The sequence below is a fragment of the Balaenoptera musculus genome, chromosome 3 (assembly GCF_009873245.2).
Source record: "Balaenoptera musculus isolate JJ_BM4_2016_0621 chromosome 3, mBalMus1.pri.v3, whole genome shotgun sequence".
Taxonomy (NCBI): Eukaryota; Metazoa; Chordata; class Mammalia; order Artiodactyla; family Balaenopteridae; genus Balaenoptera; species Balaenoptera musculus.
In genome coordinates, this window is record NC_045787.1 from 22,327,474 (window position 1) to 22,471,652 (window position 144,179).

Below are 144,179 nucleotides of genomic sequence, written 5' to 3' on the forward strand. Positions count from 1 at the left end.
GATTCTATATTCAGTGAATTTGCGATACAGCCTGCTTGATTTCAGGATATTTAACTGTTTCACACACTATACTTATATAACAAATATGAACTTTATTGAATTTCTCAATTAACTAAATTTTGAATTTTTGAATATTTACTTGTAATCTGTGATTCCTCCCACCATTATTTTGAATAAGTTTATTATTTTGACTAGTTCTTCTTATGGGGAACTGGTCATCCCTTCTAATTCAATCATGTCTTTAGTAGCTGCCAAACTCAATACTGTATCACGTTTCAAGCTGTCAAAATAAAAGCATGGTGATTGCCCAGAAATGGGTATATACACAAGCATAGAGAAGATATGTAAGCAGACAGGAGAGTGTCTCTTTTCTTTTCTGATGGCAAGCTTTAAGTATGTGATCCTTGATATGTGCATGATTGTGTGTGCATTGGGAAATTTATAGGCGAGAAATGAACCAACATGTAGATAGAAGCCAAGTTAAGAGGCAGCAAATGACTTCTAATGGTGTTTGGGTCCCTAAAGTCAGTTATATTTTAGTTCCATGTCATACTTACTTTAGTCCCACATCTCCAAACCACTGTAAAATTATTTACAGTTTTATTATTTTCAGTTGCAATTTTACTCTTGTTTCATAATTACATAGTTCCCTTTTCCAGTAAAAAAATATGTTTTAAAATGTAGAGAATTAATAGCATGGTTTCCCTGGTGTGTTCTTTGTGGCAGTAGCCATATTTTCCTGTGGGTGTTCTCACTGTATAATTAATTTGCTTTATTCAAAGTCAATGTTACAGAACTTTCTGGAAGCCTATGAAAGAAATCATGATTCCATGACAGAAATTCTGCAGTGGACAGAGGATATGATCCTCTTACCAAGCCATCCACTTGAGCCGGGGGCTGGACCATGGAGCCCCGGGACAATCACACTGATGAAAGTTCTGAATATCTTCAGGGTATCTGATTCAACCCATGATCAGTGGACCTCGCAGAGAAAGGGTCAGGGAAAGCACTAAAAGAAAGAAACGAAGGCCACGCCCGATGGCCCTGGAAGATCCCAAGCACTGTGGAAACTTAAAAATTTCAAAGGCACTCCAAAGAGTAGTACCCACCACCCAACCCCAGGCACAGAACTCAGGTCAGGGGCATGCCTGTGTCTAAGTGAGGTACTGAACAATAGAAGATATGAAAATATATTTAATGAAATCAATGCTAGAACATGAATCAAATATGAGTGCATAACTACTGATGAAAGAAGTTCTGTGTTGCTCTGTATGTATAATAGTAAAACAATTTTGAGATATGAAAATATTAATTCAACAGATTATCTTTCCCACACTGCCTAAGCCACTTGAACATGAGTTCTTCTGTTGAATCCATTCAGTATTTTTTTCTCAGCTTTTTATAGACACAATCTGGTTCAATGTTACTGACAAATTCTCCAAGAGGGGAAAATGAGATGTGGCTGCTTTTATTCAATTTCCCATGCTAGAAGGAAAGAGGGGACTGTCACTCAGAAAGACCAAGGGAGGAATGTGGATGAGAGCGCTGAGAATTGCCTGCATTTGGCTCTCAGCCAGACTCATACTATGTGGTGTTGTTTCAGCCACAAATTGAAAGGAGTTTGTGAATTTGCAAAAGTGCTTATAATATTATTTGACACATCTTTTGATTACTTAAATTATCTATGCCAAAACTGGAAAAAATTCATATGATATATTTATGAATTGGAAGGAATCCTGGAGAGAAGTAGCAACATCAATGATTAATTAGGATTCAAAGTACAGACAAATTTCCACGTGTCAAATACACTCAAGTCAATCTTTAAAACTAGTATTTACCCATGGGTGGTTACTCCTTTCCCTAAAATGATATTTTTCCTAGTTGCTATGTAGCCACACTTGAGTGCAAAGAACCCCAGTGTAAGTAGTAAATGGTCAGAAACAGCTTCTTCCTTGAAATACAAATCCCTAGGACTAAATATCTATCAATAATTATTTAATCAAAATATTTTATCAAAAATGATCACTCAAATTTTTATATCCTCGTTTCTTATTTAAACTGTTTGCCAGCATCTACGTTTTCACTGTTTCAAAAACACCAGAACATTATTTTAAATCTGTGTCACAAGATAGTTTTCATCATTTTGTAAAAAATTCAATACTATAGGTTGCTTATTAATAAGAAGGATAATGTGCTATAATAAAAAGATATTTTTACAAAGAATTATTCGCAAGCCCTTAACAGTGATGAAATAATCACGTTTATTGCAATTAAAATATAATTAATGATGGAGTTTCTTATTCTTAATATTGGTAAGAATTCAGAAGACACACTGCCTTGTATAAAATTAATCTGACAACCATATTTTATATATCTATTATATATGTTTCATAAAATAGAATCGTTACATATATTTTTATTTTATTCCACAAAAGAGTCATGGATGGGTTGGTCATTTTTTAATTGAATTAATGTGTTAGTTAATTAGCAGTCACTTGTATAAAAATATTCCTTTAGGCTCTGTTTTTAAAAGATTTCCCATATATAAAAATATAACTGAGACTATATTGTTATTAATATATTCATAAATTTTTATCATTCCATCTTATAACTGTAGACCCTAGAAAATATAAAGAGATGATTTGATTGGTATAACTTCTGAAGATAATTTGGAATGAATTAATGTCCCTAAATCTATCAGTTAGCCATTATTGCTTATAAAATCCACCCAACACCTAGTTCCCTAGAAAACCACTTACTTAACTTGCAATTCTATGGCTTGACTGGGATTCTTTTATGCATCCGCGGTCAGCTGTGATAATCTTTTCTTGGATCTTTCACAAGCTTCGGGCCTCACCTGGGACACCTGGATTGACCTGGCTCCGATCCCGGTGATCTCTCATCCTCCCGCAGGACAGCTTAGATCATTCACCAGAGGAGACAGGGGTCCTGAGAGATGACAAGTGTGCAGAGCCTATTGAGCGATAGACTCAGAATTGGCACCATGTTAACTCCTGTCACATTCTACTGGACTGAAATTGTCACAAGACCTATTTGGATACACGGCGTAGGAAAACAGACTCAACCGCTTGAAAGCAGAAGCTGCAGGATCACAATGTAAAACATGCGGATGAAGGAAGGGTTGTAGAAACAGCACAATTTTGTACACAGTCTCTGCTACATCTGAAGTCTGACTCTGAGTGAAACTTTAAAGAAGTCTCTCATAAGCTTCCAAGTTACAATTACTCTCAAAATGTTAAAACCCTTTGCTTACCCTCCACTTTCTCAAAATAGCCACTACACCAAGAATACCTATCTTGGTTAACAGAGGGATTTAGAGAAACCAAAATCCCCAAAGACCGATGATTTCTATGACTGTAGATCTGTATCCTGAGAGACCTCTGTTAGTATTTTGTCTTGTGAGTTTCTGACATTATGGCCTTTAGCATCTGCCTGTAAATACTGAGACATATGGCATTAACAGTCATAGTTGTGCTCTAGGTCCAAGTCCAAAGTTTTATATCAACAAAAGGGGAGAAAGCTTTTTTTTCCCCCCATGCTATACAATTATCACCTTATTTACAGGGAAATACAGCACTATATATGTATATATACATGAAAGCACAAAACATGCACACACATATAATATCACAATGATTCCCTATCCTTTATCCATCCTTCTTTGCAATTCCAATTTACCTTTGCAATTCCTCCCATCAAAGAAAATTAACTTCCCTAGCCCTTGAATATGCACTGGTCTTGTGATTTACTTTGACCAGTATGCTGCAGCCAAAATGGCAATGTGCCAATTCTGAACCCAGGCATCAAGAGACCTTACACACATCTGATAGGTTTCTTAGGACCCTACTCTGCCATGAATACAAGTCCAGACTAGCCTCCTAGATTCTTTAGTAAGAAATGCAGCACTCAGCCACTTGATCATACTAGCTAACAGCTAAGCAATCACCAGATACGTGAATGAATTTATTGGTGACAAGCCAGTCTTAACTCAACCATAAGCTTACCACAGACACATGAATGCACCCAACTGAGATCACTCAAACCCAAGTCTGATTGTCAACAGTGCCCAATGACCTATAGATTTGTGAAGAAAAAAAGTTTGTTCTAATGTTAAAATACTAAGTGTAAGCATCATTTTTTACAGCAAAAACTAACAAATATAACTGTACATATCTTGTGTAAATATGTCAAAAATTAAGAAAAAATAAAAGCAATTATTCAGATATATAAAATTCATAACTCCCATCATTGACATGGTTTTAAGAATTTTGCACTCTTTCAGTATATTTTAAATTCTGGTGTGTTTTTCGTCCTCTCTAGAATTTTAATTTTTTTTCTCAAAAATTGATTCTATAAATTGGATCAAATGGATTGACCAGTATGCAAAACAAGTACATACTGAGTATCTAATTCCTTCAGGGCATTTACATATTCAATGTTAACCTAGCATATGCATTGCCAAGATATTTAGATATTAGTTTGAATTCTTCTTTGCTAGACCTATATTTTGCTTTCGTCAGACACACTATGAATTTGAATTAGACCTCCCTTGGATTTTTCACCTGTCAAACTCTATCCTATTATAACAACATCAAAAGCCTAACTGTCTTCCCTGACCTAATTTTTCTCAAGTGGCCAGATAAAAGGGAGTGAAAAATAAATTAGGAAACCATCAGTTGCAACACAAGTAAGTAAATATGAAAAGAGGTTAATGAGAGGACAAAGATCAAATAAGCTCAACCAAAATAACAGGCAAACTCTTCTTAATGACTGCAAATGTTCACAAGACTTTTACTTTTATCCTGTAAAATAGAACATCCTAAAACACAATGAATTATATTGAAATATGAATGAATACCATTTCATGGCCAGGGTTCATTGCCCTTATGTATTTATCAGAAGTGTGTTTCTCACAGGTCCTTCTACATCAAAGCTTTATATCAGATCACAGTGGTTATCTTTCATTTGGGCGTTTATTCAAAAGACTTATTCAGTAATACTAAGGAGCAAATTATCACTTTCTTATATACTTCTTTTACCAAGAGTCTGGGAGCTCACAATTAATTACTTACCCAAAGCCAATATAGAAACACTAGTCTCTTATGACTTAGGAGAACACCATACCTACATTGACCCAATTCCCTACTTGCCATTATACATGTTTCATAAAGGATTTTTTATTTCAAAATCAGAACTTATTATAAATTTGATATACATAAACAATTTTTATAATAATAATAAGGGAGACAGTAATCGTGCATTTTTATAAATCTAACTATTAACTCCCAACTAGATGAGAAAATATTAAAAAACATATTTTTCTTTTTTCTGCAACTTGAATATTCCTGTAACAAGTTACAGCTCAGTATGGTATATAAAAATACCAAGAACACCCTTGGAAACTTGCCTCTTGGAAAGACATTTTTAATATACAGTGAGAATTACACAATCCTTAAATTCAAATAACTTGCTATCTTGACTAATGTGTATCAAGCCTTAAGTGAGACCTCATTTTTTTATATAGTGGTGTTCCACAAAAAGTCTGATAATTTTTAAACTAGCAAATAACTTTTCTATGATTGTTTCTGTTCCATTTTTTTTCTTGCAAAACCACTGCAGTTTCTAAGTTATACATTTCTGCTTTATCTTCTCATATTTATTATTGTCACCTTTTTCCATCTCATATGTAAAGCTTTATGTGAGTTTATTGAACAGTTAAAGCCAGGAAATCTTCTATCTGTATCAATAAGTTTTCTAAATGTAAAAATGAGAGCTCTATTCCAGTGAAGTTGTGATCTGCTGGATTTATAAGAAGCACTTGATGGATTTATTAAAATTAAATTCCTTTGGTTTGCAACAGAAAAGTTATATCTCTAGGTTGAGAGTTGGCCAAGAAATCCATATGTTTGGTTTTCAAGATGTTTGTAATTTGCATGATTTTTGAGTGAATTTAAAGTCTTTGTAGTTTTTTTTTTAATAAGGACCAGTATTTTAGAATTATAATTTTCACTATGAAGTGCTTCCAAGACTGTAAGTATAGGTACCCTAATTCTCTAGGTTCTGTATAGTGCTGCTGATATCCACAAGCTGCTTTGATGCATTCAACTAAATGAATGTGAAAGTTAGATAAACATCCCCAATCCCAGAACATTTAACTCTTGTAATTACTTCCTTTTCTATTATTGGCTTACATTCTATATTCTCAAGCTAGGGAAAGATGGAGAGGTTAGAAACTCTTTATCTCTTCTTCCCAGGCAATAATGTAGTTCTGGGAGAGTCTCTAAAGCACATTTTTCAGTTCATTTACATTCAGGTAAATGCAGATGTACCCCAGATTCTGCTGTGTTCTGTTATTCTTACTTCTTAACAGTGTGTGTTTGTGTGTTTGTGATTTCCATGGAACCATATGAAGAATGGTGTTCTTACCTGTTTATAATCATGGTGCTCTTTATCAGCAAGTAAATTCTGTAATAATTTATAAAAACATAGATATAAAGATCTTGATTATGGTTGTCTACAGAAATTGTCTTCTAAATGTGATTTTAATTGTAGTTACCACTTAATTCAATCTTTTTCTTTTTTAAAATATTTCATCAAAGGCGAAATACTGGGGAGTGACATCAGCATCCTGGCTGTGTGACATCCTCCCTTTGTCTCTCTCCTTCAATCTACAGCCATACAACATCCATAACTCCGCAGTTTCCTCTGCCCAACACACCAGTACACCAGAGTTCCACAAACCTGTATGTCTAAAGTGAGCAGACTGGAACACATAGAGGAGGTGGAACCAGAGGAACAGAGGAGGGGGTGCCTGCAGTCCTGACCCCTGGCTGTGGCAGCTGAGCCTGCAGCCCCAGAGAACCCAGTAGCAGCAGAGGAAGCGGTGGGACGCACCCCAGCCGCAGGGGTGCCAGTGCCCCAGGGAACTGCACAGCAGAAGCAGCAGGACCTACGATCCCATCCCTTCAGTTATGGAGGTGCCCATGACTCAGCCCTGCCTGCCTGCGGCAGCAGCCTCCATGAACCCTACAGCCTTTGGGTGCAGCTGAGGAACCCTCGACCCCGGGTCCTCCCCAACCTCCCTTGCCCCCGGCGGTGGCAAAACCTGCAACCCCGGTGACCCTGAACGTGGCAGAGAATCCCACAATCCCTGTGCTCCTAGCGACAATGCCATTGACAACAGTGACACCACCAGCAGCAGCAAGGCACCAGTGAGCCTCCAGACACAAGCAGACACAACGAGGGCACCAGGCAGCACCACGGGCAGAAGCTGTGGAGGTTACAAACTGCATTTCATTTACCTTTTCCATTTTTTTTTTTTTGTCTCCATTTTATTTATTTTGGCTCTGATCTTTATTCTTTTCTTCCTTCTACTGACTTTGTGCTTCATTTGTTCTTTTTCTAATTACAAGCATGAAACTCAGCATTTTCTAAAACTAATGACTAATGATTAGGTTCTTGTTCATTTTGTTCTATATTTCATACAAACTGTCTTTTAATTTAAACAGTTGTTATAAATTACAAGACTACTATGATAGAATAATATTATACCCCTTATATGACCTGTTTTTCCAAAGAAGAATTGGAACAAACAGTTCAACAAACTGTAAGAAACAGTTTACATTTTTCGAGATAAATAACAAAAGAAAAAGAGAAGTTTACTACAGTTTTTATATGCAATTTATGTGTCTTATTTGATAAAATAAAAATGATTTAAAGTTAGTGTCTTACAGTCGGATACTTAAAAAGTAACGAAGTGGAAATTTTGAAAAATATTTAGAATAAAAATAGCTATAAATAAATTGCTTCACAAATACTAATTGCATCAATTAGTAGCCTTGGGAATATGCTTTGGTAAGACACAGCGATCATAACATCTCAGGAGCTTAAACAACATGTTCATGTTGGCCGGGCGGTGAGCTCTGCTTCCCATCTTTTGCGTTCTGGAACCCAGGTTGCCAGGGTGCAAGGGTAGTCACTGTCTAGATCATTGTTGGTTGTTGTGGCAGAGGGAAAGAGGATGGCACATTATGTATTGGCTATCAGAATTTACATCCAGATTCACAGCACTTCTTCAGTTTCATTGACCTCAGCAAATCACATGAACCAACAAAGCCAATCCCCAGAGGTCAGAGTCACCTAATCCTACCAGGTTCCCGAAATGATACTGAAAGATTTAGTGCAGATCTGATTACCCCACTGGTTCTACGTTATCTTGACAAAATGTAGATCAGCTTTTAAACATATTGATAACATTACAAGCAGGTATTTTTATTGGAATTCATCTTAGGGCTTTATATTTATTGAATATCCTGACTTTTTTAGGTTTCATATAATATTTGAATTGTTTTCTTTTACGTCTTATGTTATTCATGTATTGCTAAATTTGCTTTAAGTTGTACTACTCTGCATGATACTAGAAAATGTCATGCTTTTACATTATTTAGAAGTTCATTGAAATTTTTGTGACAGGTCTAGTCTACCTGTGTGGTGGGAAGTTTATCTAACTGCTGCCTAATGAAGTGTGAGGGTCCATTGGGCTGCTGCTGCTGCTTTAGCCATCCAGTGGAAATAACTAGAGGAGTCTGATATGGATTTTAGTTCAGTCATCATGGTGAACCTTTTAGTGCTGCAAATGTTACTCTTTGAAAAAAATGTGCTGGACTAGGAGTTCAAAGGCCAATGCTTTATTTTATGTACCATTGGCTTAACCTTCATTCAGTTTCTCTTTTGATTTCATCCCCTGGAAGGTTAGTACTAAAAAGTAGGCTTTATTTCTTCTTTGCTATTACCTTATCAATGAAGATATATTGAAGAGAAGAGGCAATTAGACAGTTTGATGATTTAACTGGGGTGTGCTTGATGGTGTAAGACTTTACAGCCCAGTACCCTTTATTTGAGGTCTGCAGGAAGAACATCCAACTCCACAGCTAAAAGAACAGACCCAGTGATTTTTAAATAAAGATTCACAAACTTCTGGAGTTTCTAAAGGACTCTGCAAGTGACATGTTCTCTGGCATTTTTTAGTTTATTGGGACTTCAATAATGTCTTGTTTGGTTTTCAATCCTAATCTAACAAAACCAGTTAATGCATTCTGAATCACCCAAAATGTCAGATTAACAAGGTAAAATAAATGAATTCAGTGCCGACATGTAGGTTTGCTTTTAAATTTATGATGACTTTTGAGCACAGTAGAGATCAAATGAAATAAGAAGTGGCTGCACAAAGGACATTTTTATAGCAATTTAAGGACAAGTATTCTGAAAATCAAGTCATGTTAAGACATTACATAACAGTATATTTAGGTCAAAGCCAAAAGTCCTTAAATGGTGTAAAGAGGGACAAAGTCACACGAGTATAGGCACTGCTCAGATTCCAGGTTTGTACATTTGAACTTGAACCACTTTTTTATTATGGAAGCTGGTCATAAATAATCATTGGGACAAAGTTTAAATAGTGCCTTAAACATTCGTTATCATATTCTATGAGACTTTATTAAATATATTTACTCATACAAATGATACACATATGTTTAAAAAGTTAATGACAGTAGCAATGATGGTACAATACTTTTCATCATATTCAGAAACAAAAAGCTAATATAAATAAAAACAATTGATTGTTTCACTAGAAAAATTATTTCACCACACTACTCAATTTTAACTTTAGCAAAAAGTATTGTTCACATTGGATTAGTATTGCCAATTTTAATTATGTAACTTTTAATATTGCTCATATCTTGTTTATAAACTTGTTTTGAGTTTCTGATTTTAATAGTTATAAAATGAGTGAATGTAAACCTAATTTTACTATTTCATAATTTTTTAGTTTATCAGAATAAAAATTATGAAAAATGAAGTCCATTAAAATATTTGCTTGTCACAACAAAAATATGGGTTTAATTAAAACACAAATTATCTTCTTCCCACTAACATTCTTACCTGCAAACTTTACTAAAAACTCCTTGGAGAAACACAAATTTTAAAAAAGAGGGTAATATTTGTATAAAGCACCCACTGTTTGCATGACTAAGTTTTTTTTTCTTTTTAAAGCTGAACTTTTAAACAAGTTGTTTATGAACCTTCCTTTGCACTGAAATAGGAAAATAATGCTTGGGAGTGCCCACTGATGCACAAGCTGGCTTCCAGGACCAGCATGTGCTATGTAGTTACAGGCGGTAGTATATTTTGCATTTCATAAATACTAAATACATGCAAAATACAGCTTGATAATATGGTACTTTCTATAATTTACCAAAAAATGAGCTGAATCTTTGCGATCCCATCTAGGCAAACCTATTTTTCTACCAATGATTCATTCTACCCCAGGAACAGTAGTCTTTTTTTTTCATATAAAAATATAAGAATTATAAGGCCACAGAGTCTTTGCATGTGCTCATCCCTCCATCTGCAATAATTTTCCACTAGAAATTTCATGGCTTTGTTCAAGGATCACACTCTTGGGGAGGACTTCCTACGCAGCTTGATGTAAAACTACGTTAACTTCAAATTTCTAATTCCTACGTGCCATTCTCATTTCTTTTCTCTATAGAAGGCATCTCCTTCTGGTTTACCATATAGTTTACACATTTATGTTGTTTACTCCCTCCTCTCACTAAAATATAAATCTGATGAAATTAGGATTTTTTTCCTATTTTTGTTTCCTGTGAATCCCTCCTGGCACACAGGTTATATACAAAATTTTTTATTAGCTTTTTGTTCCACCATACTCACAGAAAAATTAATCTTTTTATATAACAGAAATAATAACTTTGGAGTGATATTATGGAAATTATCTTTTTCAAAGTTGTTAAGAGGAGGTATGTCCTAGTTAACCAGTGACGTGTAATTTTAGTTCATTATTTATTCCTTTAAAAGCAGATGGAATAGATAAATGTATACTATGTTGATGATTAAATTAGCATTTAAACACTTTTTTAGAGACTTTTCTAATGTCAAATAAATATTATGAATAATATTGACCCCACTCAGATGGAATTCAGAGCTAGTAGTAATTCTGAATTTCCAAACCTCTATGTTTATTACTTTCTCATTATTACTATTAGTGCATTTTGTCTATTTTTAAAATATTTAATGATATTTTAATCCTTCCTATTAAACTCTAAATAGCTAAAAGGAAGGACACATATCTACATGTGCTTGGAAATAATATTGACTCAATAAATATTTAGGTAAAGAAATCCAAATAAAAGAATTACAGTAGTAAAATCCACTGTTCCTTTCAGACTGATTTGTGAACAGAATCATGAGGCACAGAAAAAAAAAAAAAATCCCTCTGCAAAGGGACATAGTTGACAAATGAAAGATTCTTCTTGCATGACCTTAAAATAATCTAATATTTCTCCATTATTACACAAAGAAATTACTGCAGTTTTATTACTGGTCCCGATTGAATAAGGGCTCACCTTTTGATGGTTGCCATTTTCTGCTTTTTGTGCGTAATAACTGACTTGACATTTGTGGTGCTCCAATGTGTCTTTCTTAATGTGAAGGAATCATCTGTGCATTAATGAACTGGCTTGATATATCTGCCAAACCTTTCAAAGAAGCAATTAAGTCTGTGTAAGAACTTGCATGAGTGACACGATTTATTATAATCTAAGAAGAAGAAGTATAAACAAAAAGTAATTAATTTCTAAAGGTGGCAGTCAAGTAATACAACACCAGAACTCCATCTTTTGAACTCCATCTATATAGAGCATGAAAACAACATGCTATTTTGTAAATGTCACACGAAATTTCAAATATTACTTTTGGGAAAATACTCAACTTTATTAGTGTTCAAAGATTTTTTGAATTAAAATGATAGAGTATCATTTTTATCTATCAAACTACAAAACTTAAATTAGACACAGAAAGAATATGAATATTCAGGGTTATGAAAGGAATGGTGAAATGAATACTACTTGACATTTTTAATGGCAGGGTGAGCTGCAATCATGTTGTTTGTTGATAAATTTTCGATCTGTATGAGATGTTTAAAAATGCCATATACTCTAGCTCATAAGCTACTCTTCGTAAATACCCATAAATATAGCTAAAAAAGCACTAATGCCTGAGGATCACTATGGCATTTATTAAATAATTTTTAAAAAAATTCTACCATGAAAGCAAACATCTGAAATATCTAACAACAAAGGAATGATAAATTATACTATGTTAATGCCACCAGCTAAATTGTACATAGTACTTTAGGTGATATTTACTTACACAGAATGCATTTTCCCATTTAGCATGTATTGAACACTTTGTGCTAGACATCATGCTAATTGATTTACATTTAGTTCTTACAGGGCTTATTTCAGTTGTAAGACCTAATATTTTTCTTAATTTACTGACAAAGATCATTTTGATTAAAGTAACTTGCTCAGGGTCACACTGCTCTGGAGCAAAGACAAGAAATATGTCTGATTAGAAAAATCCATGCTCTTAACCCATGAACCATACTGACTATTCAATGATGTAATCTTACTGGGTAGAACTCAAATATACTCTCTGTGTATAGAGTAAATGCTTAAACTGAATTGGTAAACTCTAATAACCTTTTCATTTTTGTCATTATTATTGCTTGTTATGTTAGGATGTATAAATAGTTGACTAGATGAAGGAGTTATTCGCACAACTTATTTTTTCTCCCAAGGCTTATAACATGCTTTTGCTCCCTCAGTTGGCCTCCTTGATTTTATCTTAGATAACCCATACTATACTAAGTTGGACTATTTGGAAGTTTCTGAATCAGGAATCTGCAACTTTTGAGGGGCTGCCTCCATGGACTGAAGATCAATTTTCCATACCATATTTTTCAGGAAGTCTGGATAATAAGGAGTACCTCTGAATGACACTTACAGGAAACAATATAACTCTCTTTTTTTTAATGTGGTCTGATTGGAACATGAGCTGAAAAAGTCTACTATCCAGAAAACATTTTTTACCTTATTATAAAAACAACATGTGTTTTTATGTAAACTCATAGTTATCTTTATCATGGTTCATTCTCTTTTCTGTTCCTTATAGCATATTTTATTTGATCTTTGTAGTTCACTCTCAGTGTCAGTTTGTCAAGAATGCCTTTCTTGATTCCTCAGACATGACACTTTATCTGATACTCTGTTTAGTGACATTTAATACAATTGAATTGATTTCTTTGGTTAAATATTTTCTTAGTATTTCTCTTTCCCACTAGACTATGAATTCTATGCAGGCAGGGCAGGAAAGATTCTTTCATAATCTCTACTGTAACACCAGGATAGAGCACAGTGACTAACACATAACCAGTTTTTAATATATATTTGTTGAATGAATAAATGAGTGAGTGAAAACATGGCTGTCTTATATATGTTTATAAGAAAAGGGAGAAATTTAATTTTTTCCTGATTAAATACAATATACACACACGTGTGTGTGTGTATGTATGTATATTACAGAAAATTGGGGAGAGCGTATAAAATGCTCATGAAATTGCATTGATTTTAGGAAACCTAACTTAAACCCACTGAGGTAGGGTGGTGATACGGAATTTTTGGTCACTCCTGTGAGAGGCACAAGAAGATATATCTTCAGGATGAATTGTTTATAGTACACTGTTTTTCATAGAGAAGATTTCTTTGACCTTCTTATCTACTGACTTTTAGTACATCTTTCTAATCATTCCAGTTGAGCACAGTGTGAGCTAAAGTAAGATTATTTGACTTTAAAAATGTTAAGTTTATATGTTGGCAAATGGCAGCTCTCAATGACATCCAGAATTTGAAGGAGGTAAGTATAGATTTTTCTATGGTTGCTGATAATATAATTAACAATATAAAGACATTTTCATCATTTCTTAGATTCTCATTCTTGAATATTAATAGTTTAGCTACAGTCAGAAGGAGACACTCACATATACTATGGCTAAATACAATTCTTTTTGCTTCATTTCCTTTCCCTTTTTATATTGTTCTAGTTTCAATAATCTTGAGGAAAGTTAGGAAGCATGCTGCATTTTTTTTCACTAGATATTGGTGGAAGTGAAGAAAGAAAATTGACACTATAATTTGCCATATGTTACATAAATATTTTAAATTATGGGCCTAATGCTCATTTTAATACAAAAATTTAGCAGTGCTAGGTAAAATAATACTTCCAATTCCTCTTTTCAGCAATTTCCAGATTCATGAAATTGTGGGATGAGGATGTGACAGGGTTAGAGAAGTAAAGATGTGTAATGGCTTTTTATTTAAAAAATAGAGAAACAAAGGAAAATTATATGAAAGTAATGGAATGTTATGGTTGAGTCTGGACCTTGCATTCTGACATTTGCATTTATCATACTTAAATAAACTGAAAATTTGACCAGGGTGATTTGGACTTACAGTGCTGCTATCTTCCACTCAGAATAAGTAAAATAATATATTTTTCTTCTTTTTATTTATAAAAACAACATGTTTTGAGAATATAAAATGATGAAAGATCTACCAGCAAATAATGTGATAAAACATGCTTATGTACAAATTAAACACATTAAAATCAGTTACTTTGAGGAATGTAAAAATTCCTTTAATCTTTTTCAAAGATTAAATATGCTTTGAGGTACTTTATAATTTTACTTAGCATAGTTACATAATTTATTTTGCTTATTAGTTTTTATGGTAAAACTCTGCTCTCTAATATAGTATCAATAGAAAAGGCATGATGTACAAATAAAATAACTTCATTTTCAAAAATCACTTAACTGTGATTACATGTTTTGCTGACTATCCTGAAAACAGCCTGATTTGTTTCATAAAAATTAAATTTACAAAGCTGAATGCCATTTCAAAAGAACACTTTAATATATTTTACCTCATACAAAATGAATAGAAGTTGCAACAAACAACAAAAGCAGACAAGATATGGTCAAAGAAAGCCTTTGACAAACTATGGAATAATATTAAATTAAATGAAAACCAATTTCTAAAATATAAATTTCTTTCTAAAGGTTAGTATGGCTTTGCTTTTAATTCCAAAGAATAGTTTGTTAAGAAAAAGAAAATATTTGTAATTCATATTAAATCAGAATTATGACTACAAATTAGTAAAGTAGCCAGAGCAACATGAAAATATATTGACAATAAATAAGACACAATTATGTAGTATATTTTAATAAAAACTGGAAAAAATCAGAAAAACTATGCTCCAATAGTTGATATATTTTGGACATATAAAATAGAGTTAATCAAGTAAAATCCTAAGAGTCATAACAAAATTATTTTAATTACAATAATAAATTCTTATATAAATCTAACAGTAGTTAGTTGATGGTAATAAGCAAGATTTATTAGATAAAAGAAGAGTTATATATATTTTTCAGTTATATTTAATACCATAATTTAGAGGAAAACATAGTATCAAGATATGATAAAATTATCATGTTATTGTATAGTAGAAAACTATTTGTATTCATATATAGAGTATAAATTATATGATTACAAAAAGTATAATAAATACATGTGCATATTTAGAAAGTCAACATTGGTTATAGTGTGGCCATAAAGTTATGGTTATTTTAATTTTCTTTTCTATGCATATATGCAAAACAGTTCCAAGGAAAATTCATTGTTTTTCAAAATAGAAAAAAATAGCACTGTTACATAAACATAAAGAAGAAATCTTAGCAAATCTACTTTAAAAAGTAGATGTGACTTAATATAAGGATTCAACAAAATCTCAGCAATTTATTTTGTGGATATTGACTGATTTGTAATTTTATATGAAGAGGTAAAATACCCAGAATAGCCAACTCAATATTGCAGAACATGAATAAAGATGGAGGACTGATACTATCTGACTTCAAGACTTACCACAAAGCTACAGTGATTAAAACAGTATGGTATTGGTGAAGAATACACAAATAAACTTATGGAACAGAATAGAGAGCTCAAAAATAGACCTAATATAGTCAACTGATCTTTGACAAAGAGGAAAACATGCAATAGAGCAAAAATAGTCTTTCCAACAAATGGTAATGAAACAACCAGACATTCACATGTTAAAAAAAAAAAAAAAAATCAATATAGACACAGACCTTAAACTCTTCACACAAATTAGCTCAAAATGGATCATAATCCTAATTGTAAAATGCAAAACTATAAAACTCCTAGAAGATAGTATTCAAGAAATTCTACATGACCTGAGATTGGCAATGATTTTTAGATAAAATACCAAAGGGGTGATGATTGAAAGAAAGAATTGATAAGCTTCACTTTATTAAAATTAAAAGTTCTGCTCTGTGAATGATGCTGTCAAGAGAATGAAATGACAATCCACAGAAAAGGAGAAAATATTTGCAAAAATATATCTGATAAAGGACTTTTATCTAAAATATATGAAGACCTTAACACCTTCATAACATCACATAATTACCATTTATTTTTTGTAGCAAGAACATTTGAGATTTACCTTCTTAGCAACTTTCAAGTACATAATACAGTATTATTGACTATAGTCACCATGCTGTACATTAGATCCCCAGAACTTACTTATCTTATAACTGGACGTTTGTTCCCTTTCACCTAATTTTATTGGCATTTAGAACTAAAATCAAACTATGACATTCACTTTCATTTTATTGGTTTGGGGTGTGGGATTGTTTCATAAGGATGTTAACAAAGGTTCTTTGCTTTCAGATGGGCTGCACAGCCACTACAGACTTTTTAAATGCATAGTCCAAGAATTATCTGTATCAAAATTATAGGAGGTGCTAGGTAAACAGGCAGATTCCAACCACAATGACTCTAAATTTTTAATAATTCTTTGTTAGCATTTGACATAGATATGTAGATATATATGTGATATTTATATATATTTATATATATACACACATATATACATATATATGAAGTTCAAAATTTCTTTTAACATTGTCTTATTTCATTTCTATTTAAAAATAGTATTATTAAACTTAATATTTAAAGAGTAGTATCCATGGGATTATCACACTTTTAATCTACATATCTATGCATCCATCTATAAATATTTAGACCTATTTTACATATGTATTTACATAAACATTTGTGTGTATGCATGTGTGTGTGTAGATCTGAATAATGTTTTCCCATATTTTTGTGGTTACTTCTGTGTTTTGGAATTCAGATATATTTTGTTATCTTGCTGTTATACTATTTATTTCTACCTTGTTAGGTAAATTTACATATAACAAGCATCTGCCAAACATCGTTATTCATTCTAAATGATGCAGATTTCTGGGCTTACTGCATTACCACCTCTGGGGATGAAGCATGAACATTTGCCTTTACAAAATCTCTCCTGGAATTTTTGCACATACTCTCATTTAGAACCTTTGCAGTAGTCCATAGGGTCATATCACAATTAATGTGATAAGTTTAGAATCTGAATTTGAAATAGTTGTGCAGGTGATGTTTTCTTCCGATTCCTTTCCCCACCTCTTGAATTAATCTTCTTTCCATAATCTGATAAGACAAGTTTTATCTTGGATGCAAAGAACATGGCTTTCTAGATTAAAATTATATAACATTATTATAACAAATTTAAATGGAATAGGTATCTTATCCTCTGCCTCTGTGTCTTTCCCTGTCTTTTCCTTCCTTTCAATAAAAATGCTTTGATTTGTTTGGTATACATTTGGAAATACATACAGAGTAAAAAAAAAGAAAAAAGGCATAGTCAACAAAACCTTCTGGCTATTAAGTTCCAAATGTTCAAGTCCTAAAGAAAATTTAGAAGGAGAAAGAACATTCTTGGGTATACTTATTATGACTTAAGAAGTAAAATGAAGAGAAATTTTCCTCTTAAAACTAGTAAAAGAAGACTCAGCCTAAGGAAGATGACAAAGCCACAGCAATCCAGTGCCATGAGCCAGAGGCTAGTATCCTGAAAATTCCACTGAGGCTCTGGCTGTGTTATCCACTGAGTCACATAAATGACCATTCACTTTTTTCAGTGATATTTAGTAAGTCTATTTGCCAAGCACTACTTTAAATGCTGGTAACAGACAATGAACAAAAAACATACAAATCTCTCCCTTATGGATCGTACATAATATGTGGTGACAGGGAGAGTGTGCATAAACAAACAATTGTCAAGTGGTAACAAATGCTATGGGAAATGATTTAGAAAGAAAAGAGGGATAGAGAGGTTGCCCAGAAGGTGCTGGGAAATATGCTATTTTACATGGTGAAATGGATAGTTTTCTGTGAGAAAATGATTTTTGAGCAAATTTCAGAAATATCTAGGAGAAGAGGTCAAGTAGATTTCTGGGAAACAGCTGTCCGCCAGTAGTATATATCAGCAATTCTCATCTGCCTGCATGTTAGTAACAAGAGGCTCAATGGATAATGCTAATGTATATTCAAGGTTAGGAAAAATTGGCCTAGATTAAGGAGGTAAGAAGAAAGGATGCAGAAACATCAACCTGGTTATTGACACTGAGGGAAGAATTGTTTACTTCCATAGTCTCTACAAATCAAATTAGTGTGCTCAGGATATCCACTCCAAAATTTGGGGCCTGGAAAGAGGAATAGGTAGAGAGGTCAATGACTCTGATTAGGAAATGGGTATAAGTGGAACCAGTTCTTAATATCCGGCAAAACTAAAATTTCACAGAGCTGCTTTAAGTCAAGATAGTTGCCTCCAGCATGTTAAAGTCTGGTAGAAAATAGAAACATCCTTTTGTTTAGAGGTTAGAAGGAAAATGTAGAAAGAACATATTTGGGAAAGAGAGAAAGTAAGCTGCACCAAACTATCAGGATCCTCAGAACTCCTAGAATTTCTCAGACCAATTCAGAAAACAAATCAAAACCAAACCAAAACCAAACCAAACCAAAACAAAACTATTTAGACTGGTAGCCAGTGTGTCTCTGAGGAACCAAAGTAGATCTATCTTTTACATGGTGTCTTACAGTCAATGATCATTATCTTACAGTAAAGTAGTGAGGGTGCACTATGAGAATTCTGTTCAGTATAAAACTATAACTTTAGTAGGTTGTACAATAATGACACAAGTTTAGAGATTGCTTATGTGTTGGCAAACAAAAGAACCAGACTTGTGCAGAGTGGTAGAGCTGTGCTGAGTTTAAAATCACCCTGAGATGTCCAAGGGCAGGTATCCATTCAGTAAGTGAAGCTTTGGGGTCTGGAGCTCAAGAGGACAATTAGAACAGGTGGTAAACATTTGGGAATCATCAAAGCATTAAAAAACTGAAAATATGAAAATGGATTATATTGTTCACATATGATATACACATGTTAAAAAGAGAAACAGGCAGAATGAACTCCCAGAACTACACTAAATTTTAAGAGCTAAGGCAAAAGAAGAATGAAAGGGAACATAGGTGGCTAGAGAGTTCCGAGAAATATCACATGGCCTTTAATGTGACCTGCAAGGTAATTTAGCTGCACTCCAAGCACCTATCGGGAATTATAAGTGGCAATACCTTGGTGCTCTGCTGAAAATACAACCTTTCTGATATAACCTTTGGGGTATGCAGTTTATCCATTCTACATAATCTATCCCTGGCTCACATCAGAACAGCTGAGGTTGCAAATATAAAGTACTTCATTTCAGTCTGCTTAGAATGGTTTTATTGAAATACCTTTGGCAAATACCTTGGCAGCAGTCATTAGGGGATGCTATAAGATGTAACTTTATTGAACTTTTCCTGTATTTTCTGTAAGGTTGCAGTGTTCAATAAATTGCAGTTTTTTGTGTGAGGACCAGCACTAGGCATGTCTCCTTGGTCACTGTACTGGGAATAGTAGTGCTATACCTCAGTAAATTTTCTGTTCTTTTATGGTTCTATCTTTCATTTAACTGACCAAAATTTGATCTTTGCATTGGCTGGAAGAGGGAAATAAATGGCCTAACTTTAGGCTTACAGATATTTAAGCCATATTTTTCACACTTAGTCCTTGCTTGGCTCTTCCTACCTGTTCTACTCTCCTTTTACTTGTTTTTCATTATCTCATCTTAGTAAAATTACTTTTTGCTGTATTATGTGTATGGAAGTCAACTTAAATGATGCTGAATATTCTCCGTTTACCCACTCAGATCTATCATCTATTCTGCTCCACCTTGACCTGTGTCTCGAAGAGCTGAACTTTATGGATAATATCAACTTGGATCAATTTCACTCTGGCTTTAGCTTAGTTTTGGCTAATGGTAGGTGCAGCTTGGAGATCAGAAGACTGGAAGACAGTGAGTTTGAGATACCTTTGTGTCGTTATTTACCTGTTATACTGTGGTTTGGCAGTGGCTGTGTCATTTTCCAAAAGACATAGGTCCTATCATGTTACTCCTACTCTTGGCTGTAGAATCCTCTAGTTTCTGGTTACAAAATTTCTTCCTTTTTCATCTCAAACCTGGTTGTGGCATTGGTCTTCTGCTACTACTGTTAACTTGGTGCTTAGTCATTTGTTTGCCTAACTCTTTCCAAACTTTGATAAAAGTTACTTCAATATCTGTCTTGTATTAACTCTTTTAATGTGTCTTGTTTCTCGCTGAGATGCGGACCAATGAGGTCATTTTCTTACTTTTTTTTAATTAAATAATTTTTCTATATTTTATTACATGTATGCATGTATGCATGTTTCCACTTGTGCACATACCTGAACTAAGTGAATTATTTCTAATTTTATGAACCAAGAGTTTGAACGCCAGAATGGAAAAAAAATCTCCAAAACGTCTCCTAATAGCCTTAACTAGTCTTATTTCTCTCTCTCTCAAAACCACTTAAATAAATGAATGAAAGTTAACTTGTGACAGACAGCTTCAATATTGGTCCACAATCTCCCTGCCTCCTGGTATTTACACCATTTTTCAGTCTCTCTTAATATTGTACCAAGGTTGGTTGTGCAACCAGAAGCATATGCCAAATCAATAGTATGAGTGACTCTAGCAAAATAGTGCAATAGGCAGCTCCAAGCTCTCAACTCCCTACAGAAACAATGAAAAACAAGCAGAAACTGTCAGTATCAACTTTGTCAGAAGTCTGGAAAAAAAGCCAAAGATTTACAGCAACCAAGGAGATTGAATAAAAAGCAACTTCAAGTTGTGGAAAAGCTTTGTGGAGTTTTGAATTTCCCTTTCTCTACCTCTCCTGGATGTGACAACACTTTTTAACAGGGAAAGCCACATTCCTGGAGTGGGACTCTGGTTCTTGGTTCTGGAGAAAGCAGAGCAGACCTTATTTGCAAATTATTTTGTATGTCTGTTTTAACCTACCTAAGGGCTACTGTGGGAGTGACCCTAAAGCAGGAGATAGATGGACTCCAGGCTAGACATTACAACTGGACTCCTGTTCACATTTCCTGGGGTGAGAAAAAGATGGGCTTCAGGCTGGACATTCACTACCAGGCCCCTGTTTACATTTCCTGAGGCAAGAGACAAATGGGCTCCGGGCTACATATTTATGACCGGACTCCTGTCTACATTTTGAGATCTGCACTTTGATATAAAAAACAACAACAAAGATAGGGTGGATAACTGGACATTGGACACTTTTATGGCAGAGACAGAGAGGGACTAAACACTGTTAGAAGGTCAAGAGGTCATACGTTTCCCATCCTTGGGGCAAGGGAGACACTACACATGTGCAAAAGTCTTTAAAGAGTCAAGAAGGCAGGAGACGCCAGACCATAGTGAGTCTTGCTATTTTCCTCCCAGAAGCCTTTGCGATTAAATCCATCTTGATTGAGGGGTGCGTGTGCACCCAGGGGAGGGTTCTGAGACAAATTAGACATGGGGTCAAACCAAGAGGATTGGCCAAGAAGAAGACAAAGACCCGAAAGACTGCCCCCTTATAAAGGATTTAAACTTCTCAAAGGCGCAACTCTGTGACTCTCTCGCTGAGTTCGCCCATGCGTCCGTCCGCGTGTACTCTGTTTTTCTAATAAATACTTTACTTTCTTCTGTACCTTCCATCTCCTTGTCATATTCCTCCTTTCAAGGTAGACAAGGACTGGGGATTTAGATTTTAGCCACTGGCCCCTGTGGTCTAGCCGTTAAGATTCTTGGTTTCCATCCAGGTGATCAGAGTTTGATCCCCAGTCAGGGAACTAAGGTCTAGCTTCCAGCTGCAGCTCACTGCAAGCTACTGCTTACTGCTGCATGCATCCAAAATCAACCCAAGGTGCTAATATCTATTTCCTCTAACTCAGAAATCAGGCCATAAAAGAAGTGGCTCCTACTCAAAAACACTGCAAGACAACCTAACAACCTTCAGACTCTTGTGGCAAGAGATTACAGTTAAAACATATCATAGGCTACCTATACCTGGGAGCAAAAGCTGGGAAGAATTTCTTTGGGACATTAAGACATTCAAAAATGTGAGTATAAGAGGGGATTTAGGAGGCTATGTTCACACCCAGGGCAAGACAAATGCTCACAAAGATCTGAGAAGACATAGAACTATCACCCCGTAGGGTACTTCCTGGGCTCAAGGAAAGCCTGGCTAAGTATTGAAGGGGTGCTTTGTTTGCAAATGAGATGATTGTCTAGGTAAAACATCTGAAAGAACTGACAAATAAAAACTAATAAGTGATTATAGCAAGGTTGCAAAGTAAACAGTTAATATATAAAGATAATTTGCTTTTCTAAATACCAGCAATAAACAAGTGGAATTTGAAATTAAAAACACAGTACTAGGTGCCCTCCAAAATGAAATACTTAGGAATTAATCTAAGAAAAATATGTAAGATGTATATGAAGAAAACTACAAAACTGTGATGAACAAAATCAAAGAAGAACTAAATAAATGGAGAGATATTCCATGTTTATGGATAGAAAAATTCAATATTGTCAAGATGTCAGTTCTTCTCAAATTGATTTATAGATTCAATGCAATCCCAATAAAATTCCAGCATTATTTTGTGGATATTGACAAACTGATTCTAAAGTTTATATGAAGAGGTAAAAGACTCAGAATAGCCAACACATTATTGAAGAAGAAGAGCAAAGTTGGAGGACTGACACTATCCAACTTCAAGACTTACTATAAAGCTACAGTAGTCAAGATAATGTGGTATTAGCAAAAGAATAGACAAGTAGATCAATGGAACAAAATAGAGAGCACAGAAATAGATCTGCATAAATATAGTCAACTGATCTTTGACAATGACCAAGGCAATACAATCGAGCAAAGACAGTCTTTTCAACAAATAGTGCTGGAACAACTGGATGGCCACATGCAAAAGAAAAAAAAAAAGAAAAAAAAAATCAAGGCACAGACCTTACACCTTCACATAAATTAACTCAAAAGGGATCATTGACCTAAATGTAAAATGCAAAACTATAAAAGTGCTGGAAAGTAACATAGGGTAAAACCTAGATGACTACTGACTATTTATATGACAATGGCTTTTTTAGATGCAAGGCTAAAAGCACAATATATGGAAGAAATAATTGATTAGCTGGACTAAAATTAAAACCTTCTATTTGTGAAATACAATCTAAAGAGAATGAGAAGACAAGACGTGCTGGTAGAAAATATTAGAAAAGACAAATCTGATAAGAGACTGTTATCCAAAATATGCCACAAATTCTTAAAACTCAATAATAAAAAAAAAAAAAGCCTAATTAAAAAATAGGCCCAAGACCTGAACCAAAAACCTCACTAAGGAAGAAATATGGATGGCAAATAAACATATGAAAATATACTTCACATAATATGTCATCAGGGAAATGCAAATTGAAACAATAATAAAATACTTCTACACATCTATCAGGATGGCCAAAATCCCAAACACTGAAAACACCAAATGCTAACAAGGATGTGGAGCAACAGGAACTCTTATTCATTGCTGGTAGAAATGCAAAATGGCATAGCCTCTTTGGAAAGACACTTTAGCAGTTTCTCAGAAAGCTAAACATCCTCTTACTGTATGATCCTGCAATCACATTCCTTGGTATTTACCCAAATGAGTTGAAAACTGATGTCCACACAAAACTTGCACATGGTTATTTATAGGAATTTTATTCATAAATGCCAAAACTTGTAAGCAGCCAAATATGCTCTTCAGTAGATAAATGGGTAAATAAACTGTAGTACAACCAGAAAATGGAATCTTATCCAACACTAAAAATAGATGATTTTTCAAGCCATGAAAAGACAGGGAGAAACCTCAAATGTATATTACTAAGTGAAAGCAGCCAATCTGAAAAGGCTACTTAGAGTATGATTCTAACTATACATTTTAGAAAAGGCAAAATTAAGGTGACGGTAAAAATATCAGTGGGCTCTAGGGGTTGAGGAGTTGGGAGGGGTGAATAGGCAGAGTACAGAGGATTTTTAGAGCAGTGAAATATTCTGTATGATACCATAATGATGGATACATGTTATACATTTGTCCAAACCCACAGAATGTAGAACACCAAGAGTGAATTATAATATAAGCTGTGGACTTTGGGTGAATAAGAAGTGTCAAAGCAGGTTTATCTATTGTAACAAAGATAAACTCTTAGAGGGTATGTTGATAATATAGGAGTGTCAACATGTGTAGGGAAAGGGATATATGGGAAATCTTTGTACCTTCCTCTTAATTTTGCTGGGAACCTAAAACTGCCCTAAAATATAAAGTCAATAAAATGTATTAATTTATATTTTATGTCAATTAAATATATATATATACAGTTAACCCTTGAACAACACAGGTTTGAACTGCATAAGTCCACCTATATGCAGATTTTTTTCAATAAATACGTACTACAGTATTTACTACATGATCTGAGTTTGGTTGAATCCAAGGATGGAGAACTCAGGATATGGACGGCTGACTATAAAGTTATACAGGGATTTTCAACTGCATGAAATCCTGGTGCCCCAACCCCTACATTGTTCAAGAGCCAACTGTATATTAATCATACATGTATTTATATATTTATATATATTAACTTATAATTTAATAAATAAATTTATATATGTATATATATGAAATTGAATCAATATGGTTCTTTAAAAGAAACAACTAAATACAAAATATGGAAGGAATGGAGAAAATGAGAAACCAAAAAAATGTATATAAGATATACAGAAAACAAATAAACCCATACTTCTAGAGCAAATTGATTTTTGACAAGGATACCAAGTCCATTCAATGTTGAAAAAACAGTCTCTTCTACAAATTGTGCTGGGACAACTGGATAACCACATGCAACAGAATGAAGTTGGACCTCTACCTCACAACATACACAAAAACTAACTCAAAATGGACCAATGACTGAAATATGAGAGCTAAACACAAAACTCTTAGGAAAAAACATAGGTGTAAATACTCATAACTTTGGATTTGGAAATAGATTTTAGATATGACACCAAAAGCATGAGCAACAAAAGAGCAAATTAGGTAAATTGGAATTCATTTTAAAAATTATAAGACATTCCAAAGAAAGTGAAAAGACAACTTACAGAATGGAGAAAATATTTGCAAATCATACATCTAATAAGGAATTAATATCCAGACTATATAAAGAAAACCTACAACACAACAATATCACCACCACCACCAACATAACCCAACCGAAAAATGAGCCAATGGTTTGAATAGACATTCCTCCTAAAAAGATATTCAAATGGCCAATAAGCACACAGAAAGATGCTCAACATCAGTAGTTACTAGGGAAATGCATATTAAAACCTCATAACTCACTTTAGGGAAAGCGACTGGATGTCCTCAAAACACTTGTGGAAGGAAAGCCTGAGCGGCAGGAAACTGAGGCATCAACCACCAGCCAGTATCAAACACCAGACAAGTGAGTCAAGGAGCCTTCAGATGATGCAGTCTCAGCAGAAGTCTTGCCTGCAACTTCATGACAACTCTGAGCCAGAAAGATACAGATAAGCTACACCTGGATTTCTAAGCCTCAAAATCTATGTGAGGTAATAAATATTTGTTGTTTTCAACAATGTAGTTGTAATTTAGGGGGCACTTTGTTTTGCACTAATCGATAACTAATATATAACTTACACCTTACCTGCAATGTAAGATTTAACCTCCACGTACCAGAAAACAATCCTTTGTTTTAGAAAATTAAGATCACTTATTCTAAAACCAAAATGAAATAATGCTTAAAAGCTTTAATTGTAATTATCTTTATTAATTTCATAAAAAGGAGAGAAGTAACTTTTTTTCATATATTTTCTGCCCATTGTTAACCTGAATAGAACACATGCAAAAAATACTATTATATGTGACTCAAAATCTAATAAAAATACAAACTTTTCCTTCTTCACTCACATTTTAGAGGCTTGTGAAGTTAACTGAAATGTAAAACACTGTAATAAGTTTCCAGTGATTATTTGGTGAAAAAGATCTGTAAATAAATGGTAAAAATTGTTTCAAAGTGATTATGCAAAACATGAGCAGACAGTAAAAGATACACACCCTAATTGCACTGCAGTTTATGGTGGTGTTTCATAACGTATGGGGAAAATGTCATTTTATTTTAGAATCAAATTAATGACAAATTTAAATGAGGTGAAAACTATTATAATAACACTTAGGGGAAATACGATTACCTCATAAATAGAGCCAACTGTGGGAAAATATATTTCTAGGTGATAAAATTTACTAAAAGTAGTGTTTAATTAAATAATTGAAGCAATGATGAGGTCAAAGTGCAAAAGGAATTATAGAACACCCCAAATATAATTAATCTTCCCTTGGGTATTGAAAATAAATATCGTTAATATACTATGTATGTAAAAATATCATAAACATTATATCAAACTTTCATTTATGTGGAAACAATTAGAATATACAAATATTTATGAAACTTTTCAATTAATCATTCAGGAAGTATGCTTAAGGTAGGTGGGTAGCAAGCCGAAGAAAGAAAGGAAGCTTATATATGCTAGGTTAATATATGCTAGGTTAAAGCAGAAAAACACTGTGGGCCATGGGAGATCCACTCACAGCAGACCTCTGAGAGACCATATACAATGTGCCTCAGTGATGTCGCATCTATGGGGTGAGGAAGCTCGTCTATTTATCCGTCAACTCCACTTGTCATTGGTTGAGGGCTGCTCAAAGGGGCATTAAATCCCTATCACTTCCAGAGAAAGCCCTCAGGCAGACAGGCTGGTGTTTGCAGTAGGAAGCACTTGCCTTGAACAGAAACCGTGAGTGTTGAAGGTATGAGCCCAGCGCTGCTGGATCCAGCCACGACCCAAAGTCTCGCTCCATCTCAACCTTGATCCCTGATTCTACCGCTAACATCATACCTACTCCATCAGGCTGTTATTTTAGGTCTAGTCTCACTTTAAATTCGCTGTCAACTGCTATTTTAAGAAATCTAATTCCCACATTGAGAAAGAACTTGGTGAGTGTCTTCCAACCACTGTACTGTTTAGAGGTGAAAAGAGGAAAGTATGTGATGACAGGTAAAAACATACTGTGGGTTGGTAGTGCAAACATCTGGAATTTATTTCATGACCCAAGGAAGAGGGAGTTATTATACAGACAACATGACACCTTTCCTCTCTTTCTCCAACCTATCTGCTCCTAATGCAGCATGAGGATTATGATTTGGACAGTTAATGCAATTCTGAATTCTGACTATGTATGCTAACTTTCTCTGTATGACTGCATCTCACATTTTGGTATGCATAAATATCATCTAAAATTTTTGTTAAAATGTATATTAACACACATATCTCCTAGGGAATTTGATTCAATTGTCCCTGTGTGAAGCCCTGGCCCCTCCAGTTCGATACAAGTGCCTCTAGATAATTTTGATACAAATAGTCCCTGAATCACATTTCAGGAACACTGTGTAGCATATTTCATAGATATTTACATTTTAATTGAGAATACTGAAAAAATAAGTAAACAGGCTTTTTCTGTACTGTCACCAGTGGAATTTTATGACTAGAAAACCCAGAGAGATTTGTATTCTGAAAATTCAAATATGGGAGGAAATGAAAATGTTAATATTTCAACTCAGTCTTTCACTCTGATTTTGACCTCTACCTCATATGCAGTATCACCCAGTGAGGGACTGGAATATGCTACTTTCAGCAAGACATTTAAAATTTGGCAGGAGAAGTGTGGGTGGCGGATCAATATCCTTAGAGGGCTCTATAAATGTCATTTGTGTGCCAGAAATGAAAGCAGCAAGTACCGGATAGAATTGAGTTCCCTGATCTCAATGAGAAAAATGGAATCTCAGAGGCCAGATATCAGTGCTCCATCAGAGATAAGGGGAGGCAGACTGACATCTATAATGATGGACAAACAATCATGGGACCCTGTAGTTGTCACAGACTGACAGTCTGTTAGGGTGATATGTGACATGTACAGGAAGAAAAAGTCTAGGACTGATAGAACCCTCACTCAAGTGCAAACTATGAGGTTGCTTAGCTTCTTACTAGTTCCCTTATGTTGGTTATGTAAGTGGAGGCCTTTGACTGATGGAGAGGGAAATATCTGAAGAGAATCCTACGACCTGGCCATTGGCTTGAAGAATAGACTCTACCCCAAGCATTCCCAACTGGGCTTTGCAGATATTTACCAGGGTGGGGTTTGGGATATGTGTGTGTGTGTGTGTGTGTGTGTGTGTGTGTGTGTGTGTATGTGACAGAGAACTAAGAAATACGTATTACCCAGAACTTTAAGAGAAGGTCAGATGCTGGTTCTAAACTTGCACTGCTTCGCAGAGACCCAATGCCACTCTGGTTCACAAACAAAGGGATTATGGAGGTCAGGTAATAGATAATAGAAAGATTTGGTCCAGGCAAATTTAATAATGCGTCCAGTGGAAATGTTGAAAAATCATGTGTTATTTATAAATCCCAAAATATAAATTAGAATTCTACCTTGGTTTCATTATTCATGGAGTAAAGTGTATTATGGCAGAAAGGGCTACTCAGAAGCCCCTAGAACTACATACTCTATTAAAGAGAGTAAGTCAAAAGAACTGCTCCATCTCTGAGGATTAGAGATTATTTCTATCATCAAGAAGAGATGCATGTGTACTGATACCTACATCTTCGATTTAACTTGCTTGCCTGTCCAGCACACAAACCAACTGAGCAATGCATAGTAACACTGGATGGTTGGACTAAATCAGGGGTTGATGGCAATCAGAGTTATTGTAACTGAAAGTGGGGTCCGGCTGCTTGCCACTCAAAAGCCAGTAAAGAGGCAAGTTTGGTGGAAAGGAAAGTTTGCTTTATTTTGGATGCTGGCAACGGCGGTGGGGGGGAGGGGGGAAGGGGGAGAGTGGATACCTGTCCAAAGGCCGACTCTCCCCACCACAACCAGTGGGCAAGAGCTTTTATAGGTTGAGGGAGGGGGCTACATGTAGAAACCACACAGTCAGCTCTGACAGTCATCTTGAAATTGGTCGTGCGGCATCATCTTGATTGTTTTAAGTACAGTTAATCTTCAGTTTCAGGGTCAGTTTCTTCCCATTCCTTGAGGCCAGTTCTCGGAATTGTGGCAGCTTATGTCATAGCTACAGTCTGGTCATCATGTAGTTAACTTCTTCCACCTGGTGGGGGTCTCAGTATCTACAAGATAGCTCACAGGATATGGCTCAGAATATTACCTGTAGCCCATAAGATGGAACTGAAGGTCCTTGACAATGTTTAATGACTACATTATTATTATTTGGTCTCCTTTGACTGTTTTCCTTTGTTTCTGTATTTTCTCACTTCTCTGATTAAACTTATTCTTTGGCTAAAGTTTTTCTACAGACAAAAGGCAGGCAGAGGACATGGGGGCAAGGACCTTAGGGTCCTGCTCTGTTTCACTATGGTTCCAGATATGGTATCTTTATTCAAGGAAATCAGCATAACTCTTGGCACCTGAATGGCAACATATGCTTCCTTTGCATTCCCATTAGTAAGAAAAATATGAAGCAGTTTACACTTACAAAACGATACTAAACAACGGGGAAAAAGTCTTTATCTTGTTCCAGGACTAAATCAATCTAAATCAATATACTGCTGTTTGTATAATGCAATCTGAATAAAAAGCCATCATACTCAAATCTCAGGAAACATCACATCACATCTGCTATTACCTTGATGGCATTATGCTAATTAGATATAGGGAGTAAACATGCTATATATCTTACGAATATAGCTGTGTGATAAAGGGTAAGAGATGAACCTGGATAAATTTTCAAGAATTGGTCTGAATCAAGGCATGTCAGGATATCTCTTTCAAAGTGAGCAAGGTATGATGGTTCATTTTGTTTCACCAATGAAAAGGAGGCACAATGTTTGGTGGGTACATTTAGACTAGGACACAACATATATAACATATATCGTACCTAGGCAAGCTTCTTCAATCCATGAGGCTGACAGATTTGAGTAGAACCTTGAACAAAAGGAGGAGCCAATCATCATGATGGGTGTTATTGTTGTTATGGTGGTTTTGATTCACTGAATCATAAAATTGCTCACGTAGGGCAGTATTGCATTGTACATTTGAGGTGGTATATTGGTAATTGGGATCAAGAAGGTCCAAAAGCCACAAGTAAACTTCCTAAGCTTATAACTAAACAAGCTGTTAATTTACTGATTTTCTCTTAATATCCTAAGATATAGGCTCCAGTAAACACAGGAGGAAGAAATGCAGCCAAGGTTAACATACAGAATCTCCATGGTATGCCAGAACCACCTGGAAGATGGTCAGGTACTTAGAAATAATAACATTGAAAAATTGGTAACAAGGATGAACTTCTCAGAATAGACACTGAGTGGGCAGATATTTGGATTACAAGTGAATGCAAACAGTGAGCATCTGAGGCAATGCAGGTTCTCAGTAATTAGGAGGGCAAAGTGGCCCATTTTGTGGATGACAGCCTCATTTCCTGATTATTCTAATAATGGCTTAAAGGGCCTAAAACAACCATGATGACAAGCAATGCATATATGAAAGTGTAAGTGATTTGAATCTATGCTGGTATCCTCTACAACATCTTACCCTTGATCAATATATTTGAAATATTTATCCATATTGAAATATATAGATGTAATTAATTCTTCATATATTTAATTTTTGATGTATAGTATTACATTATGTAATTATATAACAATTGATTTATCAAGTATCCTGTGATATCCTTATATGTCATTTCTAAATATTTTCTCTTATAAACAATAATGTTGATTTCAACATTTTTAAATCTATCTTCTTATAAATATGTGCAAGAATGTCTTTAGAGTTCTATAACAATGACTGGAATTGATGTGCTATAGAATATTCATATCTTCAACTTTACTAGACATTGCTATATGGATTTATTAAATAGTGGTAGGTTAAATTCTTATTCCTTTGGATTATAAAATAAAAGTTGCTACATTAAGTATCTTTGTCAAATATCTGTTACAAAATTCTTTAACTTTTTCAAATATTGCATTTTAAAATTTTCATCTAATTTGAAATCCCACTGGAAATAACCTCTTTTTTCATATGCAGATATTTTCAATTTTAATATTATAATTACTTCCTTAGTTTTGGCATGTGTGTGTGCATTTTTAATCTTTTCAAATAAATCCTTTAGAACAATTTTATAAAATATTTTTATAAGATTCTGAAATTTGTTTTTAATCAGACCAAATATAAAAATATCCTGACGTATAATTATTGTATATTTGTCTTCCAAAAATAAAGTTTTTAAAATTTTATATTTATAATTTTAATGAATGTGGTAATGATATGTGGTAGAGCACCAATTATATTTTTTCATATGGATAGCAAATGTCTCATTATGGAATTGTCTAAATTTTACCCACACCTTTGAAACGCTAGAGCTATTATATATCAAATTTAAAATGTCTGTTTCTGAGTACCATGTTTTATTGTTCTATTTACTAACCTCTGGCAAAGCCGTAATACAGTCCTATTGCCATGCTTTTGTCTACACTCTGGAAAATATCCTCAACTATCACTTTTTATTCTTTTTTAAATTTCTGCTTTTAATTTCAAAGTAATTTTATTGTTATTATTTTTCTCTAAAGGTTCTATTCTAATTTTTTAAAATTAATATTTCATTTTCTTCTTTCTTATAGACAACTTACCTTAAAGGATACCAATACTCCATTTTTTGTTTTATTTTAGATTGTTTTCTCCAGGCATTTACTGGGTTTTCTTCAGTCCTCTCTGTTGTTCATGTTGCTGTTTTCCCTGTCTTTCACAATAGAGGCGTTCCTCAGCTACCTGATGATTACTGTCCTTTGTAATCTCCAACTGCATGGGCCATGTTTATTGATTGGTGGACATTCCAAAGGTAAATAGATGTGCCGTTTTATTGAGGGATTTTTTTAAAATTAATTAATTAATTTATTTATTTATTTTTGGCTGCGTTGGGTCTTCGTTGCTGCGCGTGGTCTTTCTTTTTAGTTGCCGTGAGCGGGGGCTACTCTTCATTGCCATGTGCAGGCCTCTCATTGTGGTGGCCTCTCTCGTCTTGGAGCACCGGTTGTAGGCGCACGGGCTCTAGAGCGTAGGCTCAGTAGTTGTGGCGTACGGGCCTAGCTACTCTGCAGCATGTGGGATCTTCCTGAACCAGGGCCCGAACCCGTGTGCCCTGCATTGGCAGGCGGATTCCTAACCACTGCGCCACCAGGGGAGCCCCTATTGGGGGATTCTTAACTCTCAGGATTTAAAATATTTTTTTTAAAAGGTTTTCTTTTCCTAATAGATTCCTCAGAAAAGTCCTCCTATCTTCTGAGTTGAGGTTTTAAGGCTGAATCCAGTGATTTTATAGCTGAGTTCATGGAGGATGCTGAGGGAAATAATATTCCCTATGTAGATTTTCAGGTCTGGTGTCTAGTGGTTTTGCCATCTCTTGAGAATCAACTTTTAGTATAATGGAAAAGATTGAAGATCACATGTTCTAACTGCACCCTAAATAGACTTTCCATCAATTTGTTCAAATAGATCTTTCCTTTTCTTTCATTGAGTTTATAATTACCAGATCCAAGTTTTTATCAACCTTAATTTTCTTGTTTTCTTCTGCTTTCATAATTCTTTTTCTCATTTCCTTTCTTAATATATCTGGAATATATCTTTGTATAATAAAATTATTATTGGTAATTCAAGGTAAACAACTCTCTATGCCTTTATTTAGTGAAAAGCCTCTGTATTTCTTCACTTCATTTTAGATTAATTTTTGATGTAGTAGGTATTTTGTAGGAATATATTGTCTATTCAACCATAGAAAGTAAATTACTGTCAGGGCCATGATTAAGACAAAAACTTAGATTTACAGGGTATAAAAACTGCACTATCTCTTTGTGTATAATTTTTTCTAGCTTTATATTAAAAATATTAAGTTTTGCTGGAAGTTTCCCAGTATAGTTTCATGAAAATTATAGCATTAAAAAATTCCAAAATACAAGAATTGCTAATATACATGAAGTGGCACAACTATTTAGGAAGTATGTTCCAGATGCCTCCTTCCTCATCCTCCAAATATATAGAAAGTATGATACATAATATGATTTATTATATTTTCTAAAATTCTTAATATTTGAAGAAAAAAGGAGAAAATACAGTTCATTGAAATGAAGAAAATCAGTAATTGTTATCACTTAATAAACATTTCCTTTTCAAAAATGTGCCCTACATCACCAGTCATTTTTTTTTTAATTATGTTTTCCAAGATTTCAGAACTACTGTTGTTTTGTTGTGCAATTTCATTTCAGTTTGTTTCAAAAGTAATTCTATTATAAATTTATTCCAATTTTTGTTTGTTTGTTTGCTTTGGTAGATGACCTTAGTAAAATTGCAAACAACAGTCAAAAGTGCAATCTTTTGTGTTGGTTAATAAGACAGAAAAAAAAAAATTCAGTACTTATTCCCAAAGATTCTTCTACTGTATAAAGTTACTCATGGCATCAAACCTCAGAATTTCTTTATAAAGCTTTGGTTGACATTATGATTAAGGGTTTAAGATTTGTTATAACTGTATTAGCATTTGAGCACTCATGGTCTGACATGCTATGGAAAGGAAACAGAACATTTTCATACAAACTAGGAGAAATTTACTTCTACTCTTAGTCATTGAATAATTATAGCTAATCAATTAATCAATCAATCATGCCAGAGACACCTTTAGGAAATATACCTAAAATAGCATTTAAAATTTTTCCTTTGGCAAAGAGAGCTTCATTTTTAAATATTAAAGTGAATCATTAACTATATGGACTATGAATTAAACGTAACCACATCCCGAAAATAATCAGAAAAAATAAAATAAAGTAACTCTCAGTTATTTGTTTTCTAAAATTTTAATTTAAAATATACATTAATTTTAATTTTAACAGCTAAGTTTCATACTTTTAAAATTTTCTTTCTATATACTAATTTTTTGAGGACTTTGATGTCTAATACCATCTTTTTCTCATTGCAATTGTGCATTTGCTTAGAATATTTACTAGAACAACTTGTAAATTTGCTTATAAAGTTAATATAAACTGAAACAATAGTCAGAAAACATGATAAACCTTACATACTAAATCTGAGATTTAGTTGTAATCTAAAAGTAATAGTTTTCGAAGAAACTTCAAAGCATTTTTTGCTTAACTTCCATGATTAAAATGTCAAACCATTTATATAGTCAAAATAATAGTCTTGTTTTAATGTCTGACCTGCCCTCTGGAGCATTTTAGTTATTCAAAGAAGTAAGATAAATGAATTGAATTGTTAAAAATTGGTTCTTTTTCTTGTTTATGGAACTTCAGGAACAGATAAACTAATGGGAAGAGATGTATGGTTTCTGTCATTTAAATGTCTTTATTAGGTTAAAAAAGGCATGCTTCTTCTAACAGATGAATAGAGAAGTGCCTACCTCTAGGGATATTATATCATTATAGTTTACTCCTGACAACATATCATGAATATCCACACAGATTAATATGAGTAAAAATAAACATATTTTTCATATTGCATAAAATACTCTAGTATGGATGAGTTAAAATTTTACCCAACAATTTCTCTCCCAATGGCAATTCGTAATATTTCAACACTTTTGCTACTGAAAATAACAGCATAATAAGCCTTCATGTTGCTATGGGCTGAACTGCGTCTCCCCAAAACTGCATATGTTGAAGTTCTAAACCACAGTAACTCAGAATTGGACTGTATTTGGAGGTGGTTCCTTAAAGGAGTAGTAAGTTAAAATGGGTAGGTCTTAATCCAATATGACTGGTACCCCTATATGAGAAGATTAGGACACAGATATGTGCACAGGGAAGACCATGCAAAGAAACAGGGAAAAGGCCATCCACAAGCCAAGAAGCGAGGCCTCGGAAGAAACCAACCCTGCTTACACTTTGATCTCTGACATCTAGCTCCAAAATTTTGAGAAAATAAATTGAAGTTGTTCAAGCCACCCAGTCTGTGGTACTTTGTTATGGCAGCCCTAGAAAACTAATACAAATGTATAAAATTTTTAGGAGCTAATTCATTATTTTAATATGTTGATATTTATGTAATGAAGAGTTTCAATAGTGAAGTTATTGGGTCAGAATGTGTATATATATATATATAATATTTAATTTCAACAGACATTTCTAAACATTTCTAAAATGTTTATAATAATATATGATGTGTCTATTTGCCAAGGTTTTGTTTCTTTTTAAAACTCTACTAGTTTAATTATTAACTGTTGATACATATTTATTTATGTATATACTTATAACATATACAGATATGTTAATAAATATTATTACATAAATTAAGATTTTATTTATATATGAAATCCCGATTACTACTGATTAAACATTTTTCATATTTGCTAGTCATTTGGACTTTTCTTCTTTCAGTCAACTGCTGGGTTCAAACAACTGGATATGATACCATTTGCACAATTTTTCTTGGTTAGCGTTGGCTTTGCTTGCTTTCCATTGTTTTCTGTTCTTGAAAAAGAAATTGAGAGGAAATCAGGGCCAAGAGCTATAAAACACAAGCCTGGGAAAAGTGTCAGTGGAGCTCATCCGGGCAGTGAGTGTACTTTTCTCTTTGTTCCATATAGAGACAAAAGTAGAAATTAGGTTCTGCCGGTAAATAAATAAGTGATGGCATATGTTAAAATCATGTATGTTTTGTGCATCTTATATTCCTTATTTGTAAAATGTGCTCAAGAATGACTTTAAAAGTAACTTTTGGCTTTCAAATTCTACTAATCAGAGAATTAAGTATATTGGACGGTAGAAGATTAGTTTTGTGCAGTAATAATAAGTAGGTAATTTACTATTAAGTCTATCCAGAAGTAGCATATGATTTTTCAGAGCAATAACTACCACATTATTTATGTAGGTTTAATATGCAAATTGGTAATTTGTGTTTTGAATTATCACCTAGGAAAATTAAGCTACAATCTAATGGTTTTCACTGACATTTAATTCCACAATAACTGATTACAGTATTACATTCCATTACATTTTTGAACCCGTTATAGTTTTATAGTATTGTTATAAATAATTTACTTTTTTTCTCACTTGTTCTTACTGTATATAAATATTCTATACTATGAATGCATTGAATCTATCCTTTTCATGTTAACATATTTTATCTCATTTTACATATTAAGTACCTCATTATATCCTTAAAAATTCAACTAGTGTACTAATTTAACACAATCAGTAACATTTTTCTACATTACTGTCCTTTTAATTTATAGTGGAGAAACATTTAATATATTCATATTACACACAAATTGATATCTGGCAATTCCTTGCTCTCACTGAAACTTAACAAATACAAAAGAGATACCTGAAAATTATTATGGTATTAATTTAATTACATTGTGATTTCAACTAGAATTTTAAAAATAATACTATTTTGGCATTTTGATAATTTGATGCTGCTTTTTATTAAAACCTGATCTAATTTTAATTACATATCTGCATATCTACAGAACAACCCTCATTTTGTTTTGAAACAATCTGTGTTGTAGATTTTCTGGGAAATTTTAATGAAAGCTATTTATCTAAGTTTTATGTTAAGAATACAATTTCTAAGATTTATTTCTAATTTGGCTACATTTAAATTAAAGTCCCACATTTTAGATGATCTAACAGCATGATAATAACATATACAGCATATTTTATTTTGTCTTCAACTATTACTGATTAAAATGAATACTGCTTCTAAATATTTTGGTGATATAATGATTCATTTATATTTGTATCTGAGCACTACTTTTCTTATTATCCCCTTTGTTTTAGTGGTAAATGTTGCACTATTTTTTATTTCTATTCAGGGTTATAATTTCTTTAAGATTTAGATATATATTTTAGAATTAAAACATTTTATAATTTAATTTTTATCAAAAGATAGATTTAATAATAGAAAATGAAGTGATGGTTAACATATATTCAATATATATTTTGCTTTGGGAAAACTGAAAATTAACCTATGTAAACACTTAGTGGCTTAATACATTGTGGCTAATAAATATAAACAAATACAAGAAGGAGTATGAATTAATATAAGGCATTTCTAAAGCAGATTAAAGATATGTATAATTTCAGAATATTAGACATGATAATTAATACAAAAATGTGTATTAATTTTTACTTTTAGCTTGATAAAAGGCATGCATATAGAAGACACCCTAAATTGTATACTTACATTTCGTGTGTGAACAGAAAAAATCAAAGTTCAAAGAAATCCCTCCTCAAATTATCTAAAGAGAAAAATCAAGTCTAGAATGTTGGAACATAAGTGTTAAATGGACAAAAACAAAACAAAACACATGAAAAAACAAATAAATGAGAAATAATAACAGCAACAACACAAACAGGGTCTTAAAATCATGGCATACCTGAACCTTAGAATATAGACTTTCAAAAAATAAAATACTGTTTTTACCTTTTGTACTCAGATACTATGGGCCTGTAGTAATGGAATATCTATATATATTCTTCACCGAGACTCTGATATTTACAAAAATTTATGGTGGTTTTAAAAACATCTCAGGAAAATATTGCAAATTCTGGAAAAACTGGGAGACTGACATTGGTAGTGGGAATTCCATTTTTATAATTCCAGGCATCAGCATAAGCAAAACTTATAATCACGGTTGAAAATAGAAAAAAGCCTAGTGACAATGCATTCTGAGATTTAGGGTATATTGTTGGCCTTATCTTTTAAAATTTCCAGGGAATTAGGCAGTTAGCAGAGTATTAAGTAAAACCCAGCTTAAACTAGCTATTGGACTAGAAAATTTGTTCTGTAACCATGAGAATATTGCATATAAAAATGTTTTGGATATGGCCAATCCTGTTTTATGAGAAAAATTGTTTTCTAATGTTAATTATATTACTGCTTATTATGCCCTAAATGTGAATAATAAGTTGCTGCAAGTTAAAAACAAACAAATAAGAATAGCATTGCAAAAAGCATTTGTTACACAACTTAAAATTATTATAAGGAAAACAAAGTATCAAAGAAAATTCAAATATTCTGATAAAAGAAAAGTTAAGAGAAATAAGAATACTATTTAACTGAAAATAAGAGTTTAATTGACCATACATATAAAAAATATTTAAATCTACTAACAATGATTTTTTCAGTAAAAGAGACCTTTCAATGTAGTAAAGTCTAGTGAAGTTTTATTCCTGGATGACAAAAATAACAATACAAAATTTTTAAAAATAGGAAAAGAGAAAATATTTCATTTTAAAAAATGAAATACTTAGAACTATTGTGAAGTCTTTCTGGCAAAAATAAATATAAGTAAATTTAGATTCAAACAGAACAGGAATATTAAAATACCAAGAAGGTCTGGATTCTTATGAAAAATAAATGAAATAAATGAAGGTGTCCTGGAGGATTCATCCACTGATACTATACTTAGAATGAATGCACAGCCAAAACCAGGTTCCATCAGGGCTCAAAGAGAGTAAGTTAATCACTTTAAAAAAACATTCTTACACATAAAAATTTGCTACACATAGAAAATTAAAATGTGGCCTGGGAAAAAGGGAAGGTTGTGGAGAAAAATGAAAAATATTTAGCTTGCAGATGCTAGCACAACAAAACACAGATAACACCAAATAATCAAACAAAAAGACTTGTGAGCCACAAGCCTAGGTTTTGAGCCACTTGCACACATAGCTGTGTTGAATTGACTTATTATGTCAAATTTGTATGCCAGAAATTTACTGGACATATAAGTAAAGGAAAGAAGAACAAAAAGATTCATTGATGAAGATATTTAAAGCAGCATGACTATATATTTCAAAGGATATTAAAAGTGTATGGGTTACATTAAATATATCCAATCTAGAAATTGATCAAAAGAAGGCTCAACAAAGTTTTATTCTGGAAATGGCAGACTGGCTGGATTAAACTTGGTTTTCTCCAGAAAAATATAAAGTCTAAATTAAGTATACATTTAAAAAAAATCTGAAAGTGTTGAGCAAAAATCAGTGCAAAGCAGTATGCTTGAAAATAATAGAGGCAAATTGGATCAGGCAATTATTCACCCAGGCTTCTCTGAGGGGTACTTCTTGGTCTGAAGTGCAGAGAGATGAAGCCCAAATAGAAATAGTCAGTCTTTCCATGCAAAGGAGGCAAAGATCAGATTCCAGGACAACTATAGTGGTTTGAAATTGGAAATCAGGTACCAGACAGGGGAAGTCATTAAAAGGAAACCCCAGAAAACTGCGTGAACAATTTCCTTGGACTTTGGATTTTTTTCCTGGTTTTTTGGATTGTATGTGCACATGGACTTGAAGAGATTGGTAGGTAACTGTTGCTGGGAGGCACACAGCTGAGTGGAGATTTCAACAGTTACACATGGTGTGGGATAGAGGTTGGACCCAGCCAGAATAAAGAGTCCTCAAACACCCTACACACTTACTTGAGAGTGCAACCAGATCACACCCTAAAGCAAAACATATTTCCCATGAGTGATTTAAAAAATCAAAACAAACCAAACAAACCAAGAAAGCCTTCTGTAGCTCCTTGATAACAAGAACTATAACCAGTCATTGGGAAGATTAATTAGAATTGCCAGTAATTAAACTATCTACCAGAAAAAAGAAACCAAAACACTTTTTAGGAAAACCTTTACAATATATTTTCAACAATTTTGAATTGTTGAAATCATTTTTACAATATTCTGAAAAATCAGATAAAAGTGATATAAAAAGATAAAGTAATTAACATACATAGAGCCAGTGATAATCTAGACATTGGAATTAGCAAAAAAAGACTTTAAAAGAAGGAAAGATGAGCAAAAAGCATAAGATGGGGTATATCAAAAAAGAAGTGAAATATATATAAACACAACAAAAAGAAATTAATAAAGAATTAGCTGATATAACAACAAAATGGACATAGTAGGAGAAAAGTCCAGAGAAATTGATGACTAGTCAAAAGAGAAAATTTTAAAAATAAAGAAAAAATAGTAACCTTTATTGGGTTTTTATTCCATACAGGACAAGTATACTATCTTGATCAATAAAAAATGTTTATTTTTGTATCTTCAGGGAAGACAGGAATCTTATTGTGTTTAGATTCAGACTCTATTTACTCTATTTTCCTCTACCATATGCTTATCTACTTTCTCCTTTAGTTTTCTCATCCATAAAATGGTAAAAATAGTAACTAATTAATGTATTTGTTGGGGGACCATTACTTAACATACATAAACATATTAAAAACTCTGGTTAGCATGTAATAATACATTTTATTGTTATTATTTTTATTATGCTCTGGCTTCTGCTTTCTTCATACTACTATATATACAATATTGAACATAGATAATATGTCTTACATGAAATTTTATTTCCAAAGTAAAATTATTTTCTGGGTACTTTTCTACACTGTTGTTACTTAAAGGTCTCAATATTCATGGAGTTAAAACATTCTATTTATAGCAAAGTCAACCTGTATGTCTGTGGATTACAAGGCAAAGTTAAATGAAAATTTAAGATAAAATTCACACAGTATTCTAAGTTGCCTTTGGCTTTTTGGGAGTATTAACTACTGTAATAAATGTGTGATTTAACTCTGCTGTGTCACTCAGAAACATAGCTACACCTGATTCAGTTTTCTATCTTAGCATTTATAGCATGATTTTCTCCCCTTTTTAGAATGCCGTATGCTGAATGAAGTCATTAATTTTACATGTTTTTCTATCCTGATCACTTTATTCCAACATATCCTAATAAATGTGTATTGAAAGAGTGTATGAATTAATGAATGAATTAAGCTTTAAAAGAGATAAAGTCAAAATGAAAAACCAAGACATTTTCGCAGTTGCTGGCCAGAATTATGTCTTATATGTTTGAAGAAACTTCAAAAAGTTTTTCATCCAGCCATCTTACCTTAATCTTTTGTAGTGAAAAAATGGAAATCTCAACTCATCACACTAATTTCCTTAAGAATTACTAACGGAGGTCCTGTCACTATATACATAAGGTATTATGTTAAGTGCTTTTCTAATTAAATGTTGAGAAATCTCTTCTGCCCTTAAGGCAGAATTGAGAGGCTGCAAATGAAAAACTGTTTTCTAACCTAAGAAGACCTGGGCTCTTTACATTTCTTTCATATTATAAATATAAAACAACCACTTTCTCTAGCCCTTCTCTTTGTTGCAGTTGTCATATTCTACCTGCAGATTCCCTAGTCAAACTGAAATATTCATTATGTACAATATCCATTTTTCAAGTTTCCTGGTAATAGTTTTACCAACTGCTTGGCTACTGCATAACACAGGTTACCATCTTACCATCACCCAATTACATCTTCCTCACTTCGTTGCAGCCTTCACTAGTGATAGACTTTCCATTTGTTCAGCCTCTGCCCACTGAAGGTCATGGTCAGTGCCATATCTTATAGCATTCCGATATGGTAGCATCCCAAACTTGAACAATTTCTGAATCATGTAGCTGTTGCTGTATAACAAACTTGCCCAAACCTCAGTTTAAAAAAATGATGACTTTTATTTTGTACTAAACTGTAGGTAAATTGGAAAGTTTTCCGTCTGAGATTATGTGGATGGGATTCTTGCAGTCTGAATAGGGACCATTCTAGGCCAGTCAGCCTGCCAACAGAGAACCCCTACCAGATGAGCGGAACCACTTACCTGACCCAGAGTTAACTGCCAACTTGGAGGAGAACTCCTGTAGACTTGTTAGCAATTGTTAGAGGTTATTATTTTAAACTACTGACATTTAAGATAGTTTCTTAATGCAGCAATACCTAAATAATTTATCCCTTCACATTGAAATATTTTGAAAGGATTTTTCTTCTTAAAAAAGTCCCTGAAATTATAGGCTATAGTATAATGCAAAAAAGCAGAGGAGGCCTGTAATGAATATTCAGTTGGTGAATGTGTTGGCCAATCAGTAGTACTGAGAGGAGTTTAGGGCAAGAAAATAAAAGCATAGTTTAATGTTCAATACCTTATATAAAGTATAGAAAAAGCATTTTACCAGATGCTTAAATGTTAAACAGAATTTTGATGAAAGGTCAAATCCAATTATTAATAAAATAGCAATAGATATATAATTTAATAACATAATATTATTGCAGTTAACATACTGACATATTTCTTTCCAGGCCTTTTCTATGCATTTTTAATATATAATTGAAACAAAAATCTTCACAAGGATAGGCAAGCTAGAAACTATTATTTACTATTAAACATAAATAAAGAGTTCATTATGTTTAATAAACCTATATATAAAATGAAGAAACAGAAAACAACACGTTTCCAAACAAATAATTAATGTAAAAGGTGTGTATACTCTGGATACTGCTTTCTCTTTAATACTTAAAATTCTGCCTGACACACAATAGCTCAATACCTTTTCAGTTGAATGAATGACTAAATTACAAGAAATTCAAAACAAAACAAAACTGAAGTACTGCCTTTTTTTTTCTGGGGAGATGGTTAAAGATGGACATTGAATTCTACCTAGTATTTTCAAGAATGTAAGAAAAAGACACCATTTTCAAATACCATTGTTAAGCAATTTGTCAATTTTTTTTCAAAGTTCAAAATGTGCTTTCATGAGGAATCTAGGAAAATATCACTGGGGCTTTGATGACTAGCACGATAGGGAGAATTCAAACAAAATATCCCATGAAAGTGAGGCTGTGGACAAAGACCCTTGATGCATAAGGAACCTCGGTATGTTTCTAGGAAGGCATAAAAAAGAACATAGACTCAACAAATTAAACATAAAAAAATAAAGATATTCTAATGACTCAGGCAAGATTCTTTACATATGTCAGACATTTAGCAAAACTCTCTGAGTCTTTCAAGGCAGAGGGTACTTTTGGGATGCACTGTCATTGTTTACTTTCCAGGCCAAAGAATAATTAGGCTGAGTTTAGTTTACAGTTTAATTATCATTTTGGAAATTTTCATAATTGTAATTTGAAAGCTATATATCTTATTTCACTATAATCATCTGTATACTTTGTTACAATATATAAAATAGTTAGAACTCAATTAAAATGAAGACAGATTTATTACTACTAAATATAGTGATGCAATTTTCAGTAAAATTTCTACTGGTACGTTTCCCAGAAAGGATTAAAAGGATCTTTAGATTATTAATAACACACATGCTGAATAGAATTATCTGACTGAAATTTGATGAATATCATGCATCTAATTTTGAACAAGTCAAATTAAATTTGACTACAATGAATCCTTTTAAGTTACCTTCAAGTGTGTTTTATTCATGAAGTTGCACATCTTGAAAATTACAAAAAATATAATGTACTTGCAAATTCTATGCTTCTGCATGCAGAATAGCAAGACAACCAAGAAATTAAATCATGGAAGAAAAAACACTGCATTTGTTACTTGATAAAATCTTAAATTATTATCATAATGCAAAAATAACTTTAAGAGAACAATGTCTTAATTGGTTTATGACAATCAAATCCAAACAGGATATCTCTATAACAGTTCCATCTACCAGGCAAATGTGGCTTATACAATGTAGTTCTTCATAAAAATCATCATTTAGTGTACAGCTGGCCACAGTTATCTATTGCAGGAAAATTGTCCCTTTCACTAGCATTTATTAAGAACCTATTTACATGTGACATTTTGTTCTTGGTGTTACAAAACTGCTTGATGAAAATAATAGAAGGTTTCAAATGTTGCTGTTTTCCCCTGTGCAGCCATTGAAGGTAATTAATATTTTAGCTAGACTGAACTAAGCCATAAAGTAATGGATAAAAGCATTTTTATTTTTGCTTTGCTCCTTATAAAATATGTTTATTGGAGGAGAAAACACAGGAAGTGCACAAACGTATAAAGAATAAAATCCACCGTACCCCTGTCATCCAGCAGCAGCCATAGTTAATAAGTTTCCAAAGTTTTGCTTTTTCCTGTTCATTTTAATATATGGGATTTTTGTGAATATCAGTCATAGCTATGTCCCATATGTAGCTGATATTCCTAATGTACTTTGATGTAAGATAGATTTCTAGAGGTGAATGTATAGTGTTAAATTCACGAGGCTGTGTAGCATGGAGCTGAGGAGACAGTCAGCAGGCGTGTGATTCTGGGTTCTGTCCCCCCCCAGCTGAGTAAACAAATCACTCAATCTCTCTCTGTCTTCATTTCTTTATCTGTAAAATGGGAATAAAAATAGTTCCTACCTCACAGACTTGTTACGAGGATGAAACTAATTCATGAAAAAGTCTTGGAATATAAATTAAATCAAGAGATGTTAGTTACTTTTTTCAGGCTCTTATTATATATTCTCAAACAGCTTTCCAGAAACAGTGGACATCCTTTTTAGAAGTCAGCTCTCCAGTAACAAGTGGGTTCACATACACACACACACACAAACACATATAGTATTTAGTGTATATAGTTGTGTGTATATAATAAATTAAAATAATGAAACTTAAAAATACCAAAATCATAACTTTTTTAACATCATAAAATAGTCCTGAAACAGAGAAACTGGAAAAGATAACCAAATATGAAGCTTAAAGAACGCTACGTATAACTAAACATAATGAGTCAGAATGTCTGTCCTTTACTCTCCCTATATTTCTAAATAAACCATAATTATATCTACATGATTTTAAATCAAGTCATCCTAACTCCTCTCCAGAGATGTCTACCCATTCGTCTGCATCAGTGCAAATTCACACCACCCAAGTATTAGAAGCTCCAGTGATTTAGAAAGTGGGCATAGAGGGAACTTACCTCAACATAATAAAGGCCATATATGACAAACCCACAGCTAACATCATTCTCAACGGTGAAAAGCTGAAAGCATTCCCTCTAAGATCAGGAACAAGACAAGGATGTCCACTGTAACCACTTTTATTCAACATAGTTTTGGGAGTCCTACCCGCAGCGATCAGAGAAGAAAAAGAAATAAAAGGAATCCAAATTGGGAAAGAAGGAGTAAAATTGTCACTGTTTGCAGATGACGTGTTACTGTACATAGAAAATCCTAAAGATGCTACCATAAAACTACTAGAGCTCATCAGTGAATTCAGTAAAGCTGCAGGATACAAAATTAATACACAGAAATCTCTTGTATTCCTATACACTAACAACAAAAGATCAGAAAGAGAAATTAAATTTATACTATACTGAAATAGTCTTAACACTTTATGCCATTACGCATGGACCTCACTCTCCATTAAGCATGGACCTTATTATCCATTATGCTACTCTCTTATATATAGAGTAACGTGGCCTTCCCCTTGTTGCTGTCAGAGGCACGCTGGGCCCTAGTGCCCTACAGGCAGAACAGTGTGTTGACATGCACATCTTCATGAAGAGCTTTGCAGAGAAAATGTACCCAAACCACACTCTCTCTCTTTCCTCCCACTCATTGTCATTGTCACTTTTTTATCAGCCATCATAGAAACTTTTCCTCTCTTGGTTGAAGATTCAGTCTCTCACACCGCCATTTAGAACTGCAACAAGATTGCCCACAACACCACATTTATCTCCAGAACACCAAAGTTTGGAAATGCCTCAACTGGGGAAACATTGAAGCCCATTAAGCTGCAATGGGGCTACATGAGGGTGTATATTATCACTGAAAAAGAGTCCTCTAAAACGTATTCACCCACACATACTGTCTGGCTTCTGGCTTCATAATTTTTCAATACACTATATTATATGTGCCACTTAAACGGCATTGTTTAAACAAGTGTGCAAATTTGCAATATGTGTTGCAGTCCATCTATCCTTTGTCCACAATATTCACTGCTATATCGTTAGGGTTTCTTGAGGTTTCTGTACAGCAGATCTGGCTATAACCTATCACACCACTAATTTGTTTTTCTATAAAAGAACTATTGTTAGATTAATAAGACTTCTAGATTTACTAGCCTATAAATAACATTTTTTTTTGTCTAGAATTTTGGATTTTTATGGAGTCATATTTTGCCTAGTTTTAGTGAAATATCTTAAAATTATGAAGAATATGATCATTTTGTTATTCTGCCTGATAAATATAGGCATCCCTATAGAAATCCAGTTCAGTCTAGTTTAACTTTCCTTAGATTATTTTAGGTCACTGAGTTTTTAAAACATCATGACACCTTTTGTACGCAAAATAGAGATTTCCTACTGTGAACTCGTTCATTTAATTTTATTGATGTAAATCTAGTGAAGTTTCCAGATTTATGAGGCAGAGAGAAATAATTTTTTATGTCCTATTTTTGAATGATTTTCCCTTGGTTGAGGAGCTTACCAAAAAAGTAAAACTAAACAATAAAAGAATGGCAAGTGCAAGTAGCAATTTCTGGTACATCTGATGGATAGATTCTAGTTTGGGTATTAAAAATACTAAATCAACAAGGCTCACAGTCATGAGGAAGATGCCAAAATTCATGCGTGGGTCATTAAGTTTAATTATTTTAGTGATGAAAGGAATGGAATATATTGATTTAGAGTATATAAAGTATTCTTTACGACAGTACCCCAACTTCAAAAGGTGCTTTCCCCCACAAGTGGCACTATCGTTGATTCTTCAAGAGGCCATTTTTCATTCTATAGATCCAGGTGCCTCTGATGTATAAGTTAAAATAATAACCATTTAACCCATGGGAATTAACATGTTGCTTTACATTTGCCTTATGAATTCCACTTTTTGTTCATATGTGAAATACCACAGAAGGTGATACTACAAGTAGCAATTCATGAAAGTAAGAAAAACTTAAATCTAGAATACATATGCTATCCAGCAGAACAGATCATTGTTCATCCTCTCATCTCCTACTTGTATGCTGGAATCTACCCAATGCCATCAACTTGCTATAAAGAAAGTGACTAGCCCTTTCAGGTGATGGGATGATAGAGTGGGTTCCACATTGGACGCTCAGAATAGGCAATTCCCAGGCCAGACTTTATAGAGGGAAGTACATGATATTTAGTACATATAGAATCAATCTTTCAGCAATTCTCTCCACACTGTTCATGGGCCCATTGATCAAATCCTTGAATCATGAAAGGTAGAAGCTGATTGACATCCACAGGACAGATTGTTAAGAATCTCTTCTGCAGTAGGGCCTTTGGAAAGCATTTACATGGGTGATGGAAAAGGTCGTCTCATGTTCACAGGTTTTCTACCCCTACTCAGGCACAGAAGAACGGGCCTTGAACTCGTAACTCTTCCTTACATAGACCTAAAGCCTTCACAGCCCATCCTGGGTTTATCCCCTGGTGTGGGAATATCTTTTCCTTCTTCAGACTCAATGTGTACGCCTTTGTTCTGCTTAAGCATGTGCATCATATGGCACCTGGTCAACCCCAGGTTATATCTGTTCCTGGTAGGGAGGGAATAGCGTCCTTTGTTTACAGCATGATGGGGTGCATGCAGACTATGGCCTTGCCTTTGCCACAGGATGACACACTGGCCATAGGGGACCAGCACCCACAACTGAAGCTTTCAAGAAGACCATCCACATATAACTTCTTAAAACCCACGTTCATATTTTTATTTAGCCCCAGACTATTTCTGTAAATAACTGCCAAAATATTACCATTTTATAGTCTATATTCAGATCATTTATCCTTGATTTAAAAGAGGAGGGGAATGAAATAAACTGTTTAATGTCCTACCTGCTAGGAATATTTCCTTTCTTTACTTTCCTTCTGGGCCAGCCCTTAGTGAACTAAGACACCTTGCAAGTCCACTTCCAGCTTGCATGAACCTATTGGGCAAGCTGCCTGTAATACACTCAGCTCTCTATTAACTTTCTTCAAAAGAAAATTTATGATTTTACATAACAGGAAAAACTCTATCTCTTCTAAACCACTTATGTATATTTTATATCCCTGAATACATTTTCCTTCTAGCACCTATCATTGATGCAAATTTACATTTAATTGCATGCTCATTTTATGGATAACAAGGTTTCTCACTAGTCTAAGGTTCCTTAGGGCAGGGATGGGTTTGGTTTATTTTACTATTGACTCTCTTGCACAAAATACTTAGCAGGGATCAACTCACATTGTCTATGAAAAAAATCATGAGTATACTAAGTTTTATTAGAAAGCAAATGATCAGCATGCACGGGAAAAAAATCGCTATTTTTTTCTCTTAACATTTCTTTCATTTATAGAATACTCTAACTTGAAAGTTGAAAAGGGGCATCATACAAGTTGCTTAGAGATAATTTTTATAATGTGTTCTGATAAAACTGCTAACCTTTCCCCTTCTTAAACCCTTGCAAATTTTCAGCCATAGAAACTTAATTTTGTAGAATTTTTTTTACAAAAGCTTGTCTTTAATGACAGGGTTTCATTTTTCGTATTTAAAAAAATTTAGTATACTTTTAAAATTATGTAAAAATTGCAAATATGCCCATAAATCCTGCATTCTGCTTCTTTGATTGTCAATGTTTTACTTTACTATGGTACACTTGCTTAATTTTAATATTTGAAAACTAATTACATAGGTCTGGGATATGAATAAAGTTAGTCCCTCCTTTCACTTCTTTCATTTGCTATGCCTCATAATTACTCATCATAAACTGATACTTAAAATAAATAGAATGATATTTTTTTGATCAACATCAGAGGCTATTTAGTATTTTCCATTTTACTCATTTGTTTTAAACTAATATATAGCAAAGGGTTTAATAATAGTTACTGTTGGGAAATGACAGTGACTTTTACAAGAAACTTACAAACTTGAAATGTTAAAATGTGGAAGATTTAATTAAGTGCTATTCTGTATCTCTGATTATTTATCACTCTTCAAAAATGATTCACTCTGAGAATATAAATGTAGAGATATAAAATAACACCAGCAAGACAGTGGTCATAAATAGGCAGGCAATAACTAACAGCATGCCTTATTTACTCAGTATGATTTTTTACATTTTAACAAGAAAGATTATTCAATGACAGTTGCTCTTAATCTCTATGGGATGAATCACACACTCTCAAGATTGCATGCTATTTATGGACACTTTTTGAAGAATAAATATAGTCTCTCACTAAACATTAATTAATATTAATAAAACTTAAAGTTAGCAAATCTGAAATACTGTACCAAAAGGAAGAAATATTTTCTCAGAGTTTTTTTTTTTTCTTTTTGGCAGTGCCACGCGGCATGCAGAATACTTAGTTCCTCAACCAGGGGTCGAACCTCTGCCCCCTGCAGTGGGAGCACACAGTCTTAACCACTGGATGGTCAGGGAAGTCCCTCAGACTTTTTAAAGATAAAGTGTGTGTCACAGTGCCTAGTTCCAAAATGGGAATTAGTAAGTGGGAAAGGATTCATTTCGAATGAATGAATTTTTTTAGTGAATTTTGATATCACTGACAAATTGCTTTCTACTATTAAAATCATATGAAGCATAATAATATTTATAGTTACATGGGAACATGAATATTGCCTTTAATAAATTAAAGTGAAGTAGGCAAATATTTTTAATAGGACACAAATGTTTCAGTTATGTAAGATGAAAAAGTTCACATTATATAATGTATATAATGGTGACTCTAGGTAACAATACCATGCTATATACTTGGAATTTGCTAAGAGGGTAGATCCTAAGTGTTCTTAGCACAAAATTAAAAAATAAGCAAAAGCTAACTATGTAAGGTAATTAGATGTTAATTAGCTTGATTGTGCTGATAATTTCACAATGTGTATGTATATCAAATCACCAAGTTATACAGCTTAAATATATACAATAAAAAACCAGAATTGCTTTTCATTAAATGACACCATAAAAAGGTGATTGCACATACATTTGATAAAGCATCCTATATATAAGATATACAAAGAACTTTACAAATCAAGTAGCAAAATGCAGAAAACCTTAAAAAACTTGGCAAAAGACTCAGAATGACATTTTGGAGAAGAGTATTTCAGAATGATCAATAGACACATGAAAAGGTACTCAACTTCATTAGTTACCAGAGAAAAGTAAGCTAAACATTCAATGTGGTACCTGCTCTATTAATAAAAAATAAGACAATAATACTAAGTGCTGGTGAGAATGAGTAACAGCTATAAATCTAATACTCTGTTGTTCAGAGTATACATTTTTATAACCAGTGCAGAAATCTTTCTGTCAGTACTTAACACTAGCTGAACATACACAACACTGCAAGTCAGAAATTTAACTAGTATATATACTTCAGGAGAAATATTTAAAACAATGCGTTTGTATACTCAGCAAAAGAAATGACTGAAATAGTCACAGAACCATTCTTATTACTCCCAATTTAGAAACAACTCAAATGTCCACAAACACCAAAATTGTTAAAAACGTTGGAGAGTTTATAAAATAGAATACTGTAGCAATGAAAAAATTATTGCTGTCAAACAAACAACATAGATGAATCATAAAATAATATTTAGCTAATGAAATCATACACAAACTAGCAATATATATCACTATATGTATACACACAGAGACACAAACACACACATATATAGAGTTTACAAATAGACAAAAAGCAAAACTAATCTATGGTGTTAGAATTGAAATAGTGGTTATTTTGGTGATAGGCTAATAACTACAATGGTACTTGCGGTTTCTTGTGTGCTAGAAATATCTATTTCTTAATATGGAAATTTTCAATATATCATATAATTAAACATTACATATAAGATGTAATCAAATTTGATAGCCACATAGATGCATGATTATACATCAGAAGATTAGTATCTTTTGATAAAAGATACTGTGAACATAAATGAATATCCTAGAAATATTTTATAATACTTATAAAGTAGAATGAGGCATCTATACAAATTCAGATTGGAAATGAAGACTTAAGGTACTTCTTCAAATTTTAGAAAACTTTGCATAAAAAAATAGAGGATAGAATTATGACCACTGAGTTATTGTAGGAGCCAGATCTATTCCAAATAAGCAATGGCATTCTATCAGAGCTGTCTAGAAACTGACTGGAATGTTACTTGGATTCATGAGTCCCACAATCATCAAATTTATTGAAATAGGATCGATTTTCATTTTTAAGAGTTATTTATCCAGTCTTTTGTTTTGTTTTTTTTTGTTTGTTTTACCTTAACAATTACTCACTGAGAATTTGTTGGTACAATATATTTTTCTAGGAGTATCCTGTAGACTGGATTTTTTCTTGAGCAAAGATGTAGATTAAATAATACTTTCATTTTTCATTTTAACTCAAGAATCAATGGTAGTCAAACTAAAGTGTGGTATATCACACTGGTTAAATTCCTGTGCTGTGAATTCAGACTTCCAGGGTTTGAAGACTCTTTCCACAGTTTCCTGGCTCAGTGATGTGTGTAAATTTATTTCAAACTTTTATTCCTCAGTTTCCTGAGCAGTAAAGTGTGGATAAAATGGTTTCTACTGCATAAAACTTTTCTGAAGATTAAGCAAATTTTATAAGGTATGTATGCCTGGCTACTTTGAAAGCATCAGATGTCTTTACACTGTAAGTGTTATTTTTAATGTTATTTTAATTCAGATAAGTATAAATGTACAAATTTAGATATTTAAAACACTGAAGGATGATTTTTTCATATTCATAATGCTAACACAGACATATACATTTGTTCAGGTATATATATAGAGAGAGAGAAAGATAGTAGGTACATGCATGTGTGTAAGAAAAATTAAAATATATCAGTGAAAGATGTTATTTATTTCAGAAGCTTAGTGATATTTTAATTATATTCACTTTATATAAAATTATACCACACTTTCCTGACCAATTCAGGCATTTTGGATGTCCTACCACCCTCACTGAACCTTATTATTATGTGCTTCATAGTTGTGGAATACTCAGTCAACAAATTTTCTCCTTTCACAACCAGAAGTTATTCAGTTACGTTTCTCATTTCATGGGTCAGTTACTTTCTTTGTTCCTATCCATGAAGGATAAGCCCAAACTATCTTATTGGATTAGAGGCAGGTAGTGTGAGTCTTAACTCTGTTATGGATCTTGGTTTGTCACAGATGAATTGCTTCTCTTTGATACAACTTGAGCAATCTATCTAGTATGTTGAAAAATTCCATCTCTGTAGAAGAAACACAATTCAGACCAAAGAGATGCTTCTCTTATTTAAAATGAATAGATGGTGGCTATTGGTGGATGACAAATCCACAGTCCATTTAAAGCTGCTAGTCTATTGTCTGTTGAAGGATAGACATAGCTGAAAAAATATATAGAGATTGTATAGTTGCACCATGAGCAATTTCTCCTGGAGTAAGTTAAACTACTAAAAGTGAATAATAGAAGCCAGAAAATTTTATTATTTTTTTTAAAGTGAAGTAACAGAGAAATAGAAATCTTTCAATTTTCTAAATGTGCAAAGGAGAAAGTTTAGGTATGTGGGCTCAAAAAATGTTTGGGAAAAGCTGAAGAGGAGGCAACTGAGATGAGGAAAGATACCTCTTTCTCTCCCTCCCTCTTTCTCTCTCCTTCTTTCTCCCTTTCTCTGTTCTTTTAGGTAAAAGTCCGATTTTATTTCCCTCATATAATGATATGAACAAATTGCAGAGGTCATTTTGGTGTTGATACATTCAGAAATAATGTGTAATTCTTTGAGAATTATGTAATAATTTATTTTTGAGTAAATAAGAAATTAATTTAAAAATTACTGGCTTTGTGGTTAAAAAGTTTCTTAAAGAGTAGTTTGTGATTTTCAACATTTTTGAATATGATGTAAATGGAAATCTATATTATCAACAAACATTTATTTCAAGATAAATAAGACATGAATCATGTTTGTTTCACTGCATTTCTGGAGATTTGAGTGTGACTGCAAAGAACAAACATACATGTGCACTTTCTTCAAACTTAAGAGCTATCTGAAATAATAAAATTCATGAAATAATGTTGCTCTAAACCACAGTTCTGCATCAATAGGATTTTTTTTTTTTTATTTTATTTATTTATTTATTTATTTATGGCTGTGTTGGGTCTTCGTTTCTGTGCGAGGGCTTTCTCTAGTTGCGGCGAGCGGGGGCCACTCTTCATCGCAGTGCGCGGGCCTCTCACTGTCGCGGCCTCTCTTGTTGCGGAGCACAGGCTCCAGACGCGCAGGCTCAGTAGTTGTGGCTCACGGGCCTAGTTGCTCCGCGGCATGTGGGATCTTCCCAGACCAGGGCTCGAACCCGTGTCCCCTGCATTGGCAGGCAGACTCTCAACCACTGTGCCACCAGGGAAGCCCCATCAATAGGATTTTATACAACCAATAAGAAGTAAATAGATTTCAGATGAATAAATGCATTTTGCATTTTTCTTAGAGAAATAAATAGCTTATGATTAATTTTTCCAATACAAGGAGATAAATTATTCTGGTGAGCAAATATATCTCAAAATTAGAAAAAAATGAAAAAAGTATAAGAAATGTATAAATAATCACACTTGTAGTGGTAGTGAAATTTCATAGAATTAATATTAAATTCTTTATTTAGAGGTTTTCTTTTAATCCTATGCCATATAGAAAACAAATAAAATGAGTGGTGAGTTTTAGAGAAAGTAAATATTTAAAGCAGATATTTGTTTATTATTTATCACAAGCTATATAATGTCTAATTTTATTTTAACTTAGAAAGAAAAAGGAGGGATGGCACAATGCATGTAGGCTTATAGCATAGGCTTATGTATCAAATTTGATATTATATTTATATGTACAACCGATTCATTAAAGGTTTTTTAAAATAATTATTTGCTTTTTGAGTACCATTCAGCTATATCTATATGTTACATGAAAATGATATGTTATTATGAATTCATGTGTTATTATATATGTATACATATATATGGCAAATATTTGTCTGCAATATCAAAAGTCTATTACCCAACATTTGCATACATACCATCTTAGAAGAAGAATCCTAAAGAAATCATAAACAAGAGCTTACATTTTTTTTCTAAGAGCCCCGTAACATTTCACAGTATAGTAAGTACTTTACTAAATCATATAATACTTTAGAATGTTTTTCAGACTAAACACACACCCCAACACCTTGATCTTTCTCCTAATACAAAATCTATTACATTAAATAAATGTCTGGTTATTTGACATATTTTTCATCTACAACATTGGTTATGTGTACTTTCTCCCTATTTTCTCTATTAATGAACACTTTGGACATTGTTTTGTCTCTTTGCTTTCTTTCCTTCCACCCTTTCCTTTCTTCTTCATTTTTAAAAATAAATTTGGAAAGAGTTCAGTGTCAGTGACCTGTGCACAAACTACAAAAAGCCAAAGCCTTCTTCATTGATATCAGGAGACCAGACTGAGCCCAATAAGCATCCTAAAATAGGAGCAGGACAATCTAAGCTAAGGAAGAAAGTTGGTCACTTGATGACCTTTTTGACAGTGTGTTGAATGTCCCAGGACCAAGATTTTCCTTATAGGAAGTAGCCCAGAGAGGAAAAAAGGAAGAATCTAAAGAGGAAAAGAGGACAGTGTGTCTCCCCAAGATATACTTACACTTAAGCATGATCCATCATGACTCTAGAACATGTTTAGCTAAAATTCATCTTCATAAATTGAGGACCATGCAAAGAACATGAACTGCATAAAGGGAAAGCAGAAGGGACAATGGCCAAGGAAAAGTAATATTTAAGTAGAAAATATAAAGTTTTATATACATTTTTATTCTTTCTTTCTCACTTCCCTTCTAACTACCTGTCAACTGTTTCCACAAGGCTTCTTGCTGACCAGGAAACAAATCCTTCGCTACTGTATTTTTCTTTCTTATTTCATTAATTTTTTCACCTATCTTCAGCATTTCCTCCACTTAATTAAATTTTTTTTAAGTTTTTTATATTTCTCTAAGTCCTTAATTTGAAGACAGAACAATATTTTTCAAGTTTTCTTATTTTGTTAATATATGATTTAAGGTTATGTATTTCCTTCTTATTTTCACTACATTCTGCTTTAATTATTTTACATATTAATGTTGAGTTCTCCTTTGATCCATGAATTATTCAGTAGACTGCTTTCAAATTTCCTAAAGCATTATATTTATTTATCCTTTTCACCATTGATTTCAAGTTAATTATCTGTCTTTACATGCAATTTCCTTGAAATGTGATACTTGTTCTATGACTTATTATGTGGGTCATAATATCTTACAGTTTTGGAAGTCAAAAGTATGAAATCAGTCTCTCTGGGCTAATATCAAGGTGTTGGAGAGGCTGGTCCTTTCTGGAGGCTTTAGGTAAGAATCCATTTCTTTCCCCTCTCCACCTTCTAGATATCACCTGAATTCCTTGGCTCATTGCCCCTTTTTCCATCTTCAAGTCTAGCAGCCTAGCATCTTTAAATCTCTCTTAGACTCTTTGACCTCTGCTACTGTCATACTATCTTCTCCTCAAATGGTGGCTCTCCTGATTCTTTCCCGTATTATATTGAGTTCACCTGATAATCCAAAATAATCTTCACATTTCAAGATCTTAATTTAATCATATCTGCAAAGTCCTTGCCATGTAAGGTAATCCATTTTTTAATAAGTTCTGAAGTTGGGATGTGAAAATCTTTGGTGGCAGCAGTATTTTACCACATGTGCATTCTCTAAATATTGATGGCAGGATTCTATGTATGTCTTCAAATCAAGCTTGGAGTAAGATTTCTGGGAATCAAGGAAGTTGAGACCTATAAATTTGACTGAACTATCCTTTCATGTGAACAGGAAAAGTTTCCCTCTGAGAATAGTAGCAAATTATTTCAGTGGAGTATACTTACTGTGATTTTTTTTCTGCTTAATTAAGAGGGTAAACTCCAGTGGGTCCAAATTGGTCACTCCATGGTCACTTCTAGGTATCATCCAGTGTTTAATTCTGGCATGCTTAAAAGCAGCAGCAATGCCTAAGGCTTTCCAATGGGAAGACAACTGGAATAGATCTTATAATGTTAAAATAAACAAAATGAAAGTATGATCCTGCTACCTATGAGAGAATCATTCAGGATGCTGAATGGAATGGAGAGTGATCCAAAGCCTACTTTGATTGAAGAATCACTGAAGAGTGACTGATAATCTTCAAATTTCTAGCCAGATGTTGATCAGTTTCCAAGGGAGACAGTAAAGATGAGAGCTGATTTAACTCTCACTGACCTAGCCCTCCTCATTCAGGCTAAACACAGGGACTACTAACAAAACCATTGTATCATTAATTAATCACATATAAAACTTAAAAGAGAATTGTGAACTCAAAATGTTATTTTATGTAAGCTAATTGGTTCCATAAAAATTAATAAACAGATAATAATGGTACTTGGAAAACAATTTCTCAAATATGTTTTATGTGTCCCAACTAGGAGTCATCTAAGCAAATCAAAATTACTCATTTATATTTTATCAGAAACTATCATTAATAAAATAATACAAAGAGCAATTTCTTTGTGAAACTTGTCTGTTAGAGTTAGATGAATTTATGAAAGAGGTTTGGCAAGGTAAGCATGACTGTCTTGCCTAAACATGTCTATATCAATTTGAAAATGAGGGTGGATGGTGTATATCCCAGTCTGTGTCCGAAGCCCAAGAACCAGTTGTGCCAATATCTAACTTCAGGAGAAAATGGATGTCTTAGCTCAAGTAGAAGGACAGATTCACCCCTCCTTCCCCTTTTTGTTCTATTCAGGCCTTTAGTAGGTTGGATGATGTCCATGCATTGGTGAGGATGAGCTTCTTTGCTCAGTCTACTGATTCAAATACTCACACTAAAAGGCAAAAAAGCATTTTGAAGATACAGAAAAAGCACCAGAACCAGACTCAGATATGGAAAGGTTGTTGGAATTATCAGAGTTAATTTAAAACAACTATAATTATTATGCTAAGGGGTCTAATGGATAAAGTAGGCAGCACGCAAGAGTATATGGGCAATGTAAGCAGAGAGAAGGACATTCTAAGAAAAGATTTATTTGAAAAAAATGACTGAAAATTTCCCAAGTTAATGTCAAGCACAAACCATAGATCCAGGAATCTCAAAGAACACCAGGAAAGAAAGATGGCAAAAAAATTTACTTCTAGGCATATCATAATTAAACTGCAGAAAATCAAAGATAAAGGAAAAATCTTGTAAGAAGACAGAAGAAATAAACACCTTGTCTATGGAGGAGCAAAGATAAGAATTACATTGGACTTCTCATCAGAAACCATTCAAGCAATAAGAGAGTGGAATAAAATATTTAAATTATTGAGAGAATAATAAAACCATTGAATGGTATTCTGTATCTTGAGAAATTATCCTTCAAAAATGCAGGACAAATAAGACTTTCTCAGACAAAAAAAAATAATTGCACAGATTTGTTGCCAGTAGACCTGCGTTGGAAGAAATGTTAAAGGAAGTGCTTTGGAGAGAAGGGCATTGATATAGATCAAAAATTTGTATCTATTTTCAAAAAAGGAAAAGCATTGGAGAAGGAAAAGTGAGGATAAATAAAAACTTTCATTTTTCTTATTTTTAATTGATCAATTGTAATTGATCAGATAACAGTTCAAAATAATAATAGTAACAATCTATATAATTATATATCTTTATGGGTATATATAATACCTCACGATACAAGAGATAGGAGGAAGGGATTAGAAATATTTTGTTATTATACAGTACTCACACTACCCATAAAATGGTATATTGTTATTTGAAAGAGGTCTTGAATTAATTTAAACATATTTCACAAAATCTCTGGCAACAAAGTTTAAAAAAGTATAACTGATATGCTAAAAAACGAGAAAATCAAAACACATAAAAACCTCAATTAAAAGTATAAGTGGAAGAAACGCAGTGGAAGATAAAAATAGAAGCAAAGAACAAGGGCAAAAATAGAAAATAACACATATAGTAGATATTAATCCAACCATATCAATAATCATTTTATATGTCAATGGTCTAAATATAGCAACTGAAAGGCAAATATTCTCAGAGTGAATAAAAAAAAATACCCCATTATATGATGTCTATGAAAATTAGCCTTAAATTTAAAGACACATATTTTAAAAATACAGGGATGGAGAAAGATATACCATGCTAACACTAATCAAAAGTAAGCTGGAAGTAGCTTTATTAGAGACAGAGAAGACATAAGAGCAGGAAATTTACCAGTGACAAAGAGGGGTATTATATAATGATAAAGGGGTCGATTCTCCAAGAAGCCGCAAGAATCCTTAATCTGTATGTGCCTAACAATAGAGCATCAAAATACAGTAAGCAAAAGCTGAGAGAATTACAAGAAGAAATAAATTAATCCATTCTTATAGTTAAAGACTCAACACCACTTTATCAGAAATGGACAGATCCAGAAGGCAGAAAATCAGTAAGGATACAGAGGAACTCATGAGTATCATCAAGCAACTGGGTATAATTGTCATCTAGGACTATGTTTTCCAACAACAACAGAATGCACATTTTCTCTGGCTCACGTAGAACATACACCAAGGTAGATCACATTATGGTCCACAAAATACACCTTAACGAATTTTAAAATATGGAAATTATACAATGTAAGCTTTCTGATCACAATGAAATTAAGCTAAAAATCGTTAACAGAAAGAAAACTGGAAAATCCCTAAATACTTGAATATTAAACAACACACTTCTAAATAACACGAGTCAAATAAAAATTTTCAAGGGAGACTAAATATATTTTGAACTAAATGAAAATGAAGACTTATCAAATTTGTGGGATGGTCAAAAGAAACAAACAGACCAGACATTTCATCAAAAAAGATATACAGGTGACAAAAAAGCATATGAAAAGATGTTCCACATCACATGGCATTAACGAAAAGCAAATTAAAATAATGAGATATCACAACTAGCCTACTTAGAATGGCCAAAATCCAGAATACTGACAACAAAAAATGCTGGTACAGTCCAACTTGTCTGGCCTCCAAGCTCAGCTGATGGGGCTGAATTTTTTTAGGATGACCTTACTTATATTTCCATTTGTTGGCTTGATATGTATTGGGGCGATACGTGTCATCCAGCAGGCTAGCCCAAGAACAGAAAGAGAGAACTACTCAAATGTGCAAATGCTTTTCAAGTCTCTGCATGTATCACATTTGCTTTTGAGTCATTGTTCAAATCTGGTTATCTGACAGAGTCATCACTCAAGAGGCAAGAAAATATGCCCAACCTATTCATAGGAGGAGCTGCAAAGTCACATTGTAAAGGGCACACAGACAGAGATGTGAAGAATTGTGGTCATTTTCTCCATTTACCACAATTGCAAGTTTGCTTTGTCGTTTAATAGATATGTAGTAGATTCCTTGCTTTGTAACTTTAATACAAATTAAAATAATTTGTGATAATTTCTTCTGTCTTTTTTTTGTTCTTGTATAAGTAATAACTACCTATATAAAAAATAATGCTTATATATTCTTCTCTCTACTGGTATGACCTCATACTTATTTTTATTCTCTTAATCCATTTATCTTAATAAGACAGTGTTAAGTAATAGCAATGATGGCAGAAATGAATGACTTCATTAACTACACACACAAATATATATCATATTTGGAATGATCAAGCTACTTTACTGGAAATATTTTCATTTCATCAGAATTGATTCATTTTGTATTCATATTTTCCATGCACAAAAAGATGAAATCATTGAGTGAAAAGGAAATTTCTACAAGCCAGAAAAGACACTCATATGGGCAAATGCAATCACTTTATTTTTTGTACTGTCTCATTTAAATGCTTATAATTTTAATAAATAGCTTATGTTTGATATTTTTCTCAGTTGTTGCTAAATAACATGTCACTGTGAAAGATAAATGCATTCCATAAATATTGAACTGTTTTATTTAATTACATTGGGCAATCCTTAAATTATGTTTTACTATCTTAAAAGCTAGTAAATACATTGTGCTAAGAATGACCAACAAAAATAAAATATTTCTTAATTTTCTTTGAAAAAAATATGTTTGTGTCAGAATTTCTGCTCTTAGCTTAAGGAAGTTTCATTATTATAGTGTCCTCTTTACACACAATTTGTCTTGTTAAAAATGCATAAGCTAATATATCATATAAAGAATTCATAATATCCACGAAGTATTGTAATTGAAATAAATAGAATGGGATGCCAGGGTCAAAGATTAACAATATAATTAGTTGTTCAGTCCATCATTCATCTCATTAAAAATACCACTTTAATGAAAAATATATAAATATAAAATTTCACAAAATGGTGATATATTTTAGATTGATTTATTAGATAGAAATTTTCAAATTATTATTTAAAGAAGTTGCTGAAATGTTTTACCAAATAAGCAACAACAATAAACTCATTTCTTAAATATCATTGAAATGTCATGCTTATACCATGCTTGGTTACATAATTAAAAATTGAAGAATCCCAAACCTATAAATCCTGGGTACCAATAAGATTAACCTTCACTGACTCACTGTCTACCCCAATCCACTCTATGTATGTATTATGTTATCTCGAGTCCTGGGGCAATAACTATATGAGATCACAAGAGCAGGGAGCTTTAGCAGTTTGAAACTTAAGACAATTTATTTTATTTAAAGCACTCCGAAGCTTTGGGTCTCAGGCATTGTCCAGGCCATGACTCTAACATACAAATATGAAAAGTGAAGAATTCAGGATGAGGTGATATCTAGCTCCTATATTCTTCCTATAGATTTGTTTCCATGGAATGCTCTAAGTAAAACTAAAGTCTGGAAACAGGTTAATATACATTTTACTTAAGTCAATTAGGAAGAAAATAGACAAAGCCTATTCAGGCAAAGCCATCCTCCTTTGCTTGATAATAAAGGAGGTAAGAGAATGTTTACATCAATTCTCAGACTCATAATTACTGATACACATAAACTTCAACCATGTTGTATAATTACGGCATGTTCCTTGGCAAAAGAGGAAGGAAGAAAACTTCCCTAGTGCTATAAGGATGGTAACAAATTCAATATCTCTGGGATTAAGAATATGTCTTAGTTGTTCCTATTTGGCTAACCCAAATTATTATTATTTTTTGCTTTAATATTCTTGCCCAAGCCAATAAGAGAATGCACTGGGATGGTTCCTATTCACTAATTCGAAGGTGTAGACTATGTATCCTAGAGGAGAAAGACTGGAGAAATGTACTGATGATGAGGGAAAAAAAAAGGTAATGCAAAAAATACCCAGAGACTATTTGTCAGGATCCAGGGCCGAGAACAGAGCCAGGTTTTGTACCCACACTCAAGGTCAGCAGCATAACCTCTGAAAGAATAGCCCACAGTTTACCTAGGGTAGTTAGATCCTAGGTATTGAAATACAACCATTTTGAAGATTTTTCTGTTCAATCAAGGAATGACAGGATAAAGAACCACTGGTTTTCAGATTTGGGAAAGGGACTCAGAAGATTTCATGATAGACTAGAAATGAGACTTTCCCTGTTGTCTCTAAGCCTGGGGGCAGGACTCCCACATTTCCATGTGACCTTGAGAAAGGGGTATGTTCCAATTCCCAGGTGCATTAATTTACTATTGCAGTTGTAACAAATTACAACAAACCTAGCGTCTTAATACAGCACAAATTTATTAAAGTATAGTGCTGGAAGTCAGAAGTACAAAATCAGTCTCACTGTCCAAAACTAAGCTGTTAGAAGAGCTAATTCATTCTGGAGGGTGCAGGGGAGAACCTGTTTCTTTACCTTTCCCGGCTTCCAGAGGCTGCCCTTATTTCATGACTTGTGACTCCTTCCTACATATTGAAAGCCAGCAGCAATGTAGCATCTTCAAATCTCTCTCTGCTTCTCGCATCACATCACCTTTTTCTCTTTGCTTCTTAATCACATTGCCCCTGTGTCTCCTTCTTAAAAGACCCTTTGTATTACTTGCGGCCCATCCAGAAAATCCAAAATAATCTTCCTATCTCAAAATCCTTAATCTATGCACATCTGCAAACTCTTATGCCATGTAAATTAACATATTCACAGGTTCCAAGGATTAGGTCATTGATGTCTTTGGGGATTTTATTCAGTCTATCACACCAAGGATATTAAAATTATTACTATTTTCACAGGAGAAAAATCAAGAAGGGAATTTAATTTGAATAAATTATTTCTTAAAAGTGGACTTTCCTGGCACCCATTTGTTTATAAACTAAATTCATATCATTTATAGTTACAAGCCAGTCTATATTTCTGTTTATATTTAAAAGTGCTACCAAGTTTAATTATTAATAATTTGCCTTTGAATAACCTATATTTGATGGTAACAGTACTTTCACTAGAGTTTGGAGTTTATTTCTGCTTTTATTTCTATCATCAATTTTTTATTTATTTAGTGTATTTTCCTTTGTAATAATTTCAGAAGCTATGATTTATAGTCTTATAATTTTTAACTATACTGAAATACATACCTGTCATAAAATTAAAATGTTAAAATAATCACTAAATCCCTTTGGTTATCACTCAAAATGAGTGTATTTAATATATTCAGAATAATTCTGTGCAGTTTTACTAACTTGATTTTCCCACACACAGTATTTGATAGTGATTATTCCATGTTAAAATATTGTCATTGTCTGAGTTGTATTTCACCAAACTTTGTATGTTGAAGTCCTAACCCCATGTACCTCAGAATGTGACTGTATTTAGAATCTTAAAAAGGGGTAATTAAGTTAAAATGTTGTCATTGAGGTGGGCCCTTATAAAAAGAGGAAATTTGGACCCAGACACATACAGAAGAAAGACCATGAGAAGATAAAGCAAGAAGATGGCCATCTATAAGCCAAGGAGAGAGGTCTCAGAAGAAAATAAATCTGCTAATACCTTGATCTAAGACTTTTAGCCTCCAGAACTGTGAGAAAGTAAATTTCTGTTAAGCCACCCAGTCTGGGGTACTTTGCTATGGCAGTCCTAGCAAATGAATACAAACATTAATATAAATTTTACTGATTTTAACAGTGTGTAGTATACCATACTATGGATACATCATTGTTTATACCTCTAAGACTATTGATAATTATATACATTTAGATAATCTAAATGGTCAGGTGCTTTAAACCAAGAGTTTTAACTTTCATGACAACTGGCCTACAGAGGTGAGTTAATGATTACTATTTCACATATTGTTTGATGGTTTCTAAAAGCTGATAGTTTATTTTTTTTCTATTTTATTTTTCTTTGAGAGTAATGTCTACATTTTCCCACATCAAAGCAAATATCCATGTACTCTGTACAGGTTTCTATAGTTTGTGTTAAGACCAAGGCCAGTTTACACTAGTTGACATTTCTCTCACTTCTTTACACATTCTTCACTTTAAAATACCTCCTAATATTCTGATTTGTTTTTGTTTCAATTCCAGGTCTTAGATTTGAATTTTTCTTCATATTACATGTCTGTGGGGTATTTTATCAAAATATCAAGAAGAAGATACAGTAAATACCTGAGTTCAAAATATCTTGAAAAAATCGAACAACTAAATAATTTTTAAAACAATAATGAAGTAATAAACTAATATACAATTTATATAACCACATTTTTATTGCTCTATTAAAATTATGTTTATTCAAATTATTCTCTTATAAAACCAATCTAGCAGAATGCATGCAACTCCAAGTTGTCAATAAAAAGCTGAAAATTTTCCTTAAACACCAATGATTTGAGTAAATAGCCAAGTATAGAGTATTGTATTTTATTTCAGATATTTGTCTTATATTTAATGGATGCTTTAAGAAATGCCCTTCAATTTTGAACACGTTAGGAAGAAGAAAAATATAATTACTTTTAAACTGCGCCGACACCCATAATTTTACACAGTATTCCTGCAAAATGTTGTTTTTAAATGTGTTGGTATGAAGATGTTACCATCCTTCAATTCAAAAGTAATGCAGAGGAAGTGGCGGTGCGAGGCCTGCGGCACAGCTAGCAGAGCCGCGGTGCGGACCGCAGCGCGTGCCCGAAGCTCTCCGCCTTCCCCCGCCCGCCAGCCCGAGGCAGCCCGAGCCCAGCCCGCGGCCCCAGCAGCAGCCCCGAGAGCACCCCAGTAGCAGCGCCGTGGCCGGGTTGAACGCCTACAACGACAACCTCATGGCGGAAGGGACCTGTCAGGACGCGGCCATCGTGGGCTATAAGGACTTGCCCTCCGTCTGGGCAGCCGTCCCCGGGAAAACCTTCGTCAACATCACGCCAGCTGAGGTTGGTGCCCTGGTTGGCAAAGACCGGTCAAGTTTTTACGTGAATGGGCTAACGCTTGGGGGCCAGAAATGGTCTGTGATCCAGGACTCACTGCTGCAGGACGGGGAATTTACCATGGATCTTCGTACCAAGAGCACCTGCAGAGCCGCCGCCTTCAATATCATTGTTGCCCTGAATGCCAAGACGCTAGTCCTGCTGATGGGCAAAGAAGGTGTACAGGGTGGTATGATCAACAAGAAATGTTATGAAATGGCCTCCCACCTGTGGCGTTCCCAATACTGACCTCGTCTGTCCCTCCCCGCCCCCCCACTCCCCACTGCTTTTGCTCGCCTCTCCATCCGACACACACGTACACCATTTTTATTTTGGGGGCCATTACCCCACACCCCTTATTGCTGCCAAAACCACATGGGCTGGGGACCCGGGCAGGAAGGACAGACACCCTTCCCCCAACCCATGCCCTTCCTGTATGTGGTTTGAAAACTCTTCTGTTTTGGGGTTTTTTTTTTCCCAATAAAAAAGATTATACTAAAAAATAATAATAAAAATCCAACTGTACCCGTATACGTCTTTTTTTTTTTTAACATCTTTATTGGAATATAATTACTTTACAATGGTGTGTTAGTTTCTGCGTTATAACAAAGTGAATCAGCTATACATATACATATATCACCATATCTCCTCCCTCTTGCATCTCCCTCCCACCCTCCCTATCCCACCCCTCTAGGTGGTCACAAAGCACCGAGCTGATGTCCTTGTGCTATGCAACTGCTTCCCACTAGCTATCTATTTTATATTTGGTAGTGTATATATGTCCATGCCACTCTCTCACTTCGTCCCAGCTTACCCTTCCCCCTCCCCATGTGCACAAGTCCACTCTCTATGTCTCCATCTTTATTCCTGTCCTACCCCTAGGTTCTTAAGAACCATTGTTTTTTTGTTTTTAGATTCCATATATATGTGTTAGCATACAGTATTTGTTTTTCTCTTCCTGACTTACTTCACTCTGAATGACAGACTCTTGGTCCACCCACCTCAATACAAATAGCTCAATTTTGTTTCTTTTTTATGGCTGAGTAATATTCCATTGTATCTATGTACCACATCTTCTTTATCCATTCATCTGTCGACGGACACTTAGGTTACTCCAATGTCCTGGCTATTGTACATAGTGCTGCAATGAACATTGTGGTACATGACTCTTTTTGAATTATGGTTTTCTCAGCATATATGCCTAGTAGTGGGATTGCTGGGTCATATGGTAGTTCTATTTTTAGGCTTTTAAGGAACCTCCATACTGTTCTCCACAGTGTGTGTATCAAATACATTCCCACCAACAGTGTATGAGGGTTCCCTTTTCTCCACACCCTCTCCAGCATTTATTGTTTCTAGATTTTTTCATGATGGCCATTCTGACTGGTGTGAGGTGATACCTCATTGTAGTTTTGATTTGCATTTCTCTAATTAGTGATGTTGAGCATCCTTGCATGTGTTTGATGGCAATCTGTATATCTTCTTAGGAGAAATGTCTATTTAGGTCTTCTGCCCATTTTTGGATTGGGTTATTTGTTTTTTTGATATTGAGCTGCATGAGCTGCTTGTAAATTTTGAAGATTAATCCTTTGTCAGTTGCTTCATTTGCAAATATTTTCTCTCATTCTGAGGGTTGTCTTTTTGTCTTCTTTATGGTTTCCTTTGCTGTGCAAAAGCTTTTAAATTTCATTAGGTCCCATTTGTTTATTTTTGTTTTTATTCCCATTTCTCTAGGAGGTGGGTCAAAAAGGATCTTGCTGTGATTTACGTCATAGAGTGTTCTGCCTATGTTTTCATCTAAAAGTTCTATACTGTCTGGCCTTACATTTAGGTCTTTAATCCATTTTGAGTTTGTTTTGTGTATGGTGTTAGGGAGTGTTCTGATTTCATTCTTTTACATGTAGCTGTCCAGTTTTCCCAGTGCCACTTATTGAAGAGACTGTCTTTTCTCCATTTTATGTTCTTGCCTCCTTTGTTGTAAATTAGGTGACCATATGTGCGTCGGTTTATCTCTGGGCTTTCTAGCCTGTTCCATTGATCTATATTTCTGTTTTTGTGCCAGTACTGTACTGTCTTGATTACTGTAGCTTAGTAGTACAGTCTGAAGTCATGGAGCCTGATTCCTCCACCTCCGTTTTTCTTTTTCAAGATTGCTTTGGCTATTCGGGGTCTTTTGTGTTTCCATACAAATTGTAAAATTTTTTGTTCTACTTCTGTGAAAAATGCCATTGGTAGTTTGATAGGGATTGCATTGAATCTGTAGATTGCTTTGGGTAGTATAGTCATTTTCACAATGTTGATTCTTCCAATCCAGGAGCATGGTATATCTCTCCATCTGTTTGTATCATCTTTAATTTTTTCATCAGTGTCTTATACTTTTCTGCATACAGGTCTTTTGTCTCTTTACGCAGGTTTATTCCTAGGTACTGTATTCCTTTTGTTCCAATGGTAAATAGGAGTGTTTCCTTAATTTCTCTTTCAGATTTTGCATCATTTGTGTATAGGTATGCAAGAGATTTCTGTGCATTAATTTTGTATCTTGCTACTTTACCAAATTCATTGATTAGCTCTAGTAGTTTTCTGGTAGCATCTTTAGGATTCTCTATGTATAGTATCATGTCATCTGCAAACAGTGACAGCTTTACTTCTTCTTTTCTGATTTGGATTCCTTTTATTTCTTTTTCTTCTCTGATTGCTGTGGCTAAAAATTCCAAAACTATGTTGAATAATAGTGGTGAGAGTGGACAACCTTGTCTTGTTCTTGATCTTAGTGGAAATGGTTTCAGTTTTTTACCATTGAGAATGATGTTGGCTGTGGGTTTGTCATATATGACCTTTAATATGTTGAGGTAAGTTCCCTCTATGCCTACTTTCTGGAGGGTTTTTATCATAAATGGCTGTTGAATTTTGATGAAAGCTTTCTCTGCATCTATTGAGATGATCATAAGGTTTTTATGCTTCAGTTTGTTAATATGGTGTATCACATTGATTGATTTGCATATATTGAAGAATCCTGCATTCCTGGGATAAACCCCACTTGATCATGGTGTATGATGCTTTTAAAGTGCTGTTGGATTCTGTTTGCTAGTATTTTGTTGAGGATTTTTGCATCTATGCTCATCAGTGAATTTGGCCTACAGTTTTCTTTCTTTGTGACATCTTTGCCTGGTTTTGGTTTCAGGGTGATGGTGGCCTCGTAGAATGAGTTTGGGAGTGTTCCTCCTTCTGCTATATTTTGGAAGAGTTTGAGAAGGATAGGTGTTAGCTCTTCTCTAAATGTTTGATAGAATTCGCCTGTGAAACCATCTGGTCCTGGGCTTTTGTTTGTTGGAAGATTTTTAATCACAGTCTCAATTTCAGTGCTCGTGATTGGTCTGTTTACATTTTCTATTTCTTCCGGGTTCAGTCTCAGAAGTTTGTGCTTTTCTAAGAATGTGTCCATTTCTTCTAGGTTGTCCATTTTATTGGCGTATAGTTGTCTGTAGTAATCTCTCATGGTCCTTTGTATTTCTGCAGTGTCAGTTATTACTTCTCTTTTTTCATTTCTAATTCTGATGAATTGACTCTTCTCCCTTTTTTTCTTGATGAGTCTGGTTAATGGTTTATCAATTATGTTTATCTTCTCAAAGGACCAGCTTTTAGTTCTGTTAATCTTTGTTATCGTTTCCATCATTTCTTTTTCCTTTATTTCTGATCTGATCTTTATGACTTCTTTCCTTCTGCTAACTTTGGGCTTTTTTTTTTCTTCTTCTTCTTCTTTCTCTAATTGCTTTAGGTGTACAATTAGGTAGTTTATTTGAGATGTTTCTTGTTTCTTGAGGTAGGATTGTTTTGCCATAAACTTCCCTCTTAGAACTGATTTTGCTGCATCCTATAGGATTTGGGTCATCATGTTTTCATTGCCATTTGTTTCTAGGTATTTTTTGATTTCCTCTTTGATTTCTTCAGTCATCTCTTGGTTATTTAGTAGTGTACTTTTTAGACTCCATCTGTTTGTATTTTTTACAAATTTTTTCCTGTAATTGATATTTAGTCTCATAGCGTTGTGGTCGGAAAAGATACCTGATACAATTTCAATTCTCTTAAATTTACCAAGACTTGATTTGTGACCCCAGATATGATCTATCCTGCAGAATGTTCCATGAGCACTTGAGAAGAAAGTGTATTCTGATATTTTTGGATGAAATGTCCTATAAATATCAATTAAGTCCATTTTGTTTAATGTATCATTTAAAGCTTGTGTTTCCTTATTTATTTTCATTTTTGTTTATCTGTCCATTGGTGAAAGTGGGGTGTTAAAGTCCCCTACTATGATTGTGTTACTGTTGATTTCCTCTTTTACAGCTGTTAGCATTTGCCTTATGTATTGAGGTGCTCCTATGTTGGATGCATAAATATTTACCATTGTTATATCTTCTTTGATTGATCCCTTGATCATTATGTAGTGTCCTTCTTTGTCTCTTGCAATAGTCTTTACTTTAAAGTCTATTTTGTCTGATATGAGAATTGCTACTCCAGCTTTCTTTTGATTTCCATTTGCATGGAATAACTTTTTCCATTCTCTCACTTTCAGTCTGTATGTGTCCCTAGGTCGGAAGTGAGTCTCTTGTAGACAGCATATATATGGGTATTGTTTTTGTATCCATTCAGCCAGTCTGTGTATTTTGGTTGGAGCCTTTAATCCATTTACATTTAAGGTGGTTATCAATATGTATGTTCCTATTACCATTTTCTTAATAGTTTTGGGTTTGTTATTGTAGGTCTTTTCCTTCTCTTGTGTTTTCTGCCTAGAGAAGTTCCTTTAGCTTTTTTTGTAAGGCTGGTTTGGTCATGCTGAATTCTCTTAGCTTTTGCTTGCCTGTAAATTTTTTAATTCCTCTGTCGAATCTGAATGAGATCCTTGCTGGCTAGAATAATCTTGGTTGTAGGTTTTTCCCTCTCATTACTTTAAATATGTCCTGCCACACCCTTCTGGCTTGCAGAGTTTCTGCTGAAAGATCAGCTGTTAACCTTATGGGGATTCTCTTGTATATTATTTGTTGTTTTTCCCTTGCTGCTTTTAATATTTCTTCTTTGTATTTAATTTTTGATAGTTTGATTAATATTTGTCTTGGCATGTTTCTCCTTGGATTTATCCTGTATGGGACTCTCTGTGCTTCCTGGACTTGATTGAATATTTCCTTTCCCATATTAGGGAAGTTTTCAACTATAATCTCTTCAAATATTTTCTCAGTCCCTATCTTTTTCTCTTCTTCTTCTGGGATCCCTATAATTCGAATGTTGGTGCACTTAATGTTGTCACAGAGGTTTCTGAGACTGTCTCAATTCTTTTCATTCTTTTTTCTTTATTCTGCTCTGCAGTAGTTATTTCCACTATTTTATCTTCCAGGTCACTTATCCATTCTTCTGCCTGTTATTCTGCTATTGATTCCTTCTAGAGAATTTTTAATTTCATTTATTGTGCTGTTCATGATTGTTTGTTTGCTCTTTAGTTCTTCTAGGTCCTTGTTAAACGTTTCTTGTATTTTCTCCATTCTATTTCCAAGATTTTGGATCATCTTTACTAGCATTACTCTGAATTCTTTTTCAGGTAGACTGCCTGTTTCCTCTTCATTTGTTTGATCTGGTGGGTTTTTACTTTGCTCCTTCATCTGCTGTGTGTTTCTCTGTCTTCTCGTTTTGCTTAACTTACTGTATTTGGGATCTTTTTGCAGGCTGCAAGTTTGTAGTTCCTGTTGTTTTTGGTGTCTTCCCCCAGTGCCTGAGGTTGGTTCAACGTGTTGTGTAGGCCTCCTGGTGGAGGGGACTGGTGCCTGTGTTCTGGTGGATGAGGCTGGATCTTGTCTTTCTGGTTGGCAGGACCACATCCAGTGGTGCATTTTGGTGTGTCTGTGACCTTATTGTGATTTTAGGCAGCCTCTCTGCTAATGGGTGGGGTTGTTTTCCTGTCTTTCTAGTTGTTTGGCATAGGGTGTCCAGCATTGTAGCTTGCTGCTCGTTGAGTGGAGCTGGGTCTTAGCACTGAGATGGAGACCTCTGGTAGAGCTTTCACCGTTTGATATTACGTGGAGCTGGGATGTCTCTGATGGTCCAATGTCCTGAACTTGGCTCTCCCACCTCAGAGGCACAGGCCTGACACCCAGCCGGAGCACCAAGACCCTGTTAGCCACACGGCTACAATTAGAGTTGAAGTACCTCCCTTATAAGGCTGCTGGGCAGATGCAGTGAAGTCATCTTTGTCATCTTCCCAGATCAGGTCTGATAGCTGGTGTCTGTAAATCTCATGAGGCCAATCTCAGATGATAGTTTCTATTCCAGTAGAGCTGAGACTGCTAAGTTTTCACTGCAAATTTTATGCTGTCGTACCTCCTATCCCTGCTCCCCAGCCATGCACACACAGAGGAACCGTCCTGCTCTCTACAGCACAGCTACTCACACTGCTCTCATATATGTCTTATTTTTGTATTCGAAGTTGCACCTTCTCTTTCCCTTTCCTTGGTGACATTCATTAAAAGCATATCTCTGTTGCTCATGTTTTTCAATGAAACCACTTTTAATTGATAACAATTATTTGCTTCACCTTTGGTTTTATATTTTGTTATTTTCTACTTACTTGAATTTATCTGTGATTCATATTTTCTTTTTGCATTAAAAATCCCATTTCATACTTTTGATTTTTCATCTTTTTCTATAAATATGATTTATTCTTTAAGTGTTCTGATTTCTGCTATTGACATATTGTTAATATGTCATTCATTTATAGATGTTCCTTTGTTCTTTTATTGCATGGAAATTACATAAATCAGTCTTCAACATGAATCAAATTTTATATTCTGTGCAATTCTTCTACATGAATAAATGTATAATTATTAAAGAATTTTATAGGAGACCATACTTATAAGACCAACACTTTAACATGGCTCAGAATGACCACTGATCCCTTTCAGCTTCATTCTCTACCACATTTCCCCTTGCTCTGTAGGATTTAGCTCTTATTTCCATTCTTTGAATTTGTGAACACCCATCTCAGGGCCACTGAGCATGCTATTCTACCTGGATGCACTTCCTCCCCTGTCCTAACCTAGTTGTTGATGCATTCTTTAGATGTGAATTATGATGAACTTTAACATGGATGGACATTTTAAAAATACTGCTTACTTTATAAAACTTTTAAAAAATATTAATAGTTAAATATGTGATTCGTTCATAGAAACAAAATATATTTTAATGGGGTAAGTGATTTTGCAATGTTTGATATACTTGCTATCTTCAATAGGTAAAAGTGTAAACATTTTTCAAAGTAGATTGTGACCAAAAGAATGTTTTATACTTTTGATTAAGAAAATAAATATTTAAATCTTGAGCACAGCTGGTAGGATATCAGGTAAAACTCAAGTATGTATCATATTATAGTTTACCCCATACACTGACTGAAAAATTACTATTCAGTTAATTTTTTATCTCCTATCAAAAGTATTTTATTCATAAGATGAAATCAATTTTTATTTTTCAACTTGGTCATTTTACATATGGAAGAAAGGGATTTCCTCAGATCAGATTAATTTGTCAACAATAGTAAATATAAATCAAATAATACAATGATAAAGGTTAAAGTAAATACAATTAAATTAGATTATTTAAAAGCATCAATATATTCAATAAATATACTGATTATAAATGTTTGTTGATTCCAAAAATCTAAGGTTTATGTATAATTTTTAAAAAATAATTGACAGTTCCTTAGGAGATATAACTTCTAATATCTGCGGAGAAGTAGAGTTAAAAGTATTAATTGCTGATTTTACAGTATATATTTCCACTCAAATGTTTTAACGAAATAGATTATTGTGGTGTACATACAGCAGGCATAGAGAAATGTGTTTAGCTAATATTCTTAAGAGTTAAGAGGTAGATGCATTATTTTAGGTAAGTAGATTAGAGGAGATTTCTGCATAATTTAATATTAAAGATATTACTGCTATGGCAATGATTCTGCATTAATATAATGTCTTTCTATTTATATACTCATAAATCCCATAGAGCAAGTATTGATACATGTTCCCTGTAAAGCAAATGGATATGGTTCATAAGAGTGCTGAGCTCCTTTACAACCTCATGACACCATAGACTCTGGTTGTTACTCTTTTGAATGGAATGGCCATGGTTCATAGGATTTGTGGGTAATCTTTATCAGTGTTGTATTTTGGAAGTTATAGCTCCTGTGGATATGTTACCTTCTATTATAACCCTTACAAACCATACCAGTTTATTTTCAAGGGGCTTAAAATAGCCATAGCTAATGCCACAAGAATTTCCTTACTGTGGTTATAATACTTTATTCCCTAGAAGTTATAGATTGAGTGACAGTTAATTCCTATGTATGTATAAAATGTATTATTCTATTATTTAATTAGTTTTGTGTGTGTGTGTGCTGGTCTGCACCATTAAATATTTTAACTTTCTTCTATAATATGTATGTGTGTTTAATTTAAAAAAATAAAGTGGTACATGGTGCACTCAAGTCGACATATGTGTTTTGTTTTAGATAAATTAAAATGGCAGGGGCTTCCCTGTGGCGCAGCGGTTGAGAATCTGCCTGCCAATGCAGGGGACACGGGTTCGCGCCCTGGTCTGGGAAGATCCCACATGCCGCGGAGCAACTAGGTCCGTGAGCCACAACTACTGAGCCTGCGCATCTGGAGCTTGTGCTCCACGACAAGAGAGGCCGTGACAGTGAGAGGCCCGCGCACCACGATGAAGAGTGGACCCCGCTTGCCGCAACTAGAGAAAGTCCTCGCACAGAAACGAAGACCCAACACAGCGAAAAATAAATATAAATAAATACTTTAAAAAAAATTTTTTAATTAAAATGGCAAGTATAACCAAACTGTTGACATTTTATCTCAAAATATTTCATTCCATTTCGTTTTTACAGATATAGCGCACATATTAAAATAAAAATATTAACAAAATGTTATTTATATTCTCAGAAATTGTTAAAACATTACTTTGCTACTTTTCTGGAGCACCATTTCTGCAAAAAAAATTAAAAATGATTTTCATGTTTTTGTGATTAATTATTTAAAAATATCATATAATAGGTATTTATTTTAATGTTGTTTCCTACATTTAAATCTTTAATTATTTTCTCTTTTACAAATAATTTTATTTTGCTTTTTAAAGTTTTATTTTGTTTTTTTATACTTGAAAAAAGTTTAGTTTCTAAACCATATTATTTCTAAGCTATTGATTTAGTCATATACTACAATTCATAACACATCATGATTCATTCTCATTTTATCTTAGGCATTTGTGACTTTCATTTCAAGGTAAATGATCTTCAGCAAGACACAGTTACCACAGGAAATAAATTATAATTTTACCAAATAAAAGCTCTAATTTGTATTCTCAGTAAAATTTTAGGATATTGTATCCAAAAATAAGAAGCTATACTTTGAAAAAAGTACAATTATACAACCTAACGTGTTCATAATGTTAAAGAACAGGAGGGCTAGAATAAAGTTCTCAGTAGAATGAGGACTGAATGAATATAATACTTGCTTTCCAAAAGGTTACTTAGAAAATTAGATTACATATCTTCTAAAGAAAAAAATACTGAGAAAGATGGAAGAAAAGATAACACAATCAAAGGATGTTACTTATCAAGTCACCTATTTAATATGAATAAGCTGAAAAAAGATGAATAAAATTAAAACCAATGTAAAACTAAAACATTAAAATTGGAGAAATTTTTGTCTACAGATCAAAAGTATTAATGTAGAATTCATAAAAACAAACAAAACAACCCATAGCAAAATAAAAACCAAATAATTACCCTCATCTGAAAAGTACGTTCTGTTAAAACTAATGCGAAAATCAAAGCACAAAAAATGAGTAATAAACAAACAAAATACATGCTGTCTAATAAAGAAAGTTAATAAAATTGCAATTATATTTTCCAAGTGTGAGTAGTGATTTGTTAAAACAGATTAGAATGGTTTCCATGTCATTCCCTCTTAATATACTTAAAGATTTTCCATTGCTTTAGAAAAAAATTTAATCTCCTTACAGGAGCCTACCAAACTCTGAATATTCTGCCACTGTTTAACTTTCTGAATGTATCAAAGGCCAGCCCTTCTTTTACTCATTAATTTCTAGACTAACTTCTGAGCACACTAGTGCTTTCAAGACTAAAAGACAATTGGCATACTGTTCCATCTATTTGGAATTCATTGCTCACAAGTCTGCCTGTTTTCTGCCTTTACACCTTTCAAGGCTTACATTAAGTCCTTCACTAAGTTTCTTTTATTTGACATGACTTTGTAATATTTATTTTAGAATCCTTTTTGGTTAAATTCATAGCACACCACTTAATGTGTAATTACACGTTTGTTTATCATTGTTTTTTTCTGTACTTAGAACCTGTTTACCTGTTTATTGTCTGAATCATGGAATGCTAAATTTCATGAAGCCAAGGACCTTACCTATCTGGTTTACCAGACTTAAGACAATATGTTCAACAGATGAGATTCTTGGAAATTAATTGGAGGGTCAGAAGAGATGAAAAAGGGAGGTGAGTAACTTAGCTGCTATCTAAATTAAAAATAATAGGTGCCTGGATTAAGAGAGAAAGAGTGAAAATTAAAAGAAAAGAATGGACTCAAATATGTTTTGGAGGTAGAATCAATCATGTGTAATCTAAAAATAATACATATATTAAATAAATAAATAATACCCTAAGTATTATTATTTAATAATCCAAGTTAGGTATATATTTTGACCTTTTGCTCCATTCACTATACTGTGCTTATCATGGACACACACACGTACACACAGGCATGCATGCACCCAGACACACGTGATTTCTCCTTGGTCTTAGATTATACATGATTGATTTTTTTATGACTGATCCCTATTTTTGAAGTTATCTACAGTGCCATATCTTTAACTTGTATTCCAAATAAGCTATAAAAATAAATTCTTCCTTTCCTTTGACTCCCACATTTGTCAATATCTTTCTAGATTCTACGTAATTTAATTTCCAATATTTACATCTATGTTTTTTCTCGATGATGCAGATCAAATGTCAAATATTCTGGTGAATAATAGTAGCAATAAAATGCAATCCAATACTTCATCTATGTTTTTCTCTTCTGACTATGGAGGGGATTTTTCTGTGTTACTGTTTAGATATTATCAGACTACCACAGAGTGTTATTTTTCACTATGTTCCCATAGTTTCCTTTTCTGACTAGATTAAATATAGCAGTCCTTTTGAAGGAATATGATGCAGTTTAGAATTAAGAATGAGCATAATGCTTAAGACAAAAAATATTTTAAAGCAATATTAAATGACACAGCAAGGCCTAAAAGACCTTTATTTTTATATCAGTCAGGTAATTTAAGTTTTATGTAAGAGAATATTAACTTAAATTCAATCAAAAAGTAAAAAGGGTTTTTGTAGTTATTGGCTTAACTGCAAATAATTAAGGTTGGACATATTGCAAGTGATGCAGAATCAAGACTAAATTTGCATTTCTGTGATCCTCTTGGAATTTCATCACTCATTGTGTTGGCTTCATCCTCTGAGTGACTGAAGTAATTTCATGCACCATATTTATACACCAAACTTTTAAGGGGAAGACTATTTGTGGCCCAGACTTACCACATAATGTTCTGATATCCGCACTGATTTTTACTCTTGTATCAAAATTTGCAGACTGAATAATACATCTCATCCCATTGACTGGTTTAGGAGGGTGCATACTGAACAAATCACCTTGACAAGATATGATTATGTTGAATAGTTCAGTGATTTTCAATACTGGTTTTTATAGTAGAATCATGTGTGAACAAAATATATTGATGCTAGGAATCATGTCTTAGATCTACTCAATCAACCTCCAAACCTGAATATTTTTTAAAAATCTTTTCAAATACTCTGTTGTATAACATAGACTGATAGCCCCTTAGGTTTAGATTTAGTCCTTTAGAGATAACACTTATAATTGTGGATCAGATTTAATCCCATCCCACAGAACACTAAAGTTTGGCTAGTGAGAAAGTAGAGCTTCCTCTACTTTTCTCAGTAGTAGGAGAGAAAATTACCAAGGAGGGAAAAATCAACTTGTAAATACCTTAGTTCAAGTAGGGCAACATAGTTTATTCTTTTTTGTCACTATTCCATCTTCAGTAGTGTATAGTGTATAGTTGATTTAGTTTTGGAATCTTTGCAGAGCCAATCCAAGATGCAATATTGAGATACTTTCCATGATCACATTAAGTTAAAGCGTCACAGAATTGGTTGATTTGTTTGAATGTAAATTTGAGAAATTATAGTAAAAAACAACTCATTGATATAGTTTATAATCATTTTTCCCCCCAATAAGTTTTTATTTAAAAACTTATAATGAATTATGCTACATTCATGGTGCAACCGATAGTGGGGTCTGGCTGCTCGCACCTCAAAAGCCAATAAAGAGGCAAGGTTGGTGGAAAGGAAAGTTTGCTTTATTTTGGATGCCAGCAACCTGGGGAGCAGGGTGAGGGTGACTGTCCAAAGGCTGACTTCTTGCCACTGACAATCAGTGGGCAAGAGCTTTTATACATGGAAGGAGGGGGCTACATGTAAAAGCCACACAGTCAGCTCTGAGAGTCGTCTTGAAATTGGTCATGTGGTGGTCTGACCAGCATCACCTTGATTGTTTTGAGTACAGTTAATCTTCAGTTCCAGGGTCAGTTTGTTCTCATTTCCTTGAGGCCAGTTCTCAGAACTGTAGCAGCTTATGTCATGGCTACAGTCTGGTCATCATGTAGTTAACTTCTTCCACCTGGTGGGGGTCTCAGTATCTATAAGACAGCTCACAGGATATGGCTCAGAATATTAGCCCTTGTGGAGGGCTAATAGCCCTTGTGGAGGAATTAAACGTCCTTGACTTTGCTTAATGACTAAACTATTATTATTTAGTCCTGTTAGACTGTTTTCCTTTGTTTCTGCATTTCCTCACTTCTCTGATTAAACTTATTCTTTGGCTGAAATTTTTTCACAGACAAAAGGCAGGCAGAGGACATAGGGGGAAGGTCCATAGGGTCCTGTTCCTTTTCAATGGGATAGAAATCCAATGGAAATTTATATTCGTTTAAAATTATATGTTCTTGAATTATTAAAGTGTTCATTTGTTCTCTTAATATTGACATTCAAAATTTTTTCTCTTAATTTAAAAATATGAGTAAAAGAGAATTTATGCATTATGTTGCTAGCTTGAGAAAAAATGCTACATCAGTATAAACAGTTTGATAAGCACACTAAATCTCCTATCACATCAAAAAGTATGTTTTGCTTTGTGTGCTATTTTCTATGGACTTTTGCTGGTGATACTGTTGTAAAATTCTCCAAGATCTAAAAAAGGCCTTGAATTTCTTTTGCTTCTGTTGCAAATCTATTAATAGGATGGGCAGAGAATTGTAATGCTTCACTGCTTTCAGCTGATGGAAGGAAATGAAAAGACCTCTTACTTTCAAAGTGGCATTGAAGCAAAATTACCTCAGATGTCCAGATATGGAATAAAGTAAAAATAGGATTTACTCTTTTTCTCAAGGCCTGAGAAGGATGCACATCTCTTTACAAAATGCAAGTATTTCAGAAATTTAAAATTTTGAAGCAATTTCATTTGCTTCAAATAAAATAAGAATGGTATGACTGTGTACTTAGTGTCTATAATCAACCATGAACTACATTTTGTATATAAACATGAGCTTGCTACATTGTGGCCCAATAAAGTCCACTACAGGAAAAATTCTAAATTACATAGGCTACAAAATTTCCTACCATCTCTCATATTATATAATAGCATTCAAAAACATTTATTTAGATTTAAAATGTCCAGCAACAATTTTCTCTTCAATAAATGTAATTCTATAAGTACCAACTTACACATTATAGAGGATTTAGATATAAAAATAATTTGAAGAGCCACATATCAAAATGCAAAGTCTGTCTCCAAAAGGTAGTTTTAGACCAATATTTATGTGAAAATGTAATAAACAGAGGAAATTAATTTACTCTTTATACAGAACACTCTATATATGTAGTTAATTTAATCTATTTTATAAACATGGACTTTTTTGTGTTTTCTTACTTTTTAATCTTTGACCAGCATATATTAGGTTCAGAACAGAGAACTGTATCTGCTTATAAAATAGTAACCTGAGAAATTTAAGTTAGCCACAAAGAGAAAAATATCTGTGAAAATAAAGTCACACCGGAAATAAGAAATGGTGATAAAATACCTTAAATTGTGTCCCCACCATAGTGAGACACTGGCTATTTTTCAAAATGAAGGTAAACACATACCAAAAAAAAGGCACATGTACTCACTAGCAGAATATACTTGATTCTGTATATTAAGAAATATATTAAAAAGTGATATAATTTCAAGACTTCATAAGATACCAAATAATTCTTTTTTTGTAAGTAATCTCTATGGCATTTTGTGGAAATACCATGACTGATAAACGAGGACTGTACTGTGAAGTGGACTTACACAAATCGCAGATCTCACCTGACTGTGAAATATGCTAGTGTATTGCTTTCCTACTGCTGCTGCTGCAAAAAATTACCGTAAACACTGGGTCTTAAGACAAAACAAATGGACTGTCTTATAGTCTAGTAGTCAGAAGTCTGAAATAGGTTTAACAGGGATAAAACCAAGCTGTCAGCAGAGCTGTGTTCCTTTTGGAGGCTCCAGAGGAGTATCTGTTCTGTGCCTTGCCTGGCTTTAACAGCTGCCTGCATCCCTCAGATTGCGTCTGCATTATTCCGACCTCTGCCTCCATCATGACGTATTTTTCTTCACTTCTGACCTTTGCCTCTTTCTTATAAGAACCCTTGTGATTACCTTGAACAAACCTGGATATTCCAGAATAATGTTGATAAGGATGGGTAGCAACAGGAACTCTCATTTGCTGCTGGTGGGAACGCAAGATGGTACAGTTAATTTGAAGACAGGTTGGCAGTTTCTTACAAAACTAAACACACTCTTACCATACAATCCAGCCATCACACTTTTTGGTATTTACTCAAATGAGTTGAAAACTTATGTCCACACAAAAACCTGTACAAGGATGTTTATAGTGGCTTTACCCATAATTGCCAAAACTTGGACGCAAATATGTCTTTCAGTAGGTGAACGGATGAGTTAACTGTGGTACATCCAGACAATGGAATATTATTTGGCACTAAAAAAATATATACTATCATGCCATTAAAAGACATGGGAAACCTTGAATGCATAATTCTAAGCCAGAGAAGTTAATCTGGAAAGAATATTTTCTGTATTATTTCAACTATATAACGTTCTGGAAAAGGCAAAACTATGGAGACAGAAAAAGTTTAGTGATTGCCAGGGGCTGTGGGGAAAGACAAGATAAATAATTTGTGCACAAAGATTTTTTAGGACAGTGAATCTATTCTGTATGATGCCACAATGATGAATACATATCATTATACATTTGTCAAAACCCATAGCATTTACAACCTCAAAATAAACTGTAATGTAAACTAAGGACATTGAGTGATATTTATGTGTCAATGTAGGTTCATCAATTGTAATAAATTAACGACTCTGGTGTGGGGTGTTGAGAGTGGGGAGACTTTGCATGTGTGTGGCAGCAGGGGGCTTATGGGAAGTCTCTATACTTACTGCTGAACTTTGCTGTGAACCTAAAACTGCCCTAAAATGACATCTATTTAAGCAAACAAACAAATAAGTCATTTTTTTTTTTACTATATCTCAGTAAATGGCCATATATAGAAATAGGGACAAAAACACCCAGAAAATCCCTGTGAGGCTCTGAAACTCTTGATGCCATTTCCTAAACGTCCTGTTTTGCACACTGAGGTGCATGATAAATGAGTCCATGTATAAGTTGATATCAATCTGTCCCTACTGACTTTCCTTTCCACCCAGCCAGAGCAAAAGACCTAGTGGTTGTGGCAGTGTAAATCCAAAAAGTTTAACTTATTGTATACAATGACTATAATTACAGTTCTTCATAATGCAACCTGGCTACAGTCCCTGGAACTTCCAGAGCAGACAGATGCAAGTTAACTTCTTTGTACCTAACCCAAATTATTTCCTGCAGATCTCAGCATTTGCTGTGAAATTCCAATTAAATCTCCTACTCAGATTTGCCCTTAGGAGGAAGTACCTAGAAAATAGATTGTTAAAAACTAAATTTGCATAAAGCTTTAAAATTATACCATTATCATTAAAAGGAAGCAGTTCAATAGCTGAGGAAACTGGGGGTGTGGTATATCCAGTTCTGTTTTAGGTAACCTGCTCCAAGTTCTCAAATTCCAAACATGTTTTAGACTCACCAACTGTTGGTAAAAATTCAAACATTCTGTAATTTGGTTCTTTACATTCATCTGCTCGGCTGTAAGTTTTCAATGACATGTAAACTTGTCCCACAAATTTACTAAAAATTCATTTTATTTCTTCTAAATTATCTTGAAGATGTTTCCTGCTCTAAGAAAGTGGATTCCCTTTCGGTTCAATACCTATTGCTCGATTATAAAACATTGTTAAAAACAGAACAAACCAGAAACTAAAACAAACCAACGAAATCATGGTCAGGACAGTGAGGATAACATAATAAAACAAATGCTGTAAGCCAAGCCCCTTTCTCAGAAGAAATGAGGTATAATGTATCCCAGAAGGAATTTGAAATGGATGATATACAAATAAGGTACGTAATAACTCAAAAAAACTGGAGGGAGAAACTTTGGAAAGCAATTGTATTTTGCTTTACTTTATCAATATTTTCCATAAAAATTTGAAATGTAAAGAACAAAGAACTAAATGGAACTTAAGAGAAATTAAATGTTTTTTAAAGGAAAATCATAACACAAATATTAAGCTATCATTAGAATTAGTAAATATCAGCATTATGATTTTAATTTCTATACAGAGACTATGCTACAGATGTTTACAATGAATTGATCATGAAAAAAAAAACTTATCAATTTTTCCTATATTTACAGTGAAATTTTAAATTATTTTTTCTTCCTGCATAATCTCTATAAGCAGAGATTTTCTAAAATCCCAGTGTAAGATAAATATATGAAAATAGCAAAGACAAAAATTAATGACATTAAATGTTCTTTACATTTACAATTTTAAAGGATATCTTCTTCCCTTAAAATAGGCAGATTGACTAGTAATTTGAGCAAAAGTAAAGAAACATATTGTGTTGAATGAAGAAATGATGGACTTTTCAGTGAGTTGTTATATATCCATATTAAATTTGAAATATTAAATTTAGAGAGCAAAAAGGAAAATATTAGAAAATATGGGTGAACATATGTTAATAAGAGAATGTTTTTAAAATGCCTGTGTATGTAATTGAAGATTTATAAATGAATATATTTCATAGCTTTTGTATTACAAACACCATCAAAATATCAACATGGGAAAATAATTCTAAACCAGTTATGAATAGAAGTTTAATAACATTACTATAAAAATTTCCTTTCAGATTAATTATGAAGATTAAAGTAAACAAAATATAAAACATATAATTCATGTAAAAAGAAATAATTTATTACCACATGAAAACTTATTTCCTTTGTAAATAACCATAGAAATAAAAATTAAAACAATGGATATATTTCTATCATGTTGACAAAGATGAAAGAATACTAACAAACACTCATGAAAAATCAGTAAAATTTTAATTACACACATTGCTGAATCCATGAACCTAATGCTTTATGTTTCCACACTGATGAGTAGACCTTGTTAGATGAACGAATATTGCAAAATAAGCTATTAATTATTCCCTGGTTGTTACTTTTTATTATTTATTCTTTATTCTGGAAATTATTTATATATACCTTATTTTATTATTTTACTGTCTTTTTTTTTTTCAACACCTTTATTTGAGTATAATTGCTTTACATTGTTCCGTTAGCTACTGCTGTATAACAGAGTGAATCAGCTATATGTATACATATATCCCCATATCCCATCCCTCTTGCGTCTCCCTCCCACCCTCGTTATCCTGACCCTCAAGGTGTTCACAAAGCACCGAGCTGATCTTCCTGTGCTATGCGGCTGCTTCCCACTAGCTATCTATTTTACAGTTGGTAGTGTATATATGTCCCTGCCACTCTCTCACTTCCTATCATCTTACCCTTCCCCCTCCCCATGTCCTCAGGTGCATTCTCTACATCTGCATCTTAATTCCTGTCCTGCCCTAAGTTCTTCAGAACCATTTTTTTTTTTTTTTTAGATTCCATATGTATGTGTTAGCATACGGTATTTGTTTTCCTCTTTCTGACTTACTTCACTCCGTATGACAGACCCTAGTTCCATTCACCACACTACAAATAGCTCAGTTTTGTTTCTTTTTAAGGCTGAGTAATATTCCATTGTATATATGTGCCACATCTTCTTTATCCATTCATCTGTCGATGGACAATTAGGATGCTTCCATCTCCTGGCTATTGTAAATAGTGCTGCAATAAATATTGTGGTACATGACTCTTTTTGAATTATGGTTTTCTCAGGGTATAGGCCCAGTATTGGGATTGCTGGGTCATGTGGTAGTTCTGTTTTTAGTTTTTTAAGGAGACTCCATACTGTTCTCCATAGTGACTGTATCAATTTACATTCCCACCAACAGTGCAAGAGGGTAACCTTTTCTCCACTCCATCTCCAGCATTTATTGTTTGTAGATTTTTTGATAATGGCCATTCTGACTGGTGTGAGGTGATACTTCATTGTAGTTTTGACTTGCATTTCCCTAATGATTAGTGATGTTGAGCATCCTTTCATGTGTTTGTTGGTAATCTGTATATCTTCTTTGGAGAAATGTCTATTTAGGTCTTCTGCCCATTTTTGGATTGGGTTGTTTGTTTTCTGATATTGAGCTGCATGAGCTGTTGGTATATTTTGCAGATTAATCCTTTGTCAGTTGTTTGTTTGCAAATATATTCTCCCATCCTGAGGGTTGTCTTTTTGTCTTGTTTATGTTTTCCTTTGCTGTGCAAAAGCTTTTAAGTTTCATTAGGTCCCATTTGTTTATTTTTGTTTTTAATTTCCATTTCTCTAGGAGGTGGGTCAAAAAGGATCTTGCTGTGATTTATGTCATAGAGTGTTCTGCCTATGTTTTCCTCTAAGAGTTTTAGAGTGTCTGGCCTTACATTTAGGTCTTTAATCCATTTTGAGTTTATTTCTGTGTATGGTGTTAAGGAATGTTCTAATTTCATTCTTTTACATGTAGCTGTCCAGTTTTCCCAGCACCATTTATTGAAGAGGCTGTATTTTCTCCACTGTATATTCTTGCCTCCTTTATCAAAGATAAGGTGACCATATGTGTGTGGGTTTACATCTAGGCTTTCTATCCTGTTCCATTGATCTATGTTTCTGTGTTTGTGCCAGTACCATACTGTCTTGATTACTGTAGCTTGGAGTGTAGTCTGAAGTCAGAGAGCCTAATTCCTCCAGCCCCATTTTTCTTTCTCAAGATTGCTTTGGCTATTCAGGGTCTTTTGTGTTTCCATACAAATTGTGAAATGTTTTGTTCTAGTTCTGTGAAAAATGCCATTGGTAGTTTGATAAGGATTGCACTGAATCTGTAGATTGCTTTGGGTAGTATAGTCATTTTCACAATGTTGATTCTTCCAATCCAAGAGCATGGTATATCTCTCCATCTGTTTGTAACATCTTTAATTTCTTTGATCAGTGTCTTATAGTTTTTTGCATACAGACATTTTCTCTCCTTAGGTAGGTTTATTCCTAGGTATTTTATTCTTTTTGTTGCAGTGGTAAATGGGAGTGTTTCCTTAATTTCTGTTTCAGATATTTTATAATTAGTATATAGGAATGCAAGAGATTTCTGTGCATTAATTTTGTATCCTGCTACTTTACCAAATTCATTGATTAGGTCTAGGAGTTTTCTGGTAGCATCTTTAGGATTCTCTATGTATAGTATCATGTCATCTGCAAACAGTGACAGTTTTATTTCTTATTTTCCAATTTGGCTTCCTTTTATTCCCTTTTTTTCTCTGATTGCTGTGGCTAAAACTTCCAAAACTATGTTGAATAATAGTGGTGAGAGTGGGCAACCTTGTCTTGTTTCTGATCTTAGTGGAAATGGTTAGTTTTTCCACCACTGAGAACGATGTTGGCTGTGGGTTTGTCATATATGGCCATTATTATGTTGAGGTAAGTTCCCTCTATGCCTACTTTCTGGAGGGTTTTTTTCATAAATGGGTGTTGAAATTTGTAGAAAGCTTTTCCTGCACCTATTGAGATTCTCGTATGATTTTTATCCTTCAGGTTTTTAATATGGTGTATCACATTGATTGATTTGCATGTATTGAAGAATCCTTGCACTCCTGTGAACAGCCGCACTTGATCATGGTGTATGATCCTTTTAACGTACTGCTGGATTCTGTTTGCTAGTATTTTGTGGAGGAATTTCACATGTATGTTCATCTGTGATACTGACCTGTAGTTTTCTTTTTTGTGACATATTCTTCTGGTTTTGGTATCAGGGTGATGGTGGTCCCATGGAATGATTTTGGAAGTGTTCCTCCCTCTGCTATATTTTGGAAGAGTTTGAGAAAGATAGGTGTTAGCTCTTCTCTAAATGTTTGATAGCATTCTCCTGTGAAGCCATCTGGTCCTGAGTTTTGTCTGTTGGAAGATTTTTAATCACAGTTTCAATTTCAGTGCTTGTGTTTGGCCTGTTCATATTTGTTATTTCTACCTGGTTCAGTCTCGGAAGTTTGTGCTTTTTTAAGAATTTGTCCATTTCTTCCAGGTTGTCCATTTTATTGGCTATAGTTGCTTGTAGTAATCTCTCATGATCCTTTGTACTTCTGCAGTGTCAGTTGTTACTTCTCCTTTTTCATTTCTAATTCTGTTGATTTAAGTCTTCTCCCTTTTTTTCTTAATGAGCCTGGCTAATGGTTTATCAATTTTGTTTATCTTCTCAAAGAACCAGCTTTTAGTTTTATTGATCTTTGCTATCGTTTCCATCATTTTTTTCCACTTATTTCTGATCTGATCTTTATGATTTCTTTCCTTCTGCTAACTTTGGGGACTTTTTGTTCTTCCTTCTCTAATTGCTTTATATGTAAGGTTAGGTTTTTTATTTGAGATTTTCTTGTTTCTTAAGGTAGGATTGTATTGCTATAAACTTCCTTCTTAGAACTGCTTTTGCTGCGTCCCATAGGTTTTGGGCTATTGTGCTTTAATTGTCACTTATTTCTAGGTATTTTTTGATTTCCTCTTTGATTTTTTCAGTGATTTCTTGGTTATTTAGCAGTGTGCTGTTTAGCCTACATGTGTTTGTAATTTTTACAGTTTTTTTCCTGTAATTGTTATCTAATTCCATAGCATTGTGGTTGGAAAAGAGACCTGATAGGATTTCAATTTTCTTAAATTTACCAAGGCTTGATTTGTGACCCAAGATATGATCTATCCTGGAGAATGTTCCATGAGTGCTTGAGAAGAAAGTGTATTTGTTGATTTTGGGATGGAATGTCCTATAAATATCAATTAAGTCCATCTTGTTAATGTGTCATTTAAAGCTTGTGTTTCCTTATTTATTTTCATTTTGGTTGATCTGTCCACTGATGAAAGTGGGGTGTTAAAGTCCTTTACTATGATTGTGCTACTGTTGATTTTCCCTGTTACAGCTGTTAGCATTTGCCTTATGTATTGAGGTGCTCCTATGTGGGGTACATCAATATTTACAATTGCTACATCTTCTTCTTGGATCGATCCCTTGATCATTATGTAGTGTCCCTCTTTGCCTCTTCTAATAGTCTTTTCTTTAAAACATATTTTGTCTGATATGAGAATTGCTACTCCAGCTTTCTTTTGATTTCCATTTCCATGGAATATCTTTTTCCATCCCCCACTTTCAGTTTGTTTGTGTCCCTAGGTCTGAAGTGAGTCTCTTGTAGACAGCATATATATGGGTCTTGTTTTTGTATCCATTCAGCCAGTCTGTGTATTTTGGTTGGAACAATTAATCCTTTTACATTTAAGGTAATTATTGATATGTATGTTCCTATTACCATTTTCTTAATTGTTTTGGGTTTGTTTTTGTAGGTCTTTTCCTTCTCTTGTGTTTCCTGCATAGAGAAGTTCCTTTAGCATTTGTTGTAATGCTGGTTTGGTGCTGCTGAATTCTCTTATCTCTTGCTTGTCTGTAAAGGTTTCAATTTCTCCATCAAATCTGAATGAGATCCTTGCTGGCTAGAGTAATCTTGGTTGTAGGTTTTTCCCCTTCATCACTTTAAATATGTCCTGCCACTCCCTTCTGGCTTGCAGAGTTTCTGCTGAAAAATCAGCTGTTAACCTTATGGGGATTCCCTTGTATATTATTTGTTGTTTTTCCCTTGCTGCTTTTAATAGTTTTTCTTTGTATTTAATTTTTGATAGTTTGATTAATATGTGTCTTGGCGCATTTCCCCTTGGATTTATCCTTTATGGGACTCTCTGTTCTTCCTGGACTTGATTGAATATTTCCTTTCCCATGTTAGGGAAGTTTTCAACTATAATCTCTTCAATTATTTCTCAGTCCCTATCTTCTCTTCTTCTTCTGGGACCCCTATAATTCGAATGTTGGTGTGTTGAATGTTGTCCCAGAGGTCTATGAGACTGTCCTCAATTCTTTTCATTCTTTTTTCTTTATTCTTCTCTGCAGTAGTTATTTCCACTATTTTATCTTCCAGGTCACTTATCCATTCTTCTGCCTCAGTTATTCTGCTATTGATTCCTTCTAGAGAATTTTTAGTTTCATTTATTGTGTTGTTCATGATTGTTTGTTTGTCCTTTAGTTCTTCTAGGTCATTGTTAAATGACTCTTATATTTTCTCTATTCTATTTCCAAGATTTTGGATCATCATTACTATCATTACTCTGAATTCTTTTTCAGGTTGACTGCCTATTTCCTCTTCATTTGTTTAGTCTGGTGGGTTTTTACCTTGCTTCTTCATCTGCTGCGTATTTCTCTGTCTTCTCATTTTGCTTAACTTACTGTGTTTGGGGTCTCCTTTTCACAGGCTGCAGGTTTGTAGTTCCTGTTGTTTTTGGTGTCTGTCCCTAGTGGGTAAGGTTGGTTCAGTGGGTTGTGTAGGCTTCCTTGTGGAGGGGACTGGTGCCTGTGTTCTGATGGATGAGGCTGGATCTTGTCTTTCTGGTGGGCAGGACCACGTCCGGTGGTGTGTTTTGGGGTGTCTGTGAACTTATTATGATTTTAGGCAGCCTCTCTGCTCATGGGTGGGGTTGTGTTCCTGTCTTGCTAGTCATTTGGCATGGGGTGTCCAGCACTGGAGCTTTCTGGTCATTGAGTGGAGCTGGGTCTTAGCGTTGAGGCTGAGATGTCTGGGAGAACTCTCACCGATTGATATTACATGGGGTCGGGAGGTCTCTGGTGGTCCAGTGTCCTAAACTTGGCTCTCCCACCTCCGAGGCTCAGGCCTGACACCCGGCTGGAGCACCAAGACCCTGTCAACCACATGGCTCAGAAGAAAAAGGAGGAAAAAAAAGAAATATAATAAACGAAAATAAAATAATATCGTTGAAATAAAAAAATTTTTAATGTTAAAATAAATAATAATAATAATAAAAAAAGAAGAGAGCAACTAAACCAATAGACAAATCCACCAATGATAAGAAACGCTAAAAACTGTAGTAAGATAAACATATAAATCAGAAATCAGTCAGTCGCATACAGAAATCCCCAAGTCTATAGTTGCTCCCAAAGTCCACTGCCTCAATTTTGGGATGATTCATTGTCTATTCAGGTATTCCACAGATGCAGGGTACATCAAGTTGATTGTGGAGATTTTTCTGCTGGTCCTGAGGCTGCACAGAGAAATTTCCCTTTCTCTTCTTTGTTCACACAGCTCCTGGGGTTCAGGTTTGGATCTGGCCCTGCCTCTGTATGTAGGTCACCCTCTAGCATCTGTTCTCTGCCCAGACAAGCGGGGACTAAAGGAGTGGCTGATTAGTTTGTTCTGGCTCTCTCGGGCTGCAGGGAGGGAGGGTACGCAATGTGGGGTGAGCCTGCGGTGGCAGAGGTCAGCATGATGTTGCAACAGCCTGAGGAGTGTCGTGTGTTCTCCCAGGGAAGTTGGACGGCACTGGTGGGCTGCACAGTCTCCCGGGAGGGGAGGTGTGGATTGTGACCTGTGCTTGCACACAGGATTCTTAGTGGCTGCAGCAGCAGCGTTAGCATTTCATGCCCATCTCTGGTGTCCGCGCTGATAGCCGTGGCTTGCGCCCGTCTCTGAAGCTCACTTAGGTGGTGCTCTGAATCTCCTCTCCTCACGCATCCTGAAACAATGGTCTCTAGCCTCTCTGGCAGGTGCAGACTTTTTCCAGGACTCCCTCTCGGCTAGCTGTGGCACACTAGCCCCCTTCAGGCTGTGTTCACACAGCCAACACCAGTCCTCTCCCTGGGATCCGACCTCTGAAATCCGAGCCTCAGCTCCCAGCCCCCACCTGGCCCGGCGGGTGAGCAGACAAGCCTCTCGGGCTGGTGAGTGCTGCTTGGCACCGATCCTCCGTGCGGGAGTCTCTCCACTTTGCCCTCCGCACCCCTGTGGCTGCGTTCTCCTCCGTGGCTCCAAAGCTTCCCCCCTCCGCCCACCACAGTCTCCGCCCACGAAGGGGCTTCCTAGTGTGTGGAAACTTTTCCTCCTTCACAGCTCCCTCCCAGAGGTGCAGATCCGTCCCCTATTATTTTGTCCCTGTGTTTTCTTTTTTCTTTTGCCCTACCCAGGTACATGGGGAGTTTCTTGTCTTTAGGGAAGTCTGAGGTCTTCTGCCAGCATTCAGTAGGTGTTCTGTAGGAGTTGTTCCACATGTAGATGTATTTCTGATGTATTTGTGGGGAGGGAGGTGATCTCCACGTCTTACTCCTCCAACATCTTGAAGGTCCTCCATCTAAATAACTCCTGTCTTTAGTCTTTTGACATGTTTTTCTTCTGTGTTTCATATATTTGATATATTTTGTTTGTTTTGTTTTTTTAATTTCTACTGATTTATTACTAGGTTAAAAATCAAAATTACAGTGAATGGAGAGCCTATACAAGGAATGTTTTGGGAGAAATAGGAAATTTTCTCAGAATTAATATGTGGAAATAGATTTCATTTTTTCTTATAAAAACTACTAAATAATACAAGACTTCATAGTAACATATTTGTTAAAATTTGAAGACAGAGGTCATTAGCAAGTTTACTTCTGTTAATAAAGATTCTTTAAGTTCTTTTTCAGCTTTAATGATATATAGTAGGCAAATAATATTGTAAGATGCTTTAAGTGTGCATGTCAATGACTTGATACATATACATTGTTATTGGATTCTTTCCATCTAGTTAATTAACACATCCATCACACTATATATATATATATATATATATATATATATGTACATATATCTATACATATATATATAAAACATGTGAATGAAAACATTTAAGTTCTATTCTCTTAGTAGACATTGATTTTTTTTATTCCCAATAAGTAGTTATGGTTTTTATATCCCAGTTTGTATATTTGTATATCCTCATCTGTTCTAACATGCCTATTTGCTCCCTTTTGTATTATTGAACTTACATCAGTGTTGAAACTTCTTTACTCTTTTTTCCTCATGTGTAATGTATCGTTCCTTTTATGGTTATTTATGTTCCCTATCACACACTTATCTATATCACTTGAATATGGTATAGCTGGGTTTTGTTTTATATTGCAGTTTGAGAATATACGTCTTTCATAGGGTCTCATTTCCTTTCATGAATCAGGTACACACAGAGAAGCTGAAATTTAGACCTAATTCTTCTTCCTCATGCCCTCTCTCCTCTGCTGCTGTCATCTTTGCAGGCTCCTAACTGCCGCCCTGTCTTTCCAGTCCTCTCACTCTACTTTCTCCCTGTGCTATTATAATCACTATACCACTTTCAACTTCAATGAAATACAAGTCATTCCCAAATTTTATCTCAAGACAGCCCCTTCTCAGAAACCTGTCTTCCTAAAAACCTACTTTCTTCAACATTCATATCTAAATCATGAGTGTCTTAATTAATATAATTCATGTATGTAATCCACATCTACATTTCCCCTGTTGCCTTGGTCATTCAACCTATAATCACCTCCCATCTCTACAGCAGTAGTTTTTCCAAGTTAACTCTGGTTCTATTCAAACCTGTTTGCTTCCTGTTAAAATCAAAGTAATCTTAACAAAATGAGTATGTTATCTAGTCACGCTCTCTGTTTTAAATACTTATAATTGACTCCAAATTACTATCAGGGTTAAGATAAAAATTCTTAACTTTGCCAATCATGCCTTGCTTACCTCTGTGGGCCATTCATATAATACTATTCTCTACATTTCTCACAGGCCAGTCACATAAACATTTTTGTCTCTGCAACTTCCTACTTCTATTTCCTATGTGACTTTTCTCACATTCTTCTCAGTATCTCTATTAAGTTCCACTGCTTTTTAATTTTTTTTCCAGTCTCATTCTTACTCATTCTTAAGAACCAATTCCTCAGTTTGGACTCTCAGATTTCCCATCCAAAACTAGGGTAGCACTTTATGTTACATTTATCCATTAACACGTATTTCCCATTTATATCATTTATAATCCCTGCTAGATTTAAATTCCTGAGGTGTTTTATAAGAGCTCATATCTGGCATATAGTAACTAGCCTTCATGTTGAAAATATTGAAAATGGTTGTCCCAGTGATTTAAGGTCTCCCACCTTTAACCCTTGCCTATTTTATATAATAAAACTTAAATATAAATTCTATTACAAACTTAGTTGTAGTAAATAGTGTCAGAGCTGCTGTTACTATTGACATGTGTGATTATCATAGGATGAAACCTTGGAAACTCTCCACTATTGCTTTTTGGGAGCTTTGCAATATGGATATTTATTGATATTTGTTAATAGAAAAATTATACAGCACCATGACATATGTTATAAAAATAGGTGTCAGGGAAACAGTGAGACAAGGGGGATGCCTTCCATAAGGAATTAACAGACAATTTAACTTGGTTACATAAGGGAGTGTGGCCTACAGATAAGTGCTACATGGAAAGGATGATTTCTAATTATTTGTCATTAAAAATGTTTTGGTAATATAATTTGCAACAAGGTTTTCCAATCTTCAACATCACCACATATTTTCATTCACACATTTTGAAATTTCATCCAAGTTTCTAGGTCTGCTAAAAGAAGTGGATGACTTTCACAGGATATAAGGTTATTTTCTAGCATAGAGGAAAATCTGAGAAAAACTCCACTATAAAAATTAAAGATGGCAATACCATACTCCCAATATTTCATATTTTATGGCATTACTATTTGTGTTTGGGGCAGACTGAAAATCTATTTTTATTATGCTTTCTGAGATGGCACTTTGAATTAAGCCCCATTTTCCACGGCTTATAGCTTTTCCACTGAGTACCTTTGGGGATAAACTTCATCATGCTGGTTCTTAACCTAGAATGAAATAATTCAGGAAGTTTGAAGGAAATGTATTCCATCAGTTTTGATTTAAGTAACCACAAGGAAATTCTTTTTGGCTGTTGAAAACTATTATACAATTTCTATTATTGAATAATTCATAAGGCATTATGATTTAACTACATATATTGATAATGTAATCATGTTCTATAAAAGATACACACCTATTTAAAATTACTTATACAGAATAATAAATGAAATATAATCTATACTTACTACATTCCTCCATTCATATAATACAATTCTCTATGATCTGCCAAATCCATCAGAAGTTCTGAAATGTAGGCTTTTGTGGGAAGGTACTGAATCAAAATAAGAAATTATATTTGCAGGAATGACTAACCACCTATTAAAGAGTCAGGATTTTTGTGGTTATTTAAATGCAGTCTCAGTGGTTTATGTCAGCTGTCAAAATTCCCATTTTAAATGTGTATACATAAGGTTATTTTTTTAATATCCATTTACACAAAATCAAACTTTGAAAGAGTAATAAAGTGAAAAATCATAAAGGGCAAAAATGGCCAAGACTCATGTAATGGCCCACTCAGCTTAATAACCATTGGAATTCTCAGAAGAAAAAGGGAATACTTATACTTCCCAATATAATGATTAATGAGTGAAGACACCTGCCTTACTGAGAGAATTTGATGAGCATTATACAGTCAGCATTAATCAATTATAGATATTATCCATTTGAGAAATAAGGAAAGAATTTTGACCAGAGGCAGGAGAGTCCAACTACACAGGAACACAATATTTGTGTCTTTATTACACATACGCACACACACACACTATTTATATATGTATATATGGGTGTGTGTATCTGTCTATATATATCTATATCTATATATAGCTAAAATATATTATTTATACACAGGCAGTTAATAAATAATTAAGTGGGAATGTATACAAAAGTAAATATAGATTATATATATCTGATTTTGGTTTAGTTGTCTCTAATTCTATTTTATAGTTTTTTTTGTTTAATTTCTGGAAGAAGATATTCAATTGGGTTAGTTTAGTAATAGTTATTTTGAAAAATATCCAGTATTTAACAACATTCCTAATTATATTGCTCAGTAAACACATGCACACATATATTTTTATAAATTCACCACAGTTGAATTAATTATTTTTATTTCATATATTCTCTCAAAGTTATTTTTATAAAGAAATGTAAGCCTATAAAAAGTTATATTCATCTGGATTTATTATATCCCATCTTCTTTGTACTATACTGGGGAAAAAGATATATAATGAAAATTCGTATGCAGTTAATTACAAGAGGTAAAAAAATTATTTATATTTACTTATAAAGTGTTTTTGGAGCCAGTGAAGTAAGAAAATGTGGTCACTTTAAGGACAGAGACTTTAGTACTGAATTTAAAAGAACGAATGGAGATTTATAATGTAGAAAATGGAGGAAGTCACTGTTTCTATCAAGCATGTCTGCTCTAGCAAACAATACTTATGATTTTATTTTTAAAGCCTACAGCACATGGTATTCCCAGATAGTCTTCTACCCAAGTACTAACCAGGCCCAACCCTACCTAGCTTCTAAGATGAGACAAGATGGGGCTTGTTCTGGGTGGTACAGTTGTAGACTTGTGATGTTTGGGGGGTTTTTTACATATTATTTTTAATTGGGGTATAGTTGCTTTACAATGTTGTGTTAGTTTCTGCTGTATAACAAAGTGAATCAGCTATATGTATACACATATTCCCTCCCTCTTGGACCTCCCTCCCACCCCCGACCCCCATCCTACCCATCTAGGTTACCATACAGCACCAAGCTGATCTCCCTGCGCTATACAGCAGGTTCCCACTAGCTATCTGTTTTACACATGGTAGTGTATATATGTCAATCCCAGTCTGCCAATTCATCCCACCCCTCTTCACACCCCCAATGTCCACACATTCATACTCTAAGTATACGTCTCTATTCCTGCCTTGCAAATGGGTTCATCTGTACCATTTTTCTAGATTCCACATATACGTGTTAATATACGATATTTGTTTTTCTCTTTCTGACTTACTTCACTCTGTATGACACTCTTTAGGTCCATCCAAGTCTCTACAAATGACCCAATTTCTTTCATTTTAATGGCTATGTAATATTCCATTGTATATATGTACCACATCTTCTTTATCCATTCATCTGTTGACGGACATTTAGGTGGCTTCCATGTCCTGGCTATTGTAAATAGTGCTGCAATGAGCATTGGGGTGCACCTGTCTTTTTAAACTATGGTTTTCTCAGAGTATGTGCCCAGTAGTAGGATTGTTGGGTCATATGGTAGTTCTATTTTTAGTTTTTTAAGGAACCTCCATACTGTTCTCTATAGTGGCTGTATCAGTTTACATTCCCACCAGCGGTGCAAGAGGGTTCCGTTTTCTCCACACCCTCTCCAGCATTTATTGTTTGTAGATATTTTCATGATTGCCATTCTGACTGGTGTGAGGTGATACCTCATGCAGTTTTGATCTGCATTTCTCTAACAATTAGGGATTTTGAGGACCTTTTCATGTGCCTCTTGAGATCTGTATGTCTTATTTGGAGAAACGTCTATTTAGATTTTCCGCCATGTTTTGATTGGGTTTTTTGTTTTTTTGATATTGAGCTGCATGAGCTGCCTGTATATTTTAGAGATTAATCCTTTGTCAGTTGCTTTATTTGCAAATATTTTCTCTCATTCTGAGGGTTGTCTTTTCATCTTGTTTATGGTTTCTTTTGCTGTGTAAAAGCTTTTAGGTTTATAAGGCCCCATTTGTTTATTTTTTATTTTATTTTCATTACTCCAGGGGGTGGGTCAAAAAAGATTTTGCTGTGATTTATGTCAAAGTGTGTTTTTCCTATGTTTTTCTCTACGAGTTTTATAGTGTCTGGTCTTACATTTAGGCCCTTAATCCATTTCACGTTTATTTTTGTGTATGGTATTAAGGAGTGTTCTAATTTCATTCTTTTACATGTAGCTGTTCAGTTTTCCCAGCACCACGTATTGAAGAGGTTGTCTTTTCTCCATTGTATATTCTTGCCTACTTTATCAAAGATAAGGTGAGCATATGTGTGTGGGTTTATCTCTCGGCTTTCTATCCTTTACCATTGATCTATATTTCTGTGTTTGTGCCAGTACCATACTGTCTTGATTACTGTAACTTTGTAGTATAGTCTGAAGTCAGAGAGCCTAATTCCTCCAGCTCTATTTTTCTTTCTCAAGATTGCTTTGGCTATTCAGGGTGTTTGGTGTTTCCATACAAATTGTGAAAATTTTTGTTTTAGTTCTGTGAAAATGCCATTGGTAGCTTGATAGGGATTGCATTGAATCTGTAGATTGCTTTGGGTAGTAGAGTCATTTTCACAATGTTGATTCTTCCAATCCAAGAACATGGTATATCTCTCCATCTGTTTGTATCACCTTTAATTTCTTTCATCATTGTCTCGTAGTTTTCTGCATACAGATATTTTGTCTCTTTAGGTCAGTTTATTCCTAGGTATTTTATTCTTTTTGTTACAATGGTAAATGGGCGTGTTTCCCTAATTTCTCTTTCAGATTTTTCATTATTAGTGTATAGGAATGCAAGACATTTCTGTGCGTTAATTTTGTATGCTGCCACTTTACCAAATTCATTGATTAGCTCTAGTAGTTTTCTGGTAGCATCTTTAGGATTCTCTATGTATAGTATCATGTCTCTACAAACAGTGACAGCTCTACTTCTTTTCCAATTTGGATTCCTTTTATTTCTTGTTCTTCTCCGATTGCTGTGGCTAAAACTTCCAAAACTGTGTAGAGTAATAGTGGTGAGAGTGGGCAACCTTGTCTTGTTTCTGATCTTAGTGGAAATGGTTTCAGTTTTTCACCATTAAGAACGATGTTGGCTATGGGTGTGTCATATATGGCCTTTACTATGTTGAGGTAGGTTCCCTCTATGCCTACTTTCTGGAGGGTTTTTATCATAAATGGGTGTTGAATTTTGTCGAAATATTCTCTTCATCTATTGAGATTCTTGTTTGGTTTTTATCCTTCAGTTTGTTAATATGGTGTATCACATTGATTGATTTGCATATATTGAAGAATCCTTGCATTCCTGGGTAAAACCCCACTTGATCACGGTGTATGATCCTTTTAATGTACTGCTGGATTCTGTTTGATAGTATTTTGTGGAGGATTTTCGCATGTATGTTCATCTGTGATATTGGCCTGTAGTTTTCTTTTTTTGTGACATCTTTGTCTGGTTTTAGTATCAGGGTGATGGTGGCCTCTTAGAATGTGTTTGGGAGTGTTCCTCTCTCTGCTATATTTTGGAAGAGTTTGAGAAGGATAAGTGTTAGCTCTGCTCTAAATGTTTGATAGAATTCACCTGTGAAGCCATCTGGTCCTGGGCTTTTTTTTTGTTGGAAGATTTTTAATCACAGTTTCAATCTCAGTGCTTGTGTTTGGCCTGTTCATATTTTCTATTTCTTCCTGGTTCAGTCTTAGAAGGTTGTGCTTTTCTAAGAACTTGTCTGTTTCTTCTAGGTTGTCTATTGTATTGGCTATAGTTGCTTGTAGTAATCTCTCATGATCCTCTGTACTTCTGCAGTGTCAGTTGTTGCTTCTCCTTTTTCATTTCTAATTCTGATGATTTGAGTCTTATCCCTTTTTTTTCTTGATGAGTCTGGCTAATGGTTTATCAATTTTGTTTATCTTCTCAAAGAACCAGCTTTTGGCTTTAGTGAACTATGCTATTGTTTCCTTCATTTCTTTTTTCATTTATTTCTGATCTGAGTGTTATGATTTCTTTCCTTCTGCTAACTTTGGGATTTTTTTGTTCTTCTTTCTCTAATTGCTTTAGGTGTAATGTTAGGGTGTTTATTTGAGATTTTTCTTGTTTCTTAAGTTAGGATTGTATTGTAAACTTCCCTCTTAGAACTGCTTTTGCTGCATCCCATAGGTTTTGTGTCGTCGTGTTTTCATTGTCATTTGTTTATAAGTATTTTTTGATTTCCTTTTTGATTTCTTCAGTGATCTCTTGGTTAGTTAGTAGCGTATTGTTTAGACTCCGTGTGTTTGTATTTTTTACAGTTTTTCCTCTAATTGATATCTAGTCTCATAGCTTTACAGTCGGAAAAGCTACTTGATATAATTTTAATTTTCTTAAATTTACCAAGGCTTGATTTGTGACCCAAGATGTGATCTACCCTGGAGAATGTTTCGTGTGAACTTGAGAAGAAAGTGTATTCTGTTGTTTTGGCATGGAATGTCCTGTAAGTATCTATTAAGTCCATCTGGTTTAATGTGTCATTTAAAGCTTATGTTTCCTTATTTATTTTCATTTTGGATGACCTGTCCATTGGTTAAAGTAGGGTGTTAAAGTCCCCCACTATTATTGTGTTACTGTCAATTTTCCCTTTTATGGCAGTTAGCATTTGCCTTATGTATTGAGGTACTCTTATGTTGGGTCATAAATATTTACAATTGTTGTTATCTTCTTCTTGGATTGATCCCTTGGTCATTATGTAGTGACCTTCTCTGTCTCTTGTAATAGTCTTTATTTAAAAGTCTATTTTGTCTGATATGAGAATTGCTACTCCAGCTTTCTTTTGATTTCCATTTGCATGGAATATCTTTTTCCATCCCCTCACTTTCAGTCTGTATGTGTCCCTAGGTCTGAAGTGAGTCTCTTGTAGACAGCATATATATGGGTCTTGTTTTTCTATCCATTCAGCCAGTTTATGTCTTTTGGTTGCAGCATTTAATCCATTTACATTTAAGGTAGTTATCAATATGTATGTTCCTATTACCATTTTCTTAATTGTTTTGAGTATGTTATTGTAGGTCTTTTCCTTCTCTTGTGTTTCCTGCCTAGAGAAGTTCCTTTAGCATTTGTTGTAAAGCTGGTTTGGTGGTGCTGAATTCTCTCAACTTTTGCTTGTCTGCAAATGTTTTATTTTCTCCGTCGAATATGAATGAGATACTTGCTAGGTGGAGTAATCTTGGTTGTAGGTTTTTCCCTTTCATTACTTTAAATATGTCCTGCCACTCCCTTCTGGCTTGCAGAGTTTCTGCTGAAAGATCAGCTGTTAACCTCATGGGGATTCCCTTGTATGTTATTTGTTGCTTTTCACTTGCTTCTTTTAATATTTCTTCTTTGTATTTAATTTTTGATAGTTTGAGTAATCTGTGTCTTGGTGTGTTTCTCCTTGGATTTATCCTGTATGGGACTCTGTGCTTCCTGGACTTGATTGACCATTTCCTTTCCCATGTTAGGGAAGTTTTCAACTATAATCTCTTCAAATATTTTCTCAGACCCTCTCTTTTTGTCTTCTTCTTCTGGGACCCCTTAAAATTCGAATGTTGGTGTGTTTAATGTTGTCACAGAGGTGTCTGATGCTGTCCTCAATTCTTTTCATTCTTTTTTCTTTATTCTACTCTGCAGTAGTTATTTCCACTATTTTATATTCCAGGTCACTTATCCATTCTTCTGCATGAGTTACTCTGCTATTGATTCCTTCCAGAAAATTTTTAATTTCGTTTATTGTGTTGTTTATCCTTGTTTGTTTATTCTTTAGTTCTTCTATGTCCTTGTTAAACATTTCTTGTATTTTCTCCATTCTATTTCCAAGATTTTGGATCATTTTTACTGTCATTATTCTGAATTATTTTTCAGGTATACTGCCTATTTCCTCTTCATTTCTTTGGTGGTGGGTTTTTACCTTACTCCTTCATCTGCTGCATATTTCTCTGTCTTCTCATTTTGTTTAACTTACTGTGTTTGACATCTCTTTTTTGCCAGTTGCAGGTTCATATTTCCTGTTGGTTTTGGTGTCTGCCCCCAGTGGGTTAGGTTGGTTCAGTGGGTTGTGTAGGCTTCCTGGTGGAGGGGACTGGTGCCTGTGTTCTGGTGAATTGAGCTGGATCTTGTCTTTCTGGTGTGCAGGGCTGCGTCCTGTTATTGTTTTGGGGGTATCTGTGAACTTAATATGATTTTCAGGCAGCCTGTCTGCTAATGGGCAGTGTTGTGTTCTTGTTTTGCTAGTTGTTTGGCATGGGGCGTCCAGCACTGGAGCTTGCTTGCCATTGGGTGGAACTGGGTCTTAGTGTTGAGACAGAGATTTCTGGGAGGGCTCTCACAGATTGATATTACATGGCACCAGGAGGTCTCTGGTGGTCCAATGTCCTGGACTCAGTCTCCCATCTTGGAAGCTCAGGTCTGACACCTGGCCAGAGCACCAAGATCCTGACAGCCACACAGCTATATCCAGTGAGTGTCCAGAGTGTCAGGCATGGCCCCTGAGGCTGTAACAGTTCCCTGTAGTACAGTCTTCACAGCAGGGTGATGGAGACACACAGTATTTTCATATATGATTATTTATTAATATTTTGTTTAAGATTTTTCATGTGTCTGTATTAGATATATTTTTGTAATGTTCCATTCTTAAATGTACTTCTTAGGTTTTGATATGAAAGTTTGGTCACTTCATAGAGTGAAGTAAGATGTGTTTCATTTTCCTGTTTCCTTGAATACAGAAAATAGAAAAAGTATATTTTGCTATTGGAGGATGTTGTGGAGAGCATGTGACCACTGGTTGACTTGTGAACTAGATCCAGGCAATCAGAGGCTTCCCACCCCTACCCCTGTCCTTGGAATGAATGGTCCACCCACCATTGCCATAGCCAGAGACATTTCAAGGATGTAGCCTTGAGAGAGTAATGTGTTGTTGAGACCATCTAGACTGTAATTGTGACTGAAACTAGTTAAGTCCTCTATATAAGCATTTAAGATGCTGGTGGGTGGGTGCAGAGATCAACTCATCTTGTGGCTGCCCAAGAAAAACCTCCTATGTAAGTCCCCTTGCCAATTAAAACTGCCACCTACTGATCTGGAGTGATCTGCCTCTTTTTTCAGTCTCCTTTGTCTCTTTTCAATTTCTCTCTGAGTCTGGATGCCAAATCAACATTTGTCCTCAGAAAAATTCCTGGAAGAATGCTTAGAACATCTGTAAGTTTAAATGAGTAAATCCTTAGGAGCCAGGAATTTTCCTCAAAAAACTCTTAATTAATAGGTATTGGAATATACAGGGTTTTTTTGTTTTTTTATATCACTGTTAAATTCTATTTTTCTAGGAATCTGTCTGACCATTGTATCTAAAGTGCCAAATTTATCACTGTAAAATTTTGCATAATAACTTATCTTTGTTACCATTGTAACTATTACTCATGATAGCTTTTACATGCTTGTATAAATAACTCTAATTTCTGTCTTTTTTTCTGACCAGTCTGTCTTGCATTATTTCATCAACTTTTAAGATAAACTAAATTTCTATTTTAAAAATATTCTTTATTGTACTATTTTCCTATTTTATTGATATTTGCTCTTTACTGATTTTTGCTCTTTATTCATTTCCTTCTAAAATTTGACCTTGACTTGCTGTGCTTTTTCTAGTCTCCTGCAATAGAAGCCTATTTCACTAATTTTTAGAATTTCCTCTATTTTAATATTGCTATGGCTGCTTGTCTACCATCAAAATTCATATGTTGAAGCCCTAGGCCCAAGTTATGGTATTTGGAATGGCACCTTTGGAGGTGATTAGGTTTGGATGAGATCATGAATGTACATACCTCATGATGAGATTGGTGCCCTTATAAGAGACACCAGAGAGCATGCTTCCTCTTTCTCTACATCATGTGAGGAACCAGCAAAAAGGCAGCCTTGCACAAGTCATGAAGGGAGCTCTCACTGGGAACCAACATCTTGATATTGGGCTTCCCAGCTTCCAGACTGTGAGGAGTAAATTCCTGTTGTTTAATTCACCAGTCTATGGTGATTTGTAATGGCAGTCCAAACTAATACAAATATATACCCTTAAATCAGTAAACTTACTTTTAAGCATTGCTTTAAGTACATTTGATATGATATACTTTTATTTTCGTTCACATAACAATATTTTCTAGTTTCCATTTTGATATATTCTTTGGCCCATGTGTTAGTTTAAGGAGTATTTCTTAAAGACAGTGGATTTCTCTATATCTACTTTAACTCTGTCAGTTAAAAATATTTGAAGGTATGTTGTTGTATGTATCCATATTTACAATTGTGAAGTATTTCTGCTGAATTGAATTACATACTGTCTCAGTTAATATGGTATGATATTTTTAACACTAAAATCTACTATGTCAAATATCAACATACTTACACCAGCTCTCCTTGGTTAGAGTTTAGACAGTGTAGTTCTTTCCATCATTTCATTTCAACTTCTCTTTCATGTGTCTCTTGTGTGAAGCAAATACAAGGGTTTTCGTATTTTAGCTGATCATTTTAGTCCTTTACTTGAATATTTATTCTATCATATATTGTATAATTACTTACATACTTTAGTTTATATCTACTATGACACTAGTATTTGTTTTATGAATGGCCAGTCATTTTGTATTGAATATTCTGTTCTTTTTTTACCTTTGGATTCATCAACCCTTCCCTATTATTTTATTTTCTATTAACCTGTAATTTCTTATTTGTAAAATAATTTTAGGGGGGATGCCTAGATATTACAACATGAATAATTTAACTTATTACATTTTGGCAGAATAATTATATCATATTATTCATAATGCTAGAGCCTTAGTTCACTTGGATTTTATTTACCTCATTATTGTCTTTGGTATTATTGTTCTCCCAGATTTTAACACTGAATTATTTTACTTTTTCAATGGAGTCCATTTTCATTTTTTACTTATCTATATTTTCACATTCTGTGTTACTTTTTATTTTATACAGTATTTCTCTACTTCTCTCTCAGATGTTTTTCCTACTAGAAAGATGATTAAAATTTCTCTGAATGCAGTAATAAATACTGTTCATTTTTTATTCATCTCAATGGATCTTTTATTTTTACTTAATTTTCAAAGGAATTTGCGGGGGAGGTTTGGGAGTAGAATTTCTTGTTGACATTATTTTTAGCCGTTTAAAAATGCCCTTCCTTTGTCTTCTGCCTTTCAGCATTTCTGTTCAGAAGCCAGCTTTCACACTCCGTATTGTTGCTTTGAAGATAATACTATAATGTGTCTAGTTTTTGCTCCTCTGACCACTTTTTATATGTTTCTTTCTGCTTTAGGTTTTCATTTATTCTACTATAATGTATCCAGGTGTGGTGTGCTATATATTTTCCTAGTCTGGTCCTTGCAGAATTTCTTGAATCCTTGGGTTGATTTTTTTCATCAGCTCTTGTCTGTTGAAATACTGCTTCTACTGCATTTTTTTCTCTTCTCCATATTGAACTTAAATTATATGTAGTGATCTTTCTTGTCCTGCATTACTCTTACGTCTCCCTTTCTTAGACAAAAACTCTGAACAAACTCTTTAAAACAGTGGTCCCCGACCTTTTTGGCACCAGGGACCAGTTTCGTGGAAGACAATTTTTCCACGGCCGGGGTGGAGTGGGGGGCGGATGGTTCAGGCAGTAGTGCAAGTGATGGGGAGCAATGGGGAGAAGCAGATGAAGCTTCGCTCACTCACCCGCCACTCACCTCCTGCTGTGCAGCCCCATTCCTAACAGTACTAGTCTGTGGCCTGGGGTTTGGGGACCCCTACTTTAAAATATTCTATTCACAAGATAACTTGTTTTCCTGTCATTACTGCACATAGCAAAAAATTATAAATAAAACTAAAACTCTTATATGTGAAAATTCCAATCCTTGAGACAAATTGGCAATGCATAAATTATTGCTGAGTTTAAATACATGAAAACAGTCCCTAACCTAACATAAACCCTAGAAACATGGGCAAGAAAGTGTTGGTCTGCCTTGGCACAAAAACGTGAAAACAACTTGAATAGGGTTATTTATTTATAGTGTGCCTTCACAGATGGCTGTCTATGTGGCTTTGAAATTAGATGAGATTTACCTGTATCATTATAGGTTATGGAGAAGCAGTAAACCTAAAATATAATCCAGCAAAACAATCTGGAATGGCAGCAAAATATAAAAGCCTACTGAAATAAAGGAAAGCTATGTCATTTAATAACATAATAAGATGTTCTTCATGGATTAGAAAATATATGACACTGGTTGAAAGTGCTAATCTCTCAGTATTTATCTAGCATTATCTAATTAGATGAGTTATGTGCTAGTGGATATGAATGTCAAAGTGTAAAAGATCAAATGGAATCATTCCTTAGGATGTACAATTCTGGGATGAAGTAACTTCCTGACATCCTTTCCTAAGGCTATATTTTAGTTAATCCTTTGTCTCCCCTGTTAATTTAATATTGAGAAATAACTATGCTATGTTAGAGGTGCTTAACCTCATCTAAAATAAGGATTCTATTTTAATATAAAATCTTCTACTGTATAGTCCTGTTTGTATGCAAGTATTGGGAAAGTACATAATAACAAAATATAACTATGAATTCAGTACTATTTTAAATAAAATTGTTTTATTTGTATTTTTAATTATAACATTTTATATGGTTTAACACTGTCAATTGTTTACATAAAAGCATAGTGGAACAAATTCACTACAAAGGACATGTCTGTGAATATTAAGTGATCAATAAAGTACACTAGTTTATTTATTACCTATGGAATGCACTAAATAATAGAATTAGGTACAGTTCCATAAATTCCTAAATTGTATATATAAAATGTAAGTGTACATGCTAAAAATGCATACAAAATTTAATTATGAAGATAATACCTTATATAAAGATTAAAATCAAAGTCTTTAAAAATGATTATTAGAACATCAGGGAGAAAATCTATTTTCCAACTAGGATCAAAGTTTAAAGATATACATGTATTGGTATATAAGTTATCTTGGTCTTCTGTGATTAGGTTGTACTAAACAGATCATTGGCAATGGAGTAAAAATCACTGGCAATACATAATTTAGATAAAGAAAGAGTAGATGCAGACTTTTGTAAACAGGATTATTCATAGAATATTTTCTGCATCATGTTTCCATTGGAGGACATAGGAAAAGAGCTCAGAGAGGTGTTGCTACTATAAATAAGCCCAATATTTCAAGGAGTAACAGAACATGGGTGCTGACAGGGTTCACAACTACAACCGTTTTTGCATTTTTATTTCTCAGTTGTTCTGCTTCCCAATGCACTTCAATAGACAGTAGAAATGAAGTGGAGAAAACAGACAGAACTTTGATAGAGAGCATGAAGTCAGAACAACAATCCTGCTAAACACAGAAAGCATAGGTGAAGGGAATCAAAAGGTACAAACTTCCAGTTATAAAATAAATGTCATGAGGATATAATGTACAACATGCTGACTATAATTAATAATACTGTATTGCATATTTAAAAGAGGCTAAAAGAGTAGATCTTAAAAGTTCTCATGACAAGAAAAAAAATTGTAGCTATAAATGGTGATGGATGTTAACTAGAATTATTATGGTAATAATTTTGCAATATATACAAATATTGCAAAATTATGTTGTGTACCTGAAACTAATATAATGGTATATGTCAACTACACATCAATTTAAAAAAGATACAAACCTGTAAAACAAAAAATAGGAGAATACTGATTTGTTGAACTGGAATTCAATAATGTCTATTTTTTTTATGGTTGTGTTAGTTACTACCTCATATTCAGGAAGTCACTTAACTTTTTTAAGGCTCAGCTTTCTTTTATTATATAATAAAAATATAGTATTAAGCTCCCCAAAAAAGTGTTTTTGAAAGTAAAACTATGTAATACTTTCAAACCATAGTGGGTGCTTAATAAACTTAGCTTCTTCTTTCTTAGAATTCCACTTATGTTTTTATTTCTAAAGCAATAGTTGCATTCATGTTTTGATTTCAAATTTAAGTCCAGGCCAAACACTATTTTATATAGACAACTTAATACTTTTAGTCTTCTATTCCTAGTGTCATTTGTAAATGTACAAAACTCTACATGTGATATCTCCCTAACACAATGCTCAGAGAATGTTATATAAATATGAATATATAATATAATATATAAATATTATGTAAACATTCATTTACTGTTCTCAATCACATTCTAGGAAGACATATCATACAGAAGGAAAAGCATATTTTAAAAAGATCAACAGACAAAATTTTCATAACATAACATAAATTGTCATTATCAAACACATACATACAGTTTTAGTGTATATACATATATGTGTATATACATATATAAATATATTTTTATAAATATATAGAAAATGCAAGTTGATTATTTAAACAAATTATTTGAAAGACCACTAAATATTTTAGTGGTCATGTTATATTTTTTCTTTAGCAGTTCCAACTTAATCATTTAGTGTCATTAACTAGATACTTATACTATAGCATTCACATCTTCCCATTTGTCTTCTGGCATTGTATGCTTATTTTGGATTTTTTCCTAAACTTTATGCTGATCAATTTTCCACCATCTCTTTGGTTACAGCTCATATTATTGTAAGGTTTTTCTAATAATTAATCATCATATGCTGCTTTCTAGTGTAGAAGATGTGTGCATTAGCTGCAGTCTTGTTTATTTTGCTTCCCAGTCAGCAATTACAATGCCAAATTAAATTAAACTAAATTATATTTTTACGGGTTTTGAGGTAAAAATTGATGATAATTGATGATATTCTAGTACAGGCATATTGGAAACGCAGTCAAGTAAATTAACTCATGCATAAGACTCATTCATCATATAAAATTATTGATGAAAAATTACTGATGAAAATTAAGCAGGGTTTTCGTCTATATATATTATTTCCACTTGAGTTGTGTATACCTGTGAAAAAATACACTCTTAAAGTTTAAATTTCCTTTGCATAACTTTTTTATTCTGTTGAATGAATGAGCTTTCATTGTCATTTTTAAAGACACTTTCTTAAAATCATCTGAGGTATTCACATGGATTCTTTCAACCACGACTCTCCTACAAATCCCTGGCACAAGCTGATGTCTCAATGAATATTTTTCGGTGAATAAATGGATAAGTGAATGAATGATTTTCTTTCTGTTATGAACTATTGAACATTCAGATTTGTTCTATCACTGAAAAATTCATTTTCTATGTAATGTTTTAAAAAAGAAAATAAGATAATCAACTGGAAGCTTTCAGTACAAATTATAGTGTATGTTATGGAAACATATACTATATGTTATAGTATATGTTATAGTATAGTATATTTAGGAAAGTATCCTTTGGCAAATGCAGCATTTCTAATATGTCCCGATCTCCAAGACACAAGGAATTTGAGTAAGCCTGATATAAAGTTAATGGCCGGCCACCTCTTCCTCTTTTGTGACCTAGCCAATTTTAAAACAGACATTGATTTTAAATGATTCAACATATCTTTTTAATACTAGATTGATCAGAATAAATGCACACCTCGGAGATATTGCAGGGCTTTTTTCCAGACCACCACAATAAAACAAACATCGCAATAAAGTGAGTCACACAAATTTTTTTAGTTTCCCAGTGCATATAAAAGTTATGTTCAGGGGATTTTCCTGGTGGTCCAGTGGTTAAGACTCTGTGCTTCCAATGCAGGGGGCATTCGATCCCCGGTGGGTGAAATAAGATCCCACATGCCGCGCCACGCAGCATGGCCAAAAAAAAAAGTCATGTTTACACTCTGCTGTAGTCTATTAAGTGTGCAACAGCACTATGTCTAAAATCACAATGTACATACTTTAATTAAAAAACATTGTTTAAAAATGTTAACCATCATCTGAGCCTTCAGTGAGCTGTAATCTTTTTGCAATAGTTCCATCAAAGATCCCTGATCACAGATCACCATAACAGATACCATAATAATGAAGAAGTTTGAAATATTGTGAGAATTACCAAAATGTGACACAGAGACACAAGAGAGCAAAAGCTGTGGGAAAATTGATGCCAATAGTCTTGCTCAATGCAGGGTTGCCACAAACACTCAATTTGTAAAAAATGTAATATATGTGAAGTGCAATAAAGCAAGGTATACCTGCATTTTAATGTGGTGATTAACTTTTTTTTAATTTGAATTCTGCCTTTTTTTTTAAACGAGTGATGATATTAGTCATTTACCTGAGTTAGCCTTTGTTTTCTTTTAAGCTCTGTGATATGTTATCAGTTTTTGCCCATAAACAGTGTCAGATTGTTAGACAGATCATTCAACAGAGGGAACACACTTACTAGTAGGTGAATTGTATTACAGGATGCATTTATTATCTATAGTTCTTGTCGGTGTACTGGTAAATACATCTTACAGTTGGATACACAAAATTAAGTCATTTAATGGATTTGTAGTTCAGTTGATTGAGGTCCGCAGGTCTCCGTGGACTTCTGGAAGCCATTTTATTTCTTCTGTAATTGTCTGTCACTGTCATTTCCACTTGGCTGCTGTTCTGTGACTAGTCAGAACATAAGCACTGAAAATGGTATCACAACATTGATAAAATGGTGTTTAAAGTTACCTTTACACACATATATACACACGTACGTAATAAAGAAGTTTCTTCAGATTATTTTAAAGTCAATATTTTTTTTATTGAGGAATTGGGATGTGTCTGCTTATACTAAGTACACAACTTTACATTGCTTTCTATTTAATGCACAAAATAGAACATCCCAGATGCATAAAACGTCATAATAGAGACTAATTTCAGCTGTATCAGAATTTCAATGTAGAAATAAAAAGATTACAACAGTGAAGCTAACTCTAGCAACCAAAACCATTTGCTACTTTTACGTATTGAATCATCTTAAAGTTCTTGTGGTCATTTAAAAAACTCACATCTACTTTCCTTCTTTAAAAATTCACCTGCCTTTTTTTGACAAACCACATCATTTCAGGAAAGAGATCAAATCTTAGGAAAGTAAGTTTGGCTCAAAATGATTTATTGTTAATAGTCCAGTGTTGTTAGGAGCTTGCCAGAATGCAAGGATTTGTTCTTCATTTTTCAGTGTCAGCAGTTTTCTGATTCAAAAGTCACAAACACAGCATTTTTTATTTTTAATTGACTCTGTGAGGACATTAGCAAATCTCAAATAAAGAGCAGCTCTACATTCTGGAGGAGTTCTGAAAAGCAAGCTGAATTCCAGATGGAACTCTCAAGCTGGACACTGAAATGGAGTTTTAACCAACACAGTGGAAGTTAAGTGATAAACTTTACCAAATATCAGTTATGGTCAGGATCTTCATCTAAGGAAGGGCCTGAATTAAAAATCGATATATATATATATATATATATATATATATATATATATATATATACACATACACACACACACATATATATGATATATATTCATATATATTTATATATAAAATCATATATATGAATAGGAACAATGTTCCTTTTAATGTTTTAGAGTTCTAAATTACTATTGCATAATTGCTTACAATTATATTTCTGTGTCCATGAAGATATTTATGTTACAGTCATATTGAACAAACAGGTGTCGTAAATATAATTTCCACATAGAATTATGCAAATTATCTCTCAAATTTGCAAATATGTATATTTCATATATATATAGTTTTTAACCTTATTAAGTATTTCCTTGATATTTATAATGACATAAATACAAAATTAGAAGGACAAATATTTGGTAGTTATGAATCATGTTTAAAAGCAAGATAGAAACTGTGTTTCTATTTATATATTAATGATTTCTGGAACAAAAACTTTATCCCTAATAATGAAGTGTCATTTAAAAAATGACACAGAGAAATGACTAATGAATGAAGTCATGGAGTACACATATACACATATGTTATAAAACTAATTAAAAAAATATTTTTTTTTTAGTACGTAGGAATAGTTTGCCATAAATTCACATATGGAAAAGTAAGGAATGGGGTAAGTTTTAAGGTCCTAACCCACAGATAGTTGCACAATGGTGGAGTTATATGTTCTGGTGTTTTGTTGTTATACTCTTCAATCCTGATGACTTGCTGTTCGGCTTATTGAATGTATCAATTACTTAAGTGATGCTTCCACATTATTCAAAGTTGATTACCTAAGAACATGTTTATTTAGAGCAGTAAGTCAAAAATCAAAGGATCTGGGACTTTTAGAAACAAGAACTATCAACTTGAGGGGGATATTTGCTGAAAAAGATAACACAAACAAGGCTTATAGGATATATAAGAGCCCAAAATCTGAGGCAGTAAGTGGTCAGGAAAGAAAGATCCACCTGACCTGGATTCCTAGAAAAAAGTAAGAGGTGGGTGGTCTGTATCTTGAAGAACCAGATTATAGAGTAATTTGACATTAGACATAACGAAACAAAGCAAAATTTTTTGTAGGAAACTAGCATAAATAAGTTGGTATCAGGAAGTGATCATTCAATTATAGGAACAGATTTAGAAGGAGGATTCCAGGTCATAGGGAAGAAAGCTACACTCTTCGAAAAAGTCAGGTAAAATGTCAAGGCAAATACTTGAACTCAGAGGGTTGATTCATTAATCCAGTTATGATAACTAGTATCTAAAGTGAAATTTAGCACTATGCAAAATCCCTGCATGAGAAGATATGCGGGGTATGAGTAAATTGTTTGGTGAGAGTAAGAAGGCAAGATACTTAGAGCTAATAACTGTAGAAAAGGAGTCATTAAAATGCAATAGAATGGATAGTTTTCTATTATCTAACAAAGCCAGGGTATGGAAAAAAATTTGGATTAAATTTAAACAAGGTAACTGATGCTGGAGATATTTAGGAGTTTTGAAAAATGTTTGAGCAAAACTAAAATGCAGTCTGAATGAATTAGACTTAAGCCATAGTAAAACAATTAAGGATATCATATTCTCTAAATATGGAAATACTCATCGTTGAAGAGGGTTACAGTCTCAAAATGTCTGATGCTCCTTCTCTACCATTGAAATATTCTAATTTCAACAGGAAAATTTGACTGTTTTTGGACTTTTGATTTTATTCTTTAAAATCATTTTGACAGAATAATATTGGATGCCTTTTGGGATAAATTTTAATGTATTTTAAATGGAAGGTAACTTAAATTAAGTGTAATTGTTTGAACTGACCTCTATAACCTTCACTATTGGTCACAGGATATATTTTTTTTAGATAAGTGCTGGCTGTTAACCTCTAAAGCTCCGGTTCCAGGTTGCCATTTGTCTTGTATTTTTGTTTTCTACTTCTACATTGCACATGCCAAAGTCTCTCAAATGATCTCAAATGATTCTTGTTCCTATGATTTTATTTGCAAATTTTAAAATGACAACTAGCAATAGGAACAATGTTCATTCTAATGTTTTAGAGTTCTAAATAGCTATTATATAATTGCTTATATTAATAATTCTGTGTCCATGAACATATTTGTGTTACTGAACAAACTAGTGTCTTAAATATATTTTCCACATAGAAATTATGCAAATTATCCAAAACAAGTAGAATTAAAGAGCTCAAACATCTGAATTTCTGAGGGTCAATAATATGTGTAAAAATCTGAAGAGAAGGTACAGTGCAACACATATTAATAGATACATTTTGTAGAATAAAACAGAATAAAAACATATAAATATGTATAAATACAGAGTCACTATTCAGTTTATAGTCTGTTCAATACTTTCACATTTTAAATCTCCCCACCTTCCTAGATGACACATTTATTCATTTAGTTGATATTTTTTTATAATGAGATTTAGATAAAATTTAAATGACAGTTTTATCTATTTATTTATTTAATTCCTTTATGGTGCACACATAAGAAATAGCTCAAACAATATGTGCTGAACTGAAAATTAGTACCTGAAGAAAGATAATGAGTTGTCATCAATATGTATTTATACAGTTTGCTAAATCAAGTGATTTATATTTTTCTTCTAGTGTTATTTTTAGAGTCTCAGCAGTGTTACTGGAAAATCAAAACAAAACAAAACACAAAAATGGCAAATTTTTCTAGAAAGAAAGTAGTTCATGGAAAAATATTAACACACTAAGGAATATAGAATTTATATATTCAGTACAGTAATTCACTAAGGATTCACTATATTATATGAAAAATTCAATATCCTTTTTAAAGTCTGTTTTATATATTTAAAATGTAGTGATCAAATAACTTCTACAATAAGAGGAAATCTCTGCAGATAGCATTAGGTAAGCATCATTTTTTGTGAGATGTGTATGTCAAGAGGCCTAGACAAATTCTTCAGAGATACTGTTAAGACCAAAATAGAATGAGATACTAGTATTTTTGAATATTTTCTTTTTCTAAGTTTTGACCAACTCTGTATTTTATTGATAGGAAGCCAATGACAAATGAAGCCAGCAACATGAAATAAAACAGAACATATAAATCTATTTGTGTCATTTTTCCAGGGGAAAATACTACCCTAAACAAGGTCAAAGACCAAATAAATGTAACACTATCTTTTATAGCATATTTCTTTCAGTATGACTCCACACACCTTCAAAAATTCACATCTAAAGCAGTTTTAACATTGCACAGATGCTGGCATTAAGAAGCTTTATACTGCCTGTTTATTTAATCATTACTTGTATATTCAGTGGTGGAAATCTGGAATGTTTAAACGTGTTAGTAATATTTTATGTGTGATGTTGTCACATTATCTTGTTATTTAGCTGAAAACCCACATAGATAAATTCAATTCTTCTGAATTTCTGTGCACTTTATTTTCTATTTATAGTTTTTGGTACATCAACTACTTTCATATGAAAAATTTCCATTTAGTTTTTCATCCACATTCATGCTAAAGTCATACTACATTTTGAATTTCTCTTTCTGATAGTGTATTGCTAGTGTGTAGAAGCAGATTGCTGTCTCTAATGTGGGCAGACCTCATGTGATCTGTTAAAGGCTTAACTAGAAAAAAAAAATGCTGATCCTTCCCCAAATAAAGGAGAATTTTTCCTTCCTGAGAGCTCTCAGACTGGGACATTACTTTTTTCTTGCCCCCAGAATTGAACTGAAAGTTTAGCTCTTCCTGCCCGTCTTCCACCTGGAACTACATCAGCTCTCTTGGTTTCAGGGCTGAGGAATCAGATTGGAACTAAACCCTCAGCTCTCCTGGGTCTCCAGCTTGCTGACTTATCCTGTAGATCTCGGGACTTGCCAGCCTTCACAATTTTGTGACCCAATTCCTTATAATAAATCTATCTAAAGAGATTTATTGTTATATATAATAACAATAATAATTTATTATTGCACCTATAGCTGTATGTATTCTATTGGTTCTCTTTCTCTGGAGAATCTTGACGAATATATGCAGTAAAAATTTTTACCCTATTTCTGTAAGAGAAAAGGAATAAAGAAAAAAAAGCTATATTCTGTATTTTCTATTTTCTCTTAAGGACTTAAATTAATCATGTAAACTCTGTCACTAAGTGGAGAATAATAAATTTAATGGGGAAAAAATAAGCATGTCTTCCATGCCAAGACAAGATTCCAAGTGATTTTCAAAGATAATAAAATGTATTATTTAAACAATAAATCTTATATAAGTAATAAACATAAAATTGAAAATAAATAAAATTGTTATATAAAATTTAATTTAACAAATCTGTATTGATTTGCCAAAAGAAGAAGCTGAGAGTTGCCAGTGGGTAGTGGGTGGTGAAGAAGGTTGTAAAGGAATCATCATTTGGAAAGTGGTAGAATCAGGTGATTGAATTTCACATGGAGATTCAATACCAAAATCAGGGATCCTTCATGATAAAAATATTTTCCTTGAGACTTTGACAAACGTAATCCCCTGACATGACTATCACTCTTACTCAATGTTTGCACACACACACACACCCACACACACACACTTTTTGAGTTTTTCAAAATATGGCATGCAGTTCAAAATACTTTCATATGATATTGTCTGACAAAAAAGTTTTGTAATTAGTAAATTGGAGCTGTTTTGCTTGAAATTGTGATGATAAAACTTTACTTCTTAAAAGAAATTATTTAACTTCCCTTATAAGTAAAAATATTTTAACAAAATAACAACAAGACCCATCTCCAAAAATCTTTCAAGTGTCAATATTTCAAAAAGTATTGGAATAAACAATTGTTATGTAGGTAAATCTGTATATATATATATATATATATATATATATATAATTTCCTAATATTTCCCATCATGAAAATAAGTACTGAGGATATCTAGCATAGTGTCAAATTTTATTGTTAGGAAGTTGTCAAAAGAGCTGCTTTGTTAAGGAAGAAAATTTTGTGTAGATCAGCTTGGGTCTCAACTCTAACAGTATTTTCCCATGACCTTTTTCACCTGATGACTATTTATTACAATATATGGGGTATTCCTTTCAAAATAATCCCATATCTGTTCTTGAATCTTTGGCACTTAAAAGTCTTACCCCTGTTTACTTTTGTTGCCTGTGTCTTCTAATTTTCTCCATGTGTCTGCTTTAATTCTTGCATAAGAGTTCTTTAGAGAAACAGCACCAAATTTTACCAAACCAAAGCGAACATAATCTTCCATGCATTTACCCTAAACTACTTAGGAATTTAGTGGCAATCTTGAATGTCTCTTCAGTCTAATATCCATAATAAAGTTGGTACATTCTGGGGAATAGTACAAAATCATAACTGGTTTATATAAAAGTTAGTTTAAAATCAGCCAATTCTGAGAGTTTCCTGGGTTGGTCATGGCTGAGATAAATCTATAGGTAAGGAAAAGAAGTTTGGCTGTAGTGGGTGGTACTTACAAGGAATAAAATGTCTTTTGTCTCATAACACAATAACTAGTACGTAAATTTTGCAGCCAGAGCAAAAGTAGCCATTGTATACATTTTTTTCTCAGCATCTTTGTTTATGACTGTTCTTTTAAAATCAAACCTTACCTGAACATAGTAGTCTAGAAGGCTGTGACAGAACAGGTTTTAGGAAGACATACAGAGTGTGATGTTCTCAGTGCTTCAAATTTAGAATAATGACCTTCATTTTAGGTTTAGCTGACATTTTTTATGACTGGCACTTGGTAATTCTGTCTAAAATGTAAAAACCTTCTTTTGTCCTATATACATAAAAAGCATAGTATGGAGGCAGAAAAATTAAAAAAAAAAAAAAAAATATATATATATATATATATATATGTGGTACACACAGCCCTGCCAGGTTGTAATGTAGTAGAATGCCTTGCTCTGTTTCTCATTCTTTATTCTCTTATTGGCCAGGCTACAGCAGGCCACTCAACTGCTTTTAACGACTTTCATTATTCCCTCTTATTTTCTAGGTTAATGACATACTGAAAGTGCTAATGGCATAAAATTTTCAAATAGCTCACATACTGTTCATGAAAAAGGCAGTATGTTTTATTTTATATGCATATAATTTTTCTCCCAGAGGATTAGCTGCATCATTTTGCTGCTTTGAAATTTCTCAATTTAATTGAGGAAGTAAAAAAAAAAAAGGAAAAAGCACGGTCTCCCAATGTGAAGTTGTAGCTACAAAAGTGGTCACACTTCACCCACTTCACCCCCAAAACTGCAAGGAGTGTTATACAGTCTGGGAAAGGAAGTGCAGAGAATCATAGATTTTGATTCTCAGCTACTTCACTTTTAAAAAAATCTGTGATAAATAGTCCAAGTTATGAAGATGCACTAATTACAGTCAACACAGGGCCAGGAAATGTGTATGATTCAATTCTTAACAGACATCAAGTTTTTCTACCCTGAGTTTTATGAGTCATTTCTCCAAGTAACAATTATAGAAGAAACATTCAATTAAATAATATCTAAAAATTCTAAAGAAGACATTTTACTTGTTTAATTAAAGCACATTAACATGAACAAGAAATGATACCATTTCTGAGTCTGCCTTTTTTAATCATATATTCTGTTTCTTAGTCTCTTTCATGGTGCAGAGGAAACGGATGCATTTGGAGTGTTTTAGATAATAAAGAATTTTAAAAGTAAGTACAATAAATTGAAGAAGGAAAGAGTATACTACACAGTCAAGTCTTAAGGAAAACTGGGGATGACTTCAAGCAGGTCTCCCAGAATCTAGAGCATTATTTGTCAATGCGGTAGGAGTTCAAGATATAGCTCAGCCCCAGGAGCCCATTACTTTGTTTCTTTAGCAGCAGTTGAATGTTATGAAAATGTCTTAAATCAGTTTCTTTAGAAGCAGTGCCTGAGCTGGTGCTCTCCATGAGAGTCATATTAAAGAAGTATTCTCAGGAGAAGGGGACTGAGGAAAGCAGGACAGGGCAGGAAAAGAGGTTAAGCCAAGATGTGGTCTGTACTAGAGAAGAGCTTGAGCCTGGTGCTGCAGGGCACTGTGGAGTATTATTTACATCAAGGAGGTAGCTCAACCTTAAAGCCAGGAGTTAGACTTCTGTACCCCATGCTCCTGAAAGTTACTAGCCTTGAACCCTTTGGCATAATATCATTTCCCTCTAAGGAGGCTAGTGAGAGCAATTTTTCAAAGAAGATGACACGTGTGAGACCTTGGCACCCAAGATTTATAGTAGCCAGTTGATGAGTGTGCTGTCCTGGGGAAAGGAATCCAATCCATTTAAATAGCCCGCATTCCAGATAGGTCAGCTAGGTTAGGAAGACTAACTTAGTCTTGGTAGACTAGATCATTGACCATAATCAGTCAGTTGATCGATTGATTGTCTTTGTGTCAGGGGTTCACCTTTGAAATTTAGTAGACGTGTAATTTAGCATACCACGAAAAGAATTTTGATTCCAACCCTCTAAATTTGCTTTTGTCCTAGTCTTCTTTTTTTTTTTTTAATAAATTTATTTATTTATTTATTTTTGGCTGCATTGGGTCTTCGTTGCTGCACACGGGCTTTCTCTAGTTGTGGCGAGCGGGGGCTACTTGTCGTTGTGGTGTGCGGGCTTCTCATTGCGGTGGCTTCTCTTGTTGCAGAGCACGGGCAGGGAAGTCCTTTCCTAGTCTTCTTAATCTCAGTAAATTACTTACTTTTCTGGCAGATGCACAGAACAAACACCTAGAAATCGTACTTTTCTCCTCGTAATACTCTTATTTAAACTATCAGTTAAGCCTTGCTTAATTGTGTTCATTTTATTGTTAAGTTACTCCCTTGCCCTATAGTATTTAATGTCTTTGAAAGTAATGGCTTTGCCTATCTTAAATATCTTACTATGATCAATGTCAAACATGTTTGGCACTCAACAAACACATTTACTTAACAATTTTGGAAAGCTCTCAAAGATTAATTCCTATATTTTAACTTTGATAGGGATGCTCAAAAATATCTATTTATATGACCAGTCATTAGTGAATAACTGTAGAAATGAAGCGTTGCTTCATATTTCCTTTATCTTCTCTGTAACAGATTTTGTGTCATCATCAAAAATAGTGTAAATATTCCCTCTAGTGCTTAACTCTTGGTCTGTGATCATTTAATTACATAGATTCTGAAAACACTTCTAAGTTTTTAAATCAGCTTCCTTCACTAATCAGTGTATAATTTTCAACTTAAGATATCCCACAGGATTGGAAAAGATAAGCAAAGAAAAATTCATTAAAAATCTATAATATTATGCTATGAAAACAAAAAACAGATTTTTATGTCTCTGTGGAAAGTACATTAACAATACAATTTAATTTTTGCATTTGTTCTCTAAGCAAAAAACATAATTCACACAGGACTGCTTTCTTTCTGAAAACACATTCTAATCTTCATACCAGGAAGTCTTTCCTCATCTTAATGTTGGCATGTTTGATGAACTAGCACATAGAACATGGAGCTTACATTCCCTCCTAATCTCCTATTATGTCACTTAGTCTTCTCAGGAGATACCTATCTTGAAAATATGGGAAAGAGAGACAAATGACAACTTCAAAGACAGAGGCAAGTTTGTTGGGTTTTCAACTCAAGACATATACTGGATGTAATGACACTAAGTGAAAAACATAAAACATATCTCCTTCCAAGTAGGAGCACAAAGAAAAACAACACAAAATTAAGCGAGGAAAAAAAAAATCTTTGAACATTCATATTTTAATTACAAACTTTCAAAGATAAAACCATATTTTGAAATACTTTCTGTAAAGTCATATTGTTAAAAATAAATAAATGAAATTAAGTTGCTTGAGCAGCAGGAAATTCAATTTCAGATGGAAACTGTCAGCCTGATCTCATCCATCTTTCCAACAAGGATATCAATCACTGTTTCTTCCCTGCCTTCAGTATTACTTTTCTTACTTCCAGCCTCTTGTGCTGGTATAGTTAGCTGAATTTCATTGCTTCTGCCTTACTTGTGTTTTCAAAAGCTTGTGTAAGGACAGAAAAAAAAAGAAAACACAACTCTGTTGCCCTTAATATTTGTGCAATAAACAGTCTTAGGATAGTTAAAAGTTGAAATACTATAACAGAGAGCAAATCTCACTCTTTCTTGAACAGGAAATACTTATAAACAGGCAAAATAAATTGATAATATAAATATATCAGATATTTTGTATTTGTTTACATTTTTTCTTTTATAGAAATCAATTGCACTTTCTGTCATCAGTTCAATTTCTAAGCCTAGAGGTCTTTGTAAATTACATATTTTAATGTAGGTAACTTTATCTATATCTATAATGGTATTGATATAGATATGTGTATCTCTGTCTATCTATATGTAATCTTTAAACTCAAAATTTAATTTTTAAAACATAAACACTTTTTAGTCAAGAATAAACTTGGCCACTAGTGATTTTAATTGTTACTCTTTCAATCATTTCTTTTTTAGTTTCCTAAATAAAACAACTTTATTAACATAAGTCTACTACTAAAAATGCCAAGGCACAATCTATTCATAATAAAATTTTATCATAATTTGTTTTGTTATACCAAGTCTGTGAGCACTGTGATAATGACTTCAACTACCTGTGCAATCCCAGATCCATTTCTGTATTTCATAATAATAGTGGCTGTAATTTCTGCCTGGGTTGTCATGGCTTAAAATAAGCCAACTTGAATTTTCAAATTTCTAATGCACTAGAATGATCTTTCATAATAAGAAGAGCACATGTATTAAATATCACAAAATAAGAACTCAAAGAAATGTAATAAGAGTACAAATAATTACATTTATTCATCTCATTGAAAGCCTTCATGAGAATACAAAGGGTAAACCATTAAAAATTTCCCCTAAAATAATAGGCTTATGGACTATAGTACTTTACCTTTTTATCTGAACCTGTAAGTTATAGAACACTCAGATTTGCATTTTTCTGAATACACAAATGGGATAGATAGAAAAATGTCATTATAGTGTGTTGTCATTGACACCATAGGAAGAGAAGAGAAAGTTTTGAGAAGTAATGCCTAAGTCGAAAGCTATGACAATGCAACTAAGATATCTCTGGAATACTGGTTTTCATGCTTTGCTCCTAGCTCCTTCTTTCTTCTCATTCCACATATTTGGTACAATATCTCAACATCTCTTGTGTCTTCAGTCCCCAGGAATGGGACAAAAATTCCTTAATATTGGTCTTCAGAACTGCTCTTTTTCTTCATATTGAATTGTATAAAGCTTAAGTCCTCTTAGACATAATTACTTATATGTTCTAGCATGGTGCATGTCTACTAAAAATAGCCCACATATTTGATTTTATTATTTGTATTTTAAAACAGATTTTTTTGGTTTCCAACTATTTTTACTATCATCTTTTATATATTTCACAACTAATATTACTTCTCAGTGTCATCAAATAAATGAAATCATTTGGTATAGGTTATGCCTATCTGTATTCAATTCTCTAACTCAGCATGCCCAAAACTGAACCCATAATCATGTCTCCCACAAAATTGGTTTGTGCTTCTGTGTTTCTTATCTCATAGAATGATTTTCTATTCATTTAGATGCATAAACCAGTAATTACAAAGACATCCTTCATTCCTCCGTTACCCTCAGCCACTGCATATTCAATTAATTTTAATTTTTAATAATTTTACCCTCCAGACATCTGTCATACGTGTCTACTTTGTTCCATCCTCATTGCCAGTGCCATATATCAAACTATGATTTATTTCTTGGATTATTCGCATATACTTTTAAACAGTGTTCTTTTCGCTCTTTTGTGTCCATCCATTCATGTTTCACACTGCAGTTAGGGTGGTCCTTCTATGACTTTATGACTCCTATTTCTCTCAATGTTAGTGTAAACTCCATGACAGAATCGTCAGTGTCCTATAGCTTCGTTCCTTTTGCATCTATACATATGTCTGACCATGCCCTTATTCAAAATCCATGTTCAAGTTGTAAAGAACATCTTCCAAACCCATGCACCTATGGCCAACTAATCTATGACAAAGGAGGCAAGGATATACAACGGAGAAAAGACAGTCTCTTCAATAAGTGGTGCTGGGAAAACTGGACAGCTACATGTAAAAGAATGAAATTAGAACACTCCCTAACACCATACACAAAAATAAACTCAAAATGGATTAGATACCTAAATGTAAGACTGGACACTATAAAACTCTTAGAGGAAAACATAGGAAGAATACCCTTTGACATAAATTACAGCAAGATCTTTTTTGATCCACCTCCTAGAGTAATGGAAATAAAAACAAAAATAAACAAATGGGACCTAATGAAACTTAAAAGCTTTTGCAAAGCAAAGGAAACTACAAACAAGATGAAAAGACAACCCTCAGAATGGGAGAAAATATTTGCAAAGGAATCAACGGACAAAGGATTAATCTCCAAAATATATAAACAGCTCATGCAGCTCAATATTAAAAAAACAAACAAACAAACAAACAAACAACCCAATCCAAAAATGGGCAGAAGACCTAAATAGACATTTCTCCAAAGAAGACATACAGATGGCCAAGAAGCACATGAAAAGCTACTCAACATCACTAATTATTAGAGAAATGCAAATCAAAACTACAATGAGGTATCACCTCACACCAGTAAGAATGGGCATCATCAGAAAATCTACAAACAACAAATGCTGCAGAGGGTGTGGAGAAAAGGGACCCCTCTTGCACGGTTGGTGGGAATGTAAATTGATACAGCCACTATGGAGAACAGTATGGGGGTTCCTTAAGAAACTAAAAATCGAATTACCATATGACCCAGCAATCCCACTACTGGGCATATACCCAGAGAAAACCATAATTTAAAAAGACACATGCACCCCAATGTTCACTGCGGCACTATTTACAATAGCCAGGTCATGGAAGCAACCAAAATGCCCCTCGACAGACGAATGGATAAAGAAGATGTGGTACATATATACAATGGAATATTACTCAGCCATAAAAAGGAACGAAATTGGGTCATTTGTAGAGACGTGGATGAATCTGGAGACTGTCATACAGAGTGAAGTAAGTCAGAAAGAGAAAAACAAATATCATATATTAACGCATATATGTGGAACCTAGAAAAATGGTACAGATGAACTGGTTTGCAGGGCAGAAATAGAGACACAGATGTAGAGAACAAATGTATGGACACCAAGGGGGGAAAGCGGTGGCGGGTGGGGGTGGTGGTGTGATGAATTGGGAGATTCGGATTGACATATATATATTAATATGCATAAAATGGATAACCAATAAGAACCTGCTGTATAAAAAGATAAATAAAATTAAATTGAAAATTAAAAAAAAAAAAAAAAGAAAGGGAATAAAGAGTTAGGGACAGCAATTTATCTGCCACAGGTTCCTCTTTTCTGCTTCCAAAGGGAAACGAAGCAAGTTTATTACAATATTCTTACAGGCCTTATCTCTGAGATTATTCCAACATTGCAGTGCTCCTTTGACCTCACATATCAAAATATATTATTCTAATAATTTTCCCCTTTACAGGAGTATAGTCCAAAATTGTGACTGTTACAGAAGGAATAAAAAAATTATTTAAATGACCAACTTCACAAAGCCAATATTTTCCCTCTCTTTTTGAAATAGCTTTGGAGTTAATATTTAGCCACAAGAATTAATCCAAACCTAACAGATTTCGACGTATTATGTTGTATTATCACAACTGTTAGAAAAAGGGCCTCTAAAATATTGAATTTTAGATAGTGGTTATTCTAGTCTCTAAATCTTCCACAATCCGATTATCTCTGAAAAACAGTTATGAAAATTATCCTGAAATATTTCAGTGCCTATATAAGTATATATACATATGAATTAAGAAATGATACATACTGTTAAAAAGTTGTGCCTAATAAAATTAATTAATTAAACATATGAAAATGTATTCCTAAGAATATATATTAGGTTTTTCTAAAATGTTTAATTTGCCTTAACCTATGCATATTACATTCCATGCAAAGATATATATCACAGAAAAGAAGATATATATATATATCTATAGCTATTTATCTATCTATATATATATAGATATATATACATTTAGTCCAGTGTGCATCACTGATCTGGACCTATTCTTGGTTTATTGTGTCTATGGAGTTTTCCCATGTATCCTGTAATATCTTTCAAAATGCTTTCAAAAATGCTTTTATTCAATATATATATCGAAGTGAGGTAGAAACCTCCCGCAAGAATTGATTCCTCTGGATATAAAGCCTTGTATCAAAGAACAATTTCAGAATATATGTTTAATATCTTGTGTTTCTCAAAGAGGGTATAGAATTTCAAACTAATATGTTCTTAACAGACTTATAACAAAGGCCTAATGCATTACTATATATTACAGCTAAAGGACAAGTATTTTATAAATTCCTGTGGACATTATTTTCCTTAGTAAAAATTATTTTATAAGTTTTCAAAGGCAGTAAAATTTATAGGTAATTATACATGGGGACATATTAAAGGATATATTATTGTCAAAAAACTTTTTCTCCTCTATTTTAGATAATATTTGGTTTCTATGAAATAAGGCACCACTCTTCTTTGTACTGAAAAATTCTATTTCTAAAACTCACATAAGAAGATTAAGTTTTTTCAAGAGCCACAACTGGAGTGATTTAGTGTAACTGTAAGATGATGATTGAAGAGGGAGAAAAGTGGTCAAATATAAAATATTATATTCAGTGGAGACAACTGAAGAATAATGTTTTATAAAAAAATAAATTTTGCAAAATGTATAAGAAGACAATAAAGATAGAAGAAAAAAATCTGGAAAGCGAATTAAGGATTGGCTATATATTGACAATACCTTAATTTTGAAAATGGATTAGTTAAAAAATTCATTTCAGTCACAGTAAAGATTACATAAACACAGAGATGTTTGCTAACAAGATTTTGAGAAAATATTTTTCTTAGAAAGCTGTACAAAGTCAATAAAGAAATACTATTAATGAAATTAAAGAAGGTACAATCATAATAAAGGATAAAATAACTTTAAAACTGGCTGATTAAAATAAAGTCATGTAATGCATTTTTTACATTGTTAGAAAGAAATTTTCAAAAGGGATATGTATACTACCTAAATACAGCAAGGTTTATACTTAAGCCCTCTCTCTCTTTCTTCATATTGTGTCCTAAGACTAACCAGTCGATATTCTATCTTTAATGAGCATTCATAGATAAGTAATGCATTTTTAACTCTAGATCATATTTACTTACATTTACATATATTGCATGTATTCTTATATATCCAAGTAACTAGTAGAGAGCTCCACTTCAATATCTCTGAGGCAGATCAAACTCAATATATGTCATAATAAACTTCCTGTATTTCAATGTTGGTAAAGCATGCATAAGCTACCTTTATTCTGTTACATTAGCCAGCAGTGTGTCATTCTTGACACCTCTCTCTCTCTAATCCCAGTTCTGTGTCATAACACATGAGCTGTCAAACATCTGTATTCAAATAAAAGCCATTCTTTCCTCTTGCACACTGGATCTCATTCCTTCTATCCTGCATGTGGCCATTGATCCAGTACTTGTCCCTTTTCTTGCTTGTGTTATTTATTTTGCCCTTTCTCAATCATCATCACCAATATGGCATGTTATCTTATTTTCATTCTTTAAACAATCAAACAAATCTTGATGTCATTTACAGGCAGTGCAAAGTACATAAATCCCCTCACAGTAAAATTCCTTGAAAGAATTGTCTTTTGAAATGCTAGATTTCTTTCTTCCCATTCCCTTTTGATCCACTTCAATCTGGTGTTGTCCCTTCATTTTTCTGAAAATGCTTTTATAAAGTTCCTCATTGCCCTCCATATTGCTGAATCTAGTGGCTGTTTCCGAGGCTTCAGCTTACTATCAGTAGCATTTGAAAGAGATGACCACACATCCTTCTGCTGGCAACTGTACTTTCACTTATTATTTTTTATTTAAATAAAATTAAAATTAAATTAAATTAAAATTATTTAAATTAAATATTTTTTATTTAAATAAGTGAAATTATTTCACAAAGTGCTCATTTTGTTTTCCCCCTATCTCTCTAGCTACTTCTTTTCAATGTCTTTGGGTGGTTGCTCTTATGTCATACAGTTAATGTTACACTGCCACAAATTTTCCCTTTTTAGATTGGGATTCTAACTCCATATCCATTTCCATGGCTTTGTATATTATCAATATGCTGATGAGTTCCAAAGTTCTATCTCAAACTGACTCTCTCCCCTTAACTCCAAATTCTTATATCCAATGGTCTTTCTACCATCTTTATGTGGATAGCTGATAGGCACCCCAATCCTGCTCAGGAAAGTACCCCCATGTTTGCTGAACATAATCATTCTCTTAACTATGTGCTTCCATACAACCATATTTCTTGTCTTATATACATATTTTTCTATTCTTGCCTGTTAGACTATGATCCACCGTTATTTTCTTACTATATAGTATAAGCACTTAAAACAACAGTAGTGGGACTTCCCTGGCGGCGCAGTGGTTAAGAATCCGCCCGCCAATGCAGGGGACATGGATTTGAGCCCTGGTCCGGGAAGATCCCACATGCCACAAAGCAACTAAGCCCGTCTGCCACAACTACTGAGCCTGCACTCTAGAGCCCGCGAGCCGCAACTACTGAGCCCGTGAGCCGCAACTACTGAAGCCTGTATGCTTAGAGTCCATGCTCCACAAAAAGAGAAGCCACCGCAATGAGAAGCCCGCACACCGCAACAAAGAGTAGTCCCTGCTCATTGCAACCAGAGAAAGCTCGCAGCAACGAAGGCCCAACGCAGCCAAAATAAATAAATAAATTTATTAAAAAAAAAAATAGCAGTCACATAGTAGGTGCTAAGTGATTATTTGTAAAATGAATTAATGAATTTACCAATCACTTATTAAAAAAATTAATAAAATTCACATTAGATTCATTGAAAGTCATTATGAAAATGAAAATTTAGGAAAATTATCAACTGTTTAGTATATATTACAGTTAAATATAGTGCCTATTTTTTTTTAAATTTTATATTAGGGTTTACACTCTAAATTACATTTAGAATTATGATTGTGGTTTGTTTTAGAAAAACTGCTTATTAAGACATTTTATGTGTGTCATAACTAGAAAAATATATAAATAGCAGTAAACTTATCACTGGCTAATTAAATATAGAAACCACAGATATTTCAGATTAAATAAATTGAAGCCCAGTGCCATGAAAAAACCTCCTAAAATCATATAAAGAGATTATGACAGAGCAGAGACTAGAATCCAGATAATTTATTGCTAAATTCAATCATTTATTAAGACATAAGACCTAATGGTTTTGAGAAATAATCCTATAATAACATGTTGATTAAGAAAAAATATAGATAAGGGTAATTTTTTTAAATACCTAGAAAATAAAATGTAATATAAGTCCACTAAAGACCTTGGCAGAGACCTTTACTTGCTCACACAAATATCCCTTCATCCGTTCCTCCTTAATAATAATAAGGAGGTGGTAGGATGTGGCAGGTTTCCAAGTTAATAGGCTATACTTCTCAGTCTCTCTTGCCGGTAGATGTAAGCTTGTGACTGATTCTGACTAATGACATATAAGCAGAAGTCGTTTAATGGGACCTTTAAAAATAGTCTTTAAGTATACAACCCCCTTACCCACCTTCTTTCCTCCTTGCTTCCTCAAACGCAGAGGGAGTGATGCAAGTTCCAAAAGTTATCTAGGACCTTGGAATGACTTTGAAATTAAAAGCCATTTCCTAAGATAGACAAAGTAGAATAGATGGAACCTATATCCCTGATGACTTTGACACTCATCCTACCTGCCTAACTTGGGAATTCTTTCATGTGAAAACTAAAGTTTCATCTTAGTTAAGCTAGAATATTATGAGTTGTTTCTTATGTATGGCTGATCCTAATTGATCTAGGATACTTTAAATCATATAAGTGACTAAGTGATACATATTTGTTAGAAGGGAAAGCTTCTGATCTGGAGAATTAATTAAAAAATGATTATTTGGGGGAATGTCAAGAGTATTTACCAATTTTGATTTTATTTCATATTTATTTTATGTTCTCACAGGGATAATTTCTCATCCTTTTAGAAGAATCTTACAAAAAAGGGTTATTTATAGTTTTGTGTCCTAGAGTATGGTCTTCATATTTGTGTCCTAAATATCTGGTAAATATTATTGTAGCAATTTTTGATAAAGCTGAGGAAGTCATAAAAAAAGAGACAAGATGCATCTTAACATTTCAAATATTCATTCAGTATACTTAGATTCCATGCTTAGTGTCTTCCTGATTCACTCAATTTCTCTTTACACACAGACAACTTTGTAGTCTTATTTTCATGTTGTTTCCTTGTTCTTCTACTTCTAGTTTAAAAAGACAACTTAATTTTCACCTTGATGAACTACCTGTGGGCATTTATTTGTCTTATTTTAACATAACTCCACATGATCAAACAAGTGTACTCCCCTACTGTGTCTTTACATAAACAATCTAGATGGTAGTGCAAATGACACCACAGTGTTCCATACCAGATGGAATGAGATAAATTACTTGAATAGAAACAAGAACATTGAAATGAATACACACAAAAAGCAAAAAACTTTATTTTTCATCCCAATTAGTATTTGAAATAGCAAACCTGCTTTTTGATTATTGAATGCATGACTTCCTATAGATAACAAAAAGCACACTACCTGATGTATCTCTTGCTATTGCTATTATAGGAAAGGAAAAACAATTTAAATTTAGTTCCAGTGTCCTTTTTCTTATCTTAAATAGATTATAATTAGTTCAGATGGCCATAAAAATCATAAACAGGTTTATTTACATTCATTATATAAACATGTATGTATATAATATAATGCATCGATATTAATCTACTAAACTTTTAATTAATTTTGCTCCTATAGTTTGGTGACTAAAGTTAAGTTCACTCAGGTTTTGGATTGGAAGAGAGTTAAAGATAAGTAGTAGGGGTCACATTTTTTTAGAACTGGAATGCAGGTTGAGAAGAGTGCTGTGAGAAGAAAACAGATTTGGGTATGAAGTGAAACAACTGAAGAAATGAAGTCTTCACTATTCACCTTTCTTTCAACAAATATTCTTTGAATGCCTACAGTATACCAAATATTTTGGGGACAGGGAAAAATCAGTGAACAGGACTCAACCCTGTTCTAAAGCTACTTGTAGAACAGGGATTGCTCATATGAATCTATACTAAGACTGAATGCAAGAGCAAATGAAAACAAGCATGATGTATTATAACCTGGAAGTCAAGCAGCCATAGCAAATGAGATGAGAAGATCAAGAGTTCAATGAAAATGCAAACATAGAGGGATAAGTAAACACCAGGAAGTAGATCAAGGATTCAAGGGATTTGTACAACAGAGTGATAACACTGAATTTAATAGAATTTCAAAGGTCAAGGTATATCAGTTGACATCTGCTTATAGTTACAGTATGTTTACACCGAAATACATTAAAAGACAATAATGTAATGTTGAAACATTCTTATATAGAATACACTATTTTTTTAATATTAGAAATAATTTCAAATTCTCAAGAAGGGACTTTCACATTTCTTTCAATAAGCTCTACAAATATATATTTACTGATTTTTAAAATGTATGTTATGATATATTTCTCATGATGCCATCTGACTTTAGGTGCTTGCAGAAGTCATTTTTTGAACTTTCCAGAAACATAAGAATCAAACTCAATAATATCAACTTTAAAAACACTGGTACAGGTAGCTAATATTGAAAATCTGCTTACAATATGCCAAGATCTAAGTGAAGTGCTTTCTAAATTTTTAGCTCTTTCAGTTCTCACCACATTCTTAGGTAGTAATTATTATAATTATCCTCATTTACAGGTAAAACAGGCTGAATGAAATGAAGTTATCTGTCTTAAGTTATACTGCTGGGGTGCTAGAGATGTTTGCTAAACCAATGTGCTAACCATATCATCTCTATGATAGATTATCACCATTCCAGGTGATTGAGGTAGACAGAACAGGGAGAATTTTCTAGGGGAGATTCATTCTGATATAGTGGAAAATCTGTGCAGCAAAAATGACCCTAATAATTTTATAATGTTTATCTTATCAATATATAAAATTCAAAATTTATTGATTCACAACATGTCTGAATCAACCTTTGCTGAAAACGAAGAGGATGATTAGGATGATCTTACCTAGAAAATACATGATGTATGTAAAATAGACATTTCAGGGCTCTGGAGAATACTGCAAATCCATGATATTGTAGTTCAAAGACTAATGATATTGTAGCCAAAAAGACTGAGAAACAACAATAAAACAACTGTAAATGACATTCCAGATATAATAAAATGTTAAGAATAAAACAACCAAAAACACATTTTACGTATGAGTTGTAACTGAAATTCCATAAAAACAGATATGCTGAATACATATATATTTGCAATTTACCTACTTCTTGCATTATCAAAACTCTTGGTAACATCTTCCAGGGTAAGTAACAGGGTTTATTATTATTTTTTAATTAATTTAAAGAGGCTGTTCATGGTTCCCCTCCACAACTGTGTAATATAATAAAGTGCAATTTTTTTATATAAAATAAGTTAAATTGAGTTGGTAAATATTGTTACTCAGAGCTGAAACTCTTTGTGGCAAATAGAGTAGAATTTTATATTTCATATATAATATTTATTTTTCTCTTTAGAAACAGCAGAAAATTACAAAAAAAACATAGAAAAAGATAAAGAAAAAAATTTAAATCAGCTTTAAAACCATATATACACACATATATTCATGTCCCATTTTAAAATGTACTTTATATTCACTTTAAATTTTAGTCTAACATCTGGAGATATTCTTCCATGGTTACAAAAGTTGGTTTAATGGGAAAAGAAAAGCTGTATTTTACCTTGAGTTTCTGTAGGAATCTTCAATATTTATCATCTGTATTTCTGAGTAAATTGCTTAAAAGTTATATCGACCTGTGTCATATTCATTGAATGATTTTTTTAGGGTTTGAATTAATAGTTTCTTTTAACTTTTTTAACCATATTTTGTCAGTGTTTCTCTGTGAACAAACTGTGTGTGAATTTTGTGTGACACTGTCATAGTCATTTAACACCAAAGCTTCTTAAGATATTTGCAAAGTAGCAAGTTCCCACAAGATATAAAATCTGAGACTGGTGTTAATTGCTCACATTCCAGTAATCTTCAAGTCATGACACTAATGTCAACATTTTTCAAAAGCATAAATGTTTAGGCAGAAAGGGCATTTTTGGCTCCTGAACTGCAAAACAGTTTATTAGAAAGATTATAAGTATCTATCTATATATACAGGCATATTTCATTTTATTGCACTTCACTTCATTGTGCTTCATCGATATTCTGTTTTTTGTGAATTAAATATTTGTGCAATTCTGCATTGAGCAAGTCTATTGACACCATATTTTTAACAGCATTTTCTCACTTTCTGTCTCTGTGTCACATTTTGGTAATTCTTTCAATATTTCAAACTTTTTCATTATTATTATTTTTGTTATCATAATCTGTAATCAATGATCTTTGAGGTTACTACTGCTACTTGTTGAAGACTCAGATGATGGTTAGCATTTTTTAGCATAAAGTATTTTTTTAATTAAGGTATGTATGTTGTATTTTTAGACATAATGCTATTGCTCAATTAATAGGCTACAATATCTTATAAACATAACTTTTCTATGCACTCTGAAACCCAAAAATCTGTGTTATTCACTTTACTATGATATTCACTTTATTGAGGTGGTCTGGAACCAAACTTCAAATTCGCTGAGCTATGCCTGTAAATAAAATCTTTTTAAAATGTGATTTATGTTCAACAAGTATTAGTTTGCTGGTAAGAAGCTAAATTTTGAATAAAAGGTATTTGACAAAACAAATTTTAAAATATTGCTTTACATTAAACACAGCAACCTATTTTAATTTACATTTATATCACATATGCATTAAATTGAAACTTAAACATCCCTGTGGAAGTCCAATTTTTGAGACATTTTGTTTTTTGGATTTTTTAAATACAGTGTGATAATTTCTTCATATACTTTCATTCGTCTATATTTTCTCTTCCTCTATCTTTATCTCTAAATAGATCCTGTAATAAGTAACTAGTTAGTAGTTAGTGCAGAACACATGAACAGCTACTGTTTTTTTCTGGATGGAGAAGAAAAATTACTCCTGAATTTGTATTTCCAAAACCATGCTTTGTACAAAGATTTCTGTATGTGACTTTTATTTGTCTCATCTTTTAAAATAACCCATCCTTGCATTCTTCCTCAACTGTGCTGAAAAAGCCCCAACCTCTCTCTGTGTTCAAGATATGAGGCTATCAAACACTAGTTTGTTCTCTGTATCTGTGAGTCTGCTTCTTTTTTGTTATATTCACTAGTTTGTTGTATTTTTTAGATTCCACATATAAGTGATATCATATAGTATTTGTCTTTCTCTGCCTGACTTATTTCACTTAGGACAATGCCCTCCAAGTCCATCCATGTTGCTGCAAATTTCATTCTTTTTTTTATGGCTGAGTAGTATTCCATTGTGTGTGTGTGTATATATATATACATATATATATATCACATTTTCTTTATCCGTTCATCTGTTCATGAAGACTTAACCTTGATTCTATATCTTGACAATTGTAAATAATGTTGCTGTCAACATTGGGGTGTATGTATCTTTTTTAATTAGTGTTTTTGTTTTTTTCAGATATATACCCAGAAGTGGAATTGCTGGGTCATATGGTAGTTCTAATTTTAGTTTTTCAAGAAACCTTCATACTGCTTTCCACAGTGGCTTCACCAATTTACATTCCCACCAACAGTGTAGGAGGGTTCCCTTTGTGTTCCCTAGTGGTTGGTTACCAGTGGGAGGGCCAATATAGAGGTGAGGAAGTGGGAGGTACAAAGTATTAGGCTACAGGGATGTATTGTACAACATGGGGAATATGGCAAATACTTTGTAATAACTGTAAATGGAATGTAATCTTAAAAAACTGTATAAAATTTTAAAAGAAATATTAAAAGAAACAAGGCTATTTCATATCTTTACAACAATATCTGACAGTTACTGTTTTGCATTTTTTAAACTTTTTTCTTTTCTATTCTGCCAATTGAAGTGCTTTCATTAAATGTTCTTCAAATTTAAGAAATAGTAAAAGTATTTGGAAAAGAAATTTTACTGAACTTGTTTTTCAGTTTGATAGAGAGGTGCTAGCTTGACCATAATTGCCAACAATATCCTTTGAAATTAAATGGCTTTGACTTTCTTTTGGTCTTTAATCACATCTGAGTACCTAGAAGGTAAACACCTGTTGCTCTTTGAAGTGTTTGTATTTTTTAACTGGAAGAGCTTACTTTAAACATTTAATTATTCCTCATAGAAGCATAAGACTGTATCTATAAATAGCTAGCTATCATTTTTATTTGATGAACATAAGGGAAACCTGTTTGCTTCCTTATAGTACCGCTGACACTCAGAGGGACATATATGAGAAGAGGTTAGTAAGACATAGTGCCACTTTCATTTGCTTTTATTCATGTTCATTTTTTTATTTCACTAAATTAAATAACCTCCTTCATTGTTCTTCAAAACAAAAGCTACAGCTTTACTAGATTGCCAATTGGTATCACTTCTACCTGAGCGCCCCTGGCTTCACTGCTAATGAGAATGGAGTTAGAATTTTAGCAGCCAGATTGGCTTCTTTCAAACTACCTACAAAGACAAACAAATGAACAAAAAGATTTTAATAGTTAAAAAGCTACTATAATGACAACAAATAAACCTATTGAAATACAGTGCGATGAAAGTAAACCTTAAGTATTAGAAAGTGAGAAAAAAAGGAGACGTAGGATTCTTTTTTCTAGTCCTGGTTCCAATGTAAGAGCCCTGGATTCAGAGTCTAGAAATCTGAGTTCCAGTCCTGGTTCATTCATTTACTATTATTTTTCTGTTTGATAACTTACTGAATATATTTCAACCCTACATTTCTCATCTGAGTAATAAAGAAAATAACCATATCCTTGGAATAAAATTTTCAAAATGATAAAACTTCTTTACAAATGTGAAGGTAATTAAATGATTTGTTCTACACAAATTCAACCTATAATTAATATATTTATGTAGTGCTGTGAATAGTTCTCTACCCTCATTGTCCAGAGAAGACATCTATAAAATCACCTGAAACACAACAGAGACATTAAAATTGATTAATTAAAAAGACATTTAGCATGTAGTCACATTCATTCCCTTAACGTTGTTTAATTCCTGTGTGCCACATATCACTCTTTAGAATAATGAAATTTTCTTACATACCCTCTGAGAATTCATTGACAAGAGATGATTTACTCTTTGGCTTTGCACTTTAGCGTTTATTAAATTTCCTGTATTGAGTGGGTTCTGGATGCCTGTTAGTTATAGGCATGAAACATGAATAGCTTTTTTCTAAATAAGGGATAAGCAGATTTCTCATGTGTCCAAATGGTGAAGTGAATGAAACATCAAAAGATATCAGTCAGATTATATCTCAGATTGAATCTTTTAGTAGTCAAATTTATGCAAGTATTCTAAGCAACATGGGCTCATAAAAGAATTCTGCTCTCACCTACGTACCAACATTTCTCAGGAGAAAAACAAATTTCCAATAAGAAGTGCCACCAAGTCAATTATCCAGTAACAACTATGTAATTTTTCTGTGGCAGAACACAAGTTATATATGAAAAAGTGAAAAGAAGCTACAGACATGGTGCACTTAAGTTTTTATTAGTAGCAAACAAAATATCAGTATATGTGGCATCAAAACATGATAGAACTGGAAAATTTTACACAGAAATATAAAGTGCATATATATGAAAATGTGAAGTATAAATAATTATACACAGAAATATTAAGTTTAGTATACATAAGGTCTCCCGATATCATTAGGGTAGTGGAAATTCAAATCATAAGACACATTTAGTTTATTTTAAGCAATCTGGTATGGCAGTCTATAGTAAGAATAGGGTATATGTAGAAGGTAAAAATGGGTATTTATTAGCAGCTGAATAATGGAAGATAGAGAGTAGTAGTCCTAAGAAATATTGGGACTATTATTATGGTGACTGAGAGTCTACGTAAGCTACAGAAAAAGAGAAACAGAGAAGGGCAAGAAGAAACACAGGGTAGAAAACATGCAGACATTTTGATGAGTCAGATTTAGACTATTTTTTAAAAAATAATGGACATGTGTGGAGATGGAAACATCCTTCTGTAATGCAATTAGGCAATAATGAATTTGTACCTGTTCAGAAATGGTATCAATCCTTGATTTTAATATCATTGGCATAATGGTGATAGTTTATTGAGCGTGTAGACTAGTAAGAAAGCAGAGTATAAATTAGAACAGAATCTTGAAATTGCATATAGGAATTTAAAAAACAAACACCAATAAAATCTATGTAGAAAGTATAATCAAAATAACAGGGGAAATAATCAAAAGTATGCAGTATTACAGAAGCCAAGGTAGAAGTTTTAAGATTGATCAGGGCTGAAATGTACCAATCTTAAATTAGATGTAGACAGGGCAAAGGATGTTGGCTATGGCAAAAAGTTAGAAAAGAGTAGTGAATATAGAGCAGTAAATACAGTGATGAAATGGGAAGTGAAGCAGCAGAGGGGTTGAATGGAGACATTTTTTTTTGTAAGTTTGGCACAGAGGTTGAGGTCATTATTTGTATTTAAACCAGAATGGAGGAAAGAGTTTCACCACACAAACGACTAAACACGACTGCATCCAAGGGAAATAAGCAAGTTGAAAATGCGAAATTGAAGATACGCAGAAAGGGATAAAGGAAAACATGTGATCAAAAGCTAAAGTGGTAATCACTAAATATAATAATTTGATATTGAAAAGAAGAGCAAAACACAAAGTACCTAGTCCAGCAACAAATTTCCTTAGAGTTGTACTTTATTTCAAATTGTATTAGCCTTGTAACCTTAAGCAAATCATTTAATGTCTTGGGCTCTATTTCCTTGTCTGCAAAATATAAGTGATAAACACACATGACTCACACAGCACTGTGTGAAAATATAAGGGAGAATAAAGGTGTTTCATCAGTTGAAAAATATTCTAGAGGTGATTAATATTATTATTTTCTGGAAAAAAAAAAAAAAAAGAACTTTGGAAACCGAAAATGAGGGGGGCAGCAAAAATGTTTCATGATTTTTACTGTGTAATGATTTAGTGTACCTGGGTTAGTTAATAGGTTAAATTTGCATAGAACTCGTATTTGTGTGTTTTTTTTTTCATTATTACTTGTACAACTTACTGATTGTTAGCATACTACATAATATCCCAGTAAAATAATTCTCTGTTGAGATATTTAACTTAAATTACATATATAGATGCACTCTTGCCAACTCTAAAACAAATTTCCCATGAATGTACTAAAAATTATGAGATAAAGGACTCTCTTAATTGGTCTTATACGTTCATATAATCTGGACACTATGTAAGTAGCAATAAAAGTTGCAATAGCCCTTAGGACTTACACATGACAAGCAGCCTGTGGTAAGCAATAAAGACTCAAGGATAACAATATAATCAGTTTTCTAAGTCTACTGCTCACAGTGAGAGAGCAATAGCATAGAACATATTTTTATTTGTACGTGCAAAAATAGTTCCTGATAATAAAAATGTCACCATATGATATTGCAAAGAATACTTCACCCTACTGTTCCTAGAGGAATTCATAACACTCTAACTAGCAGAATTCATTCTCTGCGGATTTCAAAATGCAAACTGATTTGTTCATTTTCCTGGTTTAGAGAAACATAATATGCCCCTGCTGCCCCATGAGATTCTTCAGATTTCCTTGACTGAAGGCAAAGTACCTATTAATACTTACAAGTAAATGCCCTTGGGGTCATACCGAAAGCACAAAAACTGACTGGGATCCATTGACTAATTTTTAGAATCATACGGAATTTCAAATGATCAAGCTTAAATACTTTAAAATATATTTTATTTTAAACCAACCAAGATTATTATTATTTTTTATTCCTATTTTTCTATTAATTATAAAACCAAGAAACTAAACTTGTATCATAAGTCATTTATTTAAAAACATTTGCATTAAAATTATACTCGCTATTGAAGGTAATATGTATCATACAGTATGTAAGATATAGGTAGAAAGTGTTTTATAGATTCAGGAAGTCAATGAAAACTATTTTTATCACAAGCAAACTGGAAAACTCTCAGTCAGAATGATACTATTTAAAAATATATATTGTGAACAGACTATACGTCATACACCTGGCAGGGATGTTGCAAATAGTAAGATGTAAGTATCACCTTTTACTCCATGGAAGGAAGTTTTGGAAGGGAATATTACAATAAAATGTGATAAGTTCTACAATGTTCCTAAGTAAGGTTATGCTGTGGGAACCAATGCAGTGCCTGAAGACAGCTGAAAAGGGGAGGATTTAGGTATGGACAGATATCTGAAAGACTTCTGTGGAGGAAACATTTTTGTTCCACGAGACATTTTGTCAGGACTTTTCCAGGTGACATATGTAAGGGATGAAGGCATGAGCAAACGCAGCATGATGAGGAAACTACAGGTACTTAAATATAGTCTGCCTGAAGATGGAGATGATAGGAATGACAGGTGAATTCAAAGCATGAATCCCTTTTGTAACATAATAAGAAGTGAGAGGGTTTTTTTTTTTTTCACCCTATAGGTGGTGAGAAGCCAGTTTAATATTTAAGTGTAATTTCAAAGCAGTCCTTCTACAGAGATTATTCTGACAGCAGACCTGATGAAAGCAGAGACAGGAGACCAAAAAAGGGGAAGGAAAATATATGTGGAGAAACATGGAGATGGGGGGACTCAGAACAGAAATGCCTGCAGTATAAACGTGGTTTCCTTTAGTTATTCATTTGATATGTTACGTAAATGACAGATAAATTTATGTGCACTCTCCAGTTTCAGTCTTGGGTAACTGGATGGATTTTATGAAAAATCACAAATGTAGGAGTAAAGGAAAGTAGGTGCCCCTATGGGAAGACATGTGCTATAAAACAAGTGGCTTTAGTTATATTGAAACTAAGTCATTGTCAAGAAATTCAAGATTTTGCTATCCTTCCAGTCCTTGAATAGCCATAAATCTAAGCATGGTAAGGATTTTCACGGTTGTACAAGCTTGTGGGAATTCAGGATGGTTGGTGTAGGGGAAAAGATTAGAATGAGTCACCAGTGGTGTTACAATGGTGTTAATTGAATCAAGTATCTTTAGTAGTGGAAATGCAGGAACTGGAATTGTTATGTCTTCTGAACTGCACCATTACACAGTTGAAGACAAACCTAGTTGCACATTTACCTAAAATACCACAACTATTGAGGCAGATTCACTAGTTGTCTCTCCCACAACATCTGGTTACCTCTTCTTCTATAATAGACATGTTAGTTGAGTACTTGAGAATCCAGGCAAAACAAATTTTTCCAGACTCCCACACAGCTGGAAGTGGCCTTGCAATTAGGTCTCCAACAATGGAATATAAGTAGAAGTGATATATGCACCTTTCAGGTCATCCTGAATAGAACATGGACCTAGAAGTGGGAATCAAAGTGGTATTTTAAATACAAGATCTAAGCCACAATTTGATGATGACAAAGCAACCACATAGACAGAGCTTTGGTCCTCAACGACATGGAGAAGTCAATCATAAACTGTTGATACTTAGTGAATGAAAGTGAAATAGACTTCTACTCTGATTAAGACATTATTGTTTCGTTATCACAACAAATGCATACGAAAATGTTTTGAGGTCAGTCTAAACATTTATTAGTAAAGACACGGCCTAATTATTGTTATTTGTCATTTAAAAAATTATCAAGTGCATGCGGGATTAGATTTTTAGCAAACAAGTACCCAATTTCTATGCTTTTAATAAGGAAGATGAATGAAGCTAAGATATTTAGCAAAGCATTTTGGGTATGTGTACAAAGCAAAGAAGGTTTCAGTTACTCAAATTTAGAACAGTGTGCAGAAGGACAATGCCATCCCCTCATATCCTACATCATCTAATTCTATTTATTAAATTCTATGTTATTTAATTATGCTGACGGTCTGCTGTATTCTAAGGAGAATTTAAATTAATAATAAATATTAAATCTCAAAATGATAATATCAAATAGGAGGTAACCATTATGATTAAAAATGAAAAATGAATATGATTATGTCAGGTCCAGTATGTGACCTAGAGTGTTTATAATAGTTAAGGTACTTGTCTAAGCATTGTGCAAATTTAAAAGCTACAGTTTACACCCTATTTATGCCTTAAAACAAAATTTGAAGTAAGAACTTATCACTTTAAATATGAGAAAATAGAAGCTCAGAAAGTTTAGGTTACCTGGTTATACAGAGTAAGTGATGTCCGGATTATTTAACTCCAATGTATAATCCCATAGACATCACTGTGATATTCTCTTCCCATTTGCAAATCAAATATGTGTTGATCATTTACTACATCCCAGGAACGATGCTGTGTCTTTAACATATTTCAACTTATTTAATACTCTCCTTGAATTAGAGGGGAAAATCTGAGGTTCAGTGAGGTCTGAGATTGCCCGTTTTGTAAGTTGTAAAATCTTTACTTAAATTCTGGTCTGTCTTAAATGAAATTTTGTGCTTTTAACCACTATTCTACATCTTTTATATATTTGTTTGTGAATAAAGATTTACCAAATGCAAAAAATGCATGTTTTATAGTGTTATATGTGCAGTTATTAGCTATTAAGTATTAATTAGTAAAATGTTCAGGGGAACCTTCATTCATTAAGGAAAATCAAGGCTGGATAATTAGAGTGCTTTGGGATATTCAATAATAAGATAGCCATCTGAGAGCCTGAACAATGATTAGGAATTTATAGAGGTTGAGAGGGCCAAACCTATTCCCTTAACTTGAAAATAATCTCCCTCTGCAGCCTTGCCATGCAAAATAAAAGCTCTGATTTAATCTGTTGACATGAGGCAATGGTAATTCCTGTTACTGAAATATTATCTGGAGAGTATGATACATTACAATAATTTTAGGCATCACAACTTCTCTCAAATTAATTTATTTGAGTAATTTTTTTTGTCTAGGAGAATCCTGAGCAAATGGGCTGTAGTAATGAGTCATATGTTTTCTGATGATAAAATGAAGCCTCTAGACAGGATTAGTGCCATTAAAAAAAGAAGAAAAGTTTATTGCCCTAGTTTTTCTGATGCAGATATAACCCAAAGCAGTGCTTCATTCAGCTGAAATGGTTTATTTTTATCAATACTTAACTAAAAGTATTTATAGCTTCAGTGCTATTTCTACAGGTGACATATACATGTTATAATATAGTCTTCAATGAAAACCAAGTATCTTTGTTTAAAACAGCCATACTGGGCAAGCTCTGCTTTACGTACATAGGAATTGAAGTCTGGGTTCAGAACAAGTGTCTTCTTCATGACTTCTCTTTTTTGGGGAAGAGATAGTTTTCCTCAACACTGTGCTTTTTCATCAGTGTTTTCTGTTGCTCCTGATATTACCTATTTGCCAGCAATATTACAAGATGTGATGGTGGAAATGTATAGCCCAATCCTCTGGGGTATATTTTTCAGTTCAAAATATCCAAAAGGTCAGAGTATCTAAGTGTCAGTTCCAAGATAAATATTCTCATAAAGTGACCAGAGCTCCTATTTTGTACTTCTTCTGGTGCTAGAAAGCCTGTGTCTTGTGTTTAGTTCTAAAAATAGCTATGGTACTTCATAACTTTACACATCATACAGCCCATGTTTCTGAAAGTATGTATTATAGGCTCATGCATTTCCAAAGTCTTTCCTCAGTCCTGCAGTTGCCAGATTTATTTATTTTTAAATCTCTGTTTTGTTTTTCATGTAGGTAACTGCATAGACTGGTATAAGATTATCATCAGAAGATTTTAGTCAACTTTGAATAGATCAGACAACAAAGCTATATTTCACATGAACTTAATGTAGTGTTTTTGATGTTAACTATAGGAACAAGTGTAATATTAGAAGTCAGAGTGGAAAAATAACCAAGGCTCATTTTCTTGGCTCATTAATTTTGAAGTGCGGCTGCATTTGGATTGTTCACCAAGATGCCTAAGTGCAGCAGATACTCTTTCAAACACACAATGCAGGGACTGTTCATCTTTCATACCTTTCATCAAAATAAAGTTGTATATTATACATATTGCAAATAGCATTTTGTCTGTTAATAGACCTATGAAACAGAGAGAAAAATAAAAGCTTTGCTATGTATATTGATCATGCGCCTTGCATCCAGAGAAACCCCAAATTAAAATCAATAGGTCAGGAAGAATGTTAAGATTAGTGAGATTTCCAAATTCTGTAAGAACATTGTATGGTAGCAAATTAGGAAAATCAAACACACTTCATCCAGGAATAACCAAATGTGACTTGAATAATTCCAAAGAATATATGTTTATGTATGAATACCATGAGCACATAAAAATGGGTCAATTTACTCAAGATACAGTCTAATCAAAATAAATAACTTAAATAAAATACTTAAAATTCTTTCAAGTAAAGAAAACAAAACTTTATTTACTTCATAGCTTGAATGTGAATGTAAACAACATGTATTAAATTCCTACATCGGCCAATTACTGTATTGTGGCAAATTCTGTGAGTAAAAATATTTGGTGAAATTAGACACCTGCCCTTCAGAATTTTGATACCACATTGGGTGAGGATACAGAGGATGCAGAGACAAAGGCACACATGCTGAGGTAAACCAGGAGAGGATTTAGTGGAAACCAAAAAAGAAGATAAGGATTGAACTTTGCAAAAGGAGCCTTTACTCTCACTCATTTCAGTCAATAGATTGAGCTTGCCACCCCTGCATTCTAGACCAGCAACATCTGCTGGAATGTCAGATAATTCAGGGTTTGAATTCCATGGTCTATAGCTTTGTCTAAATCATCGTCTTTTATTCTAAATATTCTCATTTATTAATCAAAACAATAAGACCTGTTGTTCATGATTAAGTATTGGGAAAGTTCGTGGAGGTTCTTAAAAAGTGACACACTATAGGCAGCAACCAAGTACATTAAATAATTGAAATTATAATCTATGTCTGGCCCAGGGATATTGCAATGATAAAAAACAGACTGCAATTATGTAAAGCAAATCTCACTTAGAGTTTGAAGAAGACAGAGCAGTGATGGTGGCCAGTATTCGTTTTTTTTTTTAGTTAATTTTTATCGGAGTATATTCTTGATGGCAGTCATCTTGGCAGCCTGTGCACAGCCTGGGAAGCCACAGATCACAGGGGTTTGTCTAAGAGAGTTTGATTATGAGAAGAAGCTCAAATTAAGATTTAGCTATAAAAACAAGTGACAAATTTGAATGAAACAACCAGAACCTGAGTTTATTAAGCTACACTCTCAGCCAGTGTATTGAGGTTGGCCCAGTAACCGGACCAAGGGAGAAGTCCACTCAGGTAGACCAAGTGAATATTACAGATGAAGAGGCTCAGTCTGATTCTCTGCAATCCCCAAAGTTATCTTCAATATATGGTCACTAGAAAGTAGAGGAGATTTTGAAATCTGTAAAGTAATGCCATATTCTCCTCTTAGTGGAGGAAAAAGATCTCAAGCATACAGGCACAGAGTCTGAGTATGTGTTAACTAGCAGATAGGGTATTATTATTGCAGGTATGGGCATGATTGGAACAGACAAGAATTTATACCATCTGTCTCCATTGTCAGCCTGGAGTTTGAGCCAGAGAAGAACAGAAAACATAGAAATTGGAAGGAGGCACATATTTCTTTGAGCAAGCTGAGTTCCGTTGCACATCTCTTTGAAACCACCTTAGTATTGCAGCAGGAAGCTCAAGGCCCGGCAACTTGGGAGTTTTCATAGAAACCAGGCCTTCTATTGTTTTGTATCTTTATGTGCTACTTGGAACTTATACCATCTGTCTCCACTGTCAGCCCAGAGTTTGAGCCACAGCAGAGATCTCTAAAATTTATAGTCATGATCTAAGTGTTTTAATGTTAATTTAGAGCAGATGTACATGCAAACACTGAGTGTCTAATATTGCAATCAAAACACTGGTTAAGAATAATAATTCATGAATCTTTATATAACTACTGGCTTGGATCACATCATAGAGTTTATGGTTGTTTGTTAGTTATTTAGCTAATAAAGCCTCTATTTAATTGATAATAATCAGACCAAACACAGCAGTTTTTCTTTGTGTGTTATTTTTGTGTGTGTTTGTATTTTTGGTTGTTAAAGAAATAATTGGTTGGCTGTGTTCTCCTACTATTATTAGTCCTCTAATAAAATAAAATAAAATAAACCTCTCTCTATATATAAAATCTTAACAGTAACAGTTCTCTTTCTGTCTCTTGCCTTTAACACTTTAGCTTATATTTTCCAAATGGCTCATTTGTCAGTCAAAATGTCAACTGCCCTCCATTCCACTTTTCACTTAATTTCCTCCCCAACTGGATTATAAACCCTTCGGAGCATGTGAGAGGCAGGTGTGCCTTCATTACACATGTAGTGTTTTTCACTGTGTTTGGCACAAGTAGGCAATCCATAGATAAAATTTTGACTGAAACAAATCTTGAATTCAATTTTTCAAACACCCTCTGCAGGTTTAGCGATGTTATGACCTGTTTGGTCTTCCCATAGATGAATAGGGTGGCTTGCTTCATGTGACACTTATTTAGATTTATATTACTTCAGCCTTTAAACTATGCAAATATGACAACCTATTAGCTGTATACTACCATTATCTAATTCTATAACATCACCATCTTATCTAAGGTATTATTTAATGTAATTTTTAATATTTAATACTTTCATATATCAGCAAAATGTATTTTCAATAGCATGTGAATATTTATTATGCATGATTATTTAATTCTAAAGAAAACCCCATTTATTCATTTCATGGTGCAGAGATCAAAACATATGCTCTACTTCAACTAGACTGCCTTGCAATATTAACCACATAACATGATCAGAGATTTAAATATACACTAATACAAACTGACAACATTAATTCCAAATGCATGTGGCTTTTCTAATTAGTCATAAACTTTACCTGAATAAGCTGTTGAAGCATATAGTAGAAGAAAGGAAGTAGTTCTTGGCAGGAAATGGAGTTTATTACTTTAATTTACTCAAAAAACCATAGTGCAACATGTAAATCATGAGAGTAATATAAAAAGAAAAACATGTGGAATATTACTTTATGAGCCTTTGGCTGGTACTTGTCATAAGTAGGGAAATAAAAAACTAAAAAAAATATGTAAAGCTTTTCATATTAATTATTTTATCCTGAATATCACTGTTTAGCTACAAATGGACTTCTAAAAGTGTTTTTGGAATTATCTTCAAGACTGTTAACCCAGGAGCACTTACCTTATTATAATAATGCTTTAAAAGGAAGAAATTCCTTTATGAACTGTTATAAAATATTAAACACTTATTCATTAAGGATTAGTTTAAAAAAAAAGAGGCTGAAACTATAATGTCTAAAATGGCACCTGTGATAACCCCAAATTCCAGTAAAAGCTAATGTTCCACAGAAAAAATGTGCTCCAACACTCACGTGACCATCATGACATAGTAAAGATTAAATGAGAGGAACTTGATTATTTCGGAGGCTCTTTCATCAGCATGCAGTTTCAGGACTGTGTTAGTTTACAAATGTGGTTTATCCTTAGATAGAGAATGAGTGAGTGAATGAATGAATGAATTCCCTGAGGTTTGGAAGTGTTTCTCTTATGCTCACAGCTTATTCAGCTCTAGATTTTGCCAGTGTTGATAAATGAGTTCTTGCGTTTTCCTGACATGCAGTCCGTATCCGTGGTACAGATGGTACAGATATCAAGACTTCTAGAGCTCAGTCGTATCTGGTTTTCCTCTCCTTTTTTATCCCCAATAATATTATATTTTCTTTCTCTCTCTAATTGAGGGAGGAAGTGTCATATTGGTTTTGGCCAATGGGATTGGAACATAAATAGTGTGTTTCATTTCCAGGCCAAAGCACTGATCTGTTGGTGCCAGGCCCTTCACTGCCCTCTTCCCACTGCCCCATTGATCAAGAAGATCATGTGATCCAGATAGCCCACAGGATGATCTCGGTCTCCACTAACCTGTCCCCCTGATGACTTAGAACACAAATCTCCCTCTGATTGATGCATATTGAGCATGTGCCATGAAGAAAATTGTTTTGTTTTTGTTCTTTAGTTTAAGCCCCAGGTATTTTAAGGTGAATTTGTTGTTCCAATATCCCACCATAATCTATGCTAGTTTAATACCCTCCCTTATAACTATGCATATAAGAACTAAATGACTCTGATGTTTCCTATACAAGAGACCCTGACTAAACCTCAGACATATTAGATTAATGTCCAGCTATATATTTTTTACTGTTCTTCTTCATATCCTTCACTCACCCTCTGAATTGGAGATCACCCCAAGTATAGGGCTGTTTTCTTAGAAACTGATAACTATTGATGCATTTTCCAGATGCAGCCTAGCTGCTTAATTTGTGCTATTACCTTTCTTTATTTGCTCTAATTCTCTGGTCTTTATTTTCATTTTTTTAAGGTACATATGACATATATTTTCACATGAGTAGTTAAGAATATTTTAAATTTATATTTCTTCTTTTTCAGCTCTATTGAGATATAATTGACATATAATTTTGTGTAAGTTTAGGTGTACAATGTGCTGATTTGATACATATATATATTGCAAAATGATTACCACCATAGCTTTAACTAACACTTCCATCACATCACATAATTGCCATTTTGTTGTTGTGGTGAGAACATTTAAGATCTACTCTCTCAGCAACTTTCACGTGTATAATACAGTATTAACTATAATCACCGTGTTGTACACTAGATCCCCAGAACTTATTTGCCTTATAACTGGAAGTTTATACCCTTTGGCCAACATCCAGACTCTTTTAGAATATCAGCCCAAACATCCTAATAGCAAATCCTTCATGGGACTTGTGGCCTATCCACATGCCTTACCTGCTGAATTCCTTACTGCCAATTTTTTGTTTTCAACGATTCCTACAGCTGAGTCTGTTTTCCCCATGTTGATTCCACTCTAAGCTCTAAACCCCAGTACATCCTGTAGTAAACAATTTAAGTGTTCACTAAGGTGCCAAACAGCACTTGTTTTCAGGAGCAGTTTTTCCCACCAAGTAAATTGTGTGATCTGATTATAATTTGTTTTTTTTAAAGATTTTTTCTATTCTTTACTTTTTATATTAACATAAATTGTTTGTGTGAACTTAGCAGTCATTCAGAAGTCCCTATTTTGGAAGCAAGATGTGGTTAAAACCCTGCCTTCCAATGGTAATACAGGCACATATACAAGAAATCAGTACAGTCTATTCTGTTACAATGCTTGCTTTGTAAAAGAGACTTTGTTCCAAAATAACTGATATATTAGGGAACAATGCAGAAACAATTTGCATTTCAATTTTGAGTTTGTTCACGTACAATTTTATCTGCAAGAAACGTCAAGTGAACACAAAGTTGAACCCACCTGAAAAGAACCATATAAGAATACATAAAACACACACATGCATATACCTCCAATATTCCCAGCGACCTCAGTTCACTGCATGTGTTATAAGCTCACCCATTCACATTCAGTGTTACAACTATCGGTCTAAATCAGATGACTCTCCTTCCACTACTTTATAATAATTCACAAGCTACAACCCC

General features: G+C 33.6%; 1 protein-coding gene across 1 annotated transcript; it reads left to right on the plus strand.

Moving 5' to 3' along the window:
* The first annotated feature begins 13,761 nt into the window (after positions 1 to 13,761).
* Positions 13,762 to 75,244, plus strand: LOC118892031 (profilin-1-like). Its single transcript, XM_036846043.1, has 5 exons — positions 13,762 to 13,797; positions 25,686 to 25,783; positions 64,270 to 64,786; positions 65,884 to 65,888; positions 75,232 to 75,244. The coding sequence occupies exons 1-5, from the start codon at positions 13,762 to 13,764 to the stop codon at positions 75,242 to 75,244; spliced, it is 669 nt and encodes a 222-aa protein (XP_036701938.1).
* Positions 75,245 to 144,179: the final 68,935 nt, after the last annotated feature.

Bases quoted from the DNA above. Each gene is read 5' to 3' on its own strand.
- LOC118892031 (XM_036846043.1), top strand. From the start codon at position 13,762: ATGGCAGCTCTCAATGACATCCAGAATTTGAAGGAG. The intron at 13,798-25,685 runs GTAAGTATAGAT...AACTCACTTTAG, and splicing joins ACATCCAGAATTTGAAGGAG to GGAAAGCGACTGGATGTCCT. The intron at 25,784-64,269 runs GTGAGTCAAGGA...AAAGTAATGCAG, and splicing joins CAGTATCAAACACCAGACAA to AGGAAGTGGCGGTGCGAGGC.